The sequence below is a fragment of the Schistosoma haematobium genome, chromosome 1, assembly GCF_000699445.3.
Source record: "Schistosoma haematobium chromosome 1, whole genome shotgun sequence".
NCBI classification, from domain to species: domain Eukaryota; kingdom Metazoa; phylum Platyhelminthes; class Trematoda; order Strigeidida; family Schistosomatidae; genus Schistosoma; species Schistosoma haematobium.
In genome coordinates, this window is record NC_067196.1 from 43,191,583 (window position 1) to 43,335,761 (window position 144,179).

General features: G+C 30.2%; 1 protein-coding gene across 1 annotated transcript; it reads right to left on the reverse strand.

Annotated features, from left to right (window-relative positions):
- Positions 1–9,843: 9,843 nt before the first annotated feature.
- On the reverse strand, positions 9,844–95,828 carry PTK7 (Inactive tyrosine-protein kinase 7). The gene is made up of 17 exons (XM_012940127.3): positions 95,411–95,828; positions 81,378–81,680; positions 80,454–80,601; positions 72,408–72,553; positions 56,010–56,190; positions 53,988–54,139; positions 43,260–43,422; positions 39,901–40,127; positions 35,485–35,642; positions 34,993–35,134; positions 32,981–33,268; positions 24,309–24,806; positions 22,960–23,136; positions 20,050–20,901; positions 17,359–17,591; positions 11,903–15,538; positions 9,844–10,098 (listed from the first exon to the last, which is right to left on the reverse strand). The coding sequence occupies exons 1-16, from the start codon at positions 95,511–95,513 to the stop codon at positions 14,807–14,809; spliced, it is 4,503 nt and encodes a 1,500-aa protein (XP_012795581.2). The 5' UTR covers positions 95,514–95,828; the 3' UTR covers positions 9,844–10,098; positions 11,903–14,806.
- Between the last annotated feature and the right edge of the window lie 48,351 nt (positions 95,829–144,179).

Here is a 144,179-nt window from a genome sequence, read left to right on the forward strand (position 1 = left end):
AGACTCATTTGTCGGATCACTTTTTTATGATGGCTGAGAACAATTAAAATCTTATTAACCTTAACGAGCCTCCCCACCTTTATTCAAGAGAATTACTACAGTTCTTCATGAAAGGCTAATAAGAAATATTTCGATATTCAAGGCCTTTTAAAGCTGTTCCAGAGTGTACATGCCTAAATATCAACATACCAAAGGTAATTATAGTGTAGATCACCAACGTAGATGATCCATGTCGAAATGATTGGAGGCCTACCCGAGTTGAACGGTAATGGTGTGACGAACCAACTAACATCGAAGTCACACCTCGTGGTCAGCACCTTACGTGGACTACCCTCATTGACGTATCAAGGTACTATAGGTGCTTTGAAGACTGTACATCAGAAAGGACGTTATTACAGAAATATATTAGTCGAAGTAGATACAAGCGAAAGTAAGACCACTGCCGCATGGGCCAGTCCATGGCATACGATTAACTAATGCGCGTTGGTTGTACATGACCTTAGCAGGGAGCGATGATCTGTTCGACATTCAGTGATCCAACTGCCGGATGATTTGGCTAGGGCTCAGTGACATTTCACTGGCCTTACAATAGCGTTTATAGAGTTATTGCCGCCCGTGTTTAGATTTTAAAGTTAGTAAAATACTCAGGCGACCCAATTATGTAATAGCAAGGCAATATTTAAGGAGGAGAAATGTGTAAAGATTATAGTTTTGATATTTGATTTGAACTCAAATGATCGGAAAATGTTACAATTTTAGACTCTTGCATACTCTTTGGTTTGCTACCTATCCTCACCAACTCTAAACCAAATATAATCTGACCTGTGGTTTTTGACTTTAACCATTAGTCATAGTCATAGCAGTATGATATACTAAATAGATATCTAACCCACAATACAGATGCTTTAACCATCTGATTTACCTCTAACATGGAACTAGTAGAGTTAGTGTATTCGAAAAAGGAGTTTAGGTTAAAGCAATATTCATACGCACCGCAAACGTCAGAGAGTCTAATATCACAAAAAGAGAGAGGGTGGCCTTACTTACCAGCAAACATGATGGTGGGGAGATAACTTCAATTCACTCATGTATGTAAGGCAGAACATTTTGTTTAATTACGGCTCCTTATGGTCACGTGGAATTTTACGGATGAATGGTATTGATGATAATTTATTGTACAAAATACCTCATTTAATCGTGTTTGTGACGTCGAATTGGTTTCACTTCCTACCGAGTAATCCTACTACAAGCAAACTAGTCAATTTGCTAAAGACAAAGCGTGCTCATGATTATAAAACCAATAAAAGTAAAAGTGAGCTGAAACATCTTCGACAAAAAGGGAGATAGCCATTTGTGTATCAGTACTATATTATAAAACTTCACACAACCCTATACTTTCAGCTTCTTTTTGAACCACGTCCATTTATACAGTTCTTTGTCCATTTATAGCATATTTACGCTTGTTTTCCGTAATCTACTAGAATGCTTTTGCTTAAAAAGTACCTTAATAATAAAAAAATTAGACGTAGTATTCACACCCTCACTATTTCAATACAAATGACACAATTTCAAAGTGCACAAATATTTTATGCTTTGCTTCTAGGCCTTTCTTTTTCTTACCCTCTTTTTCAACCCTCTCAAGATATGCCACCGATAACGCATATGGCACGGGTGACTTTGTCCTGTGCCATCACTAATGCCTTATATGTTCCAGAGGGATATAAGGTGGCAGTTTATATAGGCTCGCAAACTTTCGTGAATTTACTCTTAACTATCAGTTGCACGTCACAACGTGTAGCACGTACTATTAGCGTTTATCTGCAAGCAGGAGCGATCTGAAACACAACACAACAGTCAGGACCGACAGATGCTACTCAAGTGAGAACACGGAGTACGAGCACAACAGAGATATATTTTAAAATTGAATTACGCGGTTTAAGTACAAAAAAAGGAAGCCTATTACAAAATGGTTTTACTCATTATCCCGCAGGTTTAACTTGCGCAAGGCTTGTTCTTCTTCTTCTAGTACGTTCACTTTCTGTTGCCCTGAAACAAGGAAAGCAAACTTGCATTAGTAAAGTCACACGTAATGGTTTTTGATACTGCTACAAACGCAACCTCCATAAAGCGCGCCAACTGTCACATTAACAGTACGGATCTTACCAATATTTGTTGTATTCATATGTAAGAAGTATTATCCCTATACTTTTGTGACCAATGTACTTTATAAAATATCACTTACCTTCAAATTAAATTGTATTTTAGTGTCTTAATTCAGATTATCTCCTTATTCAATAAGATCAAAGTTGAGTAATAATCTTATAGATATATAGACTTCACCAGGCTGCCCTATTTTTGTGATAGACACTTAGAACTGCCAGATGACATACTTAAAAAATTATCTTTCCGTTTATTTTGGACATGTTTAGCCTTCTAATTTCAAGAATTAGAGGGAGTTCCTGTCCGACAGTTTCCTACTGTTGATTGTGTTGAATGCATCGATATTTAGATGAACAATTAATTGAGTCAGCTGACAGATAGTATATGAAATACTATGTTAAAGTAAATTATTAAATGTAGAGAAATGTAACTTCGTAAACACAGTTAAGGTGATATAAAATACAATTTCACCATATGATAACAAGTATTTTATACTTTTTATCCTTAATATTAGAGAGATTAATTGTGCATATGTGTTATGCTGTAAAATGTTACCTGCTCAGTTCAGGTAACATAAGGGAGACAGAAATGAAGATAAACACTTCGCGTATTTCTATTTGCCTGCATTTTGTTAGTTTACATCAATCGAAAAACATGGGATAAATGAAAACAATCAAAAACAGTTCGACTGCGGTCACTCAATTAGGACTACAAATAATTGTTGTTAATTCAGTAATATGCTATTAAGTTATTTTGTAGATGTTTTATCTTCTCTGGAAAGCAATATTGTAATCGCAAAGCAGTCATTTAGTTTTTATCATCAAATAATTTTAGTTATAGCACCATGGAAAGATAGGGTATAGTGAAAAAGTGTTTTGTCCTAGTTTAAGACACCATCGTAATGTCCACTCATAACACAATCAGAGAATTAATCTAAGATCTCTTAGCCTCATGCTAAACACCAAACGTTTAGACCACACGACGTGGATCTGTTGGTCCCCTTTTCAAACGTAAGGCAGTTCATGATACGATGTGATGATTATCAAAAATTATCACTGTTGTATGTCTACTTTTAAATGTAAAGGGCCTGCTGCAAGACGTGGAGGTTGTGAGCTAGTCTCCTGGTGGTGTGAAGCGTGGCGTCGAGTCGAGGTTGACTATGAACACCACTACAAAGGAACGCGTGCCAGGATATCCATAAAATCCCCCGGAAGCGAAATATCAGAAGGCAGTTAATGGACCAAGTCGACATATATTTGCTGGCGATCTCGTGGTATCGAAAGAATACCGAGATCGTGCCAGGATACAAGCTTGGTTACAGAGCGTAACCGAATTCGCGCGAGGTCACAATCAAAGTGTAAGAATAATGGATGCTTTTTAGCACAGTTAAACAAAAGCACATTAAAACAGTCACTGGTACAATTGGTTATAATAATAATAATTGTTTTCAATAAACCAATCGTGTTCTCGTGATAAAATTGAGTCACTACAGTTGTATAATGGGTTCGCTGTTAAGCGGTTACAACAGACGAAGATGAATAAGGTGATTTTAATTTTCAAAATATTATTTGGTGAGTTAAAAAAGATTGTTATAAAGTTAATATCTTACGTAATGCCTACTAGGAAAATTGATAACAAAGTTATTTAGGGATAAAGAAATGACAAATACCATTGATGATCATGGTAATAAGAGTTGTTGTACAGATTTTAAAAGTATATAATCCGGTTTAGTAAAAGGGATACAGATATATTAATACGTCAAGATCAGTACTCAAAACTGAGTTAAATGTATGAAACTACCAGAATCGGTATATTTAATATGATTCAATCTTATTGGATATAACCTTTAGTCATTTACTGAAGGGTTTTTACTTAATAATAGTATTAATAAAACTATCTAATCTAATAAACATCTTTAATTGTGTATATCGTTCATAAGTATATTTCATTAGATTAGTTTTGAATTTCCCCAGTAAACTATCGTCTAAAGTTAATATGGTGGTTGAAGGTAGTCAACAGGAAACCTTAGACCCGACACAGCAAGATGTAACTGTAATCTTGTCTACCTCCATCTTATCTCAACATGTTCCACACAGTGTCGAGTCACCTAGACTAGTGGCCACATTGCAACTTGGTCGATAGCATTCGATCTGCACTAAGAAGGACTTGACACACACAACATCGATCACCACCCAGTGATCATCTAAAGCCCTACGTGAGTGATAAGTGTATAGGTACGAAATTTCAGCATAGGTATTCAATTTTTTTTTGTAATATTATTTGAACTATAATCCTAGACATGAAGTAATAGGATCATTTAGTGCAATTAAAGAAAATTTAAATAAGAGCGGAAATTTGATTGTTTACTTGTTGTTGTATTATATTTTACAGTAAGAAGTTACTCTCCACAACCCCTATACTAGTTTATATTTCATTATATTTTATAACATTGATAAACTTGAATACTCTTTAATTCAATCAATAATCTATAATTACATTGAAACCGACGTTAGAGAATAAATACACGTACAACTAATAAATTCGCTACTATGTATATGTATATATATAATACTTTATATCTATTTCTCGATGATAGTTCCTTTAATCTTCCATGTCATTTCTAGAATTTAATTATTTTAAAAACTGTGATCAAAATGAAGTTTTCTTTTATATTTTAACTTCCTATATCAAAAGAAACATGCATAAATATTTCCTGTAATCATATTAGTTAAATCATTATAAATCTTTTTTTATAGATAACTTTTCAAATTACCTACATGTTAGATAAAAAGGCATAAATTCAGAATAATAAAATAAAAATTATTTATTCTAATATTATGTTGATTTTTCAATTATCTTCTTCCTATCCCCTTTCAACTAATCAGTTCTCTCTTTTTTTGGTGTTTTATTTCATTTTGCTTTGATTCCCTTCTTATTCGTTTTTTATATATATGTAATTATTTCAAGCGCAATTTGTGATATTTAGTATGTATTATGACACTACCGGTTACCGAAAAAATGAATATATATGTATATATATATCTTCATATCAGGAAAAGAACCGTATTAAGTTAGACAAAATTGTCAATTTTCGGTAAATCTCATGTTTGTTTGCTTATTACCAATCATTATACTTTATTTAAATGTTATTTTCTGTGAATAGTTAATGGTAATTGTAATGTATTTCATTCATTTTCATTATCATTACGATTATTAATAAGTTTAATATATGCAATATATTTTAGATTTAAGCTAAGCATTCAATGAAAACAATCAGGTCAAGTTATTTGTTAGCTAAATAATTGTATACATAACTGGTAAGATATTTCTTATTTATTCACTATATAAATGAATGATAATAAATGATACTGTGGACAGCTTAAAAGGTACATCATTTTAGTTCTAGTTAATACTTTTATATTTAGGGAAACTGACATACCGACTATCTTGGAACATAATGGAATCATTCCAGAAAATTGTTTTAATCATGCTTTAATAAAGCGATTCATTAAATATTGGGTGTTATATTCACAGTTGAATATTTTGGATGGTAGAGAATTTATTAACACTATGTTTAAGACAATACAACAGTTTTCAAATAGTTTTTTTAAAAATTTTAAATGAAGAATATTGAAAGAATACAATTTTAAAGGCTTTTATGAGAATTAGTTTGTGAATGAACTACAAGTCAATTGAACATACGATAACTCAAATTCATTCACATATATGAGATAACAATCAGTAGATAATGTCAATGATTTTATTCAAATATTTAAAGAACAAAACTTGATTAAATTATACGAATATTCGTCAAGATTATAATGAATAGTTGGACAGAAATCGGAGATCAAGTATAGAGAAGTCATTATCTGTGGAAACTATATTTGAAATAATCACAGTGATTGAAATTTAAATAATTCCAACGTTTTGTCCATCTAACTTGTCTGAACCTCTTCAGGGTAATGATCAAAATCATCAAAGAAATATATAACTTCTTAACAATCAAAACAAGCAAACATTTCAATTCTCTTTTTCTATTATATCTCTAATAATATGTTGTGATATGATGAATTATGAAAAGAACCTTGATATCATTCATATACAACTTCTGATAGGAAATTCGATTTTATCAATATATGCTCATTTATAGCTAAACTTTGAAGTTCACAATCAAGTGGTTATTATGACTCACTAGCTAAGTGAATAACGCAATGGCATTTAAAATGAATGGTACTGGGTTCGAGTCCCTGAAGGAACATCAACAATCGATAGCAAGTACATCTAGCTGACAAGTCTTAAATAGGATGAAACGCACGTCCTGGATGCCATTGCTAGCCATTAAACTTTGAAGTCATTTACATTTGAATAGATTAATGTAATCTATTCATTCTGTAATAATAAATAATCAAATAAATATGTATATAAAACAAACGAAATTACAGAGAAACATAATTTACTAACTAATCATAATAATCATAATAAAATGCTATTAACGAGTTTGTTTGTTTGTTGTTGTTTTTTCTTTTCACTTTAATAACATTAAATTCTTTAAATAATGTTAAAGGAAACAATATGGAAGCATGTAATATTAAAAATAGGCAATATATATATATATATATATATATATATATATATATATATATATATATATGTAAAGATGAAGAGAATCAACTCTTTTCATTTCTTTGAACAATTTTAAATAGTTTTGTCATTCGAATGGAGAAAAAAGGAACACATTTTTACTAAAGGTACAAAAATGTTCAATATACATTCGTTGAATTTGCTAGTAGAAATTATACTCGCACACACTCACACTCACACACACACACTCAAACACATACAAACACATAGACATGAATGAAATGAAGATTAGAAGTAATTTTGACAATACTAAAAATAAAAGAAAAAGGACAACTTCACTTTTATGGAAAAAAGAAATAAACTAAAAGCATACAAATGATGAAATGCATCTTGAATATGCTACAGATTTATATATGTCATTAAGTAAGTTTTATTCATTGTCTTGATTTTATTTTAAATTCCAGTTTAAGTTTATCATTTAAGATTTTTAAAAGAAAATCTTTCAAAGTTGTCTATATTAACATAAGAGAACAATCGGTAACAACAAATGGAAGTAGATTTAAAGATGAATTAATGAATTAAAACAAAAGAAAAAAAACTGAAACATATTTCATTCATTAAATTAAAAATGATTTTACTAGATAACTACTTTAAAAGAAAAGAAAAAAAGAGGAAAAGAATCATAAGTAAATGGTCTAAAAAAAAGAAAAGGGAAAAGAACTACAAATGAACTAAAAAAAAAAAGAAAAGTTGATTGAACTATTTTGGGAAACATTTTTAAAGTTAATAGAGATAATTTTTTTAAAAGAAAATTATTTATTCAGTAGGGTATAAAATGTATTGAGTAAATGATCTATTTAATCATGAAATTTTCCTTAACTACCGTTATATTTTTATATTACATGATCAATATTGTCAAGTTGACTATAAGTTACACTATGAAGAAAGATTTTCTAATAGATTAAACCATCCATTAAGAAGCTATTTGTAAAATAGAGATTTTTGAAAATCTACTTTTTCTTTTTTACCAATTTAAGACTCATCAGTAGTACATACATTAGAATTTTCAAGGAATCAAATTAAAGATTATAGGTTTTTGTGGTGAGTTTTGAATCGTTCGATGATTGAATTAAAACCTAACAATTTATCTTAAACTTCAATCCACTTGTGATACACTGTAACGATTATTTATCACTAACATAGACAATTGTCTTATATCAGACATAGTTGAATACAACCAGTTATGGCTTATCAACGAAATATCCAAAATCTATCAATAAACTAGTCACCAATGAGCACGTGAATCACTGTATTATTTAAATATTTACAGTTTTCGTCATTTTTTATACAGAGTAACCTTTTTATTTTGAACTCTGAGTTGTTCAACTTCTGATAAGTCAATAATAACTATTATTTATTGTAATGGTTTGCTAAAAGATTCAAATGCTCTGAAATGTTTTTATAATATAAAAATGCGTCAGTTGTATCAGTCACCAATATTTTGTTTTCTAGATAAAGTTTAACCTCAAACGTTCAACTGGACTGAATTTAAATTACACGAAATAAAATTCGGTTTCTTTGATAAAGTTTTGGGTATCATCTCATATCTGTTGATTTTGTTTAACCTATACACCTTTAACAATTATTCTTACAGAGTAAGTACTAAATTATATAAACTATAACATAATTCAATTGGCTCATGATATCAACTATTGAAATTATCATAATATCCACAAACACCCTTTCTGATACTAATCAGCATATGCTCACTAGTGACTGGCTTCAAAAGGTATTTCCTGGAGTTCTAGTGAGAAGCAGTGACCAATGGAGTTCAACCAGGTCTATTGTGAGATAGTAACTTACTGAAGATGTAGTGTCGTTTATTATGTTAAACCCATATACCTTATTCTGGCTTTCGGACAGGTCAGTCTATTCATTCTAGTTGAGTCATATTCTAACCTTGTTAATTATTCGCTTATCATCAACCTTGACTGTTTTTATATGAGCGTAGGTGTGTGTACATTTCTTATCCTATTCATTATATGTCTGTAACTTATTTTTTGTGTGCCTATAAATATTGATTAACGCTTGACTAAAAGAGAGTTGGCTTACCCGCCATGTCCGCTGTGCGTCGTTTCGCTTCTCTCTATTCTATTCGCTTCATATACAATATATATTCAAATGTCCATTCTCGTTATTTGACTTATTTAATTCCGTTATTGACTAACGCGATTTAAGTCGATTATATACGACGATAGGCAACATATTTATTCCAATAACAATCATTCATACGATCTAATTGATATGAAATGAAGGGTCCTACAAAAGACAATGGTGGATGTGTCACCCAGTTTCGTGGATTGGTTGAAGTTAGACATTAACACAGTTGGATACCGGCTCAGTGGTCTAGCGGTTAAGCGTTTGCGCGTGAGACCGATAGATCCTAAGTTCGAGTCTCGCGGGGCGTGACCATAGTTGGGCACTGCTGAGGAGTACCACAATAGGACGAAACGGCCGTCCAGTGCTTCCAGGTTTTATATGGTGGTCTAGCTTTAATTGACTCATGATCTCAACAATTGAAAATATAACGTAAATATCTTCTGTTAATCTACGTTCATCGAATAACCCGTACTGTTGAGTAAAGATGCTTTTATTGACAATTTAACAAATTTGGAAGACTTATAGCTAACGTATGAGTAAATGTTATAACTGACTGAATAAGTAGCAATACGTTTAAAGTAAGATTAACTAATAAGATAACGTACAAGGAAAAATAAACGAAAAATAATGAGTATTCTACACTACTTTCTTCAAATTACTTCGAAGCCTGATAAATTACATAATCATAAACCATTTTCATTACATCTGCTGTAAGATAATTTCTTATTTATGTACAAAAAGAAAATATATAATTTTAATTGAGTGTATATCTTATTATTAAGAATAAACCATCTGTAGAAAGTATTTTAATTGGCTACAATAAATGAAATGATTGCATTTTTATACTGTATTTATTTTATTCATGTGATTTATATGTACCCTAGTAACAAAATGCTTCTACTAATAACAATTCATACCTTAAATAACAATTTGTCTGTTAAAAATAAAGTTCTGTTATGTAACAAAACTTTTAGTGGGCATGGAAAACCACAACATACCATTAGATGTAAAGAATAAATTAAAAATTTCATTAAACTAAAAAAACAAAATGACAAAATCTATAACATCTTCCATATAAAACATTATGGGTTATAAACGCCAAACAGTATGATATACTACATTTGAACTTACCTATACAGAAGAAGTTATAGTTATGAAATTTTTGATGCATATGAACAAGTTGAATATTCAGATAACCTTAAAGTAGCAATGTAGTGAACAAAACACGGGTAAGGACAATCAAATTATATTAAGCACGAAATCACTGAGTTACTTGGTAAAATAGAAAAACCATACTCTAATACTTAATTTGCAAAATGGTCAATAATTGTCTCGAACTTCATTGTTCATGCATTTTCCATACTAATTGCTTTCTATTCCCGCTTTTTCTTTCTTGATCTTCCCCATCTTCTGGCGCCAGACATTACATTCCTGACTCGCGTCATATACTACTCATATCAATATAAGTAGCACGCACCACAGCAAAAACAAACAATATGAAATTGTTATTTTTATTGAGATCATAAACTGATTGATATTAGACCACTTATAAAAACCTAAAAGCACTGGGCGGACGTTTTGTCATAGTATTGGACTTCTTCAAGATCCTGTACGCGAATTCAGTAACCAGTGTAACTAATAAGTTCCCAAGTGAATTTAATACAAAGTGAATGATCGTTGTTCTTACCAACCAGTTAATTAATAAAACTCAAAAACTTTCTTCCTGAGTAATATTCATCAATGAATCAAGTGTTAACAATTCAAAATATCAAACTGAAGCTCAAATTCATCTGTTATGGTACTTCAGGATTTGATTATAGTGATCAACCACTTGAAATAGATTCGTAAAAGTATTATATGCCTTGAATCAACTACATTGTTGTTTATGACCTATAAGGAACAATATAATCTTCTTCATTATTATGTTTTAAATTATCTTATATTTATGGAACCAATGAGAGACAAAAGAAGAACGAGTTGTGTTCTGTAACAAAAATTTAAGCATCAATCAAGATTTGTCATACATTTTATATGATCCACGTCAGTTCTAATGGTAAGAACGGAAGTTAATAAGAATATTTATTTTCAAGGACGTTATACTTTTTGAGACTTTTGCTTTTCACATAATCCTACATTATTTCACATTGTTAGGACGGGAAGTAAATTGACTAGTAATGTTATCATATAAGAAACTCAGACTATTTTAATTGACCTTCATAGAAGTAGTAACTTATTCATTCCGTTAGTTGATTAGTAGTTATTTTCTGGACTTTAGTGAAGATCGGTCTCCTGAGTAGATTGTAAGTTTGCTTATCTTAGACGTTTCAGAGTTTTGCCGAACCAGTTGTAGATTCAGAACCCAATGAGACAGATTGTCTAAAGAAATACCTGCGGCTGTTTGAATAACGGAAAAGGTGACTATAATTTATGAACAACCTTTGAGCGACGCAAGTGACCTTGAGAATGTCCACCTACTCACCAGTGCTAAATGAAGATTACAAACCAGTGTGAGGATATGAGATCATGATTTAAAGTTGATGAATAGGGTTAGGAGTTCAATATAAAGTTTTCATCACGAACTGACATAAGCTAAAATGCCAAAATGCTATTTAGCCAAATGAATAAATGAATTTCGCGTCAAAATCTAAAACCTGTTATCTTATATTTGACTGATTCGTCCATAAATTATGGTCTCACCGAATAAACTCATAATTCACCTTGTCTATATTCGTACTTACTAACAATGGTAATAAAATTCTCAAAGTATATATAAAGATTTGCTTAATTTCAGTATATCGATAGACTAACTATTTGTGAAAAAGTACCGATCATTCCATTATATTGTTAAATTTTCTTAACAATGTGGATAGTAACTCTACTTTGGCAGTGATCATGTGAAAAAATATTAATGGACACAAATCTAAACTTTCTATTTTTTTATTTTCTATTAATTAAATTTATAAAACACTTACTGTAAGGTGTAATCGATAAACGAACTCACCTATGATAAAGTGAAACGCCCACCACCACATTAACTTTCCTTGACCTTGTATAACTATGTCTTGTTTATTCACCAATCACAATTTTATGTTCACTATAAAACAATATTTGCCTTGTTGACTCATTTTTCCTATTCTCTAGCTACTGTTCAGTATGTTATTTATGTCTCTGTTTTTCCCTGTGTTGATAGACTGTATTGTTTATTTTGTATACTAACGGTGTTAATTTGTGTTTTGGAAACAGATCAAGTTTATCAAGCCAAATAGCTTACTTGTTCTGACTTTGGCTAAATCAAGACTCTGTGTTCGACGGTCTACAGAGAGAATAGCTTAGAGTTAAACCTGTAAGAAATTGCTTCCTACACTTACTACCTATCAATTATTACCATTATTGATCGAATTGTTTTATTTTATTTTTTTTTAATACTTAATGACTGTGTTGTTTTTATATTTAGTGAAAAGAAATAATTCTGTCACAAAACGTTTTGCTTTTATTATACATGTACTTCCTTACCATTTCTCAAGTCTTTTATGTTTCATCACTGTAGTGTTTATTATTAATTAAATGAGTAAACAAAAGCAATTTATTTGTAAATTAATAACAATATAATAAATGGTAATAATGAATTATGATTTTTATCTCGATTTTATTTTAGAAAGAAACCTTGCTGAAATACAGAAAGAAGAAAGATAAATTGAGATCATCATAGGTGAAGTAATATATGCATGTATTTGATTTGGTTCTTTTCCTAGAAACCCTATCGATTTTTTTTTATTATTCATTCATTCGCCAATCTTCAGTAATTGTTGTGTAATATACAAAAAAAAACGTTAAGAGAATAAAGACAAGAGAAAAAGTATTTAATTAAAAAGATAATTTAAAATGCTAAATAGACAGTAAACGCTTTGTTGTCAGTGTGAATAAATATATTATAAAGAGATGAAAAGAAACTGTAAACAAAATCATAAAAGAATATAATATGGCTATGATGTAAGAAAGATTATTTATAATATAAGAGATGATGAGAAATACAATAATAAGGCGATAACAAAAGTCATCGAAAAGAAAAAGATGGAAACAATTAAGAAGAAAATAAAAATATGAATATTTCTTCAATGAATGATAATTAATTTAAAATTTATTCCTATAAAAAACAATGTGGTTTTGTTTCTGTTTTATTGTTTTAGTAAGTAAGCTATTGAAGAAATAGAGAATACAGTAGATAAATGAAGATATGGTATAAAATAGAAGCAACACAAACGTCTTATTATATGTGATGACAAATAAAACTGAACTCTTTACCTAAACAAACAAACAAACAAAATGTGGCCAGAATGAAGAAAACAGAGAGATGCATTGTATAATGCATACAGAAGGAAAGCATGTCTATTTGTAGATAATTAAAATGCATATTTCTGACAATGATACAGTATTGACAATGAAAAAAAGAGCTGTAATATGATATGCACTATTAACATTATTATTATCAGTAGTAGTATTGGCATCAATTTTATAGCATGAAATGTACAATTTGTAGGAAAAAAAATTGGACACCATTTATTATTGGTATATTCACAGATGAATTAAGTCTATTGAATACAGATGTCAAGCATCATAATGAAAGTGAAAATAATATGGATCCTTTGAAAGTAAGTAAACCGGGGTAAATAAATGACTTATGAATGAATTAATTTTATTATTACTCACAAAATTTGTGAGTAAATAATTGATGAAGGAAAAAAATTATTCAAGGAGTTGAAATAACAAAAATATTCAATAGAGAGTAATTACGATCATTAGTAGTATTATCCTGTAAATGTAAACAGAGAAGGAAATATAAAGTATACGTCAGTATATATGCCCATAATTATTTGGATATTTTATATGTACACTTTGACAATGATGTATAACATAATTCAGTTAGTCAATACAATTAATAAAAAAGAAGAATTAGAAGAACAATAGTGAAGGTACTGTGGAACAAGTCAGTATTAGTTGTATTTAAAGTCTATTATACATTGATCATTATTATTAGTTTGTTTTGATATTGTAAAATTACACACCATTTTAAAACGTAATAAAATGGGAACATTGAATTTAGAGAATAGAGTTAAAAATAAAGAAAAATAAAATAAATGATTGACACTAAATATTATTTTTTTAGAAAAAGAAGTTAAAATAAAAAAGAAGAAAAAAAAGTTTAATGATTTTTATTAACATATGAATTAAAGAAAAAAAGAAAACAAAATGAAAAGAAAAGAGACACATCGACTTTTATTCTATTTTTTTTACAACTAACAACTTATACTACTAATATTAATAATGAAGATGATAATGAAAACAATGGAGATGAGAATAAATGAAGAAAAGAGTCTAAGATATTGTATTTCGATTTGTAAACAATATATATAATGAATAGTAACTAAGCAAATGTATTTTAATCAACCTAAATACATATAATTATGAAAGATGAATTAATTGTGCTTTATTTGAATTGAGTAATTTAGTCCAAATTAAAATTCTTTAGTATTTTATTATGATACACTTTGAATAATGCAACTATGATAATGAATAATATAGTAACTATTATTTTATTGACATGAAATAAATAACAATCTGGCCGGTGGGGGTGGTTTGAAAATTCAAAAATGAATAGAACTAACTCGAAAGAATGTAAATAAATAAATAAGTGAAAAGAGGCTGAAACGTTTTAGAAAATTGTCTATATTGTTTGTGATTACAAAATGATTAATTAGTTTCTTCTATTATTTTTTCTCATCACCATCTTCGTACTGTTGAATTTACTTTGATAGTAACTTTTTAAACTGATTTTAACATAGATAAATGAACACAAAAAAGAAACTATAAGAGAGAAAAAATTGGAGGAAAAAGAGCGTAAATGAAATTATGATGCAGCAAGATCACGTATAATAATAGCAATTTCACTGAATGTAGGTCGATGTTGTGGTGTTGGAGACCAACAACGATTTAATAAATTACCTAATTCACTTGGTATATCAGCAACTAAATCCGGTTTCAATGGTGATGAATCGGTAGTGTTAAGTTTTGATTTAGTAAAACCACTAGTGTTATTTAGTAGCATGGCTGTTCGTTGACCAGCAACAATAATTTCTTGATCAGACAATCTAGCTAAAGGAAGTGCTGCTAATGAAAAGACTTCACAAACTAATATACCGAATGCCCAAACATCGGATTGTGTAGAATAGGGTATAGCTGGATTAGCTAATTGTTTCAATGATTTATTTTCATGTCCATTACATAATGATACATGTCGTGCAGTTGTATTCATTGTTGTATTAGTTGTTATTTCATGAATAAGTTCTGGTGCAAACCATCTTAATGGTATGAATTGTTCTGTATTAGGTAAACGATAATATTCATTTGCATAAACATCTCTAGCCAAGCCAAGACTTGATATTTTCACTTCTAAACCTTGAGTTAAGAGTACATTTCTAGCTGCTAAATCACGATGAACACAATGCATATGAGCTAAATAATCCATACCAAGAGCTAACTGCTTGCATATACTCATCTTTTGTGTACAAGTTAAAGGTGGCATTTTAAGTGGTGCTGAATTCTCTTCACGCATACAACGTAAAAATTGTTTTAGATCACCCTAAAAAATAACGGGGAAAAACATATAAAATGATATAAATCATAAGAGAATAATCGGAAATTAGTTCATTAATTCATTTGTTGATAGTAACCACATATGATAGAACTGTTTTAGTAACTATGAAATAGAAAGTCATACAAACTGGGATCAATTTCCACATGACAGGTAATGCAAGGAATGAATCACAAATGGATTTGTGAAAAACCATTTAGATAATTCAATTGGTATTGTTTGCTTGAATCTTCCCATTGAGGTTTGAAATTGCAATTGATCAGTCTATTATTGGCATATGTGCATATTGTGCGTAATGCCTCGATATTGCCTTAATCTATATTTGCTTATAAAGCTTCTGAATTAAGGCAATATCAAGGCAATACACACAGTATGCACATATGCTGATAACAGAATGATCGACTACAGTCTTAAACGTCAGTGGGAAGATTCAAGCAAACGTTACGGAGCGAATTTAAATTCACCCCATTGAACAAGCAAGTGGCCATCAGGACTCAGTAGCTGAGTGGGTAACGCCATGGCTTTTGAAGCGAATGGTACTGGGTTCGAGTCCCTGAGTGAACATCAACTCTGAGATGCAGGTACACCCAGCTGACGAGTCCCAAATAGGACAAAACGCGCGTCCTAGATTCCACTGCTAACCATTTAGATAGATGTTTATTTAAGAGAAACAACAGTTAATATGGTTTCCTTTTTTCTAAGTATTAAGAACTACGGTCTTATAACATTTGATCCAATCAGAAAAACTATACTTCATTTAAGTTGAGCAGAAAGAAACAGAAACGTTATTTCTAAATTAAATGTACAATGCGAACTACGACGTCATTTATTATCGGTTGGCTTTTTTTTCAAATGATCATCATTTATCGTCAAGATTCTACTAAACTAAAGCTTAGATACAATGTGCATGCGACCAGATAGGCTTACTGAATTCTTACAAACGTCTAAACTATCATTTTTATTTGGCTGTTAGTACGAATGGGAAATTATTCACCTATCTGACGATCCATTTCACATGATTAGTTAAAAAGACAACGCACTAATATAATTAGGATAATTAAATACTCAGATTATTTCCACAGTTAGCATAACTAGTACAAAATCTAGTTCCAATGAATAGTTTTTGCTCTACTGACTAATTAAAAAGTAGTAACTAACGTCATTTTATTTGGTCTTTAGTACTGATCGAACTATTGATAAAATTGTGACAGATGCACTAGTCTTGAGGACTGGACACTCAATGCATTATGTTCTAATGCTCTAATGGTTAGAGCCCATCAGCAGGAAGCCCTGTACTTGAGTATTCCGCTTGTTAGTAAATATCACTAAAAAGTATCTGTAAAATTGGGGGAACGTAATCTTTTCGTGCTATTCCGACCCATCTTATCAAGTATTACAAGACGTTACCACTGAACAAATTAAGATCCAATTGACCTCTTATAGAACTGATATTTTCACACTGATAGGTCACTCGGTAGGAACTAATATCACATTTTAACAAAGTACCTGACATGTGGTAGTGTGTGCAAATTATACGTGTACATTACTAGGGATTTCGAAACTATGACTTCTTCAGTGTACATTGGTCTTTCAAATGGTATCATTTCATAATGAAAAACATCTTCAGAGGTTACAATTTATCGATTTTCTTAATAAATCTACTTTTTCGTTAAACCAGTTATTTTTTAGTCCTATATAATTTTCATTGGTCCAATTAATCATGATCTGAATTATTTCAAATTATTCAAACTTAGTTGAAATATACCCAAAGATTTAAGTGAATAAAATGATAACGAATCTATACTTACCCATTCACAATATTCTAACAAAATATAGAATGGTTCTTGTTCCATGCATACCCCTAATAAACGTGTAACATAATCATGATCAGACTGACCAAACAATTCTAATTGACGATGAAACTCATTAATATGTACTGAATCACATGAAGTCAATGATTTGACTAATACTAAGGATTGAGCTTCACCTTCTTGTATATGACGAGCACGAGCCAAGAATACGTCACCGAATTCACCTTTCCCTGTAAAACAACAGAGCCATTTTACTATATATGATATATGACTGATATTTTTCTAATAAGCATTTGAAACAAATGAAGATATTTCAAATATTCTGAAAACAAGTTAAAACTTTATCACAATTGTGAACTTATGAATATTGTTTTGTCCCTGATAAATATCAGTAGTGATAAAATGTTGAACGATTTTGGTCTACAATCAGTTTTTTTAGGAGTTAATTGAAACTGTATAGTTGAATATATTATGTTTGTTAAGTGGGATGTTTTATCAAAAATATTTATTTGATTATCCTGATGCATTAGGAATTAAATGGAAAGTTTCATACATCCAATATTATACATCAGCTTTGACCAAAGTATTTAGAAAAATAGTCACAATTGATTGATCACTGGGTGGTGAACAATGTCATGTGTGTCAAGTCCTTCTTAGAGAAGATCGAATGCTATAGACCAAGTTGCAATGTGGCCACTAGTCTAGGTGACTCGACACTGCATGCACCATTTTGAGATAAGATGGTGGTTGGAGGTAGCCAACAGGAAAGCCTGGACCCGAGTTTCGTGCTACATAATACTCGTCAGCAAGGTGTACCTGTAGTCTTGAGGGGAGTGGTCCTTTCCGACGCATTCGACCCCGTGTCACCTAGCTTCACAGTCAGAGACGTTACCACTCGGCAATAGCATTCGATCTGCACTAAGAAGGACTTGACACACACGACATTGATCACCATTCAATAATCAATCAATTGTAATCACATCTCAGTTCTACAGGGGGTCGGTCGCGGCCGGGGTAGCTCAGTGGGAGCGTCTCCGACTGTGGAGATGGGTGACGCGGGATCGAATCCGTCGGGGACACCGGTTCCCTCAAGATTACAGGTACACCTTGCTATCGAGTACCAAGTAGCACGAAACCCGGGTCTTATTTCTGGTTTTAAAAATGGAGTGATATTAACTCGAGAGTTATTCATAATGAGGCATGATAAATACCTGATTCCCACTAGTTTGGAACTTTTCAGCATTAAGGAATCATGAACTTGACGCTAAAATGAATCAGAGCTCTCATTTGGTACAGAAAGCAAGATTTTGTGCAACAAATGAATTTCAGCTCAATGATTCAACTAATTTATTGAGCTAATAAACACAGCTATACATTACTGTGAAAATAAACTTTATTTCTAAATCCGTAAAATACAAGTCACCTCGACTGTGGACACTAATGATTGCGTAGAGCTATGCTCGAATCAGTCAGTACATATAATCATATATTTTTATTTTCAAAGTTGTACAATTGTATATATATATATATATATATATATATATATATATATATATGATAAGTCATATGTCAATAAGTAATTGTAGGTTTGTTAGAATTCGGTTAGTTGTAATGTGGAATCCGACATCATAATTTCTAGCAAACAAATAGTTGTTAAAGGAAATACGTGAAGCATGAGAAACATATGATTATCATACTGAACAGCAACCAGCTATCATTCGGTTATAATAAAGATGTGTTAGTGACAATGTGGATAGGAAATACATTAAGAAAAGCACTTAACTGCGTCATGAGGCAAGTTCTCACTTGGAACCCTCAAGGCCAAAGAAGAAGAGGAAGATCAAAGTGCACACTGAACCGAGAAATGGACAGACATGAGACTAATGAACAACAATTGGATAGAGCTAGAAGGGGAGGCCCAGGACAGAGTGGGTTAGAGAATGCTGGTCGTCGGCCTATGCTCCATTGGGGGTAACGGGTGTAAGTAAGTGTTAGTGGCAATCAAGAATTCTGTTTAAAAACCATTTTAATAATAATGGTGTAAGATGTAAGCATTTTAGCAAATTTAGTGAAATATGAACGCGAGAAGAATAAATAAGAGAGACCTATGAGGCTAAGAAATTGTTTTTTGCAAACACAACTCAAGTTTTAAATTGTGTATGGCTAAAACTTCCCGAATATAATGCGTGTTCATCGGTACACCTGTTCGCATCTTTGACTACATTCTGTGAAAAGATGAGTCTGAAACTGAGAATTTTTTGAACTAACTAATATATTACAAAATAGAAGTCGTAATGAGTACTCGTTGGTCAATGCCATATAAATACAGTATAACAGCGGCTTGCTGGTTTAAGCACAAATGTCAGTCTATAGGTATCATGTTCATATTTTACTTGACTTACACCGGTTCAGGAAGTCGGGTAGAATCGGTAGTTCTCATACAGAAATTCAGCCCAAAATATATGAACAGGTCTTTCATTAAAGAGTTGGATTAAATTAAAATAATTTAATAATATGCGCAATTTACAGTTCAAGACAAAGGAGGACTACTTTATTTTGCATCTCTTCATTCAACTTCAAAATACTAATGAAAATCAAATTGATTTAAAATCATTATGAAACAGAAAACATTTCAATAAATTTCTTTACATTATAATTAATAATGAATAAATAAAATCATAAACAAACCTAGTATTCCTTCCATTTGTAGTTCACAACGTGGATAATTCATACGATCTGTTTGACTAATAGTGTGTAATGCATTTGACTGATCATATTGATTCAAGCTATTGACATGTGAAGCCATTTGATTGGGAGGTGATCCGAAATTAGAAGCACCACTTAAAAGGGAACGAGAGTACAAGCTAGTTGAATTACCAGAAGATACTCCACTAAAATGTGATCGTGAATCAAGCGGAGTTGGTGGTGGTGCAGAGACAAGATGTGATTCAGATGTAGTTGTAGCAATTGTACTGCTTGCCACACCCGTACTAGTGCCTTTGTGCGCCGAAAACATAAGATTACATGACGGACTCATCATAGAGTGTCCATGTACATATGAGTGACCGTTAAGATCTCCAATATCTGTCAAAGGATTAGCAAATCCGTCTATTGGTCCGGCGGCACCGGCCGACTGTAGTAATTTGGCCTGAGCATCGTTTTGTCCATAATATGCATTGTCACTTATAGGCCACCAGCATTTCGTATCATTTACTGAAATGTTTGGCCTTTGATTTGACCCAGGTTCTGTGCACATTAAAGGATGTGGTAAAGTACCACTATCAGGATAACTTGTTCCACTTCGTGTGCCAGATGCACTAGTCAACACGGGGCGACCATAATGAGGTAGTTGACTAAGAGATGCATTTGCAGTTGTATTTATCCCCGATGTGCAACCGCCTCCTAATAATAAACCACATTCCATATTACCAGTTCCAGCGCCACCCCCGCCGCTTCCTTGTGATCCTCTTTTGCCACCATTCGGATTACTAGGATCATTCAAAGGATTAAGTAATTGACCATTTTCATGTAACTTGCCACCTAATTACAAAGAGACGAAAATCAGATTTTACTGACTTTTCCTAATGAACCGTAACAATCTTAAACCGAATAAATATATGTAAGTGCATACTACTCTTCAAATACATAATGTCATTTTAAAAAAATATTAAATTCAAAACAACTTTTGAAATCATACATAAATTGCTGATGAAAGTAATAGTCCATAAACGACTGCTTCTGTTGATTCGAGTATTTAGATAGAGGAAAAAAGTGTTCAGAATCGGATGAGGGTAAGTTAATCATATCAATGTTGCCTATGAATACTAAAGGGTTCAGTGTCACTTCTTCATATGCTGGTGGATTCGACAAGACAAACTTCATTGGTTGAAGAATAAATAATTAAGTTAATTTCTTTGGTTTTCAAATCTAAATTTTATGGTCTATATCATGGAATAACGTTTGGTAAAGAACATTTGAAAACTAGAAGGCATTGAACAGATATTTAGTCTTAGTATAGGACTCCTTCCTTGTGTCGAATAGTTGTTTAATTGAAATCAGTTTGTGAGGTATACAATAAAATTCAACAATCTCCACAATTTCACTTCCTATAGTAACCAAATATATATGTCTAGAAGAGTTTTAAAACCGACCTCTTCTTTTTATGATTAATCCTATAAGTAAAATACTTAATTGTTGATCTCGTTTTTTTGTCTAACTAATATTGAATCCAGCTATGTTACTACATAATGATTCATAATCGTAATTAAAATTTTAATACAATAAACATGAGACAGGCTCTTCATAATGTATAAAATAAAAATCGTAACACTGTCTAATTCCTTAGAGAAATCAAAACTATTTATCTTGTTTAACCTGTTACTTTTTTTAAATAGGAAAACAAACAAACAAACTATTAGACGGAAATGTTCTTGTATATTCCTTCATGTTGGTTTACGTTTTATCAAGATAATCAAAAAATGTAGAACAAAGACAAGATTCTTATGAACTGACTTGTTTGTTTAAGATTTAGTAAATTTACTAAGTAACAAAACATCAAGATGGGGGTATATATATATATATATATTTACTGAAAAACGTGGTGCATTTATGATTATGAGTATTTTATGTACTTGAATCTAAGGTATTTATGTTTTATGTACCATTGTTACCCACCACCCTGTGAATATAATCATTAATAATGTTATATTTATTTATATTATTACATGAAGAGAAGAAGAGAGTCGAGTAATAATTAACCAAAACAACAGAAATCCATACAAACACTAATCATGTATCATGATAAATCTTTAGTTTTTATTGCCAGTTAAAACAAGTGATTGTGTTTTGATTAACGACTTTTTTTTTCTCTTCATTTGTTAAATGATTTATTAATAAAAATTGAATGAATGTTTTTCTTCTTTCATTATGAATAAATAAGACAGTCTAAACATTTAAGAGGTAAATATATACTATGCTAAATTTGTTTTCTTTCTGTTTATATATGCACTTTCAAATTCTTATTATTTGATACACTTTTCATTACCCATAACTTGCCTGATTATTTTGATGTTTCGGTCTTCTTGAGAAAACTAAGAAATCTCATTAATCACTAAAAAAAAATTAGGGGGGGGAAGAAATATGAATTTCTTTTTTGATTCCGTTTTCGTCAGGTCAAACCAGACATTTTTCTCATTCTTTATAAAAAAATATGAAACTTATGAAATTGAAGTATATATATATATCTTGTGCAATGAAAGTACGAAAGCAGCTTCTTGAGATAGCAATAACAACGAAACAAACAAACAAAGCCCAAATACATTTAGAATTGATCAAAACATAAATCCTTAACTGTTATGTGATAGAAACATGAAAAAAAATCAACATTCGAATCTTGCTTGTGGAAGACAGAGTAGTGGTAGTAGTAATATCCAATTATGCTGACGTATATTGTAATAAATGTAAATAAGTGGGTGAGTAGATGGAATGACAGGAGTGAATCATCTTCCTTTTCATCAACAACAATAATAATAATAACAAAATACAGAATATCACATCAAAGAAATGATTAATGAGTTAATTCTCAACTTATAGACTTACCACTTTTACGTGATCGGTTACGTCGAGTACGTACCATACGAACACTACAGAATGTTGTTAATCCAATAATTAAGCCTAAATAGGCAACAGCACATCCAACTACTATAAAAATAGTTTTCATCATACCAGTACTTGTACCATCTTCACCAAGTTGTTGTCGAGTATATTCTTCCGGAGCTGCATAATGTTACGAATACATATGCACAAAAAATACGAACAAACAAATAAATATTAAAATGTCAGCAAGTAAACAATAGAAGTAAAGAGTAATCTGAATAAAAACAGTACAGATGCATGGCTCTTAGAAATGCATATACCTATATATATAGTTACACTGTTAATCTGTGCAGTTATATTTAGATTATTGTAAGCTTATACATGAATTCATTTTTGTAAACAAATGTTTTCTAACAAACAGTGAATAATTTATTAGTTTTTTTTTTAATATGCCCCAATAGTTGGGGAGAAATGAAAATAGCATTTAATGTGCTTTAATCTTTCAATCTATAATATGCTTCGTATTTCAACGGTTAATAGGTATGTAATACAGGAAATATGTTTATTACTTTATAGATGAATCATATATTCTGTGATATCTCATTGTTGATAAGTAAATAATATTTAAAATGAGTTAGATATTTAGTGCTATAGGTGACCTGTTTTTTCAATCGTACACTCAAGTTTGTTGTCGCTTAAACGTTAAAATGTTGGAAACAATTTTAAAATTTCCTTCATATATCCATACAGTTATCTTATTCGTGGTGTTCCTTTTCGTCTGCAGTTTTTTCTAATTTAAAGGGAAGTAAACAATGTACTTGATTGAATTGAATAAGAGTAAAAGTCCATAGTGAACTTTAGGCAAAACTTAAATAAAAAGAAGTATGACAATATATCGGATTCCAAAAATGTTCAAACAAACAAGTTACAGAAAGTATTCATTGATCTGTATATATTATCAGTTGTCGGGAGACGTACCGAAATAGTATATAAACCTTGAAAGGTCATTCTCTCGAATGTTACTGGTTAAATTAAAGCTTATGGTGAACTTATCGCAGTTGATAACATCAAGTTGAGTTTATCAAGGCTGTCTATTTTCGTCATTCTTATTTGCCTTCGCTAAAGAGATTTCTTTAGAGAAGTTTTTGCTGATGATACCGTTCACAATAACGATGAAAGCTCCACCAACAAACCACACAGCTCAGAGAACAAATCTCCACCATTATCATCCACCTGAGCTACAAATCTTCTTGATTATCTCATGAAAAATGTTGCTCACAATAAAAGTAAGAATTTAAAGTAAACTGATAGTTTCTGCATTTATGAAAAAGTAGCTTAAGATAAATACTCACTGAGGACTCTGACAAATACTCCTTGACGAGTTTTGATAGCATGTTTATTGCCAGCAACGCATATATACTCAGCTTGATCTGATAAATGCACTTGTTTAATAATTAAACTACCATTTGAAAACGCTGTTATACGTCCTCCATTTGCTTGCATATTTCTTGAAATTGCAGCTACAACAGCATCCGCGCTAGATGCACTGTTTAAATTATGATCAATCGAAGCTGATGAAGAACTTGAACTAGACGGTGGTGGTTGCAAAAATTGTTGTTCTTGTAAATGATTATCAGCTGATCGACTTGAATCAGATAAATCAGTAGATTGGGGAATTAGTAATTCACTATCAACTAATGGAGTATAAACACTTGGAATTTTATAACCGGGTTTTTTAACTATCCAACTAATTTGCGGATGTGGATCACCTGATGCATGACAATTAAGTATAATTTGATTACCAACGCGAATTGTTTGGTTTGCACTGATTTGTGATATTTGAGGTTTTTCTATGTAGAATAAAAGGATGAATAGTAAATTGTTATGAAAGATTCGCTAAAACGAAGAGTAAAACCTTCACTATTTAGAACTATATATGTGTGACATTACAAAAAAAAAACAGAGATGCTATTGAATTACTAAAAAAACTATGACTCCTGTTCAGCAAGCTCTAACGGACTAGTTTACCACTGCATATTCGGAAAAGTAGAAAATTAGCAAAATTCATTTTCTCTAAAGTGTCATCTTAGAGCAAATAAATTACAGTTTGATGTTGAGCACAGTTATATAGAATTCCATTACATTAAAAGAGTAGACAATTTGATCTTATCCCTACTTTTGGTAATGCTTTTTGACTGGAAATTTGGGTGGGATGGGTTTGAATCCTATGGAGGACAAGTGAACCTTGCTGGACGATATTAAATTGAACAAAATCAGGGCTCTATGTTGATTGTCTGTAACTAACCAATATCAAGCTTAATGATTTGGTGAAAATTGTTTACTTTATAGAGTTGACTGACTTGAAATAAGTTTTATGACGAGCTGATCAACTGCTGTGAACTGTCTGCTCTTAGTGTGGAACTCATGGACAGTATAAACTTTCACAAGTGAATGGTAAAGAACTAAGTACTTTGAAGGATTTAACACTTAGTGGTCTATTTAAACATTTTGTGCTGCTTATAAACTAAGAAAAATTAAAACTAACCGTCCTTGTTTAGATTTATTTGAACTGAATAATCATGCCTCCTAATTGTGTATACTCACAAGCTATTATGAGATATAAATGTTATTAGAATGTTAAGTAATGGAAATCTTAAACGGAAATACTACAGTTGTTGATAATATTTTCCACCTTGTCTATCCATGGAAAAAACGATAGACAAGTACAGTAGATCAACTGCAGCTTACATATGACGAATGAGAAAAATAATTGTAACAGTTCAATTTGTATGAAATTATCATGATTACAGATGAATGATTATTAATAACAATCCTAAAAGACAATTGTGAAGAATAAAAATTCGAGTGCATGTTAAGCATATTGAAATATTGCACATTTAGTACTACTTACTCTAAAAAGTTTATGGTATCGAATAAAGCTATTTCGATAAGACTATAATTTATAGACAACCTATGAGCGACGCTAAAGTAACCCTGAGAATGTTTACCTCCTCACTAAGGTTAAATGAACGTTACAAATCAGTGTGAGGAATTAAGATCATGATTTACAGTTGATGAATAGGGTTAGGAGTTAGATTTAAATTTTTCAACACGAACTGACACCATCTAAAATTCCAAAACTCTAGCCAAATGGATAAATGAATTTCGCGCAAAAACCCATGATCTAACATCTTACATCTGATTGGTTCATCCATAAATTATAGTCTGGACGCTATTACTATTTATTTTCATAATTATTATTTGGCTATTAAAAAAAATTAATGATGGCGTATTCTATCTGTAAACAATCTGAATATTTCGGGGTTATTTACACATTTTGATATATATTGATCAGTCAATTAAAATGTTTGTTTCCTTTCAGAGTAAACAGTAATAAACTGCAAAGTTATGTTGAGCATAAAATAAATTAATTTTATGGCAAGTGTAATTTTTCAGTGTTTATATATAGATGTAAATTAATTCTATAAGAGAACAACGGATTTCAGTGAATACATTAATGATTCACAGTAATAGAATGAAAACCTCATTATATTATATGGTTTTCTTAATTCTATTTTCTAAAGAAACATTTTCAAAACTCAGGAAAACTATATAGTAATTTAAAATAATGTTTGAGATAGGTAAAGTTGGTAGGCAAAATAAAAGTTTTAAATATATTTACGGAAATATTTTCAGAGAGGGGTTTTGTGAATATTATGTTATATGTTGGCTCAGTGGTCTAGAGATTAAGCGTTAGTGCGCGAGACCCATAGGTCCTGGGTTCAAATCTCGCGAGACGGGATCGTGGAAACACACTGCTGAGGATTCGTACAAAAGGACCAAACGGCTGTCCAGTGGTTCCAGGTTTTCCATGATGATCTAGCTTCAATTAACTCATGAATTCTAGTAATAATTTTGCTGAAATATGTTTGAACTACTCACTAGCAGTACGTTTTATGACAAAACCAATAGTTTTTTTTCAAAAAAGAAACAGTACAGCATTATTCAGAACAACAAATAGATATATCGAAAATGATTTGAGTAGACATTTTGTTATAGTATGAATACTGCTCATTCAAGTTAATTATAACTGAATTTATAGTTAAATATGAAACAAATATAAGTATCACCGCATGTGCATATATTCTATTTTTCATTAACTTTAAGAGCTGAACCTCAGATCAGGCGTTTATGTAACTGTATTATAACAGAAATCAATTTAATCCTGAATGATTTTCAGTGAGTGATTGAGTTATATAATGGACAAGTAATATAAAGACATTTGTATTGTTTGTTTATTTTTTCATCATTTGTTGTTTAGAATAAATCACAGTTGTTAGAAAACAGAAACACAGTTAAGCGACTTCTCACGTTAGTTAAAAAACTCATTCAATTTGCACATATTTTTTACAAGACTTAAATGATACAATGAAAACTTATTTCTCACAGAAATTATGACCATTTAACCAGAAGAAGAATTCAATGAGTCAATAAATCAAGGAAACTATTAAAAAAGAAAAAAAAAGATAGTTGAAACAAACAAATTCAAAGTGTTACAATGTTTAATGAGAAAACTTAAGGAAACAAAATAGTGGAGAATAACATTTCAAGGATCTTAATGAATGATGATAAAATTGATGTTGCCTATGGTGCTGGTGATGATAATCATAAATGATAAACTTATTGGGAATGAGAATTTTCTTGAACAACTGTCAAATATTTTTTCAAAAAAATATTGTTTTATTAAAATAACATTGTGTATTTACTTGATGAGTTACCAGCTTAGTTTCTAAGGTTGTTTTGGTATATTGTTTTTTTAAGGTTTCATGAAAAGATATAACAAAAATGAAAACTACACAACTACCTGTCAGGTTTATTTAAACATAATTAATTGTGGTAATATTTACATAAAAAGTCATATGTGCAGATGTGTAAACAAGACAAAACATAACAACTGATGTATGAGCAAATATAAACACTGACCAGTTAAACATACACAAGAATATATATATATATATATATATACAAACACACGTAAAGGTATAAATCAAACCCCTTACCCCAGATTCAGGTAAAAAAATAGTTTAAAATTTATAGCTTTCTGAAAATATAGGTACCATCAAAACAATGAGGTAAAACAAACTCTTAACCATATTGTTAACATTATTAGTACTAGCATTAATAATAATAATATTATTAATAGCTGTAACCATTATTATCATCGTTACGAGCTGGGATTTGTTTCTTTTTCTAGACTTAAAATAAACAAACAGAATCAGGTCAAAATAGCTGATTTCTAAAGAAGTGAAAATATAAAAGAATAACAAAATACCATCAGCCGTAATAATAATAATAATAATAATAATTCATGTTGACACATCGGTCTCAATCGGTGCATTATTGATGTATATTTGTCTGTGTGCATAAACTTAGTTGTAGTCATAAAAACAAACAAACTAAACAAATAAAAAAAACCACGGAACAAGAAGAAAAGGGAGAATCGAATCGAAGAGAATTTAAGTTGAGAGGCAGATGAAGCAGTAAAACAGTAAATGTTATAGTGTTGGAATTAGAATAGTAATTAAAATAAAAACGACAGTTTAATTTTATTGAAGAGAAAAACTTTAATCAGAAAATATGAGATAATCCTTTTTGTTCCACTAAATCAAGAGAGAATAGTCATCGTGAATTTGTGTATTAGATTAGTTGATTGATTAAAGTATGACTGAATGTGAATTCAGTTTTAAGAGAAGTTAATAAAGAAAATACACGTTTAGTAATGTTTGGTTTCAAATTGTTCGAATAACATTAACTTATGGTTAATGTCGCTTGTCAGTAATTATATTGAGATGGTTGAGTGTAAATGTGAAGAAACATGAGGTATACGTTTCATGCTATAGCAAAATCATCACTAATAATCTATTTGAAACTATAAATAAAATGAGTAACCTAAAAACGCTTTAAGCTCTCTCTCAATATCTCAGATGGAAATATTACTGGTGGTATAGGGTTGTTTCAACTGTTGAATTTTACTGAAACCATGGTACAATCACAGCTAGATAGCTATTGGAAAGCCGGGAGAGGGTAGAGCAACACTCCTACGGTTAGCTTTGATTGTGAATAATTTTTGTCAAGCCCTTTCACTGACTAATTTAACAGACTGTTATTCGGACAGTAATAATTCGGCTATTTTTTGCATCATTATGATCTCTATCGTGTCTGTATAAATGTGCACGCTTGATCACATGTGATGGCCTTCTTTCGCTAGCTTAAATGTTATTCGGTTAAATATCCCTCAATCAGTCATTCTCTCTTCCGCGTATATACGTGTTCGAATCCTTTTAATAGCCTTTGTCTTGCCTAGCTGCGCCTTGATTCGAACTGACTATAAGTTTGCTTCTGCGTTCGCTAGCACAGACATATTAGCCTCATTGCTGCAATTTGCTCGATGTGCTTCTAACTTGGTTATCTGGGCTATCCACTAATAAAATGTAGTTGCCGTATCTTATTGCCTTCCGAATTCAAACACCGTTGGGATTTATATGATAACGGTTATTACGGTGATTGATGAACGAAGCTAAGTCACTACAAGGAGTCGTGGATGCGTAATGCAGAAGAGTCCTATACTGAAACGAGACGGCCATCCAGTACTTCTGGGTTTTCAATGGTTTTCTAACATAAATCGATTCAAGATTTCAAAGAAATGCTACTATTGGGCTATTTTAGGGGCTTCATATACCTTTTAATGAATTACAGCAATTGCAGCTAGAAATGTAATTAGTTATACATCGATTGATTATCTTAACTCAAGTAGCTTGGGAGATAAGACTAGTGTGTTTTTACTCTCAGTAGGAAAAGAAACAAATTTCGTCTGGGAGAAGAGAGGGGATACATGCAGTTGACTGATGAATTGTGAAAAGAATACAACAAGAGATGTTTAATAAACCATATCTCTTCTTTATTACACTTTATCATACGACTGAAATTATACCTTAAAACTTTCAATTCCAGAAAATCCTTCGTCATTTTCGGGATATATCTAAAACTATTACATTGACTGTAAATAGACATTATATGGAACAAACAAAGTAATATTTTTATAAATTAATATTTAGCCATAGAAAAAAATTAGGCCACTGAAAACATATACATAATAGACATATAAGTACTTACACAAAAGTCTATGTCCGACTACATCCATATGAAATGGACACATAAACACAAAAAAGAACATCAACACACTCATGAATACACAATCTGTGTGCAAGATAATACAACAATATATACATACAGGCGTATATATATATATATATATATATATATATATATATATATATATACTAGCTGTCTCTATTGTTATAACACTGCCTGATTTTTTGTTGTTTATTTTGTTACGAAAGTGAAAATGACGATGATTTATGAGAGTGGAAGTCTGTTAAAGATCGTAGATGTAAACTAAAGCCGAAACTAAGCGAATTACACACACACACACTATATACAAATATGGGAGAAGTAGCATTTTGAATGACTAGGTGATGACTGAGAGCGGTTAAGGATGGTGGTAGTAATAATCTTTTTTGGTATAGTTTCTCCTATAAAAAAGTAGTAAGTACTTATAGAAATTTCAGGTATCAAATAAGATATGTATGTATATATATGTAATTATTTATATCAACTCAACTGGTCAAAATAAGACACCAAAATACAAAGAAAAATGACCAAACGAGTAGCCAAATGTTCATAAATCAACTGTGTAAAGCGGAAACAAAAAGATGATATTGAAAAAGTATGAAAATTCGACATTCACGGATAAGAAATAAACGAAAACTCTTCACAAAGAAAATGCATAAAAGTTTATTGATTTTTCACACGCATATACATACTATCTCTCTTGATTACTCTTGAAATTATCACAATGGTGTAAATGTGGAAATGTTAAGCTATCAAGAGTGTATGTGAGTGAGATAGCGACAGACAGGAACACAAAGAAAGAACTTTTAAAAAAAGCTTAAAACAAAAAAGAGAACAAGAAAATAAATGCTTACAACAGGGAATAAGAGAAGATTAACAGTGTAATATGAGACTTCGGAAATGTTACGATTACTGATAAACATTGAAGAAAAAAAAAGACAATTCATCAAATAATTATCTATACATATACAATACGAAAACGAATGAAAAATAGTTTGTAGAGGATGAAAAAAAGCTGGGAAACGAACAAACAAGCTAGAAAGTGATAAAGTATGTGTAAATGAATTAGTAAGCTCAAATAAGAATGAACCAGACGATCATTTATTTATCTTATAAAATTATCTGGTACTATAATCTTCGTCAGTCACTTTCTAATTACAATTTACATCATTAATCTTAAATGGAATTCAAACTTAAACTCTACCAGAATATAGAAGACCGACAAATCTTTATATATATATAAGTAACAAATGAGAGGAATATACAAAAATGATAAATTGAAATAATATGATTTATGTATTATTTGCAAAAATTGTGAATGTCAACTTGACTATAAGACAAAATGTACGATAATGTATTAAATAAAGTAGATTGTAAATAGTAGATTTGACTTATGAATAAAATCTTTCTCCCCGTTCTGTGGATATAAATTACTTATTTATAGGTGAATAATTAATATACTGAATATAAACGGGTTTATAGGTTTTTTAAATGAATCTCAAATATCATCTATGAGAACAGTTTGATTTATCTTAATAATAACTTGCTACTACACAATATATTATCTATTCAATATGTATACTAACTAAGGTATTAAAATTGTCAATTATGAGGATAAATAAACAAATCACCTTGTCATATTATACTTATCTATTATCTTTAGTCAGTTTGAACTTGATATTCTATAATCATTCAGTTTCTAATCAATCATATCGGTATAATGTGAAAACAATAAGAAGTAAAACAGTCAGTCGAATGAATTGCATGACTTTAAAGAACTTCCAAAGATATTTAGTTAGAATGCACATCAGTATATTACTGGCTAGAATATCAAAATGCGCATAAGTACGATAGGTATAAATATTTCAAAGAAAAATGTTTTATTGGAGTCTATAGAAAGTACTGATGCCAAACCAAAACGTGGCATCAGTGCTTGAAGTCACTAACTTCTAGTCTGAGCCATGTTGGTAGATGCAGACTACTTGGTTGGGGTCCGTGTGTCTATCGTAACCAATGGTTGGAGACTCTTGGTGACATGGCTCAGAATCGATCACAATGGCGTCGGTGTATATGCTCTCTGTCTTCCCTTAAACTAAGAGATTAAAATCACTTCATATCTTTCTTTCTACGAACTAACTCTTTCTTCCTGTACTATATCCTTATTGCAATCTTTCTTTTATATATATTACTACCTCTGAATTAACTACTTTTATGAATTCGGTGTTCGTCTTGTTGTGTTAATGAGGTATGGCAACTTGGACCGATGCATATATGTGCCTGGTCCTGCGTTGTAGCTGACTGACTGACTGATATGTAGCATTAAACAGGCACTTTTGGTCAGAAGGAAAATGTACTTAAATAAATAAGAAATCAATATTTTGGAAAAGACTATTCAACTAGAAAATTTATTGTAGATTTCTTTATCCTCGTTGAATGGCTTCCAAGATAGGAAGTGTTATCCTTTTGGAACAAAATGTTAAGTAACAGAACTATAGTGGTTTGCCTTCGTTAAATATATATATATATATATATATATATATACATAGGTGTTCACAAACATATTTACCATAAACAGAGTACAAGCATTGTAACTAGTCAAAGTAGTGCGTTTAATGTTATTCAATTAATATAAACCTGAAAATGGACGGTAGATAAATAAAACGCTCGTATATTGGCATTATCGCTCAAAATTTATGTTTTAGGTAATTAATAAATCAGATTCAACTATACAGTATGGTTAGCAATAAATTTTAAACAACAACCGTGGCTGAGCTAATAAATACTCAGTCATTGCCATGAAAATTCTGATAAGGCAGTGAACAACTAAACTTACCTCCAACAATAACACTGACAGTCATATTAATTTGAGCATTCTTATATGTTGACTTGGCTATACATACATAATCACCGGCATCATGTTTTTGTACATACTGGATAATTAAAGTGCCACCTTCTACTTGATTAGGTGGGCGAATTCTTTGCAAATCACTAGAATGTGGACCAACTTTACGAAACCATTCAACAGTTACTGTACCATAACCTCTAGCTTTACATGGTATTCGTCCTTGCATATTAATTTCAAGAAAATGTTCACGAAATTCACGTAAAAATTGCAGTTTAGCTATAATTAGAGTTTAAAAAAAAGCAGATAAAAGGCTGGGTAACTATCATTCATAAAAGTGCTGTATGCTTTATGAAACAACTGCAAAGTGCATTCGATTGGTTGTTTCTCGAGAAGAGTTATTATCACATTCTAAGAGTTTGTATTTCTAGATAAGTGTTGTACTTACGTATTTGGGCCAGTGCGTCAAGGTGATTAGCATATAGTATATTAATTAATAATCAGTTTCCAAACAGTCTAGACATAGTTCATTATTATCACTAGAAGAACAATTGAAGTGAACGAAGACAGTTGGGGTAACAAATTTGTTGTTTGACGCAAAATCATACAGTGGGTTAATAAAACATGAAAGTCATACATTAAATACACATTAAACACACACTACATGCACATCTTCTTTGTGTTATCTTATATACACCCAATAGTTCTTTCAATTCTGTTATTTCGATTGCTTTCAGATTTCCTTCTTGTTCTCTGCATTACAATCTTCTGCTGTCAGGCTTTACACTTCCGATTGGTGCTTCATACTACTTATATCTGTCAAAACCAGTAGCGTACACTACACAATGACTAAAACCTTTCATCTCATTTCGATTATCATATTAATTAACTTGAGCTAATGGTGTTATTTTTATAAATATCAAGTCATAGTATTTATAAATTTTGATGTCAAAAAAGGTGAGAATCAATCTCTTTAATAGTTTTTTTCAATAAACATAGTTCTTTATGCTTATTATTTGAAACAATGTTGAGGATTTACACAAAAACCATAGTTATTAGTTAGTGAACTTATGTGTCCTCGTTAACAATGTTTCTCAGGTACATCATCTTTAAAGTGGTAGATTCTATATGACAGACATAATACAGAGCGTACTTATGATTTCGGTTTAACAAACTTTTTTATTCTCTAACGGTGAGCACAAGAAAGAGGTTTTTATAGCACCATTTATCATTGCATCACAATAGTAGAGAATTCATGATTCTTACAGGTTCACATAACATGGTTTTTGACAAGTTTATGTGTAGTAGTCTGGATGTCATGGTTCTTCACTCATTAAATTTGTTAAACTAATTTGAAAGTAATCTATTGTGAATGAGGAACTACAATCAGACATTAAGCATATTAAGTAAATGAAGGCCGATAAGGTTGGAAAAAACTTATCAGGCAAACGAAAACATTTTTTTCAAAAAAACGTATTTTGCCTTTTTAAAATGAAAGTGTAATGATTAAGAGTGCACTGTGTTCTATTGATACTGTTCGGTTGCTCAAACCAAACTATATGAAGAAGGGTTTGAACCTATAATTTAGTGACTACAAGTTGATCGTTTTAAAGCTTGAGTTGCTGCTTCAATATAAATTGTACCAAGCTTCTTTCAAATAAAGTTTTGACCAAAATTAGGTTAAATTTGAGTAAACTTGTTTTAAAAAGCATTCTTATACGAAAATCAAATTTATGCAGACATCACGTTAAAACCTGAAATGTTACGTTATTCAAGAAAAGCGAAACATTGTATGTAAAAATGAAATCCTACTCATATGATGACTAAATGTTTTCGATATACTGATTTTCAAGCATTTTAAATGTATGTACTACTTACAGGAAAACTGTCTATCAAAATGTAATATTTTGAATAACTGAAAGAGATCTATGACTTACATCCCTTTTAAACATCAAACCTAGTTACTTCATTTAAAATAAAATGGTTGATAAGATCTCACTCACCTTTAACAATTAAGGTTTGTTCACGACCAGACCATCTTTCCTTATATCCATCAGTTTGAACGAAACATTGGTATTGACCCTGATCTTCGGGTTTCAATTCAGGAAATCGTAAAGTTTCACCATTATTCTCTAAAGCCATAAGCTTTAAACAAATATATTTATTAGTTAATGTTAGAGAAGAATTAGTTTGTTGATAAAAGTAAACTGATTAGCTAATTATGCACTTAAATCAACAACACTACTTGTTAAATAATGAAACCGGGCGATAACTAAAACATATGACTTTCAGCCTTTATGTTGTAGGTTCAAACCTCCTTACCCCATTTACTCAATATGGTAAGATGGTATCATTCACCATCAGACAACTACATAAACAAATTATAATAACAGAAAATGTTAAATATCTGTGTGTTATGAGGTATATATTTACGCATTATATTGTGAAATATGCCGGTAAATATAGACTGTTAAGTTATATAATTATAAACTTACACTATTGGTGTATTTTTCTAAAACACGTTGATCTTTTTCCCAATAGACAATACTTCCTGGAATTGAACGCTTTTTAATACCACAATCTAGTGTAATGGAACTGTCTTCATCTAAAGCATGTTCTTCATGAGTCAATGGTTGGTAGAATTCAGGTGGAACTAAAATCAAGATTTTTAAAAATTTTATTAAATGTGATTAATCGAATTCATAATTAGATTTATAGATACAGAAAGAGTAGATTAGGGGATTTATTAGAAGGTATTTAAAAGATGAAATTACAGGAAAACAATTTTCAAAGTGAATACTTACACTTTTAGATAAAAAACTATTAAGTACGATCTCTTAACAACACTTAACTGACAAGTGGACTGTGATTTAATGAATGTTCAGTGGAATTACCAAACAGAGTAATAGAATTAGTACAAATGTGTGTTTATGGTCGGAAGTAATATTTATTAAATGAAGAATAAAACAAAAATGCTAGTCGGTTGAATTGTAAGCTAACAACCACGTCGGGTATGAGACAATAGATGGTCGAGGAATATCGTAAGTTGATTGGAGCTAGACATACACACTACTGGATTCCGGCTCGGTGGTCTAGAGACTAAGGGTTTGCATGCAAGACCGAAGGTTATGGGTTCGGTCTACAGATGCAAAGTCGTAGATGCTTACTGCTGTGTTCCATACTAGAACGAAACAGCTGTTCAGCGCCTTCTGGTTTTCAAGGGTTATTTAACCAAGATCAGTTGGTGGTACAAAATATGGAATACAATTAGAAATTGTCAAGTTTATTTAGCCATAATCATATGAACAGGTGATTAACTTTTGAATAACTAACATTATCGAGCTAGTATAACAGGTTTAAATATTAACAGTTTTAACTTTCTTCCTTGTTAGTCATTAAAACAAATTACAACAAAATTATACCCTTAATGTTATTTTGTTTCCCGATACATTTAGGCGTTAAATTACTTTCTTTTTTAATGAATTGTAATTTTAATGATCAACACGATCACTGTATAGTAAAACAAGCTAAACAGATGAAAGTGTATAAAAGTGTGTCTGTTTAAAACGGTTTAAAACTGTTCATTTGTTTAACAAGTTGGAATAACCTTGAAGGAAATCTAAAATAAGTAAAAACAAACGACTATACAAGATCACAGATTGTATTAGAATGATTTTTTTTAAAAATGAAACTTTTGGTATAAGCATCTGACGAAAATTATGAAATTCATGTTTCACATTCATCAATACGTATAAAGAATGATTCATTTACACACCTTGAGAAAATACTACTACCATTCTAAAAATTGTATCTGTATTTTCTGGTAACATAACTACAGACTATGATACATAATTATTATAGTTTCAAAATATTTATTCAAGATTGCATAATGAAGACGAGTTAACCTGTAGGTATTTTCATTATTCATGTTTTCTCTATTTATCATGGAAAAAATCTGCATCTAATACTTCGACTAAGATACACAACCATTGTAGTTTAACACCAAATATTTATCACAACTATAAGCAAAGATGGATAGTGGCTAGCAGTGGAATTCAGGACATGCGTTTCGTCCTATTTGGGACTCTTCAGCTTGTGACTTTAAGCAATATCGAGACAATCCGCACAGGATGCACATATACTAACAAGAGACTGATCAATTGTAGTCCTAAATAACAATGGGAAGATGCAAGTAAAAAACACCAATTGAATTTATCATAACTGATGAAATTCACGAAGTTTCATTGATATAAACAGTTGTCATTTTTATGATATATTATCTTCAGCATGTTTTTGTGGTTTCTGTTGTCATTATCAGGTATGGTAGTAAATCTGTGATAACTAATATATAACGAATGTGTTTTAGGCTCGATGAGTTGCCTTAATTCTCTATCAGTCATAAATATTAAAATATGAGTGAAATGAAAGAGAACTGAAAGGTAACGACAATAGATGACAAATTATTATTACAGAGATATATAAGCTTACAATAAAGAATATGAAGGATAATTGAAATGAACAGAGAAATTGATATCTTCATACTCTACATTTTCATCGCTCACTGATTCAACATAGTTTTCATTTTCCTAAATTATTCCATTCCACGAACAAACTTAACATTGTTATCAGCATGAAAATTCCAACTACTTCTTTCTTAAATTTGCATTATTTAAATCTTGATGAATATGATAATTTGTTGACTCCATTTGAACTTGTGAAAAGTATTTCCACGTGTACTGTATCATATTTACACAACCCACATTACTCATTATATTGCATCAGAAGCGGTTTGTGGAGATTTTAGAAATTTCACAGATTGAAATCATGAGTCAATTGAAGCTAGACCACCATGGAAAACCTGGAATCACTGGACGGCCATTTCGTCCTAGTATGGGACTCCTCAGCAGTGAGCATTCACGATCCCGCACCCAGTGAGATTCGAACGCAGGACCCATCATTCTCGCGCCAAGTGCTTAGCCAACTAGACCACTGAGCCGGCACCCAACGAAACGGCCGTCCAGTGCTTCCAGGTTTTCCATGGTGGTCTAGCTCCAATTGACTCATGATTTCAATCATTATATTACAATTTAATTTTATTCATTAGAAGCAAATATAAGAACAAATAATATTTAGCAATACTACTTAAAGATAAGCTATACATTCATTATCAATGTATTCTTATGTGAAATAGTAAAATACATGTGACAAAAATATAATTTCCAAAAACATTTAATACATTCAATTTCTCTTATTTAAGACAAGAATTTCACCATATCGATTATCTCACAGTACAAAAAGTGTTTAGCGCGAAAAAAATATATAAAAGACGTTTAGTCATATAGTACAACTGTTGAATTGTTTAGTTAATACGACTGAATTGAGTTTATTTCCAGATTTCAATTTGTTATTTGAAACTTCTTAACTAACTTGGTCAACTTAACGAATAATAATGTTGTGTCAATCTAGCTATTCTGAAAAGTATTGATATTTATTAGTACTCATTTAGAAATGAGAAATTTCAACTGTAAGATAAACAATAAGGATAATCGTTGATTCTCTACATTGTTATTATGGGGTCACTGAACGTCTGTTTATATGTCAAATAGGAATACATTATTCTATGATAGAAAAATGGCTGAAATAAAAAAAGTTTACATACAACAACAAAGTTAGATGACATGTGACAGTTAATAGAATATTCCGGAATTAGACTCCATGCTGTTTAACATTTATTAGTAAAAGTGTATATGTAATTTCAAGGGAATTGAAATGTTGTATGAGATTCGAATGCATATCATTTACTCACTTTCACAATCTGAGTTCTTACCAATAAACTATTAGAACCGCAACTCTGTGACTAACAATATTTAATTATAACTAATACATATCGATTCATATCAGATTTTTTTGTGGATATTATAGCAATTTCAATTAGCACCATAGAAAACCTGGAAGCACTGGATGGTCATTTCGTCTTAATCTGTAATATCTATTGAACAAATACTGTAGTGAACGAGAGCCGAGTAAGGACAATCGAATGTATTTGAACATAAAATTACAGCACATCGTAGTAAAATCTGAAAACATCCATTAATTATTTAATTTGCAAAATATCAATCAATTGTCTCAAATTTAACTATTCCTGCATTTCCATACCAATCGGTTTCTGTTCCTGGTTTTTTCCTTTCTTGATCTTAATCTTTTGCTATTAGACATAATATTCCTGACTCGTGTTATATACTACTTATATCGATATAATCAGCACACACCATAATACTAACTGGTAGAATTAAGTAACTTATTCCATTAATAATAAAAAAACTTATCATAAAATACATAGTTATAATTCGATCAATAAATTGTTACCAAACTTTATAAAAATCAATTTTATTCATTTCTAACTATTATCCTATTTGACTAATAGATGACAACTGATATTGAATAATAGAATAAATGAAGATAAATAAATAAATTTTCCTAAGAAAAAAAACACCCCCTTAAGGAATACATAATTCATTTAGTTAACAAGATCAAAGTATATTCCAAATCTATAAAATTTATATTTAAAATATATTTAAATAATTTATGCGTTTTTCTTTTTTCTCTTTTCTTTTATCTTTTTTCCTTGTTGAAAATGTTTTTAGGTGAGAATAAACGAAAAGAAAAGAAAAGATTTCAATTTTTCAATAATAAAAATTAAATATTATCGAAATGAAAAGTTGTCAGAATTCAATTTTCATTACACAATGGATAATATTAAGTTAAATGAATTTCAGAGAATATATACATTATGAATGTGTACATGTTAATGAATGAAAGGTTAATAATATTGAATCTTTTTCATATATATTATATAAATAATAATTAATTATTAAATAAAGAATAATGGAACTTTTAAATAATTTACTTACAATTAACTAAAATATCAAATACAATAGATGCACGACCAGCGGTATTCGTTAAAATCATTTCATATGATCCAGAATCTAATTCAGTAACAGAATGAATTACTAAATGACGTCCACGTAAAGCATAAATTCTAGGTTTTGGACCATTTAACTTTGATTCATCTATCATTGAAGATGATGAAATTGGAGGCCAAATAGGAATTGATTGATGCTCATCTTTTTTATGCCATCTATAAGTAATAAAAGTAGGTTAGTCATTGGTAATCGTCATGAAAATAGAAAAACGAATAGACCTATTTTTAAATGTACACCCGCTTTTACAGTTACGGTTCATTTCAACCACAATATTATTTCGTTATTGATTTCAATGTTGTTCTGATGTGAATGGATTACTGATGCTCCTGTGATTTATTGGAAAATAATAAATCTCAATGAATAAAATTTGACGAATTAACATAATAAAATATACAATTTGAACATTCCTACTGTTCTTTTGACGGTTTTAAAAAAATGTGTTGGTTTAACTCTTTTTTTAATATACATTCTTTTGAGTTTATGGGAAGCTTTTATTCAGTGACAATGAATAACATAGATTACTAAATAAATGTTTCGTAAACACCACAACCATATAGTTTTATCAATAATCTAATCCCTCAAATTACTGTTCATCTTAATTCCTTTGTTTTAATGAAAATAAAAGCATTAGGCTTAGATTATGGTTACTATTTGTGAACCTTCAAACTTAGAAATCAAGTGAACATGGATACAGCATAAATTATATAAATGATTAATGAATAAAACTTTATGTTATTATCTTTAATACAACTACAATTGTAATAATCATTATCACAAAATTGTAAACCATTTTTCATTATCTCAATAACAACAAGAACAAAAAATCAGATAAACATAATGTTACATTTATGTAACGAATATCAATATGATACATAATTTGAAACATTGAAATTATGATTATATTTGTTAAATGATCCTGATTATTAATTATAATCTAAGGGTAATTCACTAAGCATTGAATATTCGGTTATTATTTGTGTGTAAATGTGTTTGTATTTGCAAATGTATATGAGTGTATGTGCATATGTGTGTGTGTGTGCAAGTGCACACTTTTTTTCTAATATTCATCTTGAATATCGAGTAAGTACTTGATTGGTTTTATTGTGGGCAGTTCAGAAAAAAAATTACAAAATTACCAGTTGAAATGTAACAGAATGTAAGTGAAAGAATTAATTAATTATTCTAAATAAAGAAGTTAATTTTTCTATTATACATGATAGTTTAATAAATTGATAAATACACATAATGTACATAAGTATACATGTCTGAGTGATTCAACTAAACTGTAGTGAAAAAAAACACTATAAAATGTTACAATAATACTTGATCAAGAGAATACTGTGTCAGCCATCGCTTTGTTGCTGTTGTTATGTTGTTTGTGTTTTTTTAAACAAACAATCTTGACAATTGAAACATTGCACTGGATTACATATTTATAATATATAATAATCATAGTCATCATAGAAAAAAAATGATAAAGGTGTATCGTATATATTTGAAACATATTTGAAACAATTATTCATTTAATACAATCATGTATAAGTTTGTTTTAGTCAAAGAAAATGTGAATAATCGAAAAATTTTGGTAACATGAATAAATGTATGAACCAGTTAGAAAATATGTTGACAATAAGGAATTGGAAACAAGAGATGGATCTTATGTTACAATTTACTATACACATAAACTAGACAGGTGGTTATATATTTAAGTTAAAATTATATTACTATAAAGAATTTCAGTGTATTAATCTAATCTAACTTTAAAAATAAATTTTATTAAGCGATGAAGTTCCAAGGTTTTTAGTATGTTTAAAGTTGATTTTTCCAGGGACTAATGCTCATTGGAAATTGTGATGCATCAGATAACTGTTTTATTCTAAATTCGATACTTTTTAGTTGCGTACACAAACAACCTTAAAACTATTAGTTTATGTAGTATTCTGAACGATTTAATCGAACCATTAGGTTGAAATTCTGTAGTTCACATTTTTGAATGTTAGTCAATGTGTGGTGTAACATGATTCTTATTCAATGACATTAATAGGAGTATTTGTCTCACTTTCAAATTGGTCATCTCGAGATCACAGTATCTCAACAACATCCCATAAATGTAGTTTTCAACAATATTAAAATACATAACAAACGTAAATATACAAGATGTAGAGCGGAATAATTTATTATTCACTTATATAGGATACTCCAGTAACAATTTGTTCTTCATAGGTTTTGCGTTATAGTATATGACATAGACGGTAGAAATTAGTGTGCTGAAGATCAGATTGAGTGACTGTGATTATAGGGAACTGTTTGAATTTCTAGATCATAACTTTTACAAATGTGCATTTGTTTCTATAAAGTATTATTTCAGACTCGTTTTCATAAACTATTTATGTCTATTAGCCTTTCTTCAAAATGTTCACAACCTATCAAAAATATAATAGCTGAAAAACTCGAGAACTAACAGAACGGTTCTAATATTTTCCCCCTCTTTCCTTTGAATGAACGAATAGAGATTACCAAAGAATCTGTACAACAAGTTTATTAAGCGACAAAAAGAGAAGTCAAAGGAGTATAATTGACTCGAGATATTTAAGATTGAATGTAAGTGGTAGATTATCACTGATGGAAAAGATTTCATTCACATTTTCTGAATAACCGCAGGTTTATCACTTACATAACTTTGTTCTTGTGGATTCTTTACTGCAATTGATCACATGCTATTGAATAAAGATTCTAGTAATATTACTATTATTATAAATATTATACATTGATCTATTTTAGCCATCTAAAATATGAACTTAAAATGAGATGAACACACTGACCAACAAAACTGCGACGAAAGAAATTCTGAACTATGTGTGTACAAATATATCTGTACTATAAGTTTACTTTATGAAATAACCATGGTTGAGATTGTTCACGAGATTCAGGCATCCGATTTAATAATGTCACTCTACTCAACTAATAATCAGATATTTCATTTATCTAATAAATTTGTTATTAGAACATAAAAAGCATATTTCAATCAAAATAATAAAAGAACAATCAGCCAACATTTTAAAGCATTGAATCACAATACATAAAATCTACTGAAACAATTGGTATTTGTAAATAAAATCTAACAATTTGTGTTTATCTATTGACGCTTAAGTTGGATGATAACAATCATTGATTTGATGTATTTTCTACTGTTTTCTTTGTTATATAAGTAAATAACATACTGCTCTAATCAAGACAATAGCTACATAAATGTTCCTTTATTTAAAAAAATACAAACACTTGCTTACATAATTTTTGGTGTTGGATTTGAGATCTGATCGGTAACAAATGAGTTAGATGGTGATTCATCAGAATAATAACGTAAATTTGCATCTTCATTGATTCGAACAATATATGGTTGATTCTTTTTTAGACGAGGCGAAAAATTCGATCGCTTTGGGTAATAAAGAGCTAATAAATATAAAGAATAAAATGAATTAAAAAAACTTTTATTACGTATTATTTGCAAGTAGATAGAATTTGATAAGAATAACATGGTAAGAGAAGATAACAGTCTTGTTTAATATTTTCCACATTCTAATTTGTTCCATTCAATTGAATCAAGTTTAAATGATAATTTAATTTTAGAAATATATATTCTCTTTATTTGTCCTCACTAGTCCCTTTGTTAAAGAATACTAAAAGTGTAGTGAACGAGAGCATACGTAGGGACAATTGAATGTATGTGAATACAAAATTACAGAACATGTTAGTAAAATCTGAGAACCATACAGTAAATACTTCATTCGTGAAATGTCAATTAATCGTCTCAGACTTCATTGTTCTTTCGTTTCCACACTAATCACTTTTTGTTTTCGTTCACTTTTATTTGATTTTTTTAGCGTTTTGTCTCCAGGCATTTCACTTTCGATTGATGATGCATACTACCCATATCAATCGATATCAGTAGCACTCACCACAAAAAGTATTGAGTTAAGCCTGAATGTAGGAGTTCAAAATAAACTTATTCCAATGGTTGAGATCATGAGTCAATTGAAGCTAGACCACCATGGAAAACCTGAAAGCACTGGATGGCCATTTCGTCCTCTTTTGAGACTGGACGGCATTAGTGAGTGTGTCACTGAATTTCGTGGATTGGTTGAAGTTAGACACTAATATCGTTGGATGCCGGCTCAATGGTCTAGTGGTTAAGCGCTCGCGCGCGAGGCTGATAGGTCCTGTGTTGGAATCTCGCGAGGCGAGGTCATGGATTAGCATTACTGAGGAGTCCCATAAAAGAACGAAAAGGCCGTCTAGTTCTTCCAGGTTTTTCCATGGTGGTCTAGTTTCAATTGATTCATGATTTCAACCATTGAAATTACTATAATATCCACAAAACCCTTCTGATAATCTTATTGTCAAACTAATTAATATATATAATAAAGAAACTAATCACTTTCTCAATTAAAAAAAATCTACCTACATATATTCAACCAAGTAAGTAACCAGATAATATCGGTTCCATTTATAATTTAAATCTAGTAACCATGTTCATAGTGAATTATTACGTAACATTTAAAGTATAAAATCAATAGTTGTAAATTATCAATACCATTAAATGAATCAAAATTGAAATTAAAAAAATGTTTGACTAAAAATTATTCCACGTTCAACCAATTCTGCTTATGGATATAAGAAGATGACACGACAAAAATGAGTTATTCTTATGAAAATAATGAGACAAAAACCTAATAGAAGAAGAAACACAAATTTTATAGTTTAATAAAACTAAAAATCGATTATTATCATGATTATTATGGTAGAATCCTACTTATTTCTTCATGTACAAAACCAAAGCAAAAATATGGAATATTACAACAGAATCGAACATTATAAGCAAAGATGGATGGTTGGTGGCTGGCAGTGGAATTTAAGATACATGCTTCGTCCTATTTAAGACTCGTCAGCTTGACATACATTGTTTATTTTAGGTTTAGTTTGATTCTATATCTCCTTCCATTCAACACTGTTGTTATTTTATTTTGAATTTTGGCGTTATGGAATTTTATTTAATGGAATTTCACAGTTGTATTTGGTTAGGAGATAAAGAAATAGTTTAACTATTGCCTAATGATTGTGATAAACATTCGAGTATTAATTGTAAATGTTACATGAAATGCATAGGTGGATTAAAAAAGAGTTTTTGTAATAATTAAACCTAATAAAGTATGACATAGAATATGAAAACAGGCAAATTTTACCAAAATAGTCATTTTCGAATACTGATATTTCTGTCCAAATGTATTATAAAATTAGGTATGCAAACTATGCGTACATTTTTAATCATGAAAATGGTACGCATAAAATAAATAAATATTAAGGATTACGAAACCTTACAAAGCTAAGTATTGTTGCTTATGACTGCTTACATTCCAATAGAATTATGAAATTACTTTTCTATATAAAATACAATATACAAGTAATTTCCTGCTGATTGTCTTTTTCTTCCTTCTTACATAAAATATGTAATATTGAACGTCGTAAATCTTAGCATCGAAAGTTCAATAACCGATCAAATCATATATATTTGTATATAGCAAAATATATAAAGTTTTAAAGGGATAAACAGTGAAGAGTATATCACAGCTTGGATCACAAAATAAGAGCTATATATATTTCATTCTAAATAGAAACTTCAATATTAGCTTAGATTCTAATCAAGATATTTTTGGATATGTTATTATTGGAGTTTTATGTTGCATTGACATCTTGGTTACATGTTAAAGCAAATAAAATTCAATTATTTTATGCATATCACTTATCATTTTTAAGAAAATGTTGAAATTCTTCAGTTTATAAATCACGATTTACTAGTTTCGCTGGGCTGGTAGAAATTTCACCTAAATGGATTAAAATATTTCATTGCTTAGAATGTATATTATAAGAAGATCGATAATTCTTCTAGTTTGCTGTCGAAAATTTTAAATCGGAGCTAACCAACAGAAAATCATGAATCTAGGATTTCGCGTTAGTTGGCACTGGTAAAACTTATCCTTAATTCATAAAAACTTGATCCAAACCAGAATGGAACCATGTTCCACAATGATAGACACGTTACCACTAAGTTATTTGGGTATCGGCTTATTTGCTATAGAAACTAGATTTTCATAAACTTATATGATCGTTTACTTATAACTAGTGTCATATTGTATAGTCATAAAAGGATCATATACATATATAGTGGATAATCAGAATGTTACTATTTATTAATGCTAGCGAAATCAAAAGGAATTTTGGTCAGCCACAGAATAACAATCTATTGATCCAAGTTCGACTATACATAACGAATAATCTTTTGAGACTACAACACATAAATGTTTTCGAAGTGAAGTTTCCACTATTTTCAGAAAATATAAAATATCGTTACATTTACATAACAAGCGTTTTTTAGTAATAACGAACTATTAATAATATGATGTCACTAAAAGGAAAGACTATGAAAGAATCTACCAAAGTTAATACACATACATAAAATATGTGCCGTTTAAGGATTAACTAGGAATAAACGAAAATGTTAAACTAAATTTTTTTTAATATCTTGCCTAAAAACACGCAAAAGTAGACATCACTGATGTAAACTTATAAGATGTAACTAATACAAACACTTTCACTTACAGAGTTTAATCTGTTCAAGTTATAAGCGAGTAAATTTGTTGTTAAGATCATTGTGATCACCGTAGTGAAAATCCAATATCAACTATTTACGTAGATGTGGTACAATTAGTATATTGTACAGTTTGATAAAAACTTTTAAAATATCAGATTATAGCCAGATTTTAGGCACTGAACTTTAGAATACTTGTTCTTTGTTTAAATACTGGATTTTGTTTTAAAACGGTTACCCAAATCGAATGGAGACAAGATCAATTTCCTTCATTTTGTTTTATATTTGAAAAATAAGTAAAACTTAGTTTATTTTCTACAATAACTACAAATGACACTGGTAACTACTTCCTCTCAGTAATATAAATGTTCACAATTTCATCCAAAAAACAAACGAATATAGAATGAAATTGTCGATCGAATCTTAATGACCACTTTCAAAAAAAGATGGTGAGGTATGATATTAGTCTGCTGGACTGGAATCCATTTCATTGCATCTGTATTAAAGGCTGAGTCAGTGAATGTAGATTTTGATTCTCATTTAGTCATATGAAAAGTCTTCTGCTTTAATTACGACAGCAATAACTACTGTCATTACTTTCAGTCGCAATGCACATAATCTTTTAGGCACAGAAATTCATTTATGAGTTGCTCAATATCAACGATACTAAGAATGCTTTTGAGACATTAACTCATGTGAAAAGAGATATGATCTGAAAATTTTATTATAGATGAATTAATGGTGTACAATACATTGTAGTTGAAAATAGCTTTCAATGTATAGATTTACAAATAAAATTACTGAATCAAGATACGTAGATAATTATTCACGAATGATTGAGAATCCTCTGAATATTTAGTTACAATTTGATGATGTACTGCTTTATAGAAGACAAACAACAAAATAGAAAGCATACTGTTGTATTTTCACTACGCTCAACTGCAATTCTAAGAGTGGAAATTAATGTCCGTTGACAAGCTATATTCAAATGCATAGTGAATTCAAATGAAATCATTTACATGAGTTAATGTTTTATAATTTAACGATTTCAAGCCTTAAGAAATTGTTTTAGTATAATTGTGTAGTGAAATGGTAAAGACAGTGTACTCAGATCATTGTAAGCTGCTTATCTAGTGTTCAATTGAACCACAAGATTAACATTGACCAGTCATTTTCTATTATTTCATAAGACGTAAAACATTCAGCACATACTACTACGAATACTACTACTTTAATTTAACTGACACGATCGTGTTAGGTATCCATAGCCAAGTGTATTTCAGTTTACTAATTTCTCAATGTTGTCTAAATGATTTCTAATAATTTTCTAGTTGATGTCAATTCGTGAGAAAAATTATCTTGAAAATGCAAATCTACTTTTCATTCTACTGAACTTTCTCCGTATAATTATCGTTGCTTTTTGTATAATAAGAATACAATTAATTGCCTTTGGCGAAAACCGAACTGACGTTCTGCTATCTAAATTAAATTAAAACTAATTTACAATTTTACAGAAATGAAAATTTAAAGCCAACATTCAAAAATTATTTGTTTAACTTTTAGTTCTCAAATCAATACTGTTTACCTATATAAGTAATCACGAATGACTTGTAACTTCTGTAAGTAATTTTCAAGTTGAGTATCGATGAAAACTAGAAAGCACAGGACAACTAATGTTTTCATACTTAAGACTACATAACTGGTGTCATTCCAATAAATTATATAAAATCTTAACAAATCTCAGTTTACTTATCAATCTACTGTAAATAACTACTATCCTTCACCATCAAATCTCTCATTAAAATTCAATATTAATCATCAGTTGACGTAAAACTGATTATTTGATAAGAGAACGAGTTCTTTAGCCGAAATATTTGTAATTTTTAAACCCAGAGGGGAATTTCTTTATGAATAGACTATTCTATAAATTCATCAGGCCATTTACATCAAATTTGATGTTGTCCCACAAAGTTTTTTGAATTTTTCATTTATTTATAATAAAGAATACTAAAGATAAATACATAAATACGAACAATAAATAATACACATTGATATCATTAAAAATGTCAGCCAGTCAACAACAACGTAGAACTTCGTACGTACGTACACCAGTTCAAGTTGCTATACCACATTACCACAGAGATACAACTGTCGATTCGAATCCCATAGTGATAGAGGTAGTATAAGTATAGACATTAATCGAAAAGACTAGGGTTTGAAGATGTTATTCAAGAAGTATAATCCAGTGAAATAAATTTGGAAAGAGAAAAAAAAGGACACGAAAAATTCGGAAAATTAGAATTTAGGAGAACACAAAAGGTGGATACACCTGTGCCATTGTAAACGATTTTGAGCCATGTGATTTAGGGTCTCTAACCATCGGTTGCTATCGTCTCGCGGATCCCAACCAGGTAGTTTACATCTACCAACATGGCTCAGTCCACTTGTCAATGACTTCATGAATTTGTGCCATGTTTTGGTCTGGCCATACAAAGAAATACAAAGAGCTTAGTTATTTTGGTGTTAATTTTGACAAAGTTTTAAGGTTTGTATATTTGTATTAAGATGATAAAATCAAGAAATTTGACGATCATTTATAAAAAAGATGATTGAACTAATCGTTTTTATAACCGATACATTTTCGTTCTATATATATGCGTATACGCATACATGATAGTATGAGTGCAAACCTATGGTTAAAAATTATGTTCCTTCACCAGATAGTTGCGAATCATTTTAATTATAAATATAACACAATAATTACAGAGTACCAAATAGAATCATCTAATATAATTTTCATTTTCTGTAATTATTATCATGAACTGACCTTAATTATATCATCTAAAACCACAAAGTATTACATCTGTTTGGTCTTAGTATAAAACTTCCTAGAAATGTACATCCATAAAAATACCTGAGAAGGATCGACATAGGACCTTCAAGTATAATAGCGATTGCTTAACCTTTCAACCACTAATTTGGGATTTCATGGTTTAGTTAAATTATTTCAACCAATTTATTTTCCAACTGCTTTGACTGATTTTCGCTTCTTTTAAACTTATAAATATTGAATTGAGTTTTTTTTGTTACTTCTGAACTGTCATCATCGGTGAAATATTATTTCAGCTATTTTCCGATGATACCTGTTTGATCGGCGAAACTAAACATTAAGTTTAGGTATTATGTGCTGAATATAATGATATTGTGAGGTTTTCAATACTAGTAAGAGTTGACAATAAATATATATATTTCCCATTCTTGTATGAACAAATTATTCTGTGATGGTTGTATTAACTGAGAGAGCTTTATTTGACAGGGATTAATATTTTTCAATAATATCTTCATATGTAAATATAATTTATTTAAATAATTTGATTTGTTTTCAGCATTTGAAAACCATTGCACGAACGGTCTTTTTAACAATGAATATTAAATTTTAATAGAAAATAATGTCCAATTTTTGAGTGAATCTACTGTCGACTGTAATAAATGGATATATAACTGAATTTATAATAAGTTATTTACTGTGTACAGATTTATGTGTTAGGGTTTTAGCCGCACTATATATATGTAATACTATCCAGATCCTTAAATTTAATTAACCTAACCAAAGTTCTATCATCCAACCTGTTGATTTAACGTCTAATACCTGAACCGTTACGCTACTGTTACGATGAACTTATTTTATAAATTTGTGAAAAAATCTTTAACTAGTCCCATAATCCCATGGTCATTAACGAAGCAATTACCACAAAATCTGAATGAGAAAAACAAATAGCAGTAAGTTGAATTGTGAATAATATATGTCCGAAAAGCTAAGCCATAATGTCAGTATAGTAAAATAAATCCAAAACAATGATTTTATTACTTTTAAAAATACTTAGATAACACTACAGTTGAGCAATGAGTAACTGATAGTCAATCGATTACTTTGAAAACATATTTGTTTATAATGACTTAATGTGTCCAATTTTAGTTGATATTTTAATAATTAAAACCACGTATGTTTCCTAACTAAATAACATTTACTACTAAATTTATTGAGCCATCAATGTGTGTAGACTTAACTAGCTAACGAAACATGTAGCTGACTCAACAAATACCGTTTTAATATTCGTTTAGTCATATTGGTTTGATAGGTTTTATCGATGATGTATCTTCAATAAGACCATGAATAATCACCGAGACAAGCAATAAGCATCATGACATTTCTCATTATGCTAAAGAACTTATAATCTCTGGAAAAATAATCTGAAGGTAATTAAGGCATCGAGATGAGCTACTCAGAATACAAAGCACAACTTTTAGGTTCAAATATCATATATGATGAGCAGTAAAATTACCTCCTTACACTCAGGACGTTTAGGGTGATAGCGGGAAATTAATTTTACAACCGTAAGTAAAAACGATAGTGTCAAACCTATGGAATGCCCAATTTTGTCCCTTTAGATTGTATGCAACATGCAGATAAACAATTTCACTAAATTCCGAACTCAAACCCTTAATCGTGAAACAAAGCTTAACTTGATAGCATCACGTTTTATGGACGGATTAATCGTGTATTTTCTAAATGAAATCGATTCATCAATATGGCCATAAATAATTTTTACCTTATAACTGATGTCAGTTCGTAGTGAAAATCGTAAATCTTAACCCCTAATCTTATCTCTAAATACCTAGCTTTAACTAGGAACAATGTGGGAATCTCTGAAAATCTATTTCGCTCCCTTTAAGGGTTTAAGAAGATGAACGAATTATATTGATTAGGACGAGTTTACATGTCGGTTTCTTATCGATTTACAGACACAGTAAACTGTAGAAGACATAGTTAAGCATACTAATCATGTTAAATCCGTTTACACTCTGCAATAATATTTTCCCAATAAATCATCCATTTATGAAAGCTGTTTTCTGACTGACTAGAAACTATCCGGAAATTTTTCATTGTTTTAAGCTCATTATTGTACTAGACTATCGCCCATACAACTTAGTGTAGACCGTGGATACATCATATATATATAGTTGTTTTGTTTAGTTATTCAGGTTCTCTTAAATTAAATAAATATTCATTAAAGACGAATATCTAACTAGTAATCATTAGTTGTTACTTCAAAGTGGAATGACAACTGTTGAACTTGAAGCTTCACATCGAGAGCTGGTTTCGACTAGATAACCAATAGAAAACTAATAAGCAAGATATAGCTGTTTTGTTTAAATATCGTACACTTGGGGGTGCATATTTACTACCTCACCATAGTTCTTGTGTTTATTTAGACGCAGTTCGCTCTCGAATAACAGAGATATATGAAAATCTAAAAAATGACTTTATTACTGTTGAATTTTCGAGAGTGGATATGTTAACTTATTTAAATCATCTTATGACTAATGCCTAGAACATTCAACCTAAAATAACGGGTTACATAAGCTTATTAATGCACAATGACATGCATGCGTGTTACATAATAGGTTTAGTGAAAACTTAAGTCCTTCATATAATTTGGATTTTCTTTCAATTTAAGGTTGACTAATATTGAATTCTAATAAACACTGCAACAAATTAAACATTATTATTAAAGACAGTATCATGTGAGTAATTAAAGTAAAATACATTGAATTCCACTGAGGAATATGTAATAACTATGCAATATTCAACATAAGCCACATGATGTTGATTTAACAAATAACTAAACAATGTCTACTTAGGTGGTCATGTTAAAATTTTATGTAATTTTTATAGTAACTTTGTATGATAAATCTAATAAAACAACTTATTTTACTCTATTCAACTAAGTAAAGGTTCTTGCGTTTGACCACTTAAACTATCTGATTGTCCATCCTAATAGGCAGTTGATTGGAGGTCTATATCTTATACTTGTTGGTAGAGCATGTAGACATGGTAAACATGTTCTACTATCTGATTGTCTATATCAGAATTTCTTTTGATTTATCTATATACCACTTTTTTATTACTTTTTTTTGGCAATCATCCTGGTAATATAATTCCGCTATACTGAAATATGGTGTGAAGAATTGAACTGCTCAAAATATAAGCTAGGCTCTGAGTTGCTTACAACTGAACAACATGGTAGGTGAGGTGTATTTTGAACTCCTAACCACGTTACTAAAATTCCAATAATTTATTCCGCAAACTACAACTCGACTATTATCCTAAAGTGATATAATCTGGAAAGAAATCTGAAAATAGCAAGTGTTGTTTTAATCTAGTTTCAAACATAAGAACAATACTCACTACAAATCATACAATCTACAAGTTTAACCTCAACAAACTCACAATATATCAAGATTCTTATACGTTGTAACTAGTAGGAAACGGTAAACTTAGTTTCTAATTAGTTTCATGTTCCTCGTTAATAGATCTTGCGATTAGATCCAGTGTTTGATATTATTATTAGTAGTGTATACTACTGAACAGTTTGAAATGAAAACAAAATATCCATCTAATTGATTTCAGTTTTCAATAATTTTTTATTAGATATTTGTCAGTAATCAAAACTACTTTTCAATAGTTTAGTAACCCGAAAATTCAATGTAAATAATTTTTTTTAATCGGAATACATGTATATATTAGCAAAATTTTCAGGTCATGCTCGTATGTTTATTTTTTAGCTCTTTTTATTCAAATCATCGATTTTGATAAGTATCCATTATATCAAATAAAGATTAGATGGGTAATGAATATTGATTTGCGTTGAATAGATATTACATTGAAGTTTTGAAGAATTCCCATGACATTGAAATAACTTTCTTTGTATGTCTTTTACTTCTATACAGTGCATATTATAGACGAAATATGGTCATAAAAATATTAATTTTCGAATTTATGATACGTTAATCTGATTTACTTTAATATACCTCTTTATTCCTGTCAATACATCAGTCCTATGAGTTTCTATTATTGAGAACAGCCTCAGAAGTCCATACAAGTCAAACTCTTTGCTGTTTCATGGTCTATTGCTTTTCCTAACATCAAGTGTTCTACCACAACTACGTTTACAGACTATTTTCTAATAACCAGATCAGTTGAACAGTGATTAATGAGTCAAAGAACACAAAAGAAACCTACATGTTTTCTTTTTATATTAACATGGCAGTGCTTGACCTAGACAATCCTTGTAGTCTACACAGATTTCACTGAAATATTTAATTCATTTCAAAAGAAAACGTTTTATCCCTATTGTATTATCAATAGTTAGTGAAGTACCTAGAAGATTTTTCCAAGTTTCCGTTCCCTTGTTTATTAAACAAGCAATGAACATCTGAAAATCATTATGTTTGTAATTAAATGAATAAAATTAACAATATTATCAAACATATTAATAATTTCTTTTCTTTTTTTCTTTCTAAAACTCACCAGCTAGTTCAACTTGAAAAAGAAAAACATATCGATCTGGTGAATTAGGCCAACTAATTTCACATGTGTAAAAGCTCACATGATGTATATCAAAATTACTGATAACTAATTTTGTATCTTGATCTGCGAATTGAATATCTCTTAAAGTTGATCTGAAATTCAAAGTGAACAAATAGATTTTTTCTTTTAAAAAAAAATAGTTTCATTTTTTTTAGTGGGTAAAATGAACTCAATTTTAAAATTTAAATATGTTATATATTTTATCAGTATAGGGGGTTGTGGAGATTGTTAAGTTTTTGATTGAGATCATGAATCAATTCATTTGATCGAAATGCATAAATATTGCTTGTTTTCATTCTCACAGTTAAGCGTTTGTGAACGAGACCGAAGGTCCTGGGTATGAGTCCCGTATGCAGGATCGTGGATGCTGACTGCTGAAGAGTACCATACTGAGACAAAACGGCCACTCAGTGCTTACAGGTATTCAATGATGGCCTAGCTTAGGTAGATTCATGAATTCAACTATTAAAATTGCTACAGTCTTCACAAATCCCCATTCAGATATTAATCCATTTTGTTGTAACGCATAAAAGTTGGATCACGAGTGAAAATCAGTAAGTACTGAATAGCCGTTTAATCCTAATACTGAAAAATTCCTTACTAGGATAAGGCGACCATACTGTAGTTATTAATTTTCAATAGTCGTCTAACTGAAGTCACTGGATGATGTAAAACTACAAAATATAGCAGCCTCCAAAACGCCCTAAAATGAACATGATGAGGTGATCACAATCTCGGACCAAATATATATATATATATATATATATATATATATATATATATTAAACAGTAATAGAAGTCAAGATACATTTACATTAGCTCACATTATTTCAAATAGGTAAACCTAGACTGAGCTTTTTTTTAAACTTTCTAATTACAATTAATTGGTAGTTCTATGTAATCTAATCTAAATAGCTGAAGATAATCATTGAACTTCTATCATATTTTAGTGTAGTTCACGGGTGAGTAAATAAATCTATGATTGACTAAGATAAGCTTGTAGGAAATCTCTTACAATCGGGGCAATGAAAATGCTGAAACGTTCCATTAAACGTTGAGTTTGGCAATATTGAGAATAATTTGAAATGGTATTTTTATTTTATAACTATCATTTCAAAACTCGTCACAATCAAATAGAATTCGGAAGTTTAAAAAAATATTGTATTAGCCATTCACTAGTGATTAGAATTATCGAATATTGTAACAGTAAAAGAAATTAAATTAGAACTGGTTGGTAAATATAATCTAGTAATCAGTAATAATCATCTTATATATTATTTAAACGGAAATACAGAATCTCTAAAGACATTCCCTCCATATCCTTACATTCTTTAGATAAAAAAAACTATCCGGTGTGTGAATAAATCACCAAACTTTAAGGCGGAAAATAAAAGAACAATGTTTACTTTGGTGTCTGTTCAAATAAATAACGTCAGTATCCATGTCATATAAGAAAACTGTTAAATCTTACCCAGAAATGTGAAATTGTATAAAATCATTTTAATTTTACTCATTATTATATGCCATAAGCCTATACAAAAGTTCAACTGAACTTGAACAGGAATGATGGATGGATGAGTTTTTTAGGCTTTATAAAAATTAACGTTACAACTGACTGATCACTGAGTAGCGATCAATATTATGTTTGTCTAGTAATTATAGTGCTGATCGAATTTTATTTATGAAGATTAGAGGTACACTTTGTAACGACTGCTAAGTAGCATGAAACCTAGATCCGGAATTTCCTGTTCGCTACATTCAACCATCTAACATCTAAACACTAAAATCATAAATTCACTGTTCAGGTTTTAACATTAAACCTGAATCTTTCCATCGCAAATGGATCTACATGAAACAGTATGCCAAAAATTGTCATTTGTTACCTAACTGTCAAACTAATTTTATTACTTATACATTGTGGTAGAAAAATAAGAAAAGTTCAAATCCATATCAGTATCTTACACAGGTTGTTGTTGCTCTCCTAAACGTGGCATTAATCCCCATACTGTAATCGGAGCTATAGTATCTGCTGTCTTTTGTACACCTGGTTGAGGACATTCCAATTCAACGGAACGGCCACGCATAACAAATTTCGAAAATTCATGATTTACCAAATCAGTAATTAATTTTGGGGGATCGTCACCTAATAAAAAAAATAGAAAATATTAGATTAAATCATATATATATAGGTGGAAATTTCATTCAACTACAATTGACAAATAGCATATTGATCGAATCTGACACTGAATATGTAAGTCAAACAGACAAGCAAATCACACACATTGAATAAACAAGTGATACGACTGACTTAAAGTAAGTCAGGTTAAAATATCTGTGACAAAACTATTTAAATAACTCACTAATGTTGACGAGTGAATCATGCGCTCGCAAGCAAACGAGCAAACAAATGAAGCACATATATAATGAATTGAATACCATTATCTCCCAATAATAATAACAATACAGTAATTTTGTTTAGTTGATGGTACGTTTGAAGTTTGCGTTACGATAACACGGTATCCAATATATATATTATTTGAATATTGTTTAATCCTAGTTTATAACTCATAAATAGCTTTAGAATTTATACTTAAAGCGATATGGGTCAACTGTCAAAAAAAACGAGCCTGGAAAAGCCCTAATTTTTCAGATATTAACAATTCTGTTATTACCTATTCCTCATGCTCTGCTACCTTTTTTGAATTTGATAGTGTTGGGAGTGGTCTTACACCACACCTGCTGCTGGATGACCAAAGATCAAAAAGTATCAAGAGTGAATTAAACACTATCTTTAAGCAACTAAACGACATGCGTTCTAAAGTTGAGTCACTTGCTAGCTCTTTATCAAAGCATGATGATTTGAAACAAGAAATAAAAACATTATCACCCCTTAAGCTGCTCCTGTCAAAAGATATCGTTCCTGCGGAACTTGATGACATCATAAAAGCAGAATCTGTTATCGAATTTATCGCTAATGTAGTTACCAAGCGAATAATCTCTCGTAATAACGTGATTGTCTATAATATACCTGACAGAATCCCCATTAAAACTGTAAGGAATTCGATATTAAAAGCATCTAACCTTCAAGACAGTCCATGCCAATGCATTTGACTTAATAAAATGCACCAGAAATACTCGTGCCCGGTCTTGTTCAGATTCGATCCTCATATATTAGCTGAACAGTTAAAAGAATCCGAGAGGCTAATCTGCGCGCTTACGAAGTTTAGAAACGCTCGTATAGTCTCAGAAAAGACCATCAATCAAAGACTTACGCAAAAACGTACCTTGAATAAAAATAAAGGTGTTGAGATCATAACAAATCACGATGCATCAGCTGCTGGATCCACTGATGAAGCTACCCTATCTCATGTTCTCCAGTACTCTGATTTACCAACAAAGAGTGCTAATTTACCTATTATGCCTGTAGTGACAACTGATAACCAATGTACATCTAATGACGACACCAATCTGATATTATCCGGTTTACCATTAGAGGCCCATAAGCCAATACTTGGTTCTAATGCGACAGCTCTTAAAAACACTGTCAAGAACCTTCTGGTTCTAGACGCAATAACAAAAATATTACGATGCCCCTACCAAATAAAAATAATACCATACTTCCCGACACCATGCTTTACCCGATGCATCGTAGGGGAGGTTATAAGGGCAGACTTTGTTCAAATTTCTCACAAGACGGCCACTGCAATCATTATGTAAGCAGGCCTAATATTGGACAGACCACAGTGAACCAATGTGCCCCACGGTTACCCTCAAACATTTTAAATAATAAACCTGTAAGACGTAAGTTTTCTCAACACTTTCCCATTGGGAAAGATGGATTACTAAGTTACTCACCATCAACCCAACCCCAACTAGCAGGTGCTTGTCTTAACTGTCCGTCATGTCAAGTTCAACAAATTAATCCACTTTATCAAAATAATGATTTTTTTGACCTTCAGAAATCTCTGGTCCCACTAGCACTACAGTTTGTTCAAGTGATAGCCCATATGATCTGTCAAACATAATAAACCACAGTCTATGCAAATCCAAAATACACAACATCAACAGGGAAGCTCTCGATTTTTTCACACTCCATACTCCCTTTTTAAACTTATTACTTATCAATGCACGTTCACTTGTGAACAAAATTTCAGCCTTGATAACATTAGCTTTTCTAGCCAAGACTTCTTTCATACTTATCACTGAAATGTGGTGCTCTCAAGTAGTATCTGATTCAGAATTAAATATCCAGAACTATCGACTCTATCGCTGTGACAGAGAAACTAAGTGAGGAGGTGGTTGTATTATATATGCTTTGGATACCCTAACAACTAATAAAGTTGAAGATATTCTCCTGAATAGTTTACCAGAATCATTCTGAATCATAGTCTACTCCTTGAATGTATATAGAGAGCTCCTGATAGTTCGAATAATGGGAATGATCTTATTATCAATGAACTCATACATGCATCTGCTCTAAACTTTAATGTTAAGGTTATCACCGGGGATTTCAATTACCCTGGGATTAACTGAAGTACCGGTAGTTGTTAGTCATGTAATGATGAGTTCTTGGCAACCATTAACATGCACTGCTGGTCACAGTAGGTTCGTATCCCAACTGGAGGCGATAGTATACTCGATCTCATATTTAGTAGAGATGTTATCCCACTATCTGTAAAAGTATACGATGAATTTGAAAGCAGTGACCATGAGATAGTAGTTTGCGCTCTCCCTATCTATCCCTCTTATAACCGACCCATTCAAAAAACCTGTCAATATAGAGACTATAAGCACGTTGACTGGGACCTCCTGCATTCAATGATTAAACTTTCAGACTGGGACAACTTTTTCTCATGTAATAGTCTCATGGATGCTATCGACGAATTCTATCTGATCGTTAACTCTTGTTTAGATTTCTTGTGTACCTTTTAAAACGTACAGGTTTAGTAAACCTTACGAATTATACATACCAGTTAAATATCGTAATAAATTAAGATGCCTACAGAAACGTTATTTTAAGTCAAACGACTTCACGGCAGTTTCACAAACATTTTTTATTCAAATTAAAGAGAAACACAGGTCAAAAGTCATTAATGAAGAGCTACTAGCACTTAATACTAACTCAAAGGTACAAAACTTAACTCTCCTTCCCAATAAACGCGCTAAAGCAACTCAAAATGTTGATATACCATGCATCCAGCATAATAGCACTTTAATATACGACTCTAAAAATATAGCAGATTTTTTCAATGGTATTTTTGAGAATGGTGTAGGAATCATAAGTGGCTCTGCTTCAAGAGTTATGTTCGTGACTAGCGACTCAATAAAATCTATCTCCTTCACATGCATGAAAATTAATAAGTCTATAAATACCCTTAAGTTTTCAAGAAGTCATGGAGTAGACGGGATTTCATCCTTTCTCTACAAGTATGGTGGTCCAGATATTCCACTTTTTCTTCTAAAGCTGTTTACTCTCTCTATGAAAACTGATTTTTACCCTTACTGTTGGAAAACCGCGCACATCATACCACGTTACAAATCTGGAGATAAGACTGACATGAAGAATTATCGGCCGATGAATATTACTCCAGTTATCTCTAGGATTATGGAAAAAATTATAAGTGGTGAACTTTCCAACTATTTAGTCGCTGGAAAATTTACCAATGATACCCAACATGAATTTCTTAAAAATCGTTCTTGCATGACATGTCATTTTGACTTCTTTAATTTAGTCTATTCTCTACGTAGCCAAGGATATCTAGTCCTAGTGCTATATCTGGACATTTCTAAAGCCTTTGACATGGTTAGCCACCAACTTCTTATAGGTAAGCTCGCATCTTATGGGGTTCAAAATCCTTTGCTTGCTTGGTTTGATTCCTTTCTCAGCAATCGACATCAAATTGTTAAAATTAACTCTTCGTTGTCTAACGCTGTCCCTGTTAGAAGTGGTGTAATACAAGGTAGTGTCTTAGGTCCTCTGCTCTTTTTAGTGTTTATCAATGATATAGTAGTGAAAGTTTTTGTGTCGGTAAGTCCCTCCTATATGCAGATGATCTCAAAGTAGTATATTCATTTTCTCCACATGAGCTGAAAAATATGCAAAATTGCATCAGCATGGAGCTTAACAAGGTAGCACAGTGGTGCTTAAAATGGCGACTGGAGTTTAATACGGCTAAATGTGGATGGATATGCTTCGGCGATACATCACTCAACCTAGATCTTACCATAAATGGTGAAATGCTGTCTAGGCTACATACAGTAGTAAACTTAGGTAATCCTACGACTTTTCGTTTACAGAACTCTAAGTCTCAACGTCTTATAGGTTACATAACTCGGAACCTTTATAACAATGAGTCACTTATTTTAATGTACAAAGTTTGTGTTCGACCTCTTCTAGAATTCTGCATGTTTATTCTTAGCAGTCACGCATAAAGGATAAATTAAGTCTGGAATCAGAACAGAGATGATTTACACTTCGTATTCTTGGAGCTGATTGTACCTTAACTTATAATTCTAGACGTAATAAGCTTGGGCTAGACCCTTTATGGAAGAGGAGACTCAAACTAAGTATTGTCTTTTTCTTCAAGCTACTTGATAAACTATCCTTTATATCCAATCAAGTGAATCAATATGCAGAAACTTCTCACTATGACATCCGTAATTCCTTGTCACCAGTGAAACAAACTTATTTTAAATCATCTCCTTATATGAATTACTTTACCTGTAAATTTTCTAGACTCTGGAATAATCTACCACAATCTATCCATACGATAAAATTACTGCCATTATTTGTTCGCTACATCGATGCTTACTGCTCCTCTGCGAATGCACTGAATGCTCTAGCACCTGTAAGTGTATCTCATTCCATATGTGATATTATAGGAACTTTAAATGTTAAGCCATCTTTATTAATGCATTCACTAAGTAAAACTACTTGCTATCACTTTATGTTAAGACCGTCCCCAAAAAGTCTAACTAATTTGAATAACATCAACAGTATATCACTGTGTCACATGACACACGCATTTCGGTAGACCTGCTTGACATATTTTGGTAATTACTGCTTTGTTGTTCCGTACTCTCTGTTTTCGTTTTACTTTCTCTCGTTGTAGATAATTACCATTAATTCGATCTGGCACAGGAGATAACGCTAATTACACCGTTCATAAATCAACAGGCTGCCCATTTAAGAAATATTAGAAATTCCCGGCTGATGCATTGGATCGCTGTAATACATGTACTACCTAAACTAGTATACTTAAAACTATCTTCTATCACATGTTTGTTCTGTACATCTAATGTTACTATTTTTATCAAATTGATCATGCCTGTAAACTGGCGTGAATTCTATAATTATTATTTTCAGAATATATAAACTACTAACTATTAAATGGTTTATACAAAAATACTGCATCCCAATGAATTTTAATTTGAAATAAGCGAAAACATTTTTCCCGATATATTTTGCTGTATGTTTCCAAATAAAGAAAACAGTATTCTGCTCAAATAAATGAAGAAAAAGAAGGTTATTTTATTCTCTAATGGTTAAAAATAAAGGATTGCAATGTTGAACAGTTCACATTTGTTTGTAGTTTAACCATATATATTGGATTAGTTCTAACCTTATTTAAGTGTTATTTATAGAAATAAATAAATAATGTTCGTGACAAATGTGAACAATCAAAAAAGAGATAATATGCCCAAATATTCTCTTTTTGCATAAATTTTAAAAAACCGAATTTATTTTATTTGCGCATGCATATATATACATAAGTAGTGTGTACTAGCTTTTCAATAGTATAGTACTACCTCAATCAATGTTGCTAGTTGTTTGCTTGTTTGTTTATTTTTAAGGTAAATTACAAAATACACCACGAGTAGAGGATGAATACAAAACGGAAAGGGAAACATTTACCAACTTTTTTCTTTTGTTTTTTTTCATCATCAATGAGTTATTGATGAAAATATAGAAAATAATTCATTGAATGAATTTTTTTTGTTCTGCCTTAATAGTTTGTTCTATGCTTCCATCTAATTTTTATTGATAGGAAAACTAACAACTGAAGTGAGTAACAAGTGACTAATCAGATTAACTGTATTTGAATAAAAATGTTATCTAGTATACTCTTAGTATATAAATATGGTCACTATAAATAGTTTTCAATGTAATAGTAGTTAACGTAGCTACCAGAAAAAAATACATAGTGGTTGCTACTTGTTTGAACCTGTTCAGTATATCGTTTACATTTTGATGATCTTCACAAATCCGAAAGTTAAGTTCTTTTGTTAGGTGATATATTATACAGAGTTTTAAAAGTTTAACGTTTTAAGAATAATAAAAAAATGGATTATATAAATTTTCGACTGATCGATTTAGCTTACTTATCTTTTTTTAAGTAAATAATACAAGAGAGGATGAATCGGGATGTATAGTTTGACAATAAAAGGTTTTTCTTAGAAAAACTGAAGCTAACAGAAAACAATTTTTAATGATTTTCGATTTTTTTTGACATTCTGAAGATTATTTTTAAACTTTTTTTGTTAACATTATCAATTTAATGACAAAATATAGTTAGAATTCACTAGAATACAGATGTTATGAGTAAAACGTGATGTAGTTACGGTAGCGTTAATTACGAGACAATACATGAAAGACGTATATTGACATTTTTGCATGAGGACGAATACTCGTTAATAATCGTGTTCATATAGCTTCATTAAACCTTAAAAAAAATGATTGACAGTAAACTTTTTGAAGATACTGAAAATCTTCAGAGACTAAAGGAATTCCAAATAAATTCCTATACTTCAATCCATGATTTCCACCGATAATTATATTCATCTATCGACTGCTTTTAACAAGCACTGTTTAAAAAAATGACTAACAATATGATAAAGCCAGAGGAAATGAAGAAAGGTCTTAAAATTGTATTCTTCGATAAACAGCTTTATTAGTCATCAGTATTGTGATAATTTCAGTACTAATCATAACATAGTGTAATATAATATTTTATGAGTTTTAGATTATTATAAACAGACAATTCCGAATTCTTTTTTACTTACTTTTCGTTATTTATCCTTAAGGCAATATCGAAGATCAATTAAAGCATCTCTATGTTTAATATCTTTTAACACCATTATATTACACATACTTCTATATGATGAAGATGATGAGCTTACTTGATGATCATTGAAATGATAAGGTATTCACAAGGTATATACAGTTTTTTTTTTGATAATGTTTTTCTTTTATGTGGAGAGTTTAAAAGATACAGGTTACATCATATATTATAGACAATCATCTTTCAATGTTCAAGAATAACACTTAAGTAAGTTAGCATATTGATTGAAACAATCGATTATGTTATGATTCTTTGTTTACAAAAAAAAATAATAATAATTCAACATATATTGATTTCTTACTAATATTAATCTTATTAGTAACAACAATAGTAAGCATAATAATTTAAGTCAAATACTCAACTTTCATTATTCGTTTTCAGAAATTTTTCTTTGATAAAACAAACTTTCTTTTTTTCAGAAAATTTTATGTTTCATTGTTGTAAAGAAAAGAGTGGGGATTTGACGTTTTTTAAAAAGTATTTAGTTGTCAAGGTGTGATGTTATAGAAAGTAAAATAAAAACAAATTCACTTTATTATTACCATTATTATTATTATAGTATAAATAACTACTGCAGTGATGTACAAAGGTATTCAAACATCATATATTTAAAAAAGAACAAATAAGAGATTCAAACGAGATAATTAATTTACTGGATTATCAGTGGATTCACTATAGATTCTAAAGTATAAGTCTAAATAAAATACAAATGCACAATTCAAATAAATAGGGTAAAATCCATTTTATATTGAATTGATATTACTTAGAAAATCATTGAAAATCAAATGTTGTTGAGTTAGATGTTTTACAATTCTATTGAAATGCATAGAGACATATAAAATCAGATAAATCAATAGTATAAAAGTACCTTGCCAGTTTACATTGAATACTTATAAAGAGCGATACATCAAGCCCTGACTAAATTTAAAAAAGATAAACGTTGAGTACTGTGACAATTTCGAATAAATTGAGCATTGGGTAGATTGTTATAAATAAATAATATATTTGTAATATCCGAATTAGTAGAAAAATTAGATTTTCTGACGTTTCGTGACTTAGCGTAAGCCACTTCTGTGGTTTGAAAGCATCATTTTCACGGTGATTTGGAAAAGTCTCAAGAAGTAGTGCTTAGTTCTGAGGTGTTTCATGTTGATACAAAAGTTTTTCAGAGGGTTTTTCTTCTCAATAGTTTACGATAAAAATCACTTTCGTACATTTTTGAAAACGTATACATAGATCAATAAAATCAAGACACTACAATCACAATTTGTATTCAGAACAAGGGAAAGACAAAATATGATTAGTGCATCAGCGAACGATGACATTCACTGTGTCATACACAATCAGATTCGAATATGTCAACAATTTAATAAACTTGGCATTAAATGGTTAATTCTACTATGAATTCATCTTATCATATAATTCAATAGGAAAATTGTAATTCCTTATCAAATACTTCAGATGAAAAGAGATGTCAATGTATTTTATTCATCCATAGTGTTATAAAATATTAACAAGCATCATAGGACTTTTAATAACATACAGACAATATAAATATTTCAATCTACCTTAATTCAAAATAAATCATACTTAGCTACCACTATTAACAAGAAACAGATTATAATTTGTATACTAGCTCGAAAGGTATGTAAATGAAACAATGATAATTTTACATGGAATAGAGAACTGAGAGGAAACAAAAACTGATGACTGATCCACATTTTATTTAACATTCGATAATTACTTTACTGAAATACACCTATTTACACATAAATTTCACTAACATTTAATGATTATTATCAAAAGGGGAGGAGTCCCATACCAGGACGAAACGGCCGTCCATTGCTTCTAGGGTTTTCTATGGTGATCTAGCTTCAATTGACTCATGATTTCAACTAGTGAAATTTAGTGACTAGTCGATGTATATCATACAACATAATGGAAATATAAACATCAATTTTACACTGAATGAATATTATACCTATTGAAAATGGGATCTCGTATTTTATTTTGTCCTAACAGAAATCAATTTTTATTTTCTAGTCTTAATGAAACTAAACATAAGATCAATGTTTTATTCATTATCATTTTATAAGAAGCTCAATAGAATTTCATAATTGAAATCCAATTCTTTTCATAAAACAAAATGGATATTTATTTATTTTTATTAATAAATATTCAAGTTGAAAAGATCAATTCAATTAATAGTGGTTTGTTTGTTTTCTTTTAGCAAACTTTTCATAAATAAAAAGTAATTATTTTTGATTGAGATCATGAATCAATTGATGTTAGACCACCGTTGGAAACCTGGAAGCACTGGACGGCCGTTTCGTCCTAGTATGGGACTCTTCAGCAGTGCGCATCCACGATCCCGCTCCCTGCGAGATTCGAACCCAGGACCTATCGGTCTCGCGTCAGGCGCTTAAACAACTAGACCACTGAGCCGGCATCCAATGGTGTTAGTGTCTAACATCAACCAATCCACGAAATTGCGCGACCAACTTCCATTGTACTGAGGTAGATACCTGTCTCTACCCGACACGGATTAGCTCCACTGGTCACGGCTTCTCACTGGAACTCTGAGAATTCCCTCACGATGCTAGTCACTAGTGAGCACATGTTAATTATCAGTATGGGGAATTCTCGGGGTTCTAGTGAGAAGCCGTGACCAGTGGAGCTAATCCGTGTCGGGTAGAGACAGGTATCTACCTCAGTACAATGGAAGTTGGTCGCGCAATTTCGTGGATTGGTTGATGTTAGACACTAACACCATTGGATGCCGGCTCAGTGGTCTAGTTGTTTAAGCGCCTGACGCGAGACCGATAGGTCCTGGATTCGAATCTCGCAGGGAGCGGATCGTGGATGCGCACTGCTGAAGAGTCCCATACTAGGACGAAACGGCCGTCCAGTGCTTCCAGGTTTCCAACGGTGGTCTAACATCAATTGATTCATGATCTCAATCAAAAACTTAACAATCTCCACAACCCCTATACTGATAAAAAGTAATTAATTTCATAGATTTTGTTTACTGATATCTGAAAGTGATGAAAATTACAAAGTCTATAAAATTCTAACAATAAGTTAAAGTATACATTTATAAATGTAACATTGATTATAGTTTTAATAAATGCATACATCAAAAAGGCGGTTAAAATAATTATTATAATAATAATATTAATAGTTGAGATGATGAGTCAATTGAAACTAGACCACTATGGAAATCCTGGAAGAACTGAGCTGCCGTTCCGTCTTAGTATGGGACTCCTCAGCAGTGTTCATCCATGACCCCTCCTTACGAGATTCGAACCCAAAGCCTATTAGGTCTCATGTGCAAACGCTTAACCTCTAGACCATTGAGCCGGCATCCAACGGTGTTAATGTCTAACTTCAAATAATCCAAAAAAATTAAGCGACACATCCATCATTGTCTTCGGTGAGTTACTATCTTACAACAGACCCAGTTAAACTCCACTGGTCACTGCTTCTCACTAGAACTCCAGGAAATACCTCTTAAAGCCAGTCACTACTGAGCATATGCTGATTAGTATCCGAAGGAGTGTTTGTGGATATTATGGTAATTTTAATAGTTGAGATCGTAAATCAATAATAATAGAAAATAAAACTGAAAATAATATTCTATTTACAAGTTATAAATTGATTTTCACAACAATTTCATTCTTCATTTTTGGAGGACAATTTTAAAGATATATGTATTTAAGATAAGCAAACGTTGGTCTAACTAAACTACACCATTTCTTAATCTTATGAACTACTGATTTCGCATTTTTTTAAAATAAAAATCAGAGTAGTTTCAATGTTTCAATTTATTTTTAATTTAGACTTACAATTACACGTAATTGTTCACAAAAGTTTGGATAGTAACTCTCTCAATTAAAATTGAATTTTAAAAAAAATACCAAATTCTGGTTTGATTCAATAGTTTTAGAATTGTGTAAAAAAACATTTAATCACTCATTCATTAGTGGTGAACGCCTATTAAATCTCCGGATAACTTAAACATTTTTGGATAATACAATACATACATATATTGTTGGCATTGTGTTGAAGAAAAAATATAAATATGTATGTTACATAGCAACTATCTAAGAGCTACACATGTTTTGAGTATTTATTACACTATATACAGTTGAGTAGTTAAGGGATGCGTAAGTCGACCTTGTAAATTTTTGCATTTAATACGAACTTTTATTTTAAATTACGAATGATTTAAAAGAGGGAAACTAATAGTTATTGTGTAACTCTGTTATTAGATACTTATATTTTTATGTGCTGAATGTTATTAAACTATCTTGTAATGTATCAGACAGGAAGATTTGATATGATACATTCTGTCGAGTAAAGAGGAGAAAAGTTCAATATCAATTCAGAGTTTCTAGAGTTCTTATCTCATTTGTACAACATAATCTCTTGGTGATATAATTCAATATAATATCAATTTTATGCACCTATTTCTTTTTTTTTCCAGTCGTACTATTTAAACCAAGTTGTTACTTGAAAATCTTTTCCGACAAAAATTGTCCTAATATCCCCTACTAGACATTTCTGTCAATAGACTTTGAACTAGTGCATTTTGATCATTAATGTTGCATACTTAGATTAGTAAAGGTATACTTGTGGATAGAATGGGATTTCTAGGATGACGTTGAGGCATCAAGTGAAAACCACAAACAATAAAAAGAGAACAAAAAAGAGAAGTTAATTAACATTTTAAGAATGTCAAAAACGTCAAACTTAGTCTATGAAAATAATGGTTTTTATTAGTCAGCAGGTTGATGAGAATCAAATGAAAAATTAATGTTGTCAAATAAATTAAAGGATGATATGCATGGAACTTTGTCATCTGGTGATTACCCAGTCATATATATATATATATATATATATATATATATATATATATATATATATAAGTAATAGACACCATAAAAACGTTTCAACTTGTATTATCCCATTGGAATTTATCATTTTATTGTGACACTGATGAGTAATTCTTATATCGTTGCTGAGCTGAATCATTTAATCAACTGAGTCCCCCTTTTTTTACTCATGCTATGTTGTGGATACTCTGACAATTATTGCCTTTGTAGAAAAATGTCATTTTTCTAAGCAAAGATTATATTGAACTATAATTGCATGTAGTACAGAATAACATCGTTAAAATGACAACTCAATGAAATACAAGTGAACAGTGCAACAGAAGTGGAAAAAATGGCATACGTATTTTCATCACTGTTTATGGATATTCTAGACTATTTTCTATTAGATTAACACTAAATCTACACAGAAAACAATCAACTTGATCAAAAGTGGGTTTTGAGACTTTCGAAGTCAAATGACTAAAAGGATAGATTAAACTTCAAATCTAAGAAACAATTTCGAATATAGAGCTTACTTATTAAAAATAAACAGCAACAGTTCATGATGGTCCAAATGAACTAACAAAAGGGGTTAGCTGATTAAGTAAACCAACTTTCACCTAAAACAATAAGAACATGGTTTCTCATCCAACGCACACAGCATATAATAACTACGTTTATCACTGAATCTACGTCGTATGTAAATTGAAATATGTAGAATTTATTTAATTTGATGTACCACAAACCGAGAGAGTTTTTAAACTAATTTGTTTTGGACCAGTCAGTTACTGTAGTTTGGCCAATATCACAGTAGTCTAGTTGACATAATTCAGTGATATTTGTTAAATATTCTTGAAATATGGTAATAATGGGTCTGTTGATTTCATAATGAACTTACTTATTAAAAATAATCGTCAAAATGCTGAGTTTTAACTTTAAGCTTTACCATTCATTATTTCTATATCTTAGTTTCATATTGAATATATTTTTTTGTAAAGCACGAATAAAAATAATGTGAGGTGATGATGGAAATTTAATTCATTTCGTTTTCATTAATCTCTTTAGAAATGAACTATCCTTTTACGTAAACAAAGTCACTGGTTTTTATTTGGGTAATATCTAAATGTAAATGTTTAAGGTCTGAACTCCTGAAGATTTCATAGGAGAACAATGTTGTGGAGCTCTTAACTAAGTTAAAAGAAGTGTTCGATGGTCTATTAAATCCGTGGTAACGTCCTATCTCAGAAAACGAATTTTTAGAGTATCTGAAGTGAATTTATTTCATTTCGTACAGTATTTGTTAGTGTTAATTGTAAAAAAAACTATTAAATACGTTAATGACAAGCTATATTTTACATAATTTACCTTCTATTAATCATAATGAAGAGGAAGGTGAATATGTACAATATAAAAGCCAGTTTAAGTAATCTCATTTACATTTAGAACAGATGGTGATATAATTTACGTTTACTTATAGTCATTCAAATACACTTTTACAAACTCAAGTTTGAATAGACTAAATTTCATCTGTAAAATTCCGAACATAATCATGTGGATGTAATACATGAAGTTGAATTACTGATTTTTATATTCATATGGAAACTACGTGTTTTATGACTTCTAAGTAATAAGTAAGGTAGATGATATAACAATCTATTGATTTCTAATTAGTAAAGTTTTAGAAACTGTCATTAAAAAAAGTTGAGAGCAAAAAGAATAATGATAATAATCATAATAAATAACTGAATTACGTTCATCTAGACAAGAATGAATGATGAACAAATGACTAAATTTCAACGATGTCAATGTACTAGAAAAAAAGAATGTTCCTATGTTATTCAAACCAAATAAAATATATTATACATGGCGCCTTTAAAAAAATACAGTCATTTTAAACAAATCGAAACAAGTACTATTTCATAAAGATTTAATTACAACTTTTCAGTAGGACTATTTAGTTTAGTCATTTGTCTCACCGATTAAAAAAAAGAAATACAATATCTGACATTATGACTACATTGCAGTATAACTATCTACTTGTTATCGACTGAACCAAGCACAGAATTCGAAGTGGATTAAGTGGAATTTGACGATTTTGAAAGAAGCCGATTTAAAAGAGATGAAAGAATGGGTTTAGTAGAAGAACTCAATTTCAACTGGTCGGCTTGCTTATATTGTTAGTTAGGTTTAAATAAATGTTTTCTAATCAGTTTCATAGAAGTAAACGAAAAATTGATTGTTCATTTTCTAACACATTAGATACTATTATTGGTGTGTTCACATTCTTAATGCAATAATTCAATAAGCGGATATAGAAATATCGATTGGCAGATTGTAAGTAAACTCCCATTGTATGATCAGATGTGACCATAGGCATAGTCACTAAACTAAATAATAATGTGAATTTAATGTTTTTATATTTTCTCATCCTTTTTTTCTTACATTTCTAAGTGAAACTGCCTCACAAGAAACATTTCTGTAGTCATATGGAACACCTCTGTAGCATTTATAAAGAGCGTGTACGCTATGCATAAGTTTCATACGTGTTATTTCAAAAATGACAATAAAGATCCACAAAATTGAAGCGATCAGCATAGATGGAAAACAGTTTATTGTATCTGTTGTCGATCTATTGTCTATTTAAGTTGGAATTGTGGAGTAGTTAAATACAAAGTAGAAATGATATTTCAGTTGATGAGTTTATAAACTTTCATTAACTAAGGTGATTATGAAATGTGATACTGATATTTGTTTAGATTTACTGAACTATCTTGACAACCATGAAAAAATACTGGACCAAGCTTAATGCTATCAGATCAAAACGTAGCACAAAATTATTAAAAGTTGAAAGTACAAAATTATTGTTTACACGGCTGCATTTACACATAAACCATGATTGAAAGCATATATGATTTGATCAGTCTCTGTTATAGTGACTCAATTCATTCATAATCTTTTTTTAAAGTTTTTAATAGAAGTCTTGTACTACTTTCTATCTTAAGTTTGTTCTAATGTTGTCGTTCAAAAGAACCATGAAAACTTCACGATCAAACCATTCAGCTCAAAGAACAAAGTTTTTAGAGTTAACATTATTCCATTAACTTCAAATGTCGATCTCATTCAAGTTTTTAAACTAATTTTTTTTCTTTAAGAAACATTATAATTAGTGATTTGATTTAAAAGTCTTTTATATTAAAAATTTACTTTTGTTAGGAGTAAATTGTATGGTATAAATCAATATACCCGTATGCCAATTATACACATGCAAAACTCCAGAAAAAAAGAGTAACACAAATTGACTAATTACTCTTAGTGATATGAAGAATGGTAATTGATAGATTTTGTTACTAAATGAAGATGATAAATGAATTGAATTTTTTTTCTTCATATTTTGAATAGTTAAAATGAGTAATCTGTTTGAATAAAATTACATGAGTTTAACTGAATCTCTACAAAATCTTTTCATCATTATTATTACTATTATAAATTTTATTGATAAACTTTTTATAACTATGATGATAGGCATGAAAATCGGTTGTAACAGTGCTAGAAATGGAACGTTCAACAACTTTTTTCCTCTCTCAGTTAAATACATAATCTCTGTCACTGTCTATTCACATGTTTCATGCACTATGGAATTTGATTCTTTTGTAGCTTTTAATTTGAATTATAGAAAGTAAAACGATATAATAAAATCTCTATTGCAAATTTAACTCATCACTAGTTTGATTAAGCAATAGAAGACTATAATACAGCATAATACTTTTACAACAATGATATTTTTTGATACAAAATAGTATAAAATACTTTTAATTCATTAAATATTATTATATGAACCGTCTAATACAAGATATATATATTCCATTTTATCTAAGATTTGTCAAGTGAATTTACTTGTAACATAGAGTTGATGTTATCACTGACACTTTGATATAATATCCAATGTTTCAAAATCAATAGCGTTGTTCACCAGGTAAGCTTAACTGAAGATAGAATACGCTTTATCTATTGCACAGCTGATACTAAACAAAATGTAAGTCACTTGTAGCGCATATGAGCAACAAATCGAGGGATCTTTCTAAGGTGTTTATGCACTAAGAGATACTAATGAAATTTAATATTTTGATTATTGACAACAAAAAAAAAAACATAAAATCTCTAAAACAAGATGTTATCCAATTTTCAAATTTTCCCATCTCTATCTATTCAACTCCCTGTTATTTGATCATGGTATGTGAAAATCGAATGAACTATGTTTTAAGAATCCTACTATACATTTTAAATAAATAAAAGCCAAATTATAAGTAACTTGTACATAGAAATAATCTGAATAGTACAGAAATAATAATAAAATTGCCACTAACTTGTCATTTGAATTAAAAATGGTGGCCTGCTGTCTAATTTACCAGCTGCATGTATAACACGACAATGATAACTTCCTGTGTGTTCAATACCAAAAACTGCTATACGTAAATTTCCATTACTTCGAAATTCTGTATTTGGTAAACGTCTAATAAAATAAATATAAAGTAGAAATGAAATAAATCGATCATAGTGAAAGTATATATGTAATTAAAGTTTCATGCTGAATTTCATCTTTCAATTTGATCAACACGTATTTAGATAGAAACCGTTAGTAAGTATTCAAATATATATATACTGAATTTCCTTAGTCAGTTACATAGTTTGAGAGTTAGTTACATGTTACAATATGACAGTTAAATACTGAAAGTTTCCATAATAACTTATAAAGGATACTTTTATTTTCCTCCCTTACTGGGAAGAAGTCAATGGTAGTCAACTGTGTATAAATATATAGTTCATTTATTCTCTGTTAGTAAATTGATATTGAGAAGCTTTATGAAATCCTTACATAAATATTCTTATCAAGGACCACCAACACTGACAATATTGAGTTCAATTATCAATCAGCTGTAATAGACAGATTGATGAAGCGACAAACCAACAGACAGACCAACATATCATTAGATTCTCTTAATTCCCAGTCATATTCTCCTCATAACAATATGATATATAGACTAAACAGATAACCGACTACATTATTCACCAAAACTTTCATCTCATCAAAACTGAGGAGAAAACTTAATGGAGTAACTAGTATCATTTAATGAAAATTAATCAGATATTGTCCATCCCCAATATATTTTAATACACACTGTATCCGATAATGAAATATGATTTATTAGTTTTGATTTAAACGAATATATGTTAAATTAATCATAATCTTGGTTTTGTAACAGCTTTAATCATAATTCCAATACAAGATCACAAGAGTTTATTAATACTGATCAATCTAGATAATTTTATTCCCTCATCGGAAGCTAACTGAAACTCTATGTACACAGCCATACTTAAACGAGTTGGAATTTTGTTCAACTTATTTCCCTACATTATTAACATCGTAGGTTTTTATGCATTTAAGTCTGTGAATAGAATTTAATGGCCATTTGTCATACAAACCTGTTGTTTGCTGTCCCCAACATAATAATTATTTCTCTGTTTTCCACTTGAATAATTACAGAGAAGACAAGTTGATGAGAAGTTTACACCTTCACTAGTAAATATTCTTAATCATCACATGTATAAGTTTACCATAGAAAGGATAGACAGCTGTAGATAAGCAAAAGAAGAGGAAAGAAAGACGGAGACACCTAGAGAGAAAATGTAGTGATGGGTAGTAGTTTGTTAGTAAAAATATTTAGATGATCTAGTAAGAATAAAGAAATAAGGTGGATGCATGTATGCAAATAGGCATATATGCTTATATGTATATATGCAAAGATTACAATAAACAGATATCTTTTATTAATTTGGGAGTCGCCTGCCTGTTTTGTCATTGTTAAAACAAACACCAAATAATAATAATAATAATAATAGATGATTATGCGATAAATTCACGTAAAACCGACTTTACATCAAATGGAAACAAATAAAGTAGAAAGTTTCCTTGACATTATTTAAATTATATCGTTATGATAATAAGAAATAACAGTAATAATAATAAATATAAGAATTAAAATATTAGAAGAGAAACTTAGAGGATAGATAATTGTAATAATGTTATGGGTAGTGAATATATATGGTAGTATACTATAGACATTGACTATGAATGAAATAAGGTTGAATAAAGAATAGAATATGAAAGAAAAAAACCAAACAATGAAAGATAAACAAAGTACAGTTAATAATAAAGAGAATAATCAATAACCAAAAAAAAACTATTTTTATTTATGGTTTTTCTATCAGTTTCTTATTAGACTATACTGAGATTATAAATTAATTATCAGGTAATTTATAATACTATTGATTAGATAGGTTGATGAGATTGTTACATACAACGTATATATATTAAACTAATAGTGTAAAACAATTCCGTTGATGTTAAATAATGAAAATCATTTAGTTTAATATAGGATTAAAGTATAGGCATTCTAGATTCCATTCTCTTCACATCCCGAACAAAACAGAGTGGAACAATTATGTTTAAATAACTAACTGATATGTGATTTGATTAACATATCTCTGTTAACTACAAAATAAACACTTCTGGTTCAGTTAGCTACAATGTAGAACCAGGCACATATATGTCCATCGGTCCAAGTTGCCATACCTCATTAGCACTAAACCCATAGAAGCAGTTACTTCAAAGGTAGTATATGAAAAAGCATTTCATATAAGGATCTGATACAGGGAGAAAGAATTAGTTCGTAGAAAGAAAGGTATAAAGCAATTTTAATCTCACGGTTTAAGGGAAGACAGAGAGTATATACACCTACGCCATTGTGATCGACTCTGAGCCATGTCACCAAGAGTCTCCAACCATTGGTTACGATAGTCACGCGGAACCAATCCAAGTAGTCTGCATCTACCAATATGGCTCAGGCTAGAAGTTAGTGACTTAAAGCACCGATACCATGTTTTAGTTTGGCCGCCCCTAACTTTCTTCCAACCATCCCCAACAATAGTCAACATTGCGCTTCGTGATAGTCGGTGTTCGGGCATACGTAACACGTGGCCCAACCATCTCGGTCGATGAAGATTCACAATCTCATCAACTGATTTACCTAATTCCCTACGTCTAACCTCACTATTACTTACCCGGTGATCCCAACAGATGCAAGTAATATTTCTAAGCCATCTGTGGTCAAATATTAGTAGCTGACGAGTATCTTCTACTCTTAATGGTCACGTTTCGCAGCCGTAAAGAAGAACAGAGCGAACTGCTGCGCAGTATACTCGTCCGTTAATTGATAGACGGATATTCCGCCTTCGTTATAGGTGACGTAAGTTGGCAAAAGCCAAGCGAGCTTTTAGAATCCGTGCTGAGATTTCGTCAGACACCAACCCATTAGGGCTGATCAGACTTCCTAGATAAGTGAAGTTGTCGACGCGTTCGACTACTTCACTCCCTATCCTTAGTTCAGGTGTTGACGCACGCCAGTCGTGAAGCAACAACTTGCATTTCGAGGGAGAGAAGCGCATTCCAAACATACTGGAATTGTTGCTCAGTGCTATCAAAAGACTGAATTTTATCAGCGTCTTCACCAAACAGGACTATGTCATCTGCGTATTCTAAGTCCATAATTGGATTTTCTGGATGGAGATCAATCCCTGAAAATTCAGTTAATTTGTTTCAGTCGATTAATAATTAGTAGCCGAATTCAAAATTGTTTTAGTCTTGATTCCATACATTATCAATTTCCAATTATTTGTTATTGAGGAATAATTGTTAGCTATACTTCTATAATAAATATTTCATGCAATTTAGTTTACTAAATAAGAATTATATTCAACTGCATTTTATTTCATAATAATTAATAATTTGTTAGTAGACAAATGGTTAGAAACATGAGGTTACTTGGGTAGTCACATCAGAATGCGCTCTTCTTAATTAAATTCATCAAGTTCATGTCAGTTTGTTAGCAGTAGCTACAGTTTCATATGAGAGACTTATATTGTCAGAATTAATACATCCTTTCTAAACCTTGTCAACATGCTTACAAACTGACTAATAAGATAAAATTACCAATATTACAGGACGATTTTTCTAACAGTTTAATAATCAACTATTGACTGTCATCATAAACACGACAAGCTAAAATTACTTGTTGTCAAACAGGGTTTACTGAAAAAAAATCTGAAAACATTATTTTATGATTGATTTTTGCCTGATTAATATATTAATATTACTGTTACTGTTAAATATTTCCATATAAAATGGATTAAATGTCTCTAACTAGATCGGAGTGTAGGATTCTCTTCCTTAACCACTTGTGACTATTGATAGTTAGTTTCTCTTGGTTCAGTACTGTAATGTACTGACGGAACAATACATACAATAACACAAATAGTGAAACCAATAAAACGAATTTCGTAAATATTTTTAATTAAATATCACTAATTTCCGCTTTAAAATCAATTTTACGAACCTCCCGATCAGTTTGTACTATAACTTTCAAAGTATTCTTGTCACTGTTTTTCAGACTACGACGTAATGGCTTAAAATTATAAATTACAACTGTGATATGAATAGTGTATATGTATCAAGTTAAGATACAAGTTCATTCTCTTGCATCAAACATCATTTAAAGCACTTATACTATGTCATATTTCTATCAATTACTTCATAATAATTCATTAACAGAAGTCGTCTACTTTATGTTATTTATTCTTATTTTCCTGTTGTCTACTTGACTGTTAAACTATATAAATGAGTCAGAGATACTCCTACCATCTATCATAGATTCATAAATTAAATGAAACACATTGGTAATCCAGTTAGCTAAGAAAGTTAAACCATAGCTTTTAATACACACATATATTATACAAGTCAGCAGCCTCAGCAGCAGTAGGTCTCAACATACACAAAGGGAAAAGCAAGATTCTCCGATACAATACAGTATGCAACAATCGAATCACACTAGATGGAGATCTGGAAGATGTAAAATCCTTTACTTATCTGGGCAGCATCAATGATGAACACGATGGACCTAATGTAGATGTAAAGGCGCGGATTGGCAAAGCAAGAGCAGCATGCTTACAACTGAAGAACATCTGGAACTCAAAAAAACTGTTAACCAACACCAAGGTCAGAATTTTCAATACAAATATCAAGGCAGTTCTCCTGTATGGGGCGGAAACTTGGAGAACTACGAAAGCCACCATCCAGAAGATACAAGTGTTTATTTACAGTTGTCTACGTCAAATACTTCGGATCCATTTGCCAGACACTGTCAGCAACAATCTACTGTGGGAGAGAACAAACCAGATTCCAGTGGAGGAAGAAGTCAGGAAGAAGCGCTGGAAGTGGATAGGACACACATTGAAGAAAGCACCCAACTGCATCACAAGGCAAGCCCTCATTTAGAATCCTCAAGGTTAAAGGAAAAGAGGAAGACCAAAGAACACATCACGTCGAGAAATGGAGACAGATATGAGAAAAATTAACAAAAATTAGATAGAACTGGAAGGGAAGGCCCAGGACAGAGTGGGTTGGCGAATGCTGGTCGGCGGACCATGCTCTATTGGGAGTAACAGGCGTAAGTAAGTAAGTAATATTATACAAGCAAAAATGCACGTAGGGACTTGGTTTCGAATGTCCATGAATGAAAAACGACTCGTTAAGTTGTTAATTAGAAGAACTATATATAAACGTCATCTCAATGTATGCTACTTTTTATTACTGATATATTATGAAGAACAAAATTAATAGTATCGAAATACTATGATTTTTACCTATAATAACAGTAAGTCACAAAAATATCTCTGTTGATATTAGAATTGCAGTGAACAACCCTATTCAGTATATACACCTTGGAATTAGATCAAATAAATATATATAAATGGAAATTCAGATGAGTGAATACATCACACAGAAGAGAATGTTTTAAAAATGTAAGTTATCGTAAATGTAGAGTATAATGCAATTAGACATAGTGCGATGTAGGAAACAGAATGACATTATTTGGATAAGCTATTTGAAACATTTCAGTTGTTTAAACTTTGTTAGAACAAGTTAATTTTACTTCTTCATTATATTTTCTTTTTCAAATGCTCCAATTCCAAGACTAAATTTGATTCAATGAGTAAATATATGCAGCACACAACCAAGATAAACAAAATGTCAAATCAAATAAGTTTTTTTTAAAATTTACTTATACATGTGAATATTCAACATTATTATTATTATTGTCTTACCACTATACAATTGAAAATGAGGGAAATGACTTTCGGGGTTGTTTTTTTAAAACAACATTAAAGTATAATTAGAGATTTGTTAATTTGTCACGTTCAACTATTGACATAAATAATCCCAGGAAAACTTAGCCAGTACCATTATATTAATATGATCATAACGTGATTAGAGAATAATTTCCAGATATATTAAATAAACTTAGCAGATGTGATATTTATAATCACTTTAAGTTAATGATTTACGGCGAGACTATAATTTATGGACGAACCAATCAGATATAAGATAACGAGTCACGAATTTGGGCGAGGAGTTCATTCATACATTTGGCTAAATAGAGTTTGGGCATTGCAGCTGATGTCAAATAGTGATGAAAACCGTAAATCTAAGTTTAAACCCTAACCATCAACTGTAAATGAGAATTCTAACTGCTTGATAACCTTATTTAGTCCTAATTAGAAGTTGTTCACTCTCAAGGTCACTTCAGCGTCGCTAATAGGTCGTCCATAAATTATAGTCTCACCTGATTTACTTTTAATGGTTGAATTCATAAGCCGATTTAAGCTAAACAAATTAATTAAACAGTTATAGTACTTTTTATGTAAATCCGCCTAGGGATCCCACAAAAATTTCATGGTGAAGTTCCAGAAATTAAAGGAATACTGAGAACATTTTGTCTAATCAGTATACGCAGAGGAATCTTCTAGAAAACTGACGGGTTTTGTACCAATCTATGATTGGAAGATTACTTATTCTTTTACCAATTTTAGCATCCTTCTAAAAGTTGCCAGTGGTTAACGTTTGCCAATAAACCAGTAAATAATCTTATTTTGTATGCATTAAGGAATCTTGAGGTAAAAATACTCTTAATTCACTCTATTCTCTACTATTCACGGCTCAAGTGTAAGAGTACATAAGAAATTTAGAAACCCTCTAAGAAGTTATTACCAAGCATTTGAATACCAACACATGCCAAAATATTCCAGTAATGATATAGTATCTAATACTTTATGAAATTCATCTCATCACAGTGAAAAAAAGAAGATACGGATTGTAAGTTGCGTTTATTTTTTGACTGATAATTCTAAATAAAATCAATAACACATAAACGTTTTTCTATACAATATATTCTATAAGATTTATGCGGTAGTTGGCTTCATTTTATACTGAAATCCTAGTAGTACCCTAAGTCTCAGAAAAAAATCATTACAATGTTCTAAATTTCCACTAACATCAAACACGATTCAACAAACATTATGAATAGGGATAAACTTGATTTAGAGGTTACACTTTAAACTTAATTAAACTAAACTTGTCAAAACTACAAAGTAGACAAATTTATTAGATATTATTGATTAGCTAGTCAAAATTTTATACATTCACAAGTTAGTCATAAACTGAATACACTATTGGGAATATATATCATAGTTAAAGTGAATAATACACTTCTGAATTCATATAGAAACATAGTTTATTCAGTTTACCAAAAGCCCTATCTCCAATTCTAAATACTCAGGAATATTCCACTATCAAGAAGTACATAATATAAATTATACCAAACAATCACTATGATGAATTCATTGATTCCTAAAAAAAGAAAATTGCCATCCTCATTTTAACTTAGATTTTGAATCTATCCAATAGTTATTCAATTGTAGACTTTATAGATAAACCATGTTATTATGAGATAATAGATGAGAATGTGAATAATTTTGAAGATAATATAAAATCATCAGTTTTTCGCATGAATAGTTTCTTAAACTGTTTAGCTATAACAACAATAGTAATAATAATATGTATCATTACCAAGGTTTGACTTGATAATTTCGAATAAATTGAGCATTGGATAGATTGTTATAAATAAATAATATATTTTTTAAATATCCGAATGAGTAGAAAAATTAGATTTTCTAACGTTTCGTGACTTAGTGTAGGCCACTTCTTCGGAGAATAATAATAATAAATTGTTTAGTACATAATCAGAAAACCATGAACTGTTGTTTAGTATGTTCTGATAAATGTCTTTATAATGTTAAAACAATACTGAAGCTCTATAATTATCGAAGTAAAATTTAAAAAAAACGATCCATTTCTGTAAAATGCTCATAAAGCTCTATTTTTTAAAAAAATAAAGAATTTATTATATTGTGAAAATGAAAATATAGTATTATAATATGTATATAAACACATAACTTACGCATTCCCATTGTGAAACCATTTAATATTTGCTGGACTTAATGGTGGATTTGCTTTAACATTGCATGTTAATTCAACTTCTTCACCTAAACGAATGTCTTCATAACGTAATGGTTTAATTAAAGATACATGAACATCTGGATCCATCCCTTGAAAGAAAATAATCAAGTAATAATAATAATACAGTTCAAATAACCTGAATGAGAAGCTAAAACAGTAATATGCATAAAACACATATCAAAATTGTTCAGAGGAATTCAACGAGTATCTTAGTATATTGGGGGACTGCTTGAATGTCTGGTCTACCAGTTCCTGCCATCTAGATATTTCAACAAGTTATGTGTCTTTTGTTTGTTCCAACAGATCATTGTATTAATTAATTGCATAAATTCTTCAGGTGCGTTTGTGAAACGTTCGCGACCTTTCGCTTTATAAGTTAGGAAAGAACACAATCAAAGACATTGCGATTGCTGTGAATATACGTTTAAAGGCATGTACATTATTTAGATGTTGATTCATGAGCTGCTAACATATATATAACATGACTATTATTTGCTTATTATTACAACAAAAGGCAGAAAATTAACTGCATTCATCATGTTCTACGCTTCATTGTTTCTGTTGTTATGATGGCTAGTAAACAGAACCATATGAAGATCGAATAGCTTTACTTCAGTGAATAATTCAATATGTTATTCGTGCGTTAATTCATCAGTTGTTTTATTGTATTGCCATCCATAAATGATAATTTTTTTACTCAGATATGTACTCAGTGTGTCCTAGATATGAACCTGGTAAGGCTTGTTACATATTGCATGTTGCGGCCTTGTAATTCAAGCATAGACAGTCATTTGATCAAATTGAGCCAAGAACAAAAATTACTACCATAAGACTAATTTTCCGCATTGATCATAATGAAACTTACAGTAAATGTTTACTTTTGCTTCTCTACTAGCTGTCGTGAAAGTTGAAGAACGGTTCAACGCTTGGCATTGATAGGTACCAGGATCTAATTCACGATCAGCATGTAAAATCTGTAAATTACTATCCACTTCAAGGTAACGTCGACCACTCTCTTTTTCCAATTGCAAACGTGTACCATTATGTAACCATGAGTAATAAATATCTTTTGATGGAGTTACAGCACATCTCAAACGTAATGGTTGTCCTTCTTCAACATCTTGGTCATTTGGACTAACAGAAAAGTAAAAACTATCACTGGATGCACCTAAAAATTGTAAAATATGAAAAAAAAAGAGTATGCTTACTTATCTCTCCAAGTTTTGATCAAAATTGGATAATATAAATGAACAATTGAGCACAATAAAATCGGATTAAGATTACTTGGAGTTGACTTGATGCAGTGTGAGTAAGCTTTAAGTTGTAACAGATAGGTACAGGAACTCTTTACTGTTATATGTCTTAAAGTAGTCATCAGACAGCACTAGATATAGGTTTCTTACAGGTTGACGATCTTTAGAAAGATATATCTTCAATCCTGTATGAGTAGATGCTACCTGTAAGATTTGAATCTGGATAAACCAGTGGTATGTTATCACTAAGCTATTTAGGTTGTGCCCAGCTTGCATTAAGACTTTAATATTGATCACTGTGTATTAATAAATATTATGTTAATCTTTAACGGATCACTATTAATTAAAAAAATCACATCCATACAAATTCATTAATTCTATTTTATTACTAAATAGTATATCGAGTTCGTAAGGTAGGTACCGAATTACCATGATAAAAACCAACTCTTCTAGTCTGATAATTTCAATATATCGATTAAAGAGGATTGAATCACTATTAGTCATTCAACAACATGTTAATTATTCCTTTGTTTGGTCATTATTTCTAAACTGTAGAGAAGATAAAATTCATTGAGTAGAATCCCATTTCATAGTTAATTTACTTACATATATTTATCCTACTGAAACTATTAAACATCAACCAGCAATCAATGACATGACATAAACACATTCATACAATTTACACGTACAAAACTCTTCCTTTTCTCTTCTTTTTACAAATCATCATATCTAATGATGTAATAAGAAATACAGAAAATGTTTGAATTTCAGTAAACTGGGTAACATTATTTTCAATGTGTGGATAATGCAGAAACAATGAGATTCTACAATATTTTGTATTTTAAAACAGGTAAATATGACATATTCTATATTGTGACTAACTGTATCGTCATTTCAGATTCAATCAATAATGTATATTGTGTATACATGCAGGTATATGAACTGCCAAATCAACATAGCACGATCGATAGATAGACGAACAAACAAGTTAAAAATGTAGACATATATATATATTTATATTCCAGCTAAAAAGGAATAAGTCATGTTTTCTTTAGTTACTCTTTAAGAAAAAAAACAACAACAACAACAAAACAACAGAAGTCAATATTTGTATGCAAATGAATGTCACATACGTTCGTGTATTTAGACATTTAATGTAATAATAATAGTAATGATAATAATAATAATAATAATAAACCGTAAAGGTGGAAACACAGTTAAAAATGACCCATCATGTGACAAAAACATGTAAAAGTTTCTCAATTAACGAATCACTAATACAAAACAGACGTATTCATGTATACAGGAAGTTAGATAATATATATTATTGTATAAATTGAATATTTTCAGATAAATTACAAGTTAGTTAGTTTGTTTTTAATGTTTAATGTTGAGTGATTTTTAATGTAAGAAATCAATACGTCACATAATGTATTCATTGAAGGAAGAAAAACTAACTACATACCAGCATGCTATCTGTATAAGACTAAAACTGAATGACTTTACTATGGAAATTAAAAAATATATATACAAGTAATCATTGATGCTTTTATTCTACATAGTATCATATTATGTATATGAGGTATATTTTAGTGAATTCTGAATAGAAGAAACATAATCCTTCAATTATTTTCATAATAAATTAGTTAAGTGTAATGTTTTTGAACTAGTGAGTTCAATATAAAAGAACCTACAGGACTGATAGGTCCTGGGTTCGAATCTCGCTGGGGACGGAATTGTGGATGCGCACTACTGAGGAGTCGCATACTAGGACGGAACTGCCGTCCAGTGCTTTCAGGTTTTCCATGGTGATCTAGCTTCAATTGACTCATGATTTCAACTATTGAAATTTGAATTATTCACAACTGATACAATCCTGAAATTTCCGCATTTTCATAAGTAAAAATAAATTTTAAAAAAACGAGGTTTGGTCTATTTGATATTACTGAGAGTATTTTACCTGGAAATCTAGTGTTCCGAAAGATAAAAACAATACTCTACAGACCATTAAGCTGAAAATGTAAACCATAGATGTCAATTAAGTAGCCTAAAATGTAAGGTGATTGTTGTAAGGCTTAAAAATTATTCATTTGTTGCTTGTTGGGGGTCTTGGGAGCATACTTATCAGGATTGCAACTGTCAGTATGTTCTGGTTTCCTCTAACTGTCTAGCTAAGGTTGGTCTGCGATATTAACCATACAATTTGTTGGTGTATAACATATCTGTCGCCTATTCGCTATGCAACAAATGTAATTCGGATTGGAAATCACTGAAACAACAATTTTGTTAATACTCGGAGTAATTTTACTTCCAGTCAACTCAAGTATTTAATTGAAATTCAATTCACTATACAAGCTGGTACGGAGATGTTAACAATCTTGAGAATAAACACATTTTAGAAATACCATGTAGATGAAAACTGTGCGCTATTCTGATATCCAAAGACACTACTATTATTTAAATTTATTACAAAAGTATACTTGTTAAGGAAACATTAAAGACGATTCATCGTAAAACACTCTTCTCATGACAAAATTATTCGTTTTAGCTGTAAAATTGTATTGTTAGTTAGCTAACACATTTACTATGGTGTTGGATAATGAGACAGATATTAAGTCGTTGATAGTTTGTTCAAAATTTTTAAGTGTTAATAAGAAGTTTTGTGAAAATCACAGTAGGTGATGAGAAAAACTGGAGTGAAAATTATATATATATATCTATATACATGATGTATATATTAATAATTCTTAATACCAATTTAGTGGGAAAATGAAAAAGGGCTAGAACCGTTGATATGTCGAGTTTGAACACATAGTTCGAGCTTTAGATAATGAATTCATATGGTTATAACTGTAACCCATCTTTTATATCAGTACTGTGTTTAACCTAATTCATTCGAATTCGTAAATAATTTTAGATTATTGTGATAGTGGTATATGGCTAGAATTGATGAATCGTCCAAGAGTTCAACTTTTGTTTTCGATAATTAGGCACAGTACTACTCGAGGATGAGATTAAAAGAACTACGTCTTATAAACCCTATATAATCAGCTCTACAAGGGCAAATAAACTGACTGATCGATATTGAGATGGCTTAAAATATTCACTAATGAGTTACTGCCTGCAAAAGACAATTCGAAGCTCCATGTAATGAAATATATTTTTGAGAGATCCCGAAAATTAATTTCTCAGTATGTTTATTGTATTATTTTCCTTAAATTCAGTGGTTATAAACAAAGTCTCTTTTAATACTTTAGAGTTCTTATACATTTGAGTTCACCATAAATGGAACTAGAATTAATCTCAAATATCCATCGCATACTAGATAACATTATCAAATTTAGTAGGAAAACCTTGAGTCAATATTCTTCAAACTAGCGGAACTACTCAAGTTATCTGTAGTCTTTATGAAGTTTTCAATTTCCTAATTAATTAAACGAGTTGTTGTTCTTTAAAATTATGATTCCAACATTATTCAGTCATGTGAATACTCCTAATCAAACATTTTAAAACAAATACTGAATGTAGAAATACTTTATTTAAACCAATTGAACAGGATATATGTCCAAAGGAGAAAAAACATTGATTACAAACTTCTAAATACATAGAATAGACATATTTGTGAAAACTCATATGGTTGCAGATTTGTTTAAGAATATCAGTGCTTAAAGTACAATATAAGTTAAATAGAAGTCAATAAATAACTTGAAAAAAAAACTACTTTTTACATCACCTTTGTGTTTTGTGTCAAAAACATTTGTAGGGATACAACCAAAAACAGTCTTTGTCCATCCGACAACTTAACTATAAAGAGAAATGTTAAAAAGTGTTATGATAAAGTTTTTATTTATTTATTTACTTAGACACATAAACATTGGTATAAAGAGTCACTGAACAGATATACACCACATAAATCATTCAGTTTATTTGAGAGCTGGGATATTGCCCGGGTGCCAAAATCGAAGTTATCTGATAGAAATAGGTTAACGTATACAAATCTACACCTAGAAAAGCTTTTCTTCACTTTTTAAAACTTGATATCAGTACATTAGAAATAGTTTTCGGAAAAAAAGGAAAAAAGAAAATGTAACTAGATTTCCTTGAATGCTGTTTTGTTATAACATACTACTTCAGATATCATAGTATGTATGTCCCTAGTAGTTATTCCATAGATTAACTACAGGAATATATCAATTTTCTGTTTTTGGTTTATTGAATATAAACTTTCTAATTAATTTGTGTAACTAAATTTCTGAATCAATTCCTCTATTAGTTCACTGTCACTTTCCACTCACGAATATAACTTAGTTGTATACAAAAACATTTTGAACAAGCTCAATAAAACTTGACTGTTCTTCATTATATTATCATCTTTGAAATTAAAGAAATTAATGATTAAGTTATGGATAGGTAGCTAGTTGCGAACGAAATATTACACTAATGAATGTTTGTTACAATGCTTAAGTTACTTGTAAGAATGTGCTCATATATTAGATTGACTACTTTTATGCATATAAACAAGTTTTAATTTATCAATAGAAGAAGCTATTTTCAGTATTATTATTATTGTTGTTTTATGTGTAATATCATTAGCCACAATAAGTAGATTACATGAAACATGATCAATATCACATAAACATTGAGATAGATTATACAGTTATCTAATACTTCTTTGCTATGTGTATATAATTTCAAAGAAGGTAATTGAATTCTGATCAATTGAATAGTTGCTTTTAGAAGAAAACAAAAGAGGTGGCAAATGATATACCTTTCATTTAAACAACATAATTTAATTGATTTCACAGTATAACAAATATTATTTTCAAGATATTTTAAGTGTTTACATGATTGATGGACAAAAATTTGAACCAAATAATTTTAGATCAGTTATAATTAGATATTAGAATATAAATATAATAAAGCTTATTTTTCTTTATACGTATTGATGATAAGATTAAAGGTGAGATTAAATTATATTTGAGATAGTTGTTAAGATTGAAATTCAGTATCAATTCTTTATCCTAACTGGGACTAGCCAGATGCATGTATCTGAATCGAAGTGTTAGTGTTCACATTCAAACTTGTACTCAGTAACCATTGATCTGAATACTAAAGTGTTAGCCAACTTGTTTAGTTAAAATGATTTTTAATTATTACTTGGACATATTTGTTTTTACGTTGTTTGTTTTGGTATTTCAGGACTGTTTATCTCAATCCCTGTGTTGTTGTATATGATCAATTCAATCTTAAATGTCAATAACAAGAAGATTTAAAGCGTTACAATGAACAGTAGAGTTGGAAGTATGTCCAACTTTCAATATCACATTTTCAAGAATGTGTATTGTGTGAATTCCAATGAATGTACGATAAAATTCAGATGGATACACTGAAAGATAAGACTCATAATATCTGATATCAAGAACTACCAATTTAGTATACAGACTAACCATACTCATTTGTTTTAACAACAGAAATTCCAGACTTATGAATAAATTAATTGTTATAGTTGATATCTCAGTTAAGAAAATATTTCTGGCTACATTTATTTTATGAATATAATTTTATGAATGAGAATTAACTACAACAACTAATCGTTTTCCATACGCTCCTAAAGTTAACAAAATAACGGTTGGGTAGTTGATCATTAAGGATCATTAAGAGCAACGCTATTTGTATTCGAAACTTGTTGATCAGTAAATAAGTTGTATAAGCCAAAGAATGACGAAAATGTCAATGGTTAGAAAAAAACATTTGGTTTTATATGGTTTGGTATAAAGAAGGTAAACCTTAACAGATTAGCTTCTCTCCAAATCAACGTTCCAACGTTTGACTTGTCTGGGTTTTCTAAAAAGACTTTACATGAATATGTAGATATCGATCACTAATCAACCGACAGGCCGGTCGTAACATTTGTTTATTTATTTATTAAGTTGTCTATTTTCTCATTTCTAAACCTTTATTATTTTGCTTTTCAAAATCCCATAAATCAAAAATCGTTTGTGAATACTTATGCATTTTTAGTGTACTGTGTGTGGCCAACACTGTGGTACACACATCTATTAATATAACTTACATATGTAGAATATACCCCCAGAATATAACTCATCTGGCGACATGAGTAAATAAGAACTAGAAGAGAGAAAAACTCACAAACAAATCTATTATTTTCTATCCCTTTCAAGTCATTAGATATGAATGGGAAGATAACAGTGGATAAGCCTATATATGTGTACTGCAATTTATCTCAAATTTTATAGATTGATCTACCCCATGTAAACACGCATCTATCCATACATAAGCACAAATTCATACAAACTGATTTACCAGTTAATGTTCAATGACACTAATCAAAGTTTTATGTTGGTTTTCTGTTTTTATAATTATAATAAATATCTGGCTTGGTTATGTATAGTTACATATACGCTTATAGGTGTATTTAGCCTAAAGGCTAATAATCAGTCTAGTATAGTATATATCTATCTTCTAACATAAACTGTAAAAGTTTAGTGCTCTGACAAAAAGGCATAAAACTTTACTACTGAAAAATGAACGTGATTGAAATAATGAAATTATGTAAGATAGTAGTCAATTTATTAATAAATTTCAATGAATTTTGTGATTGTTTTAATAAACACACTAACGACAACCGGATGTCATTATTGATTATGTTGACCTTTGGAATTACTTATTATTAACAAATGACAAACAAATGAACGAATTTAGGACATTTTTATTTTCAGAAGGGATTTTGTGGAGATTTTATTAATTTTACTGTTGAAATCATGAGTCAATCGATGCTAGACCACCATGGGAAACCTGGAAGCACCGGACGGTCTTTTCGTCCTAGTATGGGACTCCCCAGTAGTGTGCATCCACGATCCTACCCCGTGAGATTCGAACCAAGGACCTATCAGTCTCGCGCGCGGACGCTTAACCTATAAACCACTGAGATAGTAACTCACTGAAGACAATGATGGACGGTGGCTCAGTTTCGTGGATTGGCTGAAGTTAGACATTTTTACTTGTTATTTCTCTTAATATCATTCATCAACTATCGACTATTCATACTTGTAGATGAAAGTGTTTGACAAATTATAACGACAAATGTTCAGTTACCAAGTTATTTTTCAATCTTAAACATGAAATCATACAGTTTGACTTCTTTTTAGAGCAAATATTTGTTGTAATGTAGAAAAAGTTTACATTTTTCACTATTCCAAATCTGTTCCATTGATGTATAATATAAATAAAGAATAATTACAATAAATAAATTGTCTCAAATGAATCTTAACATAGTAATTTATTGATGTAACTGGGAAAACATTTCAGTTATATAATGAATTAGAATAACATTAAATTCATTTGAAATTTGTAGAAATAGATGGAAATGAAATGTAGATTTCACTATCTATCTTTGCTTATAATGCTTATGACGTAAGGCAATATCGAGGCAGTATGCATACGATGTACATAAGCTAACAAGAGACGGATCAATTTCAGTCCTAAATAACAATGATAAGCTACAAGTAAACAACATCAACTGAATTCAAAATGTAAATGCTTTTGAATGGATTTGCTTACGCTTCAATTGGTACTATTTTTTATATCTTTTTTTCCTGATCTCTAGTAAATAATTAACACTATCAAATGTGGCTTATTCGACATAAGATTGTAGAAAAAAACAATCTATATCGATTCCATGTTTATCATCAATTAATATTATAGATCAATGTGAATGCAAGAACCTAACAATAAAGCAAAGCAGTTAGACAAATAGTCTAATAAGAAAGACAGGATTTCGTTATATCTAGAAGGTTGTTCTTGATATACCACGTATAACGTGAGCACCAGAACACCAGAACCCTTCCAAGTCGTAATGAGAAGACAGAATACTAATGAAAGGAATATCATCCCCAGAGTGTCAATTATAGTACAAAATTGTCAGGTATTTATCGTTTTTAGCAAGAACAAAATCATCATTACAGTCCACCAATCAGCATACAGGGGGTTATTAGCATTGTCCAATCGGGAAGCTACACGTAGGAATTCTAGGATATTCTTCCAAAAGACAATTGGATGGAATATCTTCGGCTCCTTCTGAGCCTCCTACAGCTTCCTCGAGTTCACCCGTGATCCGTCGTCACAGATTTCATATGAATGAATATGAAAATGTTCTTTTTAGTCTTCTATTCAACCGTACCGAAGTCAGTTAATATTTCTGAATAAAATTAACAGATTTATAACATGTCAAGTTAGTTTGGAATTTTTGCAAATTCAATTATGATGAATGTTGCCAATTCTCTCTAATAGGATCTTATAGAAAGTAAGAGTAAATATGTATGATATAAAAAAAATGTTCTCAAATTAATAATCGATCAAATAATTACCTAATAGACTTCATTAAATTACAAGACGAGTTCGAAGAAAATTATTATTTATTTTTTTAAATATGCATTTGTATTCAGTACATACACTAAGTATCATCTCTTACATGCATATAAAAGAGTACAAAATTAGAAATAAGTAAGAACAAGTGAACAGATGTGTAGATTATAGCGTAGTATGAAATGTGATGGGGGTCAAAGAGTATGGGAAGAAAAAAGTGCAACCAAGTAAATACACTAAAAAGCACATGATAGAATACAAATGTATCATTAATAGTTATTGTTTATTAACTAAACTAACAATTCCATCACACATAAAAAAAAGTGATCTTTCTCATTTGAATTACTTATACAACTGAAATGAAAAAATTGTGCACACTGGGATTATTGGTTGACTAAGACAAATGAACAGATATGAATAGGCACGCACATACATACTGAAACAAAAAAAGTAACGATAAGGCCTTGCGCAACAGATGTTGGTTAAAGTGTTTTAATTAATAAACAGAAGCAGAGACGATATTTTTTCGTAAGAAGAAAAGTAACAAAGAAAGGCTAACAACAGTAGGACAGTAAAATGTGCGTTACGTACTTTATTTTTAATTAATGAGAATAAAGTGTTGAATATACAGCAAGAATAGATACAATAAACCCAAACCCAACATGGTTATATATATATATATATATATATATATATATATATATATATTGCTTATTCGTCTTATGCACAAATAGACAAAGTTATTCTTTTAGTCTGATGGTTACCGACATTATCAACAAGGTTAACAATATTGTTTTTATTGCGAATAAGAAAATGTCAACTTCATGCAATCCCATACTTCGATACAATTGTACACACACTCATACATACATGAAGATATAGACACATGTAATGGATGAATTCATTGTATGTATTACGAACAAGTAGAATATATCTGTTTATCTTATTTTACAACAGAAACCAAACAAATATAACAACGAGTAAATGTTTTACTTTAACATTTGGGGGTTAAATTTAGGACAAAAAGTGGTTTTGTATTTATTTATAAACAATTTCTTACTTTTCAAAAAAAAACCCAGATTACCTCATCATACCTTGTCGCTCCACCTGTCCTATACACAGACACAAATGTAGCAGCAACAATAATGTCGAGCAATGCTTCAATAACATGTCCGACAAAGTTTACAAGTGTAGAAAAATTGGTGGAATCAATGTAAAGACAAATAGAACAACGAAATACATGTAAGATGAACAATAATGTCTCACATACACGCGCTCATACATAAGCACATATACTTAGGTGATTCTATTTCTTAATTTTTACCAAAAATCCCCTAACTTCACCTGATTACTTCTAGTCATAGTAAGTAGTTCTTTGTAGACTTTTTTTTAGGAAAAAAAACTCATTACATTACCTTTCCTCTATCTTTTTGGTTAAAAACTTGACCTTGGATAAAACCCTCCTCTTCTGACTTGTTAATGTTGTAAACAAAAGTTGTATTACAATTCGTATTCTCTTTGTTTAACTTTCAGTCTAGTTTCATTGATTGTATATACTTCATCATTGCTATTGTTGTTTGGGTGGAAGAATGTGGAATAAATGAATTAAAGATTGAGAACAATATTGTCATTTGTTTAAACGAGTGAAAAATTATCAAATGTAAGTGTGTATGAAATAATGATTAATAATAATAATAATAATAACCATTATTGTTAACATAATTATTATCTTCATGTGATACAGATAAGCCAGTTTCTTTTGTGTAGGGAGCAACAATGTATTTATTTTTCAATGAAAATTAAAAGAAACAACACTGAATAAAATAGAATGCATATGTTTACATAACTAAACACAATTGTTATTATTAATCATAGTCATGTTATCGGTGAAATTATCCCACAGGGAAATATATTACAACTGTATGTATAAGCACACATACACACACACCTGATATCTTCAGAAAAGTTGTTTATAATAATTATAAATATTATACTTATATTAGAAGCGTGTAATCAAATAGAAATATAAGTAGTAAAATTAATTTTATCATCTATTTTATTTACTTTAAACATGAAATCAAATGGAATTTGTAATTAGATCGACTTTGAAATAATTGCATAGTTAACTGTTATCAATAAAGAATAAATAGATTGTAAGCAGGTTGGTTGGTTGAATGTAGTTAAAGTTAAATAAATGAATTTATTAGGGCCAAGGAAGGATGAGAGGTTGAACGAATCGTTTCTGTACTCAAAGTTCAAGTTTGAGTTCGTAGATTGCTAATGTCTCAGCAGTGTATAAAATATTGATTCGACATCTTTTCGATCCTAATTCGATCTAACCTCTCATCCTTCCATGGCTCTAATTTCCTTTATTGGTTATGTGTACATGATAATTCTCTAATCGCGTTGCTATATGATCAAATATTTCAAATGAATTCATGTTTTGCTTAGTATAATGACATAATTGTTAAGGGTTAAAGAGATCTTTTTCACTGTTTCAATAATTTTCTTGTTTTTGAATTCCATTTCAGCACTAAGAATTGAAATGTGATTATTAAGTAGATATTATGAGCTTAGTTAACAATTATCCATCGTATTAATGAACAGAGTGAGAGAATATTAACTATGACATAACATATACAAAATTATCAATATTGGTTTACAGGTATATGTAAGCAAATCATTCACACAGACAGCATCAATTATTGAAATGTATAAAATTGAAGCTTGTTCAATAAGTGAAAAAGAAAAAAGATACTGGTTCCTGTTGCGCATAAATCTATTAGGATACGTTCACCAGATTTTAATACAATTGTTCTTTGTACATGAAATAGCCTTCAGTTTTTAGACCATACGTAGCTCAGTTAAAACTAAGTTCATATAAAAATGATTAATTATTTTATCAACTTGTTTAATTGATAAAAGAAAATGTATTCTTTATTCAATTCAAAGATAAGGAGTGTATAAAAAAAGTAACCAGTTATTTATTGTACACTTTATCATATAGTTCATCTAATTCTATAACTATGATCAGACTATTGTAGAATAACTACTGAACACATAAAATACAAATTGCTTATGTTCTACCATTTGAAAACTATGTAAATAGACTAGAATAATAAAAAAACAGTATATAAGAATAAAAATCTCGTATTTAGATGATGATATGTACCAATTACACTTTATATCTTTGCTATCCAATGAATGATCATTTTAAAGTAGTATCATACGTTGAATTAAAAATAACATTCTAATATATACTGAAGATGACAACTTGTACAAACTTTTTCAAATGAATTCATCTTGAGATTTATTATATAGTACAAATGAATTAGGCTTTCGTGGATCGGTTGAAGTTAGACATTAAAACCATTGAATGCCGGCCGGCTCAGTGGTCTAGAGGTTAAGTGTTCGTGCGCAAGACTGATAGGTCTTGGGTTCAAATTCCGTGGGGCATGATCGTGAATGCGCGCTGCTTAGGAGTCCCACACTAGGACGAAACGACCGTCCAGTGCTTCCAGGTTTTCCATGGCGATCTAACATCAATTGACTCATGATTTCAACTATAAAATTAGGCTTTCATTCAATCAGCGTATAAACACAAAAGTGGTATGCTATAATGAAAAATCATGATATTAATGAACTCCTATAAAAATGATTATATTTTACCGACTGCATGAAAAACATATTTTCTCTATTCACTCGTGTGAACAAATCGATATCCTCAAACGTTACACAATAGTTATAGTTCAGAAGATAACTGGAAATCACACATAAACACATCAGTCTTTAATATGATTGGGTTAAAATTATTTATTATTAAATCCACTTGATCAAAAACGTTATATAAGGATAAACAATCAAACAAGTAAAAACTTCAAGGGATGCATGTATATGAAGTGGTACAAGCAATATTTATTAACCATTTAAGTAATTAAAGTCCTAAAACAATGATTTCTGTTATTTGAGTTGTGATCCTACCAACTAATACTTGTAAACATTTTCCATAATGTTTGATTGTTTGTTATGTAAGACCTCTCTGAACGAATACAAAATATCAATGTGGAATCGAATAGTGTCAAGATGAAAAACAAGAATTTTAATCGAGACATTCTTTAAATTGTATTGACTTCCATATGCATTTTCACATAAAATTTTTAGAGATTGCAACACAAGCAGATCCTGGTCAAACATTCATTGAAAACCAGTAGGTAATGGACAGTTATTTCATTCGAGTATGGGACTGCTGAGTAATACACATGCACAAACTCATCATGGAATGAACCTGGGCTCTTCAGGTCTCGTAGCAGGCGCTTAAGTTTAGCTCTTTGTTTATTTTAGTGATTTTATTAAACAAATACACACCATATTTATATTCTACGAATATTACCAATTCTTTTTTGACAGTTAACCGGTAGTGAAACAAGTATGAGATAATCTAGGTACCCATGCTTGGCATAGTTATCACTGTATGTACTCAAGAATCAAGTTAAAAATAACAACAGCAGACGCATAAGAAATTCATAGATTAAATCCTCTTGGTCGGTGGAAAAGTGTTCCTAAAATATAACTTAAATATTCGATTACTTAGGTGCAAATTTCTCGTGTGACACAGTTAAATAAACACTAACATGCTAAAAGAGATCTTATTTTGTATTCTTAATCTGACAGACATAATAGCCATCAGAGTATTAGCATCCACATCCTAGCATTCAAATAATCTTGAAAACTAGAGCCAATAGATCTCACCTATATACTCGTTCCCGTTGTTTGAAATTCTATCTGCAGATATGAGGACCGAATTACTTATACTTTATGTATATGTATATATGTACTATGCGGCAATATGTATAGTACTATTTGAATATTCAGATTCTCCCAAATGCCATCACAATTATCATCATGATCACTGTAACTTAGTGACTATACGCATAACCTAAGCGATTTAATGAAGCAATGCCAATAGGACTGTAATGAATAGAATCTGTAATTTGATTTCTGTGGTATGAAAACAAGATGGATAAACCAATTAGCTACAGCTTCAAAAGAAATATAACATCAGCAACGGTATCAAATTGTTTTGTTTTTAAATTACTAAATATACTACTAGACAAACAACTGTGAATAACGTTTACTCCAAGATATGTATTATTTACTGTCACATTACATTAATGCTGTATTATCATGGAAATGTATTACTTCCAAAACGTTTTCATTATTGTTAATCATCAATGACTTATTCAAATTACTATTTACTTACCAGATTTATTGATTAGATGTAAGAACTTAATCAACAATACGATCAAATAACACACAAACAATTTACAGTTCTTATTCGAAATGAACATAATCGATTTGACCATACACTTTAATATTTCTATCCGTATTTATATGCTATGCTTTAGCTTAACTCAGCATTATGAGTGTTTTATTCACATAAATTAATTTCAATATATTGTATAACATTAGAATTGTTTTGAAATAGATCCAAAATAAATTTGTAATCCAGTTACTCTTTTATCGAATGAAAATTCTCATACTGTAATTAGTGCATTTAATGAATGAAAGTATAAAATATTCCAAAGTGTAATGTTATACTCGACAATCCATAATATGGTTAACTATTGTCTGTTTACAATGTTTGACCACGTTTTAATAAGTCAATTTAACTATATAGTAAGTATAGACCAGTAACCTGTGTATCTTATACTCTTAGCTAATTGGTTAACACAAAACATGAATTCCATTGGTCAATTTAGATGTATTGAAAAGTTGTCTAATGAACACTATTGGTTCAATTCATATCCTATAAGTGTTCCCAAAATTTTGAATCATAGATTGATAATTAGAGTTTACTTAAATTGCACAGTAGTATTGAGATAAACTAACGAGTCTAACAACTAAACAGACAAACATATAAAAAAATGGGAAAGATAATTTATGAATAATTTGTAAGAGATTTCGTCTAAATTTAAACTAATAGTTTGACAGTAGTTGAGCTCTGAGTTAATGTTAGATAGGAAGAAGGAAAATTATATTTGTTAAAGCCTATGAAATAAAAACTATTCATAAAATGGAAACTATAGAAATAAAGCAGTAAGTGGAAGAAAACTTGGAGAGTTATCTGAATTCACTTCGTTTCAAGGCTATTCATCAACTGAAAACAGACTACATGTTTACAAAGATTAATGTAATTGAAAATATAGACTGTCATATATTTGAGACTACATATTTCAACAAAAACATGAATTAAGAAACTTTACAACATTTGCTTTTATGAAATAGCTACTCATCATTGATGTGTTGACTTCCACCATATACAAAGAATGGATTGTGAAAGTATAGAACAGCTTCGACGTAATTATATAGGTAACGTTGAAAGTTCATTTTGAGTCAGTATGGTGATTGATGTCGACTAAATGTCCCAAGATAGGGATTTTTATCATTTTCTTTAGTTTTTTTCGGTCAATCAGGGATACGGTTATACGCCCAATATAAATGACTTCATAGGAGCCATTGAACTGGTTAACACAATTTGAGGAGCAGAGATTTAGGAGTTTATTTTTATTTCGTGAATTCATTATCTGGAGACTGAAGAAAGAAGAACATAATCTTGTTGTGCTTAATGTTCATTCAGTGGCTTTCATTATATTTCGTATTATTTTAGAACTGAAATTTGAGATTATTGATAGGTTTCAGTCAAAGACAAAATATTTCCATAAGATGCGTAGGTATTTATTCCTATACCACAAATTCATTCAAGTTATTCAATGAACCGAATTTGATCTAACTTATCAAAGAAATATAAAGTGACTTGTGAGATAAAAATTCGACACACATATATTGAATTCATTCTAGAATGTACTTACGTTCAACACAGTTATGTTGTATCTACCAGTAGTCGAATGTCGTATAATCAACATACCTTATTTTTATTATTATTAGCTTTATTTAATATTACATGTTTGAAATAATATAGAAATCTGGACACAGAGAATTTCAACAAGTTTTTATCATAAAACACAAAGACCAAATGAAGTGAACAAACTGGTACACGTTTACATTAGCAACATACATGAGAATAAATGTTCTTGATCAGATTAGCTTTTACAAACCTCTTCAGCAAATAATATGTCTCCTAGATAAGGTATTGTACAATTTTTCTACCTTTGGTTGTGTGCATAGTTTATAATGTACCAGCGTCTCGCTCTTCAAAGAGAAAGAAGTGAATAAGGTGAATGATTACTAACCGATAGAATAAAATTTGCCAGAAATTTTCAAAATTTTACATGTCTATCCACAACCACATTTACAATCACCTCAAATAATTCACCACACATCCTATTAACTATCTTCAGAACTATACTCAGCGCTGCAAAATCTTTTCTTAAAAGCCAGGTAAGGATTAATGCAGAACAGTAAGGAATAATAAGTAATAATCAAGAATTTGTTACACAATAATCCAGACGGGAAACTATCTCCGACATCGATAAAACATGAACAGACAGTCATTTGTCACATAAAAATTAAACCGATTAGCATCATTCAAGATTAGAGGCAGAAAGTATTTATTCATTTGAAACTTAGGTTTTAGAAGATGTTTAACTTATTCGAGTACCATGGAACGTAATAACAATCGCAAAATTGCGAAAATCACTTTATTTTGAATTAGTGTATAAAATATATCTGGATTTAGTGTATTACTGGTAAAGTGAAGTAAACAATGCCTTCTACAATTTTCTACATACAACTACTAATTAATTAATAGGAATATATTTTACATCAATCCTCACATACCTTTCTAGACCAGCAATTCGTCCAATAGGTAAAATTAGATAATAAAAATAATTACTTGGGTATTCATTTATTGCGTGGTGTATATCGATCCTAATTTTAAGTTTGGTTTGATGACCTCATACTATTTTGTAAAAAACGTTACACTACTGACAAGTGATACAGTAGCTGATAAAAATATACAGACTTTATTTGCAATGATTAGTATAATGCTCAGACGTCAAATAAGAGGTGAATGGAAATAATATTTTACGAGAATAAGAATGTGAACATTCTTATCTAACCGATATTTATATTTTAACGTTTTCTAGATTTTTTAAAGTTCTAGTGACGATTGAAATTTTAGTAAATAAAATTGCCGTGAAAATATTTGTAAGGTATTCTATTGTTTGTCGTTTGGACAAATATCTATTTCGTCCAACTTCAGGGGATACTCCTCATTGATAACTATATAAATGTATCTTAAACTACAAGAGTCACATCAATGAAGGGATGGAATAAACTTTGGTGCATTCTTAATCAACGAATGTATATTATTTTAATCAAAGTGGTTGAAAGTCACTGAAAATTATAAAGTAACTACGAAATGAATATGCGTGTCATTAGATAAAACGACCGTTTTAAAATATGAACTGGCTAAAAAGTCAATTTCAAGAGATATACTTCAATAAACGACGTTGTGAAGTAGTGTTTATTAGGTGGCTAGTATTTGAGTAAGCTAACAGTTTTCACCACTGACTATATTTTAGACAGTACTCGACTATCGAATCTATAAAACACTTCTTGTCCTATTTGCGCTTTCCTGTGGAATGTATCTGGAAAAAGACTTCTTAGACGGTGAAAAAAGCTAACGATTTCTAGTATATAAGTAAAACATTATATTTGTAATATCCCAATCAGTAGAAAAATCAGATTTTCTGATGTGTCGTGACTCAGTGTAAGCCACTTCTTCGGAGAATAAACAACCGAATCAAACTTAATCGAAGTTTAAATAGCACAAAGAATGACGAAGGGATATTATGAGTAGTCAGTCCAAAAACAGGTTTAAACAAGTGAATGTCAAGTCATTTCGGTCAAGGTGATTTATAAGCGACATGTATGTAAATTTGTGTGTGTATGTGTGTAAGGTCAGGGATAAAAAATATGACCTTTATGTTGCGAAATGCTAGTTTAATTCGGATGAACGATATTAGTTTGAAATGTGAATTTTGTCAGACATGGTAGCTTGGATGGATGGTTCAAGTCGGATGTATAGTGAGGCCTTCTTTTCTATTGAGAGCAGTAGGCTCAATCATCATATGGAAAGCTTCAGCTTCAGGATAAAATGAATACCTCTTTAGTCGAATTATTTGCCAATATTTTTATTTTATGAACTAATTTGCTTTTGAAAATGAGCACAAACATAAATGATTATGTGAAAAGTAAAGTGAAAATGAATGATATTTATACTTATGCCCTAGTCTAGATAGTTTGTTATTAAAAATATAACTAACAAAAGTATATTCCCCTTCAGAAAACTAAAGGTTGATTAATTTATCTGATTAATGTAACTTAATAAATAGAACTATTATAAATGTTGGACACTGTTTCGTCTCGTGATACCATTTTGCACTATATTTACTTATTATAGGATCTCTAGATAAATCATCTATCAGTAATTTATTTGCTGACATAACACCATGGCTACTTATTATTTATCATAAGCAAGGAGATTTGAACAAGAAACATTTATCGGAAAATAGAATTAAAATTTTCACTGAAAATCCACATGTATCTAGTCTCAGAAATTTTCAGAAATAAAGACTTCGGGGTACCTATATTTGATGACGAATTTAGTTATATGCATGTATATCTTCAAGTTATAGAATTTCATGGAATGTCGGTTTTGATTACCTATGGAAATTTACAATTTGCAAATACCGCATTTGCAATAATCTCGGGACCCTGGTTAGCACCATAATAAAAAATTCAAGTATACTACACCTAAAAGGAGTCAGTTAAATTCTAATAGTAAAATAGGGAAGTAGCCTACTGAAGATATCATTATAAACAACACATTGAAGAACGATGCGTCTCGAGCGGTCTCACTATTGATTTATAGAATTTTTAAAAATTCATGTTTATTAATGATTTATCTCATGCTGATACTTTAGTGTAGATTCTATAAGCTTTTCATTCACATTTGGTAGTGCCTTATAATACACATAAATATGAAACCCAAATGACATATAATGTCGGTTGAACATGTAGCCGTGATAATTTACTGGTCCTGTATAGTATATTTTGATGTTCGAAGAGAAAAGTGTTTTGCCGTCAGAGAGCTTCAATGTAAACAGAAAAACTTACATCAATAGTACTCTTAATAACATTGTCAAAGTATTTTATTTATCGTTTCAAACTACTTTAATAATTATAAGTAGTACAAATGATTTCGAGTCTGAAGGAAGAGGAATATGAATGGGAAGATTCAAACAATACGAAAATGAATTGTGATGTAAATAAATGTTTCTTATATCGTTGGACTACTTTTAAGTTTTAAAGTAGTTTGAAGGTATGTGTGCATTTCACACAGTTATCCCGACAGTAGTACGGAAAATTTTGACCACTGAACTGAACAAAACTTTGTGTATTATGAAAGCATTTATGAGAAAATAAGATATGTATCGTTGAATCAATTTCCTGTAACGATTTTGTCCTAAAAGGAATTTACTATAAAATTGGTATTTAAAACGGTCAATAAATTCATTCACGCAAATAAATCAAATCACTTGTCACTGTCGGGTATTCTAGTCTCATGTATTGTTATTCTGAATTTCACCAGGTTTCATTCCCACGGTTGACCAGTTAAACTTATAGAAGTATCTCATATCCGAAAACATATTTCTATACGGAATATTGGTTTGAAGTTACCTTTCTGTCCCCTTTCAATTATGGATATAGTTGAGTAAAATGTGGAAGTAATTATGTGAGTATGTGTTATTAGTGCAGCTTTTTTCTAATACATTTATCTTCGAACTGGTTTCTTTTAATCATATTTTTTGAATAATTTTTTCATGCAGTTTTATGCATGAATTGTCATACAAAACAATATGTGAAAACAATGTATCTAATAGTCGAATGTAACACTTTATGTATCGCTTTACTCATCTTTTTATTCAATTACACGGATAGAGAATGCTTACATTCTTTGTTTTCATTGCTCATTATTGATATAAGAAAAACTCATAGAATCAGCGACAGTTTGGTAATGTATTGAGATAATCATAAACACTCGTTTAAAATGAATATTTTAACAAATAACTTAAATTATTTGCATAAATGACAATTTACCAAGGTACCATTTAGCCACATTTTTGTAACGAAAGCATTGTAATTCTTTATACTTCTCCAGCTGATAGCGTTTAAGTTAACTCATTTTTTTTCATGAATGACATGTTTTGATACAATACCTGACATTCTGGTGATGAATCATACCTTTTGTAGTTGACCTATTCAAAAGGTGAAGACACCTGCCCATATATGTATTGACAACTACTGTTGTATTTGAACATTACAATAACTTAAAGAACCACTGTAAACCATGTAATATCAGTATAGTGACCCACACTCATTTTATTCGCACAAGTTTTTCATTTTCATGTAAATAATCTATATATACTAATCAAATAAATGATATTGATATGTCAGTCTACTTGTCAGTAGTATTTTTAAAGAATAGAAAAGTAATTTTTATGCTTAGTTATTTTCTCATGATTTGAGTGTCCCATAATCATGATAGATTAAACATAACAATAGGATTTACGATAATCACCATTAGTTCTTTACGTAAAAAGCCGTCATAAAATGAAAACATATCAAAGATGCCTGATTTAACATGTGATTCATATCAATTGAATAATGTGTTCCCATTAAGGTTTCTACACATTAAAACAAAACTATCATTAACATAATATTTAATAAAGATAAACTGTATTATGTTTAAATGAAGAAGAAATAGTATACAACAGTTTATTATTAGAAAACAATTCTGATTTATCTAAGATCTGATTTTGTTTTTACTAGTGATGATAGAGAATTTTTATTTAATTGACAAATTTCTAGTGGGAAAATTTATTTCTTTATAGGTCATAATCAGGTATTGTTCATTATTACTATTCGTGAATACAGCCAAACAGTGTAAATGTCTAAATTCAACCAATCAACGAAAGTTGCGTGACTGTCTAGCATTATCTTTGGTCGGTAGTTGTTTCATCAGGTTTTCAATGGTTGTCTAACATTGATCGGTTCATGATTTTAGTGGAACTCAACTATCTTCACAACCCTATACTTCGGATTGTACAAACAGGAGTTTTTAATTTGATATTTTGTTTCCTATTCTGGCATGGGGGGAATGGGATTGGGAGAAATCCTGGACTAGTGTGTAGATTTATGTTGTTTTCTAACTATCACCGTGTTACTAGTTGACAAAATGTCGTTGCCACCAGGTAGAAGATGTATGTGAACTACTTGGACTGGTCCAATGCAACTGCGCTCCTGTATTATAATCCAGTAACGCTGACTACAAATAATTCAAGAAAGCTGTTTGTTTTTCATGAAATCAAAGCATCACCAAGTACACAACTGCAGTTACAGAGCTTTCAGAAACATTCACCAAATTCAGCAAACGAAGAGCATCACTATAGTTAACAAATGGCTGTAATTTAGTAAAGCATTTATGTTTTGAGTCTTTAAAATGTTCGTTATCAATAATTTTCACATAAAGATTAGACTCTAGTTTTAACAGTTTTCGTCTAATGTTACTTTGTTCAATAAAGCATCTTTAGGATTCATAGTGAATGAAAAAAGAGAAATTAAATATATTTCGTTACTGCAGCATCATTAAAGAACCGACTAAAATTCTAATGACTACTGCAAAATAGTTTTGGTCCTTATTTCTCTAACTAATATCTTTGATCCCTAACTTTTATAACGGATCTGTAAATTGATAAGCATTTACTATATACACATTTGCAAAATAGTAAAATTATCATTCGGAACCTAGAAATTCTAAGCTTATGAAGACAGTATGTATGTGTAATATTAGAGATTAAAGAATTTTCGATCTATGTTAGGGGGTTGACTATAATTAACAGGAAACCCTGAACCCCCTTTTTGTATTATCTAGAGCTCGTCGATAAGGTGTACCTGAAATTTTAAAAAGTATAATGATCCCTGATGGGTTAAATCCCATATCATTCAATCTCAACCTGAGAAGTTATCACTGAGCTATGCAGGCTTGGACTGGAATTCCGTAGTGCAGAAGCAAGTAACTGATTGTAAGTTACAATTATAATCCCAAAAGGTTAATTTATATTGTAAACTACTTTTTGAAGTAACAGTTTTGGTTTGTTTTTTGTTTTTATGCCCCCTGTATGATTTGTAATGTTTCTTATCAACTATTGTACTTGAAATAGCATCCTTCCTGTGTTTATGGTCGATTGAGAAATAATAAAACAGTCGATCAATCTAAGCTTATCAATTATTTATAATAAATCATGTGTACTGAATTAATCAAATGGAATAATTAGTTTCCTATAAGGATATATATGAATACATTTAATGTTTAAGGTCAATTAATTATTTTCGAATATAAACAAAAAACAATAACACAAAAGTATTTTAACTTTGATAAAGATTTACGTGATGAGTTTTGCCTGTAGCTTGTTTTGTATTCCTTTCGTTACATATATATCTGTAACAAGTATGAAAATCAAGTGTAGTCAACAAGTAATTTCAAGATTAAGTTTACTTAGTAGTAGTATTTGACCCGATTTCTTTCAAGTTTTTCTTCCTTTTGTTTTGTTTACCTGCTTACTATTTTGTTCGTTTTACCTACTTCTCTCTTTCTTTTCCTCTCTCTCTCTCTCAATCTTTCAAAATAGAGATTACAAATACTGATAAGTGTAAAAATTAGAGTTCTAATGAAATTCTACTTTATTCCATTGAATCAAGCTATGCAGATGTAAAAATAAAGTTATTTATATGAATTATTGTATATTAGAATTTGATGATATGTAACTGTCAAAATTATGTACAGAAGGCTGTTTAAAAGGTAGGAAATAGAAGATATACACTTAACAAATCAAATACTAATGCTCACGTACATAGTTACATACAAACACACATATATAAATGAGTTTATCCTATTTCTTATGTAAATATCATCATCATCATCATTATCATCGTCTTACATCATATAGATTAGTAGACAACATTATGCCCCGAAAGTAATCCCAATGAATCTACATAACATATGCACAACCACAGATGTGTGTGTATTTTTGAAATAACACTAAAAATGACAGTTACATTGACCTTGTATAAACCTTGTGATTATAATATGACTGTTTCGGAAAACCAGGAACATCTATGTACGTTTTCAGATTCTATGTGACTTGGACACTGAATAAAAATACTTGATGATTAACTTGAAAAGCAACGGAAGAAAACACTATTCAAACTATGAAACATTTAACCCCAGCATAAAGAAAATTAATTATTACGAATTTTGTTATTACTTATCTCTAAAGAATCTTTGGAGAGGTCATGTGCGAGAACTACTGTAAAGTCTCATAGTAGGGTGAAACAAACGTTTAGTGATCACTAGATCCTAATGGTATCCCGACTGAAGTTAATATGTGATAAAAATCGTTTGTAAATTGAACCAATCCTCATAAGTAATATATTCTATCAGTAAAATGGAATGATGACAGATAACTCGTTCACTGTATTTGCTACAGTATGGAAAAATGAATAGAATTATTCTTTTTGTTAATGCAGACAGTATTCGAATTCTAAAACCACATACTGGCATAATTGTCTTAAATATTCAGTTTAGATAAATTTGTTCGACGCAAGAAATTTCGCCTAAATTTGAACGATAGGTCTCACAACATTAATCAGGGAGTTATATTTGTAAGGAAATCTCAGCGACTGAAATTTGAAATAACTGCAGCGTTTCACTTGGCGGCCCAAAATGTTCTTCAAAATTATGTCTATTTAAAACAAAGCAAATGAATAACACTATTTTGTAACCTGAAAACAAGTATATCTAAGTAATAAGTATATGAAGGGCTTTTGTGGATATTATAGTAAATTTAATAGTTGAGATCATGAGTCAATTGAAGCTAGACCACCATGAAAGACCTGGAATCACTGGACGGCCGTTTCGTCCTATTGTGGGACTCCTCAGCAGTGAGCGTCCACGATCCCACCTCACGAGATTTGTACCCAGGACCTATCGGCCTCGCGGTTAACCTCTAGACCACTGAGCCAGCATGTGTCTCTCGATTTCGTAGATTAGTTAAAGTTAGACATTAACACCGTCGGATGCCGGCCTGCTCAGTTGTCTAGAGGTTAAGCTCTTGCGCGCGAGACTGATAGGTTTTGGGTTCAAGTCTCAAGAGGTGGGATCATTGATGCGCACTTCTGAGGAGTCCCACAATAGGATGAACCATCCGTCCAGTTTTTCCAGGTTTTCCATGGTGGTCTGGCTTCAAATGGCTCATGATTTCAACTATTAAAATTATTAAGTGTGTCTTGAATTGGACTTAATGTGTTTTGTGACCTTTCACTTGATACTAGTTTCGTAAGACCAAATTGAATGTTTTAGCAAATATAATAATTTATTGCAAATCGTTTTTCATATATTTATATCCTCATGTCCTATTATAATGATTATTATTGTTAGTAAATGGATTTTATCACGTTAAGATAATTAAATTATTTACATCAGTAATGTTTATTATCCGTCGTTCGTCATAGTGACGTTAAGCTAAATCATGAGTACATATTTAATGCATATATTCAAATCACCAACTGTGAATCAGCGAAGATTAAATAAGACGTATAGCCCTGAGCTATATATATTAAGACATGTATCACGTTTATGTTTTGTATAAATAGAGCTATGTAAATTGCTTATAATTCACATCAAATTTTATTAGAGTAACAATAAAATGACCTGGCCATAAAAAGTACAATATGTCTAGACAAAATCTCAGTGTAAGAAACAAACAAACAAATAAACAACTCCACATAAGATTATGGTCATATTTAATGCACATATTGTCCCTTGAGGACGTAACAATCAAAGTTTAATGTTGAAATGAATACGAGGTATACATGATAGGAAATTCATTTAATTGACATGACTTCAACACACCCTAGTCATTCAAATTCAAATCCTTCATCTGTACTAATTAGATTCCGGAAACGTTACAAATATAACTACCAACACTTTCATCGTTATTATTATCGTTAATGCGAGAACACAGAATATGAGAACCATACATTGAATACTTCATATGTAAATTTACCTCAGTGTACTTTACATTCTGTATGTTTCTTTCTATTCAAAATTTCTTTCTATTTCCCCTTCTATTCTCTTCAACTCGATCTTTTTATCCTTCTGCTGCCAGGGTTTCCACTTCTGGTTGGTGTTACATACTACTTATGTTAACAGACCTAAGTAGCATAAAGCACACTTCTACCACACACATCGAGCTTTTTTTATCAGTCTGATCTGGGTAATTAACTGAAGTATGGTATTCACAATTCATAATCAGTAATAACACGATTTATGTAATCACCTATCCGAACATATACTTTTAAGTATTAACATTGTGAAACACTTAAATTGGTCAGTTGATGTTACACTAACTATTGTTTAGATATCCATTTGTTGGATGAGAAATTGTTCAATATGAAAATATCATTTGCCATTTACGTATAAGCGAATATAAGTATATATAATTGTTTTAAATGTATTAAGATAAAATCGACTACCTTAACTAGCATTCATTAATTTTTAATGAAACGAAAATTAAGCCAGTTTAATTATGTGCTGTAACTTTTATCTTATTACTTATCTAATTGTATAAATTTTATAAATAGCACGGGATCGAATCCGTCAGGGAGCACCAGTTCCCTCAAGATTACAGGTACACCCTGCTGACGAGTACCAAGTAGCACGAAACACAGGTCCAGGGTTTCCTGTTGACTAGCTACAACCACCTTCCTAAAAGAAATTTCTCACTTAGTACATTCTATTATTGTATCGCGAAGTTGAATCCAGTTACTGTTACTTTCTTAATTCTTTGTTATCCAGAATAAGAAAGGAACGTGAATTGTGTAAATTTCGATCGTCAAAATGTTGAAAAATATTTACAGCTTAGATGAAATGCTTAGGTTGTTTGACTAACGATAAGTGGGCAGAAAATTTGATTGAAAATATAAAATCATATACTCATAACATTCATAACATATTTGTAACTGGTTTATCGGCTTTATTTTGTGCATCGGTTAATTAGGAATGTAAAATGGACCGTAAGTTACTGCTGATACAATGATGCGTGTAACGCATATACTTCAATTGACAATACTGATTGTAATCTAAGTAATTATTTGCATGTAACTGATTTATGAACGGTAAAAATAATAATCATATTATATTTAGGAACAGTTAATTAGTTCAGTTTCTTTGTATGGTATTGTCAAATAATATAAGCCATCGTTATTATATTGAAAAATACAATATTTGGAGACGTTTAATCAGTTGCTCAGTTATAAGTTAAAAAAGTAAGATTTTCTACAAGTTGGTATTAGTCCAGATTGCCATATCTTATATTGGCACAATCAGAGAATTTCAGATCATCAAAATGAGATAAGAAGAATTGCTAATATACATTGTGGTTGCAAGGTGAACATAATAAAACTGATAAGAATTGAAGGGTATTAACTAATGGCTTAAAAGAATACGAAGAGTGACTACAACCTTACTACAGTGACAAATTTCGACTATCACTATTATGACATGTATTCCAATCAGGAAGTCTTCATCCGTCAACACTGCTCAGACCAACAGCTAATGTGTCCAACCATCGCCCAACTTACCCCTATTCTAGTCACTATAACATATGAAGGTAGGGAGTGGCTTGAGAAGCGTAATACATATAAATGATAATTTATACTCTTACCAATCAGTCCCATGTTCCCAATCAATGGCATAAAGCTAACCTCAGCGCTATTCGCTTCGTGGTTTCGTCATGTGAAAGGGATGTCTCAAAGTGACTTATAATTAATTTCCCGCAACATTTATGCTTTGGCGTTCCATAAAAATGTGTATCATAGAAGCATAGTAATACAAAGAAAATTGGTATACGCTGTATTTACCTATTGACAGACAGACGGACATACCGCCTTCCGTATTGATGATACAAGTTTAAGAAAGGTGAGCACAAATTTTGTATTCATCTCAAATTGTATCAGCCACTGATATACGAGGGTTGGTAAAACTCAAAAGAAGAAAAGCAGCCAGCACAGTAGGCAAACTTACTCTCCATGGTTAAATTAGCCACTGGCACAACCAAGCCCAGAAACAGTATTCTGCTTTTAAGTGGTGGGAAGTACTATTCAGATATTTTATCATCCTCGCTTAAAGTGTTTAGCAGTTAAGTAACTTTTTTTATCTACTATCGTAGTTTTATTTTAATAAACTAATTAAATTAACTCAGTTACTCAACTTTCATTTATTCAGTCAATACGTTAATAAGTATTGGCTTACATCTTCAGAAAATCTATTTTCATTGTGATGCTTTTTTCTTTCGTAGTGCACAAGGGTGTCTGGTGCAGTATAAAGATCGCTAACTCGAATTGTTTCCAAAACAGACATTTTATAATTCATGGTTATTGCTTATAACTGTGTTTATTTCTAACTTTTGACAGATGAATTTTGGGTCAGGATTCACAATTCTTCTTCAGAGGTACTGAAAACTACTGAAAATTTGCGGACATATTAGCATAAAAGTCTACGTTTGTTGTTTTATTGGAAATAGTGTTAAGTAGCTTATTCAGATTAGCTTAGACTCGATGGTAAATCCACGGACTAAGTAATTGCAAACCTACACCGTCCAATGTTCAGTTCTTGAATAATAGTTCAATGTTTTCTGGGAGAGGTAGAAAATCACCCAACCGGATGATATTTGATCATTATCAATCAGACAAACACATTATAAGATCGTATGTATGTTATTAAAGTTAACTAGATGAGTTCTCTAAAGAATATTTCGCCCCTTGTATGTTAGTCCAACGACTATCAGAGAACCCATTCTAGACGAGCTTCTTAAAGTTTTTTATGATTTTATAGGATTTTATACACAGTGTTGACCGAGACTCAAGAGAACCAGAATTTCAACGATAAAACTGCTTAATGGTAACATGGAACTGCTAATCCATTAAAGCCGAAAAATATAGATCATCCACTTTCAGCTTTCTGTTCAGAAAATATCGTGTTTAATACGTGTAGACTTTTTAGGCTTAATTCATCATAGGACGTCTCAACACTACTATTTAAGACACAAGTTTTTTTCATTTATTGAGGCTTGACATTGAACAGTGTTTTATGTACTTAGATTTGAGTCAATATAAATAAACATTAGCTCTCATAAAAACACTTTTACAAAATTGAATGTGAATACTTGTATTTATCAAATAGGTGAAATGTAACATCATTTGACATGAATTTAAGGATTAATAAATATTCTATTAAATTTGAAGGTCTTATTAATTACTATAGAGATTCGTTTAATAATGTGTATTCCATATTGAATATTATACATTTAAGTGATTCATCATGATAAATTATTTGTATACATTTCAAAATAGAATTAACTTATTGCGAACATAAATTATCATTATTACTATTGTTATAATAGTAGTATTATTATTACTACCACTACTACTATTACTATGGTTATAATAGTAGTATTATTATTACTATTACTATTATTATTTGTAAGTTATTTATTTAAATGACGTTGTTAAATTTATTTATAAAACATTTTAGCTGAATACATTCCATTGCACAGTTGCATATAACAATATAATTTACATAGACCGAATGACAAGAACATTAATTAATAGATTGAATGATATTGATTGTGTTTATTAAATAGTATATGAATACATTAATGTAATTAATTATTATGATATAAAGTTTGTGAAGATTGTGTTGTATTGTATGAATTGACATAATCTCTTCATATTTTATTAATTAATATTAGAAATAGCCTACTTCAAGATAACCTAACATAATGAGGAATGAAGTGAGTTTAACAATGAAACTGTTAAAAGTCAAAAAGTACTGGAGAGCTACTTGTTCTAATATGAGGTTCCTCAGCAGTGATCATCCAAAATCTTGTCTGGTATTGTAATAAATGAAGTTGGAAATGGGAAAAGCTGGGTTAATTAATGATAAATAGGTAATGAACTCAAAATATAGTCTGAATATTTGTAGTTCGATCGTTGGGTGACCAATGGCTTTTGATTTTAACTGATTATATATATTCCATTTTTAACTGTGTTGGAGTAATTTTAGTTGGATAAACCTGGAGAGGATTACTTCTAACATAAATGAATAATATATGAAAGAATTATGTAGACTGACATGTCAGTGATGTTACTGATCATCTCTGATAAAAAATGATGATGTAGCTTTCACTAATGTCAAGCGACCGAAATACTACGTGGCCGATTAACTCATTTAGCCACGATATAAACCTAACTATTTGGATACAAAGACGTTCATATTTTCTCTGCCGTCTGGTTTTTTAAATAATGCTTACCTGTGATAAAATCTACTTTTTAAATAATCTATTTTACTACTAAATATAAAAGCTAACTATGAATAAGACTATATAGCATTAGAGAATGATATCATTTATATTTATTTACTCTGGAGTATAATAGGCTACACGTAATGTAGATTGAAATGAAATCACCTGTTTGTGATAATTTAGAACAACAAAAGAAATATTCAGTAGTGACTCCATAGAATAAAACTATGATCTGTCAGTTTATACTCTCAGTGATTTTACTTAAAACAAAAGTGAAAAGAAATAATTGGTTTGAGAAATGTCAGTTGTGATGAACGACTCACTTTGAAAAATTAACATGGTCAAGTACAAATTTTCTCTTCAACTCTACAGAGACGATTAAATATGGACGAGAAACATAAATAACAGAAGAGGTTTTTGTGGATATTATAGCAATTTCAACAGTTGAGAGCATGATTCAATTGAAGCTAGACCACCATGGAAAACCTGGAAGCACTGGATGCCCGTTTCGTCCTACTGTAGGACTCCTCACAAATGCTTCCAAGTTTTCCATAGTGCTCTAGCTTTAATTGACTCAAGATATCAATCATTGAGAAATATAAATAAGTCAAATATAGAAGTAAACTAAAAGTTGTGTTAAGAATTTCATACTTTTATCTGTTGATCAAAATTGAATATTGTCTGAATTTGATTCCAAATTTACTATTCAAATCAATTTTTGTGGTTATTTCATTATATCATCATAAACATGAAACCATTTTCCTGATCATATTTCAAACGAATCATCAAATAATTTTCAAAATAGACAAATAAGTTCTTTGGCTGTTATATTATGAATTTAATATCTGGGCTAAAATATGTCTACCCCCATATATATATATATATATATATATATATATATATATGATTTATAAGTTTCCGAAATTATTGAACAACTAACATATAGCCAACTGTCAATTATTCAGTATATATATATATATATATATATATATATATATATATATATATATATATATACATTTGAATGCAACCAGCAAATTTATTGATTTGATACCATCTGTGAGATTAGTATACTAGTAATTTAATCATGTCAAAATGGCGGCAACGGAAACGGTGAATTTGACAAGTGCGTCAGAATTGTTATCGGCGGTGTCGCGCTTGTTCCCGTCATGCAATACACGCTAATGACAGATGGAAAATGGACACGCATGATTGCTTACATTCACATATATATATATCCTCTCCCACCTAACCATCCTGGTCATTGGATGGGGAGAATAGATGAAGTATTCAAATGAAGATATTGTTGTGCATTTGTCAACAACTGATTAAGTTATGTATATAGATATATACATGTGTGTGTGTATGTAAATATATTTTTATGTATATAGTATGTGTCTATTTGCTGAAATCGTAAATAGCCTATTATTCGTATTAATTAGTTCTTAGTTGTATGATCAATACCTTTCATTTATCTCTTTCTCTTTTATATTTATAATTTTAGAAAGATAATAAAGAGAAAATACATCAGTTCCAATAATAAAACTATAAAATTCTTATTCCTTTTTTTCTCCTTATCATTCACTTTTTCAATATAACCATGACAGATATTGAAAATAACTTCTATATTAATGATTATTACAGTCGGCCGAAAATATACTAAGTTGACAATATTTCTTTATTTTTTATCAATGCCTACTTTTAACTTTAATAATAATAATAACAATAATGATAATGATAATAGTAATATTAATAATAATACCAGTACAGTAGTAGTAATAATAATAATAATGGTAATAATAATAATAATAATGAATATTGTCATTTGACAATTGTAATAGTGCAATGAGTGTAAAATTTACTTCCTAAATCTTTTTTTTTTGATTTACAATCTTATTTTTAATTAGTTAGTCCAAGACTGATTAGTAAATGTATAAGTATGGGTATAGGGTATGGGTATATGTGTATACATAAATAAATTGATCATATCGAAACTGTTAATTTTATGGACTGGTTTCTGTTAGAATAGAAAAAAACTAAATAAACAGAGTCATTTTGTTCTAGAAAAAATTGAAATAAAAAGGAACTTCAAACTAACTTATTTAATTGATCACCTTGAATAACAATAAGAGAAAATTATGTTATTAAAACAAAATTGATTATTGAAATTCATTGTTGAAATATGAATGTGCTTGTTTACATTAGACAAATTATATTGATAATGTTAATAATCCATAGATAACATCTTTTTAAATGATAATAAAATTGAATAATCCTACTTTTATCTAAAATGTGTTTGTATATAATGTAAGTGGATACAATGATTATTCGTTATATTGAAATTTGAGTGCGCGCTTTAATTATAATACAGGAAATAGTTAAAACAAAAATGAATGAATTCATGTTTCCCCTAGCTTATTTTTCAAATAAACTAATTATAGATAATAATGATAACCAAAATATAATTTCTGTTTTTCTATTTTGTATATATCAAATTATTATTGAACTTCAATTTGTTCGTTTGTTTTTCACTAGATAGTTAAAGGCGATATTATTTTGTTCGTTTTAATTTGATATTTACACCTAGTATGTAAAGTCTAAAGAATGGACATAGATATTTACATTATAGGCTTAATAAAAAGTTAAATAGCTAATTAAAAGTTTCAGAAGATGAACGTCTATTGAATATCAGTATAGAAGATCGTTTAGAGTAATGATAATTTAACTGGGAATCCACTAACTATACATTAGTGGTTGAGAATAGTTCATATATCATAAACTCGCTATCACTTATGTTATTTAACTACTGTGACAGTATTAATGTATATAAGAACAGTGAATTTAACGAAAGAATATTATTTGTAGTATAATAACAAAAATGTAAATGTAGTATGAAATCATTAATTTGCATTCCAACCATTCAAACCATTTTATCTACTCAAGTTGACAATCGTGATTATGGGTAATGATGACTTCATGAAAAAAAAAACATTAATAAATAATCTTAAATCAATTAAGAACCTAATATACTACAAACTTTATATCGATTATTTTGATTGGTTAAATATTCTTCAAGTGATTTTTGGTCAATTATATGTTCCAGTAGTAGTTTTCTAGATGTTATTAGCAAATATTTTTCGTTCAAGGACTAGTTTTATGATATTCCTGATTTTTTAGTTAAATGTTGATGGACTCTACCTATCTATAATCTATCTGTTTGACTTAATTCTTAAAGCCTACAAGTATATCTTTGTTTTATTAGTCATAATCATCATTATTGTTTTAAAGAGTATAGCATTATAAATTAACTAGTGAATAGACGTTGTAAGTGTAAATTTAGTAAGATTCTATGAGAACACCAGTACATGGTTTGAATGTACACATGGTGAAGTACGTAACTTTCAGCCAATCGGTTCTTGGTTTGAGCCCTGGTGCATGTCAGTCGACTTTGGTTCACCGATTTATATCTATCGCACGCATAAAAGTGATGTGACCAGAAAGAACAGCGTTTAGATCAGTGTGTGATTTATAAATCCAATAATATTGTTTACTTTGGAAGGTACAGTGATCAAATGAAAAATCAAAAACAAAATTTGCTATCATGAAAATTGGATTTTACGTTAAGTTTTCGTTTCCCTTGCAACTATACTAGCACTCTATTTGAACCATATGGTCATCATACAATTCACACGGTAAAATGTTTCAAAAAGTACTATACTATTAAAACTTATTTCATCAAATTGAAATTATTAATTCATGAAACGATGTATACACTTTGTTATCATTTCGGAGTTTTCTCATTGCAAATGGTCATCAAGTGGTGAATTACTGAAAACCGATCTGCAACAGAAAGATGCCTCATTACAATTTGAAATTTTTCATTTGTGTACATTTACATCACACAAGATCAAGCATAAAATATTGAAATCTAGTGAGAACTAAAATTTCATTCAGACTAATTCAATGTTAGACATTATCAATTCAGACAATTTGTGGTATCTTTCTATCTACATCAGATATCGCTTGTGATTTACTATATCACAAATCCTAGATTCCACAAACAGAGACTATTCACTAGACTTCAGAAAAACCATCATCACAGTTATCACTTACAAAAACATGTTTATTATACAACTCTGGATTTGTGAAGACCACATACCATTGAAATTTGATTATCATTACAATGTCACAAAGAATTCAAAAGGATTTAACTCTAAAAAGTATTCAAACCTTCAAACAAATTAGTTATAAGATATTTAATCATAAATCAATACAATTTTTCTTGATCAAACCAACATAAAAATTCCTAATATGTGTAGCTCTTTATTTTATTGTAATCTATTGATTTCACTAAGCGCGGATCGGTAAAACAAGATCAGCATATTTACGACTGAAGAACATCTGGAACTCAAAACAACTGTCAACCAACACCAAGGTCAGGATCTTCAATACAAATGTCAAAACAGTTCTACTGTATGGGGCGGAAACCTGGAGAACTAAGAAAGCCATCATTCAGAAAATACAGGTGTTTATTCATAGGTGTCTACGCAAAATACTTCAGATCCGTTGGCCGGACACTATTAGCAACAACGTACTGTGGGAAAGAACAAACCAGATCTCAGCGGAGGAAGAAATTAGGAAGAAGCGCTGGAAGTGGATAGGACACACATTGAGGAAAGCACCCAACTGCGTCACAAGACAAGCTCTTACATGAAATCCTCAAGGCCAAAGGAAAAGAGGAAGACCAAAGAACACATTACGCCGAGAAATGGAGATAAACATGAGAAAAATGAACAAGAATTGGATGGAATTAGAAAAGAAGGCCCAGAACAGAGTGGGTTGAAGAATGCTAGTCTGCGGCCTATGCTCCATTAGGAGTAACAGGCGTAAGTAAGTAAGTAATTGATTTCACTACTTTTTGTTATCATCATCATTATATCAACTTGATAAACTATTTGATATAATCATATCTGATTGATTATCGGATTTTTAGGCATGTTCATTTTTTGAAGAAAAAATCACCCCCATTATTATTGATTATTTTATTTTTCACTATTATTTAATGATAAAGTTCAAGTATAACTGTGTAAAGTTTAATTTGTTTTTTTTCTAAGTTTAAGTACTATAAAGTCAAATGATTCCATAATAATTTTTATGTAAATAATAGAAAATAAATTCAATCAGGATCATCATATTGAAAATCTTTTAGAAAAAAAATTTTTTTTGTTTTACATAAAACAAATTCTTACAAATGTTATTCAAGAAATTATTTATTGATTTATCATTATGTTATTAGTTATTAATTATTGATTATCAACAAATTCTAGATTGTTGGATTACTGATTGAACGGTTTTTTTTGAAAAAGAAAGAGTAAGAGAGAGAGAGAGTGAGAGGGATCAACGAAATACATTAATTATTGTTTTTATTTGGTTCTCAATAACTGATGACAATTTGTAATGTTTGGAAATTGAAGTTAGAGAAAGGATCTTCAGTAAAAAGAAAAAAAAGAATACAAGGTTTTAATAGTATGATTCAAAGATATCTTAGTGGAACGGGAAACCAAGTAGGTATTGTGAAATCTTTAATATAGTTATGATTTAATAATCATACTGTAGTTTTAATAAATTCACTGCAATTATAGGTGTATCACTGAAAATTTATTGATTTATTCATGAGGAAAGAAATGTCGGTTTGTCAAAGCAGTAATAGATTAATTGTTATTACACCGTATCGTGTTCTTGCTAACTCTTACTTGATTGTATCATTATATTGATTTATAGACGTCTTTTTAGATTAGAATCTCAAAATGTCCTTAGCTAACAAATTGTAACTCATTTTACTTTCAGTTATCGTTAAGTCGACTGATAAAATTTAGATTTGAACAACAGAACATCATAACTCATTGGTCTGGAGGTTAGGAATTCGCGCATGATAGTGAATGATCTGCGTTCGATTCCCACCTATTCAGTCATGGATGCCTACTGCTGAGGAATCTCATACTGGGCAGAAATGGACGTCCATTGTCTCCGGGTTTTAAGTGGTTATCTAGCTTTGATCAGTTTAATAATCCAACAAAACTTGAATTTCATTGTTTTATGAAGTAAACAGTTAGAATCAGCTTCATGTACTTTGGTTACTATTCTAATCGATATTCCCGAGCTTTCGCTAACATATAATAATTATTGACAACATTTAATTTATTTGTTGTAAATACAATTTTAAAAGCCTTTCCCGAGTCATATTGGTATGTATTTACATCAACTTCAAACTCGCCTTACTTCTGTAAACATTTGGGGGCTCATGTGCGAAGTCTCAATCCAATGGAGTACAAATCGGACTTAAGTTAATCTGGTTTAGCAGGCTAGATCTTAAACGTTCTCATGAAGAGCCAAATGTATTGGATTAGATCCATGGGGGTTGGATGGTGGGTGTCGATTGTTGAAGATTTTTCACAATCCCTATGCTGGGAATAAGTTCATGTTATCGTTTTTCTTTCCAGTTTAATAGATAAAACTATGTATGGAATGATTTTATTTTGGCGATCTGTCAAATGCACATCTAACTCAATTTTTATTTGTTTGGAATTCCCCAGATGTTTATTTCATCATATTTGGACTGTTTCGAATGAATTATACAAAACTATGAATTAGTTTAACAATCTAACAAGTCTTCACATGTTCAACGATAAATAATAATTTTCACAAGACCTACAATTCAACTGTTTAATTTGCAATATCTCTATCTTATTATATCACAATAATTATAAATGCATCATAGCAATAACCCCCATACCATATTACAAGGAATAGCTGAGGTTCATGTAGAATTTCATATTGTATATATATATACGCCTAACTTTGTTATGACCTGAAATGATTTCCAGTCACAACAGGTGTTTAATGAAAGTTCAAAGCACAAAAAAAGACAAAAAAAGTCATCGTTGAGAGAAACAAACAAATTCGTTTAAACACATTAGTAGTGATGGGAACAGTAATAAAAATAATAATAATAATGTAAGCTTCATTGTTGCCTACTGTTTGATGTATATTTTTAAATTTGTAGAAAAATTCTTATTTCACCATCTGTTTATCAGATTACTTGTCCATTAAACAAAAAGAAACGCAGCAAGACATAGTAAAAGAGAGTGAAAGAGAGCAGACAACAAGACTGGCTATTTGTAAACAAACAAGGCCTTTCACTTTTCATTCAACCTTATATAAGTTCGTGATGAAAGCTAATTTCAAATCGTAAAAGTTTTATCATAGAAACGCTAAAGTGCATTATTCATCAAAAAAGACGTGAAAGATATGGGTTGAATTTTTTAATGCATTCGATTAAACATTGTTTTTATTTTATTTTCTATCACGGTACTGAGTTGGAGTCCCGGAGTGAACATCAACTCCAGGATGCAGGAACATCCAGTTGACAAGTCCCAAGTATGACCAAACGTGACTCCTGAGTTCCACTGCTGGCCACCATCCATCTTTTCTTTGAATGAATGTACATTGTAAAGACAGGGTTTTATTGACCTTAATCTAGCTCAAAGATTTAAAGTGATACAGTGTAATCATACAATACCATAATAAATCAGTGAGTAGTTATTAGCGAATTATATAATAAGAACGGATATTTTGTCTAAACATTAACTGTTAGTCAGTCACAAATAAAGCAGAATCTGATATGGTTATATCGATTACCGTTGTCACAACATAGCACAGAAAGTGAGAGAGGGAAAACGATCAAAATGAATACCATAGTATCCCATGTAGTGACAGTGTCAATAATGGTGGTAACGATAAGTCATGGTGATGTCAGAACATTGGATTTGCATAACAGAAAGTATAAAGTAATTTTAAAACTCATGATCTAAAGGATGACGAAAAGTGAATGACCCTGCATGATTGCGATAGATCCTGTTATTCAAAGACTTTATATGGTTTATGTATATCTCCACTTAAATAATAATTTTTGGTGAAGTAATACCTTAATTTCTGAGACGTGATCCCAACTTTTCGTAAAACCAAAGGACAAATCACTTTTAGATATTTCCTTATGTATATAAAATAGCTTCTACACTGGAGACAAATTTCTGTCATAGTGAAAATGCTATCAAAAGTCCTTTCTTATTTGTAATTAACGATCTGTCGAAAATCTTTCACATCTGAACAAAAAATTCAAGTCATTTCACATTCTGTACATTAACATATTTATACTTGATTTGATGGATATAATTAGGTATAGAATTATGTTAGTGATGTATGAAGATAATTTTCTCTGCAAACGAATAGATTCTATTGTTATTCAAACTGATCTGAGATTGTTCAATGAGGTAATCCAACCACACAAAACGTTAAGATTATTTACATCACAATCATTGAGATTATTTCAAGCGTAATTTCTAAATCTCTTATAGAATAAAGAATATTTCAAATATTTTTAATTTTCATATTTTTATGGTAATTTTCTGAACAAAACAACTGTAAACAATTACATATCTATAAATGAGCTGGACTGTTGTTCAGTTGTCTATTCATCGAAATATATATACAAAAAAAATACTGTTGACAGGTCTGAACTTTTGTTCTTTTCAACTATTTTGATAAACTTGTTGAAAGTGCCTGTGATATCCATAAATCATGATTCACTTTTTTAGAATTTAAAAGAAGATATTCTATCAATTGCAATGTTAGAAATTTCTGTATGTAAGTGTATGTGTGAATTGAGAGCATCATATACAATTTTAAACTATCTGTAGTGTTAACATATAAGATAAATCTAAAATTTACTGGCATAGTTTATAAACAACACAGTGAAAATTATTACATGATATAAATGTTGAAAATCATGCATGAATATTCTTCTGTTTACTTTCCTATAATGGGGAAGAATAGGTAGATACTTTTGGTTTTGTCGTGTTCTCTGAGCTTGATAGTTTAATTGAAGAGCTTTTCAACCACTTTGAAAAACAATTTCAAAGTCTACTTCATGTTATGAAGTCCTTACTTATGGTTAAGGGACTTTTCGGACTTAGTTGTCTTCATTTGACGTTGTATTCACATTGACTAGTTTTGCAGGCTAACATTCAGATTTGGGACCAGTTAACTTCATCCGTAAAGGTTGATAAATTGGACCTATATCTGTAAATTTGTTGATCGCAAGGTGATCTAAATTCTGTGTTTCTGGAAATTCTTTATCACAGTTGGCGTCTGCATGGTTCAGAATTTCAACCTTTTCCCGGTCATGGTTACCTGCATATCGCCTAATTTCTCGTTTGTGTTTCTTTTCTGAGTAGGTAAAAAGAGCGCCGACTTTGTTCAATACAATATTGCTCACATTTGATATAATTTATTTTGTAGATGAGGTTAGATTTATTATTTTATTGTTATATCTTTTGACCTGAATAAAACAGAATGAATGATAGTATTGTGGTGTGTGCTACTTATATTGACATAAGTAGTAGATGATGTTAGTCGTGAACAAAATGTCTGGCAGCAGAGAAACAAAAAGATCGAACAGTAAAGAATGGAAACAGGATGCAATTTGTATGAAAATGCAAGAACTATGAAGTCTGAGTCGTTTTGAGACAATTGGTGGACATTATGCAAATTAAGCATTTACTTTATGATTGTTAGATTTTACTAACAAGTCCTGTAATTTTGTGTCAAACGCATTCGATTGTCCCAGCCTGTGTTCTGTTCACTACAGTATCAGTTCATGAGCTATGTTAATTTCAAAGGGCCGCAAAACCATTAATTTCGTTTCTGAGACATTTCTTTCATGTGATAAGATGATCTGTTACTTAGTTTTTGTGATTGATTTTTCGATAGCTTATTTTGATTCATAAGACTTTTGTTTTTGATTATGTTGTTTGAGTAGCCATACTTTTATCCAGAGTATATTATCAAATTCAGTTTAGAATTTTTTTTATTATCAATCAATAGGACAAAAATTAGTACAAATAATCTAGAGATAAGATTAAGATCGAAGTAATATAAACCTTTTTTTTTATAAAAAGAAATCTTATTTGAAGTTTGCCTTCCTGTTATTTCCCCTATACAATCAATCACATCTAATCATTAATATTAGAGGATAAATATTTGTATAACACAGATCTACTTATTGATTACTATTAGATAAATATTATATATTTGTGTACATAGTAAAACAGATATAATGTAATAGTTATTTACCCGAGATAAGCAGAAAATAACTGTTTTTATAAGAAATGTTCATTTGTCTTATGTGTAACACATTTCTTTTCTTAGTAAACTATATTTCAATTCGTTTTATTCAGTTCAGTTGACTTTCACAGTAAACAGTAATAATTGTTTACTAATCATTCAATGTTATTGATTTTTAAGGTTTTTTGATTAATAAGGAAAAAGGAAGAAGGAAATTCTATACAAAATATTTCAAGTACTCTTGATAACTATCTATTAGTGTATGATCTATTCTGTTCTCAGATGAACTTGGTATAATCAGCTTAATCATCAAATTACAAATTGATTGAAGATGAAAATTCTGATCAGTAATATATCTGAATGTGATGTTCAAGATAACAATTTATCAATTATCTTCTTACAAATGTATCTGTAACTATAAAATTTATTTTTCTGTTTTGAAGTTTGATTGGCCTCAACCACTCATCAGTGACGACCTTGACAATATGTGCGTCGGTGTAAGTTATTACATTTCACATCAGAAAAGTAAGAGGAAATGTCTAAAACTGAGTTAATCTAAAAACAAATTGTAGTATGGACGGTTGTAAAAATGATAAACATACAAGACAACAAAAAGTGAATAAGTTTGAAGGTTAAAAAGTCCAAAAGACGGCATTTAGACGATAATAAAGATTGTAAACTTCTGGATTGCTAGGACCGCTTTCGTGTCATAGTACGCTATAGGTCTCCATGCTATAAATTATGACTGTTTACCGAACTTTAGAAAATCCACACATGTAAATACGAATTTGTTTTCATTATAAAAAAACAATATATAAATAAATAAGCTAAATAGTGGCAGAAATACTGGTGAGTAAAAATACTATGTTACTCAAGGTTTATAAAAACGTTTCTTGAATATTTGTTTCAGATATTTATCAGTGATGTAAACATTCATTTCACCGCAAATAAAAGTCTAGTTCGACGTTTTAATCCTTATGGCATAAGCTGAAATGTTGACGGTGTAGTATTATTATGTCTGTGTCGCTTGTTATGATACTGAATTTCTATGACATTACATCCATCATTTACTAGTGAATAGTCGTTATGACCATTAACCTCTAGGCTGTACGATACACATAACCAACTAACTAGTTCTAAAAGGATCCACCATGATTGAAAGTTATTTAACCCAGCGTGAAAACTAAAACTTAGTGATTAATAATGAGTCATCACTGAGGCTTTAGCAAGATAACACTGTTGGTTTATTTCTTAATATCGATGTATATTTTGTGAATTAGTTACTTTATTAAATTTGTTACGTTCCTAGTAAAACTATTCCTTATTAACGAAAACAAGATAAAGAATGCAGTAAAAGCAGATTCATTTTGTCAGAAACTTCGGTTTTATTTCATATTGATGAAAATCGCGTCTTCTATCATCATAGGTAGTGTATCTTGCTTAAATATGGATTTTTTACTATCATCATTAAATAGTTAGTCCTAAGCGTGATTTTAGAGATTCTAATTTTATGTTGTACCAGATCATGAACACGATCTTCAAATCTTTAGACAATCACCAAACCACTGAGATTAATTTAGTTACCTCAAAGTCGTGATATAATTATATCTTAATTCAATGATTTCAGTGTATTACTGTTTTATTTCTAAATTGATTGTCGTGACTGTTCATTCTCGTTATATTCAGTAATGACCAAATGATTACTTTATATTGGATTGAGTTTGTTGATAATTTCGTCTAGCTTAAAGATAACTTTTATGAAGAACATTATTTACAAGAATGAAATATGCCACAGCAAAGTCAAGTAAGAAATATGATGAATAATTTCTAGTAAACAAGTCTCATTTAAAGTGTGAACTCTACCTTCGTCTAACCGATATTACTGTTCACTCTTAACTGGTAGATTCACACTCTAACTGAAGTTTTGATCTTTTACAAATGAATGAATGTGAAAATGCAGGATACATTTTGTGTTCTAAATAATTCTTCACCTTTTAAAGAAATATAGTACATATTAAAATTACTCCCTTCAAATTACTTCCCATCTACAACGATATACTTGGTTTATCTCCATCTTAACTGTTAAAAACATTAATTGATGCTCTCATGTTATTCTCGTCTACGTAGTACAAATAATTCTTTTGATCAACAAATGGATCCCAGTGTATTGCGTCAGATGATTACAGAGTTTGACCTGCTTCACTAATCGAATCATTGTCTAGAGTATTCACTTAAAAACAATGCTGAATATATATATGGGCTCATTTGTGTGATGCAGTCATCATCTCCATCAGTATAACATTGTAGTGTCGGTTATTATTTTAAGCTCATATACCTTATTCTAGCTTTCGGACAGCCCAATCTATTCATTCTATTTGAGTCACGTTTTGACCTTATTAATCATTCGCTTATCAGTCTTGACTGTTTTTATATGAGCGTAGGTGTGTGTACATTTCTTATCCGATTACTCATCGCATATCCGTAACCTATTTTGGTTTAACTATAAATATTGGTTAACACTTGATTAAAGGGGAGTTGGCTTACCCGCCATCTCCACTGCGTGTCGTTTCTCTTCTCTCTATTCCATTCGCTTCATATACAAAATGTATGTATTCAAAAGTCCATTCTCGTTATTTGACTTATCTAAATCCGTTATTGACTAACGCGATTAAAGTCGATGATTATATACGAGGATAGGCGACATATATATTTCAATAACAATCATCATTACGATCTCTTTGGAGCCAGATCCATGGACCACTAAAGTGGAGAGCCCTTTCAACAAACATTGTCCGATCCAAAACGATGACAAAATAACGGGCCCCACAACATAACCTCAATAGAACATTCACGTACATCATACTTTTAAAATAATGAATGATTAAATATAATGGAATTAGTCACTTATTTAATTAAATCAACTTTAGTAGTTCAGTAAATTTGTTCATTGAATAGACCATGTAGTTTCTAATAAATAAAAAAAGAATTAGCAGACAAAGATATTTATCTTTAAATATACATTTTAAAATTAATCGAATTATCATCCATGCACATGGTATACTTTTAGATTATCTAAATAATGTCAATGTACTAAAGAATCGTTTTGTTCTTTCACAAATAATACTTATCACAATTGAACCATGTAAAACTAAATGTTTTATCTTAATAACGATTATAATAACACTAAACAGTGAATAATCAACGTAGAAATAAGACAAATAATTTTAATGTTTGATTTTTTATTCTTTATCTATTTATTTATTGTTGTTGGTTCTAATAGAAATTAAAGTAGCCTAATTCATCATTTATTCTGTAATTTGTTTTTTTTCCTCTCCGCTTATTCATACACCTTGTCATTAGTATATACATATAGATATGCATTTGTTATTTGTGACATGACATTTATCAAACACTTCTCTATTGAAAAAAAGAAGTACTGGAAGAGATATATGAGAGTTTATTACATTTGCCTATATCTAAGTCACTTTTATATACTTTTGTAATTAAGTCTACTTTTATTGATTATCATAATATGTCATAAGCTAGGAAATATACATCTGTGTATAAGTGTGCCAAATTCATTTGATTATTTTCAAAAATAACGATTATGAAATAATTATTAAATATTTTTTAAGCTTACAGACTATGTGCAAAAGATTGTTAATATTTTAGTATGTACTACTGATATCGATAGATATTGGTAATATGTATCATCAATTAAAAGTGAAATACCTGGCAGTAGAAGGTTAAGAAGATCGAAGAAAAGAGAACGAGAACAGATAATGATTGATGTAGTAACGAAGGAACAATAAAATTTGAGACGATTGATTGATATTTTGCAAATAAAGTATTTATTGTATGGTTCTCAGATTTTACTAAGACATTTTGAAATATTGCATACCAAAACATTTGGTTGTCCCCACTTATGTTCTCGTTCACTGCAATATGATATACATATTATAGAAATTTTTTGATTAAGTAGTCTTTTTACCATATATTGAGAGAGTTTCTCGGCCTTTTAAGTAGTTTGTAGACAGAAATAATAAATTTATAGACGTTTGTGTTTCCCTGTTTTAATATTGAAGACTAGGACTTATCCATCAGTCTTAACATATTTGTATCTGGAGCAGATCGCCTTGATATGGTGATTTAGCCACAAGTGTTTGATAAGGCTCAAAACTCTCAGTGTGAACACTAACACCGAAGTTTAGGTACATTCAGTTGATAAGTCTTAAGCGGGATGGAATGTATGCCGTATATTTCACCAATAGCTACTACCTAACTTTACTAAACACTTGAAATCATATATACCTAATATTTAATACAAAGTTTATTTAGGTAATATCGTTGTGTGTATAATTTTTAAAATGTAATATTGACTAATTTGGAAATCCTACATTTCCAAAATTAAATTATTTCCCCATTGATTTACTTATTTTCCCTTCTAGAGTTGATCAAATTTTATAAGGTAATGCTGTCATTATCACTTTAAGTAATCTACTTTCCAAACTTTGTATCGATTCTTCTAGTTTTCCAAGATGTTTTTAATTACTTTTGAAATCCAGTGTTTTGTTCCTGATAATAAATGGTATTGGTCAGCAATCAGTGATTGATTTATGAACTTTATTTCCATCTTCGATGAGTCAGTTTTTTGCGTTTAATAAATAATGTATACCACCTTAAGTAAATATTTTGTAAATAAATGACAATTTCCTTTGTCTTTTGTATCATAAGTTAACTGGTCAGTAGTTTTGTATACTAATAACTATCCGGTGAGGAAATAATGATTAATTTTGTGAGTAAATTGGCGGTTATGTCACCTATGCATATTTTTTTAAAAATGAATGTAACTTTTATAACAGTCTATTAATAATTCATTTAAAAAGATGGTTTAACTCTTCCTGTTAGTTTGAAGGATTTAAACTGATCAGTCTCTTTTCGAAAATGTGCATTCAGAGAGAAATGTCTTCATACTGTCACTAAGTCGAAGGATTTTATGCAGTCTTTAACATCGACGGGAAGATTTGAACAACTCTTACAGATGAATTCGAATTCATTTTGTTGCACGAGTCAGTGATTACCTGAACTCAATAGTTAAGTAGATAATATATTAGGTTTTGTGTTCTGTTGTGAATATTAAAATTGTGATCCGGGTATATCTAGCTGACGAATCACAAATGAAGCAGACTTTTGAACATTCTGTTATCTTATTTTTGACCAACTGTAGGAATGCTGTCCTTGCTTTGCCAATATTCGCCTTTACGTCTACACCGTATCCTCCTTGTTTATGGATGATGAATCCCAGGTACGGGGAAATTTCCACCTCTTCATGAGTTTCTCCATCAAGTGTAATTGGGCTGATGTTCTCCGTGCTGTATTTCAGGATTTTGGTTTTTTCCTTGTATATGTTGAGGTTTACTGATACAGAGACTGCTGCTATGTTGGCTGTCTTTACCTGCATTTGTTGGTGTGAATGGGATGGAAAAGCTAAATCATCTGCGAAGGTACATCCAAGTTATCCATTTTATTCCGTGCTTCTCCTCAGATAAGGAGATCTCTATAATCCAGTCAACCACATGGTTGTTTTTATATTATAAAAGATTATCAGTAAAAATGCATACAAATGCTAATGTACAGGTATAGCAAGTAAAATGTGCTTTGAGCAAAATTATATTCTCTTATGATATTAAGAACGATTTCAGTTGAACTTTCAAGTTGTATTTTTAACGATAGTGTTAGACAGTTAGAGTCAATAAATAGGATTCCCTACAATAAGGGTTTGTGTCGGTCGGTTTTCAGAAACAAGGGGTATATGTAATCTTGAAGAAAATGGTATTCGTTGTTGGATTTGAACACAAGAAACTCAGTGTCACATTGAGAAATGTGATTATTGTTTACATCGTACTGAGGCTAATCCTCTAAAGAATTGAGGTGTTTTACACTGGTCGCTCAACCAATCAGTCATAATCAACGTAGAACATGGTAAATATGTTCATCATTTCAAATCCCCACAACAAATCAATATAGTGAGAGAGGAAGTTATTAAGATAAATGCTAAAGCAGTAAAGGTAATGACAGTGTCTGTGGCAACAATATGATTTGAAAAAACAAATGATTTTCCAGGATAAAAAGTATATGATAATTCTAAAACTTAAGATCTAAAGAAAGATAAAATTTTAATGCATCCAAACCATTGTGATACGTTTTGAGCTTCGTCCAGCTTTTTGTTACAATAACGGTACGGACTGTAAACTGGTAGTCTGCACTTAAAAACAGAGCCCAGTTCATCACTTAATCATTTAATGAACTAATCTCATATCTTGAATTGGTTGCTTCAAGCTTTCTTAAACCAGCAAACACTGGTTAATCATTGAATTGTAATATCAATCTTAATTATTAAATATACATAGATGATCTTTGTTGTTATTTTATTCATTATTCAAAGTAAAGGATCCATTGATTCTTTCTAGTTATTCTTTATGGATAGTTGATGCGTAAATTTATTAATCAGTGGCTTTATATAATTTTTTCTATCTTATAAACACTAGAATGAAGCTTTCACAAGCAGAAATAATGGTTATATAGACATAGGCAACATCACATCTATAACCACGTAGATATACATCGACAATTACAATCTATAAACTGTCCATCTAATCAAAATATTTTTTCTTTAAAATTAATTAACTAACAAACTACTTTATTCAATGAGTTTGCACTAATTTTGGTTTGTCATCTCTTTCCAAAAAATAAACAAATAAAATGGAAAAAGTTAATCAAGAAAGATTCAAAAGAAAATGAAGAAAAAAATAGAAAAAAAACAATAAAAAAAAATAGAAGTCACTTCAAAGTCAGTCAAAACTAGAAAAAAAAACTTTGAGAAGGTATGAAATAAAAGTCGATACAACGTTACGTTTTTTAGGACATTGTAGTGATGGATATGTATAAATGTACACAATGGTTTTTTTTGTTTTTTTTTGCGTAAAAGAATTGATCTTAACTTGATTTTTTTTTCAATCATATTAAGTAACACTTAAAGTTGATCTTAAAATTTTGAATAACTTTTAGTATCCGTTACGTTAAAATGAAACCTTTTATTCCAATTATAGTGCACAGATGAATTCCACTTATTATCTTGTTAGATAAAATAAATCATTTCAATTTCAGTAGTATATTTGATCTGCATGTATTTTTTTTAGTAAGAATTAGAAAGCTAAAATTTTTAATGGATTCTAATGATTTCAAACTAACCTGAAAATATGCCCTAGTCGATTTGTCAGATATAATTTAAAATAGAATGATATTTTACCAAGTGGAAAGATCGAAAATAAAATTTACTATATTACTATACTAGTAATCTATCTGCAGTACAAGAAATAGAATAAAAACCTTCGTTAGGATTGAACAAATATTGATTGTAACTTATTAATTTACATTCGACGATTGAGTATGACTGTATAATCCATTGATTAGTGTTGAATTCAATAGAATTAAAATCTTTTATCGAAGTTCTCCTTTACAAGTGTTCTTTCTTCAGAACCATAATAATAAAATTCTCTAAACATTATTTACTATAAAATAAAATATATTTAACAAATCAAATATATATATATATATATATATATCAAACAGTTGTGAGATGTTCTATGAAGTTGTTAGCACTGAATGTTGTTCAAGAATTTATCAAATAATTAAGATAACTCATTATAATCATTTGTTGTTTCAACGTTAGACGTTATTATGTAATCCACATAGCTAAGATCAACCGAAAGTAAAAATTAAAAAAACCCGATAAATCTGAAACCAAGTTGAGAAACTAATCCTTTGCAGAAAGGTGCTCTCGCATCAATGGTATTGATTCCAACCAAAGTGTAGATCAGGCAGCAACTTGTAGATAGTTATGAAAGCTTATAGTAGTAATTTTACAACACTTTGAATATGAACAATAACTCAACATTACTTAATTTTCCCATTCATTATCAGTGATCAATATTTATTGTTTTTCAAACAGCAAATCACTGTAAAATCAATATTGAAAGCAATTTCAGTCAAACAAACTAATAGGCGGTTGTTATTTGTGTTTATCGAAATGAGAAAAAAGAATTCGAGTTTAATTAATCACCTCAGGATACAATAGACAACAATCAAATCAGTTGATGAGTAAACAACTAACCATAACAAAAACAACAACGAAAATGACAAATCAATAGTTTTCGGTAAACAATGAAAACTAACTCAACCCTTATGACAGGGCGATATATATATATATATATATATATATATAAGGCTCGGTTAACGATCAAGAGGAATATACTCCTTTAAAGTAATGTTAGTAATCAATAAAAGGCGAAATTGCTTTGTTGACATTCTAGTCGAGCTCACTCTTCTTTTTCTAATTCAATGAGTCATGCATGCTACTCTGTAGAACAAACAAATAAACAAGGCAAACAAACAAATATAAAAATTTGTTTACATAAATAAACACAAACACCGTGTCCCAATACAACTAGCCATCATTAACATATTGATATTATTGTAATTTTAACCTTTCCAAGTAAATTGTTATAAATTAAGGTCATTCGAAGCATTTCTTTTATTCATCATTGAATTACACACTAAACACGTTGACAATAACAACAATGTAAACTATTATAGACAAACTATGAAGTAAAAGATGTTCAGGCAACAAATTAAACAAAACATTTCTAAAATTATTGAAAATTCTCAAAATGAAAACTAGAATAACGTATATAAATGAACAATGTTGTTTTCAATTAAGTCTTCATCAGGCTTTACTCTAATACACAGTAATATTAATATTCTTAAATTAAATGAAATATCAAACTAATTAGGGTAGTTTGTGTGTCATTTAAAATAATGCTTTTTAAATAGTTCCATGTATTCGAGTAAAACCTGATGATAATCTAAATGTAAATGATATTTTTAATAATTGAGATCATGAGTCGATGGAAGCTATGGAAAACCTGGAATCACTGGATGGCTGTTTCGTCATATTGTGAGACTACTAAGCAGTGTGTATCCACGATCCCGTCTCGCGTGATTCGAACCCAGAACCTATCGGTCTCGCGCGTGAGAGCTTAACCTGTAGACTACTGAGCCGGCCAACATCCTACGGTGCTAATGTTTAACTTCAACTAATCCATGGTGGTTTAGCTTCAATTGACTCATGATCTCAACTATTAAAATTACTATAATATCCACAAAAACCCCTTCTGATGTAAATAATATTGCTCGCTTATATATGGTTTGCTCTAAAACGATTTCTCCTTTAGTCTATCATGTATGTATAGATTTGTGTAGAGATTTGGATAAAGCAGTCTACTGAAATGTACAAGAAATACTCATTAAACACTGTAATCCTCTTACTATTTCTTCTCCTTGTATTTTCAACTGATTAAATAATGGAAAAAGAAGAATAGAAGAATTTGATTGCGTAAACTCTTGAATTATTATTCAAATGAAATAATCGAATTAGAGCATACATTTTTGTTGATTAATACAGAATACAAAAGAAGTTATAACACTTTTACATAAACAATGATTGTTGTTTTACAAAGCTTTATTCAAGTTAATTAATTTATGGTTTTTGAAAGCTACTTCTTCAGAAAGTTTAGTCGTTCTTCTGACAATTAACATTATAACATTATGAACAGATCAACTTTTAGTTACAATATATTGGCTATTAAATTTTAATTTGGTACTGAGGTCTTTCTATTAACAAACAGGAAACTTGAAAGTTGTCAATAAATTCCTGAAAAAAAAAGCATGTAAACCATGTTCAAACGTTTAGATATTGTACTCTATGAGTAAAAGAGTTATCTCGTTTTCAGTCTACGGTAAGTAATAACCCAAATATTTATTCTGAAATCGGTCAATTTTCATGAATGAACCAAGAACGATGAAAAATCTTCACCATTTGGCTTGGGTCAATAGTATCAGTGATGATTATTATTAGTATCATCCTGATTTTTATGACAAATACATATGTAGATGAAGGTTGACCTAATTTATGAGTAATATAACTTATTTATTATGCAAATTTGATTTGGTATGATTTTTTATTTGATTAAAATTATTTGTTTTGATTTTTCGGAATAACTAAATTTATATATAGTAATACATCTATGATTACTTTTGGACATTTGAAGATGTTTATCTGTTTGTTTTATTCAATATGACCAAATGAAATTCTGACATTTATAAACTACACTCATAACTGTTCCTTTAAAAAGAGGATCAACTATGTTGATATTGATAATATTTCGATTTTCAGTGTTACAAAAATCTTAGATTATCAGTTAAAATATACATTTCATAATCTATCCTTGAGTTAAATCCTATTTGTTTATAGTCATCAACACAGAACTCATCAAAAGAAATAATTATTTGGCTCATATTTGTGCAGTATTTATAAGTAGCATTTACTTATTTAAAAAAAAACAGATATTATTATGAAGAGTTTGGAATAGTTGCCGCTTTAAGTCAAATAAACTCTGGTCCTTAATCATTCATAAGCAGTGAAGGAACTCGGAAGAATATATACCAGCCCAAATTGTCATATCACTCAGTATAGCGAGAAAAAATAGTGAGACAAATATTATAATGGTAGAAGTGAATGTGTCACAATGAAGACGGTGATAAACAAAGGGAGAATATTTTTCCCTAATCTATAGCTATATTGTGTTTGGTTCATATATCACTGGTCTTAATTTCATATACACTGTTATTTGATACTTTGAATTTACATTTAAATTATATAATAGTATAAGGAGTTTGTATAGATTGTAAGAATTTTCACGGTTGAAATCACAAATCGATTTTAGTTAGAGCATCATTAAAAACCTGAAAGCAGTAGACGACTGTTTCGTTCTGGTGTGGGACTCGTTAACAGTACACATACACGATTTCGTACTACAACAAGAAGGCTATTCAATACCATTCACTAAAAAAACTAATTATATACTAATATACTTTTAACGAATACAAATATTCTAAAGCAATCACGAAGTGTGAGCACCACATTAGCATAAGTTTCCTGATCTTCAACAAATATGACAGCAATTTTAATTGTTCTCAATTTGTGACTGTGATCAATTTTTTGCGTTATTTTACTAATGTTTTAATAATATAATATACATTTAGATAAGGTAGATAAGGTAAAATGAGTAATATTACATTTTTACATCTGTATATAATAGCTCCCTTCTCTGTCAAAAAAAAGTATGCATGATTTTTAGGTTAAATTATTTAATTTAAAGAATTATTTATTTGAAAATTTAACATCTGTAATCATGGTACACAGGTCTTAAAACAGACCATGTTTGAAAGTTTTACATAGAAATTGGCATATTCACAACAGGTTAAGTTCACAAAGAAACAAAGACTTTCTCTCTCACACACACAGATGTCCTCAGGTGTATACACATACAGGACAAGCATTTTTGTGAACTTACACTTGAAGCTATTTAAATTAATTCAAATGAAACTTAAACTTTACATCAGTCTACTTGATTGACTTGATTACATATAAACTTATTCAGAATTATTAACTGTGAATAGTTTGTTTCTACAGTAAACAATTCAACGTAATGAAATATCTAATCAGAAGACAAAGTGTTTGGCGCTAAATGACTGGATTTGCGAATAAATTTACACAAACTATGGTTTAGAAGAATTATGAATAATTTACTATCAGACTAGTAATGTTTAGGATATATCTCATACAAATGTCAAATATCATTATCAATATTGTTAAATAAATTTAAATGCACAACGATTTCAGTGACGTGTGTAACGATGCCTATTATGTATTGAACATCAGAATATAGAAAACAATAAAAGTTGACAATAAAACTATGGTGTATTATGGACATCAGAGAGTTTTTATCTTATTTTTTCTCAATTTTTTCAGCTAACAGTATGATATGGATATCTGAAAAAGATGTATGTTATTATTCTAAAATAATGTAATTATTAAATAGTTACCAGAAGTATACAGATATAACAGGATCCTTTTATGAAACAACATTCATAAGTTTCGTGTTCAAATATTCCAGACAATAAAGTAATCTACTAACAATTCATGATGTTATAGATGTTACAGATGGAAATCGATCAGTTGAAGCAACGTCAGTTAACGAGTTATGTACAACGTGCAACCTGACACATGTACATAGTTTCAACTTGCTAAACCTCATTAGCACAAAGAGATAAGTCACCAAGACAAATTTTAGAGTAGTAAAAGTAATAATAACATCGGTAATAATAGAAAGAATTAAATGTAGAAAAATAAAAGGAGGTAGAAAATTTTAAACTCATTTTCTAGTGGAAGACAAAATTGCATAAACTTAAGTCCTTATGGACGATTCTGAACCTTGCCACACAAAGTTTCTCACCATCCATTACGATAGTTAAACCAATTCCAGATAATTTACACCTATCAGCAGTCCAGTTTCCAGTGACTTTATGAATTGATGTAGCGCTTTGCTTTGGGCGCTTTTAACTTTCTTTCAGCGTACTCCTTAGAGCATTTAACTGAGAGAGTAAATTAACTTGATTTATTATACAACAACATGTAACGATGAATTAGACCAACAAAGATTAACACAGGTGTGTTTCAACATATTTAATTATTTTATCATTATGAAATTCAACTAATTCAGTTGGCTAATAAATTATTCAAATCTAAACATATACAATTAACTGTCCAATTATTAATATTTATTAAGTTTATAAATAATAATACTTTACATTTACACACAGGATTCTACCATGTATATAATTTTCATATGGTATAATCATGTGCTATGACAATTAAGAAAAAAAACAACTAATGAATTTTAGTAGTTTAGATCATGAGTCGATGGAAGCTAGATCACCGTGAAAAACCTGGAATCACTGGATGGCCGTTTCGTCCTAGTGTAGGACTCTTCAGAAGTGCGTATCCACGATTTCGTCTCGCGTGTGAGAGATTAACCATTAAGCCACTGAGCCGCCCAGCATTCAACGGTGCTAATGTTTAACTTCAACTAATCCATGGTGGTCTAGCTTCAATTGACTCATGATCTCAACTATTAAAATTACTATAATATCTACAAAACCCCTTCTGAAACTAATGAATTGTTGAATAACTCTTTTGATTTGACCTATAACATCCAGTATAAGTTTTAATTACTTATTGTCAAGTTGAATGCTAAATAAATCATTGATAATGATGTCAACACATCACAGATTACTATATTACATTAAAAACGTATAAATGACTACTAAATTCGGATTATAATTGAATGACAAATGATAAACTCTACTATTATATGTTTTTGTTTTTGTGTGTGTTAAAACTATGAGCTTAATTGTATCAGTTCGACCACAGTTTTATTGTCATTTATTAAATTTTCAACTGAATCTTAATCAATTTTAAAACTGTTATTTTTAGATTGTGTAATTATTTATTATTGATGGCTGTCAATCGGTGGTTGTACAACTTAAAATCAATAGTGTATCTAATAGCAGGTATATGTGATTTGGAAATAACATTTTTGAAATGAGTAATGTTTGATTTATTTGTGTTCCGACTGGTAAATCCTGAAGCCTACAAAGTCAAATATCATCATGAACAGGGGGTTCGTGAATTGCGTTAGCTCAGGTTATACTAGCCTTACATCTTTGTGAATCAAAACCAGTGTTGAAAAGGTTCTCTGATAGTACAATTAGAACATTCTTAATGTACGTTTCTTAATCATGTTGAAAATATTACGTCATTGGTATCTCCGTTAAACAGTGCATTTTTTAAAATTAAACGAGCTACAGTATCTTATCACTTAACAATTAATAAATTTGAATTGTAAAATCACTTCGATAAGTGAATCATTTATTTCCCCTTCATTATAACAATAATCTCAAATTTCACCTCATAATTCAATCCATTGTTTTAGATGTTCAAGATTTAATGATTTTTTTCCACTCAGTCCAGTTTGTGGTGGATAGGTACCTTCCTGACATATATAAGTAGGATATATCGCCAGTCTGAAGTATAATGCTTGGCAGAAGAATATTTAAATAAAGTCCGAAAGTAATTGAAATAACAACAGAATTAGAGGAATAATGGAGTATATAAAGGTCAACGCAAAGATGATATGCGAATGATGTATTTGATGTATGATTTTCAAATTTTATTAACCATCCGTGTGATTTTGCATTGGTTCACATATTGGTTTTATCTGTCTGAGTTTTCGTTCACTACAATGGGTATCACTGTTTAAAAGGAGGCGAACATTGGATGTTGATTACCTGGCAAGTCGACGGATTTACGGAAACCAGCGTGTCGATGGATTTGAAATTTAGACGGAAAGCGTGGCACAGACTGCGACAAAAATGATTGTCATGTCGAGCTGAAAATTCATTGAAAATGAAGGATATTTTAATGCAGTTTCTGTCTCCTCTGTAGCCTAAATATCCGATTTCATTGTTTATCCGACCTAAAACCTTCATGTTTTGTAGCGAATGTTCTCTTTAGTGCTTTGAGTTGCTTTTCGATACTTTACATTACCAACTTTAGTCAATTTAAAATAAATCGCAATTATTATCTATTGTTACCCGTCGTGACTTTCATATTTCTAAAGTCCGGTTGTCCAAAAGAAATAAATATATTCCATTGGTTTGTTAACCTAAATATTGTTTAATCAACCAGAAAAATAGTAAAAACGCGACTATCATAATCACTTGTTCGTTCTCTGCAACTAATAATTAACTAATTAACATCAAATAATAGTCAACTAGTCAGTGATTATACTCTCAACTTTATACAACGTCAGATTCTATACTTGTTAATCATTCAAGAGAATACTTTGCTTCAATCTTGCAGTTCAGTTTCTAATAATATTTTATGAATCTTTTGTCTCAGTAAGTGTATCATTAACATAATATACTCTACAATTGTTATTAGTTTTTCATAAACCTAATTATATTTTCATTAACAGATCATTCAAATGTTACATTTAATTAAGAACAATTTTGAATGTCTCGTCTACTGAACACATTAAAAGTGTATTTACTAGTACAGTTGAACTGACAGTTCGATTTTATTGTATGTGTAAAAATATAGAAAGTAAAATTTTGTTTTTTAATGACAGATTCATTCAACAACTTTCTCTTTGAGAGCAAATAGTAAGAATAAAGCAAATCACAGTAACTTGGATCGTTTTAATGTAAGACATTTTATTTAAGAATACAAATTGACTACATATGAAAATAATATCTATAAAAGAAGTGATTTAATTAATCTAATAAAGAAAATGATGAAACGATACTATTGATTGATTGAATGATATAAAACTGATTTTTGGGAGAAGATACTATTAAGAACATTTTAATCAATGATAACATTGATTCACAATACGTGATAATTCATTCTTAAGGCAGAAATAGAAGTCAATAAGTTTCATTATTTGTTAAGGTTTAAAAGGAATTTATATCCTCACGCTTTCCATGATAATGGTATAAGTGGAGTAGTATTTTTTTCAAAAACTCCACAAGCATAGCAACCAGCAAATGTAATTTTATACAGTGTTAAATTAAACTATAGGTAATAAAGGTGTGTGCTTGGAGTTTGACCGAAAAATCTACAGTTCGTTGAAGTGTGACTAATTACTAGTTTTGAGAACTAGGATTGACAAATATTTTAAATAAATGTTTATTTAATTCACTTGATATTGTTTTACTTGAATCTTCCCATTGATGTTTTAGGACTGAAATTGATCAGTCTCTTATTGGCATATGTGCATACTGTGCGTATGCCTCGATATTGCCTTAATTTACAAGTATTATAAGCAAAGATGGATGGTGGCTAGCAGTGGAATCCAGAACGCGCGTTTCGTCCTGTTTGGGACTCGTCAGCTGGATGTACCTGCATCTCAGAGTTGATGTCCACTCTGGGTCTCGAACTCAGCACCGCTCGCTTCAAACGCCATCGCGTTATCCACTTAGCTGCTGAATCCTGATAGCCACTATCCATCTTTGCTTGAAATGTTTATTTAGTTGTTAGAAAATTTTGTGAGATTTTTATAAGAAAGTCATGAACTATATTCGTAACACATTTCCCTTTAAATTAGTTATGTTACTTGTACTCTGTAATTATTGGTCTCACATTTTTTTGTAGAAACAAAAATGAGAAGCCATATTTTGCAAAAAAAAATAATGAATAGTTACCCTAAAAACATATTTCATAGTGTTAGCAAATGATCTTTTTTCCAATTAAGAAAGTATATATTCATGGAGAACAGATCTAAAATAACTAGAAATTTCAAATAATATATCAGTTGTATGTATGGAATAACTGATAAGTAAGTTAGTATTTCTTAATTATATTAGTCAGTATTTCCATACACTATAGATTAAACAAAGAAATCAGTTATAACATATCTGGGCTTCTATAATCGCCTTAACTAAAAGATATTTGTGATGATAACTAAAAATCTAAAATAAACACAAATGATCTATGATCCGTTTAGTTATAAACAATCATGCTATAAAGATTCCTGGAAGTTATTCCAACTGTGAACCATTAGTACCAAATATTATAGGGAGGTAAATTAACAATAGTTTTCAAAAATAGGTTTGTATTTCATAGATCAATCATAATGAGTAGTTTCGGATGAAGAATTGGAAAAAAATATTTGAATGTCGAATTGACTCTTTTACTGTAATCTCAGCTGTTTCAATGATAAAATACTATTTCAACTAATACAACTATATATTATATTGATAGGAATTCATCAAATATTGAAATTATGACTAATTTGTAAGCATAGTGTAAATTATTAGATAAATTTGGAGCAATGAAAAATAATACATGAATTATTTAATACTATTCTGTTATAACTTGGAAATATCTTTCGACAATACTTAGTATTAGAACTGAGTAAACAATTTAAATACTAAGTAACTAAAGTGAACGCGTTATATATATATGAACAAATTTTACATAAATATAAGAATGCAAATAAATCACATTTATTTCTATGTGTGACTTGACAATGTCAAGGGGGGAAATATAAACATATATCATTAGTTGGTATTTTATAGATTACATAATTCATTTTTAGTTTATACATTATGCACACAATATTTATAGATTAACGATTGAAATTTTCCCTGTTGTGTTAGATTACAATCGAATAGTTTCGACCTTATTTCTATCTACTTTTTGAATTATTCATCAAAAATTCATGATAGGAACTAAATAATAATAATATCATATGTACGTTCCCACTTATTTTTCATTTACTCAACATCCAGTATGTGGAGGTATAAGTCGAGAGAGTAATAAACATCAGCAAATCGCCATTATACACGTACATTTTTTCTCCCACTACAGTAATAATTTATTGCACAGTCAGTTGGTTGTAAACAGTGAAACATGAAAAACAACTATGGCCTAATAAATTAAGATTTATTGTCGTATCTGTATATATATATATACTACATAATACTAAAAATGGCACGTTATTACATAAGCCATGGAAAATACATTTGTACACTCTTCACTGAACTGAATATCATTTAAGAAATAATAATGTAACTATATCCGTTCACTTTTGAAAACACAGTAAAAATAAATAATACTTAGAAAGAAAAACACAATATATGCAAACTTACCGACAATTATATAGGCTATTATGAACCATGTAAGTAGTAGTAATGAATTCATTATCCTTGATTCAGTTTTAGTCCATTTAGCACAAATTTTTATCGATACATAAATTATGTCTCTTTTGCACAAATGATTATACTAATGATAATAATAATAATAATATGCAAGTGTGTATAATATGAAGATAGTTTGCTTCAGGTCATATAAACTGTGTATTATTGAATAGCATATTATAATCAAATATTAATAGTGATGATAAAATATCTAAATATTTATTGTATAGGCATATCAACTAGAAAACAACGTGTTATATTCTGTTACTTGATATAAATATGTAAGTATGTATAAATATATATATATATGTATAGATACATAAATTATATGTTTAACTAGTATAAATATAGGGATGATATATGTGTATTTGACATGTTTGGTTGGTGGTTATAGCCAGACAGACAGGTATAATAAATATCTATGACCTTGTGATCAGAAGCGTATACGTTCAATCTTCAATGGTATTATCATTATTTAAATTTTTATGTAAAAGATATTTACTTTAAGAGAAAAATGAGAAAAACAATATAAATATGATTATTGCCTTTTTCTTTTTTTCTGTTTCTTTTTTTTTCTAACAAAGGAATTCAAGACAGATAGGTTTTTTTTGGGGGGGGGTATAATTCAAAATTAAGTTTTTTTCCGAAATTAATTTTTATCATGATGACTCAAAATGTAATTTGTAATTGACATAAAATTTATTAACCAATCAAATTATGATTAAGGTTAGATATTATAGGCTTGGCCTTAAAAAATAATGGTAGTCTAGACTATTTGAACTTATTTTTTTCTTATCAATCCAGTGACCTGAAAAAAGAGACGAAATTAAAATTCATTAGAGGGAAATTACTCGAGATTGTCTTTATATTTTTTATTACCATAGACAAGATTTTTTTAAATGTTATATACTCTAATCGTTATAAGGAATGATTGTCATAAATAACTGTATGGTGTTTTGATTCAACTAAGAGAGTATGAATAGATGCTGAAAAGTTTTGTACAAGAAGTTATTTTTGCATTAAACATGAATTATTCGATATATCTCTCAGTTAGACAACAATGACCTTCACTTTTATCTTTGAAAAGTACTATGTGTTCTGTTGGTTACTGGCGACTGTTTTAGTCAACAATAAAATATCAGAAGGGTTTTTTGTGGATATTATAGTAATTTCAATAGTTAAGATCATGAGTCAATAAAAGCTAGACCACCATGGAAAACCAGTCCATTGCTTCAAGGTTTTCCATGGTGGTCTAGCTTCTATTGACTCATGATCTCAAATCTTGAAAATAAATTATCATTCCAGAGATGAGTCGTTTGCACGTGAAACCGAAGGTCTTGAGTTCGAATCCCGCGAGCGTGATCGTGGATGCGTACTGTTGAGAGGTCCTATAATAGGACGAAACGGTTATTCAATGCTCCCAGGGTTTCCAATGGTGCTCTAATACCAATCGATTCATTATCTCAATGCAAAAGGAGAATTTGTTTCCGGTATACGTTGAAATATTTATACTTTAATTTGAAACAATTTAAATATGTGATAGTAAGTCATTAACTATTTGTTTATTTTTAAGTAGTAAATTTTTGTGAAAAATTTACTTTTTCATGGTATTTGTCATAAAATAGATAAACTATTCGTTATTATGAAGAAGCTCTGAATTAAGTGTTAATATTCTCGAATGATATAATAATTTATTCATTCATATTTACTTACTTACACCTGTTACTTCTCGTTGAGGAGCATAGGGCACTCACCAACGTTCTCCATCCAACTCTGTTCTGGACAATCCTTTCCAGTTGTTTCCAATTGCTATTTATTCATTCATCTAATTGATAATGTTTGTTTTAAATTGTTTCAAGATTTTTGTTTTGTTTAATTTATCGATGATGAGTGACATTCAGTTGTTGATTTTCCTTTTGTCCTGTAAAGATTTATAATTAACTACTTTATTACAAAAGATGTTACATTCCTTGACTGTGTACTTTTAAAGCAGATATGATTAGTACTGAAAACATTGATGTGATTGAAAATTCATTTGCCTATAAATAAGATGAATGTAAATTCTGTAACTAATGCATAGATTTGTTTCTACTCATAATCTGAGATAAATGATGTACATTTGTTTTGTTGGTTTCATTAATGTAAAATAGCAAACTATTGAATAATTGCCTGATTTGTTTTGGATATAACTATTTGTTTATTTTATTCTACATTGATCTTTGAGCAGATAGATTACTCTAGAATGTATAGAAAAATTATTAATGATAAAATAATTACACTTCTAATCAATCCATCAATCTTTCATTCATACCGACTGTTATGAAATAAAGGGGATTTATAAAATACACTAAGGTTCTTCTCTTTACATGGTCAGAATTATGTCTAATAGATCAGTTATCATTTGAATGATATTATGATCTGAACTTTGACAAATTAAATGTAATCTGATTTATTCATCTTTAAATCTAAAACCTTCAATGATTAATTTCTTGGTCGTTCCATTTTTAATCTTACATTTTGTATACCATCTAAATTATCTACACATTATATGTGGTGATTCCTGTTGTAGAGTCTGAAGTAGTTGAATTCATTATTATATGGGTCAATGAGTGTATATTAAGGACGAGTAAATCTAACAAAACAGCCATTCAATTCTCTTTGATTTTCGACATTTATACATAACACTACATTAAAAAAGAGTTTCTATGGAAAATAGTAATTAAAGTTTGATCATTTTCTTTATATAAAAAGCTAGTACGTTAAGCGATTGATGACTATACATATAAACATTTAATATTGATTTTTACTCATAAAATGTTATAACAGGCTATTGACCAGAAACAGGGATCAGTTTCATTTTAAGACATAAAATACATTTCGAATTCAGCTAGTAAATGCAATTACCTACCCCATTCTTTGTGTGCTATTAAAATAATAACTCATAAACCAGTTGCCAGGGCGATGAAGTTTTTATTGAATGACTTACAGTTGTAACAACTGTTGTATGTATTTGCTTAATTCTATACAACTTCATGGGTAAGGTTTAAGTGAGTAAATTTACTCGGTTTGTGAATAGTTTGCAATTATTTTTTTACATAAATCATCCTACTTATTTTAAATAGCATCTTAGTGGTGATATAGCTCATTTTTTAGTCATAATACCAACATTTTTAATAACAGGTTTATCGTCATTGATGTTACTGTTTGATAGTTATTCTATATCGTGAATTGATTAAAGCTAAAAATGTGAACTGTTGAATTCCATTTCTGCAGTCTAAAATTTAACTTAACAGCTGAGAGGTACAACAGTTTCGGTTTCGATTCCTATTACGATTATCTGTTTACACTATAGATGAGTATAATAACCTTCAATATTTCTTGATTTTCAGTGCTATTCCAACTTTATTCACTTCATAATGAATATCACATAAAAGAACTAACTGATTTCCTGGATTTATATAGTCAACTCTTATATGCTACTATTCTTAATATAATGAAGATTGTTTATACAGTTTTCAAATGAATCGAAAGTAAGTAAACAATAAACACTTAAAGTAAATAAAAATTCGAAAACAACCCATCAAAAACATCAACTAAAATGAAAATAAAAAAATAACAATAAAAATCATAAAACTATTTTATTTACGAGTATGTTCAATTAAATTAATCCAAGTTTATAATGAAAATTGTAAACACTAGAGATGTAATAAAAAAGTTTTATGATACATTCTAGTTGGTTGTTTTCATTCATCAATGATTATTTCCTTCTGTACTAAAATGAATAAAAACGTATTTCACTGGTTGAAGTCATGAGTCAATTAAAGCTAGACCACCATGAGAAGCCTGGAAGCACTGCACGGCCAATTCGTCCTAGTATGGGATTCCTCAGCAGTGCGCATCCACGATCCCACCCCCGCTGAATTCGAACCCAGGACCTATCAGTCTCGTGCCAAGCGCCTAACCAATTAGACTACTGAGCCGGCATCCAACGAGACTGATAGGTCCTGGGTTCGAATTCAGCGGGGGTGGGATCGTGGATGCGCACTGCTGAGGAATCCCATACTAGGACGAATTGGCCGTGCAGTGCTTCCAGGCTTCTCATGGTGGTCTAGCTTTAATTGACTCATGACTTCAATCTGTGAAATTTCTAAAAATCTCCACAAAACCCATTTTGATAAAAATGTATTTATTCAACGATTATGAAATCCGTTTATTTTGGATTTCAGCAGCCATGTCTCCTTTAAATTCCATAGTCATAAACTGAATTTTCTTCTGTACTGTCAATGCCTTGTCATGACGTCTAGGTATCAAGTTGCCATCGATGAATCTTGGTGGATAACCATTTCTGATGAGCATAGACAGTATATAGGAAATTTCTGTTTATGAAAATGTACTTACTTTAAATTGAATGCAAAACGGCGTAATTTATATTTTGAAACAGTTTACAGTTAATTATGTAATATTAAACTTTCTAAGAATACTTGTTTGTTAAAATGTACATGACTGGTGATATTATTTCTTGAAGAGTAAAATGCAATAGAAAACTTGTGTTTATGCCTTCTAGTAGATTGTCTCCAAACATTTCAAATCAGGGAATGTTCAACAAGATAACGAATTGGTGTCAAGATCAATGTGATTCTAGTGACTTAATGGTAGGATAGTAACTACTATCATCCTGAATGATATGCAACATCTTACAGTACACTAACCGAAATTATGATAGCGATGAGTACATGATGAAAGACTAAGTAGAGAAGATTTATAACTCACGCAGACGATTTCAGTCAATCAACACCAAGGTCAGAATGTTCAATACAAATGTCACGACAGTTCTACTGTATGGGGTGAAAACTTGGAGAACTACGAAAGCTAGAAGATACAAGTGTTTATCAACAGTTGTCTACGCAAAATACTTCGGATCCGTTGGCCAGACACCATCAGCAACAACCTAATATGGGAGAGAATAAACCAGGTTTTAGAGGAGAAAGAAATCAGTAAAAAGCGCTGGATTGGATAGGACATACATTGAGGAAAGCACCCAACTGTGTCACAAGGCAAGCTCTCACTTGGAATCCTGAAGGCTAAAGGAGGAGAGGAAGACCAAAGAATACATTACGCCAAGAAATGGAGACAGACATGAGAAGAATGAACAAAAATTGGATCGAACTACAAAGGAAGTCCCAGGACAGAGTGGGATAGAGAATGCTGGTCGGCGGCCTATGCTCCATTGGGAGTAACAGGTGTAAGTATATATTTATTATTGTATGGGTATGTTTTTTTATATTGTCCTACCAATTTAATGCAATTTCAATTTACGTCACATATTCAATTCATGCACGTCGTAACTATGTATTCTAAATTGAAATGTGTATTTTAAACACATAGTAAACAAAATGCTAAACATTTTTTGAGATTTTAAACAGTTCGCTTCGACTAGTCACTTTCAAACATCATCGAGTAGTTTAACAGTTTGACATTGTCGCGCATCACGTATATCATTGTGAAATATTCTAGTGAACGTACACATTTATGCATATATATACATCATATCCTTACTGAAAATGTCTACTTTATTTACGGTTTTACCGACAGACACTGATTAAATATTTTACAAAAAATAATCTAATTCAACTCATCAAATCAAACGTCAACAATATTTATGTCAACTTACTTATT

What these genes read in the sequence shown, in the direction of transcription:
- PTK7 (XM_012940127.3), bottom strand. Translation starts at nt 95,513, where the DNA reads ATGGTCAAATCGATTATGTTCATTTCGAATAAGAACTGTAAATTGTTT. An exon ending in GGAGAGCAACAACAACCTGT is followed by an intron (nt 54,140 to 56,009) that starts GTAAGATACTGA and finishes TTTGAATTTCAG; the next exon opens with ATCAACTTTAAGAGATATTC. An exon ending in AGTATTTGTCAGAGTCCTCA is followed by an intron (nt 23,137 to 24,308) that starts GTGAGTATTTAT and finishes AACATTATGCAG; the next exon opens with CTCCGGAAGAATATACTCGA.